This window comes from Nicotiana sylvestris, chromosome 8, assembly GCF_000393655.2.
Source record: "Nicotiana sylvestris chromosome 8, ASM39365v2, whole genome shotgun sequence".
Lineage (NCBI taxonomy): Eukaryota > Viridiplantae > Streptophyta > Magnoliopsida > Solanales > Solanaceae > Nicotiana > Nicotiana sylvestris.
Window position 1 is genome coordinate 213,366,126 of NC_091064.1, and position 144,179 is coordinate 213,510,304.

Consider the following 144,179-nt stretch of genomic DNA (forward strand, 5'->3'; position numbering starts at 1 on the left):
AATATATCCTTTAGAATATATTATTTTGTCTCTTATGTGGTATATTACTGAATCTAAAGTAATTGGATATTTATTATAAATTTGTATATCAATTCTTCAAAGAGTCGTCAAATTAACACAATTTAAAAAAATATGTTCTTTTAGAGATTTGGGAATGAAGAGATTGGTCATATATGTCACGTCCTTAGTTGTTAACTAAGTACACGTGCGACACTTGATAACTCGCTCACAATCTTACACAACTTGTTCACGTTCTTGCTATGTCAAGTCAGCCTTACTACACTCAAGATCGCTAAGAGAATGGAAGAAAGAACACACGAGAATTGTTAAAGGAAGCTTTGTATTAGAGAGAACTTGAATTGTTTGCTTGGTGAATTACAAATGAATGACCCCCTTTATATACTAGTCTCCTAGGGGCTAGTGTGTAAATATTAATTATTACACAAGTCCTTGATATTTACAAGATAAGGGATTTTTCTAGAATTCTCTACAAGCCTAGAAGATTCCAAGGTCTTTCTTAGCAAATCCATAAGGATCTAGGTTCTCTTAAGGAAATGTCCATACCTCTCTAGAATCTTCTCACAAATACTAGCCTTGTTTTTATGTAAGCTTCCACATAGCATTAATATATGCCAAATGGCGCCTATGTGGCATGATGACATGGCGGGTCATCACACTCTCCTCCACCCAATATTGCGACGACCGCGACGCAATGCTGCTGCATAAACTCTCGGATCTTATCTTTGAATTGCCACAAAAGTCTTCATATCGTTCCCACGTGGCCTCCTCCGGTGATTGCCCTTTCCAATGGACGAGGAACATAGCGGTGGCTTTTTGCCGTTGTTTTCGCCTGGCCTGGTAATCTATAATAGCCTCAATCTCCCGATCATGCGAGGCGGTGATAGTCATTGGCGCTCGACTTGATTGGCCCCTACTCGGATCATCCTTATCTTCATGATATGTCTTAAGCATGCTGGCATGAAAGACAGGGTAGATCTTAAGATACGATGGCATGTCAATCTTGTATGAAATCTTGGCGACGATCTTAAATGGCCCCTCATACTTGCGAATCAGATTCTGATGCATGCCCCGTATTGCCTTGAACTGCCTTGGGTTAAACTTCACCATGACCATGTCCCCAACTCTATAGTATGTGGGACGCCGCTTACAGTCCACAAACTTCTTCATCTTCTTAGCTGCCTTATCCAAGTAGGACTTAACAGTGTCGAGTTGCTCGTCCCATCCTTTGGCCATATGATAAGCCCCCAAACTCTTTCCCTCGAACGCGGCTGGTAATGAATGTAGAGTTTGTGGTTGTTGGCCTGTGGCTAGCTCAAATGATGTCCGCCCAGTGGACTCACTCCGCTACAAGTTATAAGAGAATTGGGCGATGTCTAGGAGCTTTGACCAATCTTTCTGATGCGCGTTTACATAGTGCCTCAAGTAGCATTCTAGTAAGGCATTGACCCATTCTGTTTGTCCATCCGTCTGTGGGTGGAAACTAGTAGAAAAGTGCAGTTCTGTGCCAAGTATGCCAAACAACTCTCTCCAAAAGTTCCTAGTGAAGCGGGGGTATCGATCACTGATGATATGCCTTGGTAAGCCCCAATACTTTACCACATTCTTAAAGAATATCTTGGCGGCTTCCTTAGCTGTGCAACCCGGTAAGGCGGACATAAAAGTGGCATATTTGGAAAATCTATCCATGACACCATAATAGTACCATAACCGTCAGACTTCGGTAGGCAAGTGATAAAGTCTATAGTCATGCTCTCCCATGGATGCTCTACAACTGGTAGTGGCTCCAAAAGTCCTCCCGGTTGTTGTTGTTCAACCTTGTCCTGTTGACAGACAAGACAAGTCTGCACATAGCATTCCATGTCATCTCGTATGCATGGCCAATAGTAGACTGACTCAACCAAGGCCCTAGTGCGACGTTGACCTGGATGACCAGCCCACATTGTGTCATGACTCTCTCTTATGATCCGTCGTCTAATGTCTCCAAACCTAGGCACGTAGACCTGCCGACCTGTGGTAAGTAGTAGGCCGTCTTCTATCCAAAACCGTCTCGTTTTGCCTTTGTTGGCTAACTCGATAAGCTGTTTGGCTGCTTGATCATGCTGCATGCCTTCTTTTATAGCCTCCCGAATGTTCCATCTCGCTGAAGTGATTGCAGTAAGCTCGGCTTTCCGACTCAAGGCATCAACTACAACATTACCTTTTCCCGGCTAATACTCCAGCGCATAATCAAAATCGGCCAAGAGATCCTACCACCTAGCCTGCTTTGGTGTGAGCTTCTTCTGTGTCTGAAAGTAGCTCGTAGCCACATTATCAGTCTTGACCACGAACCTCGACCCGAGCAGATAATGTATCCATGTATGAAGGCAATGCATAATGGCACCTCCTCTTGTACCGTGTAACGCTGCTCCGTCTCATTTAACTTGCGGCTCTCAAATACTATGGGATGCATATCCTCCATCAGGACACCCCCAATGGCAAAGTCTAAGGCATCTGTGTGCACCTCAAATGTCTTGGCAAAGTCAGGTAATGCCAAGACTGGCTCCTCTATTACAGCTGCCTTAAGGCCTTCAAATACTTTTTGACAATACTCCATCCAAACCCATGGCTTCTTCTTCTTTAGAAACTCAGTCAATGGTGCGGCCTTTGTTGAGTATCCACTAATGAACCGACGATAGTAGTTAACAAAGCCAAGGAAGGATCTCAACTCAATTACTTTTATGGGTGCCTCTTACTCCTGGATATCACATACCTTAGCCTCGTCCATTCATAGCTCGCCATTGCTAATGACATGGCCCAAGAAGTGCACCTTTGATTGTGTAAACTCGCACTTCTCTCTCTTGATGTATAGCTCGTTTTCCCGCAAAACTTGGAAAACCTTCTTTAAGTGCTCCATGTGTTCCTCCAAGGTGTTGTTGTGACTACCACGAACTGATCAAGGTAGGGATGAAAAATCTTGTTCATAAGGGTGCAAAATGTGGCCGGTGCATTGGTTAAGCCGAAGGGCATCACCAACCACTCAAAGGCTCCATATCTTGTCACGCATGCTGTCTTTGGCTCATCCCCTTCCGCAATGCGAACCTGGTAGTAGCCCTTTCGAAGATCCAACTTGGTAAAGTACTTGGCTTGCCCAAGTCTATCGAACAAATCAGCAATGAGCGGGATCAGGTACTTATTCTTCACTGTAACCTTATTAAGTGCTCGGTAGTCTATGCATAAGTGCAACGATCCATCCTTCTTCTTCTGGAACAATACTGGTGTGCCGAAAGGTGCCTTTGATGGGCGAATGTGACCAGCATCCAGCAACTCTTTCAATTGTTTCTTGAGCTCCTCCATCTCGGGCGGTGTCATATGATATGGGGCAAATGCGGGTGGCTTAGCCCCTGGCTCCAACTCAATCTTGTGATCCACCTCTCGCCTAGGCGGCAAGTGCTTAGGTAATTCCTCGGGCATGACATCTTTGTTCTCCTCAACCAACTTCTCTATGCAAGGCGGCACTGTCTCTTGAAAATTCTTGTCTTCCTCTAGACTTGCAATAGTTGCCACGAACGTCGACTCCCCCTTCTTGGTCCCCCCTGACAACCTGCATAGCTGAGAGTTGTGCTTGGATCTGTCTGTGTGGCATAGTCACTGTAGGTACCATGCAAGCTCATTCTCTCTCCATAACCAAGAGACGTTGGAGGTAGGGATTGATTAAAGTATGACAGTCTAAAGAACTCTTGCCCCAGTATGATGTCAAAGATATCCATAGCGGTTACGGTAAAGTTTTTCATACCTTTCCAAGTTCCCAATTTGACACCAACTCCATTAGCTACCCCACGAGCATTCTGTATCTCGGCATTCACGATCTTGACGCGAGAGTTGGTTGGAGCAAGCTTCAATTCTAGTCTCTTTGCGGCAGCCTCAGTCACGAAATTATGAGTTGCTCCAGTATCCACCATTGCACGAGCAAACTTGTTGTTGATGGTGAGATCCACGTACTGATTGCCATTCTCGGTAGGTTGGATAGCTTGCTTCGTGACAACACCATATAATCCGATCATACCCAATTGTGCGGTTCCCCGACTCTCTCCCTATGGCTGCTCCTTCCACTCACGTACCATGGCACTAAGGCTCTTAAGGTCAGGACAATTCCTGAAGCCATGTGGCCCTCTGCATATATAGGATCTCTTCTTCTCGACCTGCGCCTTCTTCTCGGCGTAGCCCTGACGGCCACTCGACTTTTTGAAATCTTGAGTCTTGGAGTATTGTTGTTGTATCTCCTTGCCTTTGCCACAGTCTCCCCAACCTTTGACATTATTAACCTTTGACTCCTTGCCATTGCCTTTATCGTGCTTGTCATGCCTGAAATCCATCAATGATTCGGCCTCTATTATGGCTTGGTCTATATCAGTGACTTGTCGGCGTTGCAACTCCTGCTTAGCCTAATTTTGCAAGCCGTCCATGAAGTGGAACAACAAGTCATCATTGGTCAGGTTGGGGATTTGAAGCATAAGAGTAGTGAACTCCTTGACATAGTTATGTATGCTCCTTGTTTGCTTCAATTCCCTAAGCTGCGCCTTGCCTCGTACAAGATATTGTTTGGAAAGAACTGTCGCTTGAACTCCGCTTTGAAATGATCCCATGTGCTAATAGTACATAGACCTTTATCCACGCCGGCCATCTTCCTTCTCCACCATAGCATGACAGTCTCTGAGAGGTACAATACCGCAATGTTGATCTTGGCCTTATCGTCCCTCACTTTGCCATGCCTGAAGTAGTTCTCCAAGTGCCAAAGGAAGTTTTCCACTTCTTGTGCATCACGAACACCTTTGAACACCGGGGGTTTGGGAGCCTCGATCTTGGTCTCCCTCGTCACCATAACATTGCTGGTTACCTCGGTCACGCCAGCATTGACATGCTCCTCGAGTGACTCTATCTTTGCCGTCATAGCATCGATAGTACTCAAAGCCTCCATGAATCTGCACTCTAAGGTAGGGGCGTGCATTCGATTTATCGATTCGATTTTGGCCCTTATCGATAATTACTTATCGATTATCAATTTGTACATATGCTTATCCTTATCGTTTCAATAAGGTTTCGATTTTTTCGATTTCGATTTATCGATTTTTGGGGCTTATCGATTCGGTTATCGATTACACTAATAAGAAAATTTGCGGGATTCCACGAAAAGTATATTGCTATAAACACGCCTAACTAATATGGACAAAAAGAAGCTAAAATAAGACGAATACCGTTTATAACATAAAAATTGTGTCAACAAGCACATGCAACGAAACTAAAGTAAGGGATCAAATGTATGCCACCAACACTCCAACGGTATAAAAAAATACATCATCACGGCTAATTCTATTTTTCATTAATTTGAACTTCATTCCCTTGAGCTTTAAATATGATCATTCCTTAAATGTGGTAGATGAAATAATAGGATTAGGGACTTAGAGTAAAAGAAAGGGTATTATAGAGTAAGGGTAATTTTTTTAGTATATCTTATCGGTTTATCGATAAACCGATAATCGAAGAGGACAAAATCGAAATCGAAATCAATAACTCGATAAGGAAAATTTCGAAATCGAAATCGATAAATCGATAAACCAATAATAAATAATCAATTCGATTTATCGATAAACCGATTCGAATGCACACCCCTACTCTAAGGTAGTGATGGTTTGCATTAGTTCCATCCCAGTCTGTGTACGTCCCTCCAAGTCATTTCGGATACTCTCAATCTCTTCAAGAGTGTGCCCCTCAAGAACGTTAAGGGTGCCTTCCACCTTCCCCAAGCGTTGGCCAAAGATCTCCACGGCGTCCATCCCCGCGTTCATCTTCATCACCCACTCTTTACTGAGCGAGACGTCCTCTGGAAGGACCTCCACTTCATCCTCGCTCGCCTCAGTGACAGATGGTTCTTGGGATGTAAGCCCTTCGTTTGACACAACCTTAGGTGACACCTCATGGCTCTTGTTGGTGGCATTCCTCTTTTTGCTATGGCCGCTCTTGCCAGCAGCATCCTGGATGACGTTGGCTTGGGTGTTGGCAACATTAATTTTTCCGTCGTTCGTCATTCCCTTAATTGAAACCTTTGCTCTGATACCACGTTGTCACGTCCTTAGTTGTTAACTAAGTACACGTGCAACACTTGACAACTCGCTCACGATTTTGCACAACTTACTCACGTTCTTGCTATGTCAAGTCAGCCTTACTACACTCAAGATCGCTAAGAGAATGGGAGAAAGAACACAAGAGAATTGTTAAAGGAAACTTTGTATTAGATATAACTTGAATTGTCTGCTTGATGAATTACAAATGAATGACCCCCTTTATATACTAGTCTCCTAGGGGATAGTGTGTAAATATTAATTATTACACAAGTCCTTGATATTTACAAGATAAGGGTTTTTTCTAGAATTCTCTGCAAGTCTAGAAGATTCCAAGGACTTTCTTAGCAAATCCATAAGGATCTAGGTTCTCCTAAGAAAATGTCCATACCTCTCTAAAATCTTCTCACAAGTGTTAGTCTTCTTCTTATGTAAACTTCCACATGATATTAATATATGCCAAATGACGTCTATGTGGCATGATGACATGACGGGTCATCAGATCCTAAAAAAATGGATAAATGAACCATGAATAGTCTAAAAATGATTAACATTGACGGGAAATTTTACAATAATTAATTTAATATATAAAAAACTACCGACAACTATTTGTTGTAGCTGATAAAAAAAAAGAAAAATAATAATTAATGACTCAGTTAGTACATTGTCTTCCACTATTTTATCCTCGTTTGTTCAAGTTTGTATTTTAACTAAGTTAAATTTTAATAATATATATTAATCAATTTTGTGCTAATTATTATTACTTCCATCGCTAGTGGTCTAACAAATTTACGTACTCTAAGATTTATATGTAATCTATGATGAATGTGGAGGAAAATAGAATTGAATTCTTTTACTAATTAGTTAAATGGAATGCTTAATTATTTATTTTCGACATTAAGTAAAATAATTTATTTTTTGTTGATTCAAATTATTGATATTAGCTTATATTAAATTTTAATTATATTTTTATTGAATAAGAATTCTATTTCCAATGGTGAATATCAAACTTTGTTGTTTGTTCTTTATTTTTGTCGAAGCATAATATTTTTGACTTTTGCCAATATGTTTATTTCTTTATTTTTCTCTATACTACTTTAAATAAATACTTTCTTAGTCATTTGTTATAATTGTTGAATTTTTTTTTTAAAAAAATTCTATATCCTATTTGGTTATTTATATTATTTTTAAAGTTTGGGTTGTAACAGATTAAGCAAGAAAAATTGAGAATTTACTAATTTGGTTGGAGATGAAAAGTTTTAAATATTAATTTAGTCATACCCGAGATGCTAAATCCCTCCTTGGGGTCTGATCTTAGTATGAATTTGTTTATAAGTAGGATGCATAACCCTCGTTGGAGGATAAGTGATTTATTTAAGGTAAAATCTTTATAATTTTAAATTTCTAAATATTAGGATTTCTTACATAGTTTAAATAAAGAAAAATTTAATAATCAAATTTTTAGTTGATTTCAAACTCCTAAATGTCAGGAAAGTAACTTAAATTACAACTTTGTCCAATATAAAATACGTTTTAAAGGGTAAAAAAGGCGAACGACATTTCGCTAAAGGCCTTCGCGCTTTTAATATAGTATATATATATATATATATATTAAATAAATATCATTTAAAAAATTATATTTTATAGATACCTTTTAAGGTTTATAACAAAATATTTAATTTTGGTTACATCTTAGCCCTAGGCCACTAAATACGCTAATCAGTTACACTTTTTTCTTTCTCTCTCTACTTTGATACATTCCATTCTCTTCCTCCATCCCATTAAAATTTTTGATCTCCTCCTCCTTCCACCGATTTTCTTTCTATCCCTTCCCACTTTCCCCTCCCTTTACACCAACGTGATGATCCTTCCGCCGTCGTTCTTGGTTGGTTTTTCGGTCGCCGAAAAACCTCTTTAAGACCCTCTTTAAAGGATTCTACAACTACCCTTTCTTTAACTTCCTCTTCTTCTCATCTTCCGGCGACATCCAACTTTTTTTCTTTCTTTTTGCTTTGTCTTTTTCTGGAATTGAACTGTAGTAGAGGAGTTGGAATATGAGGCAACAAAGCTCGATGCAGAGCTGGAGAGTTGCAACTATGAATTGCTGGTTGCGGTGGAAACTGGGCCGCCACTCGACGTCAAGTCCAACGAGGAAATGGCAGCGGTCGTGGAAAGAGGATTCGGTTTCGGAGATCCACGATTTCTTTCTTTAGCAGTGAAGAAGAACATTTCTTTTAATTTATTTCAATGTAACTTCAACGTATTACGCTGTATTTTCATGATTTTCATTGTTTCATTGTCTTTTCCCCCCATTGTAATTCAATGTATCTTGCTGTATTCCATGTATCCCGTTGTATTCTATGTATTTCTTTCATTGTATTTCAATGTATCCCGTTGTATTCTATGTATTTCATCCTATTCACTGTCTCGCTATATGCCATGAATGTATTCATAAGTTTTTTTTTTAATTAATATAATTTATGTATTCAGATGTATTATATAATTTCTCTGAAGATTGCTATGTTTTTGGAGTATTTTTTGGTTGCGAATCTTTTTTTATAACTGAAATACAAATTTTGTGTGTTATAATTGAGTTTGTTGAGTTATATTAGGAGTCTATTATGTTAATTGATTCACTTTCCGTTTTAAAAACAGTGTAATCCCCTATTTCACACCGTGAATACAGTCGAATACAATAATCTGTCTAGCTGTAATTCCATGTTTCACTCTGTGAATACAGTCGAATACACTCGAGTACAATAACTGATTAGTTGGATTTCCCTGATTCACGCCTATTTTTGCTACTGTATTCATGAATACAATAGCTTAAATACATCAAATACATCTTATAACCACATAAAAGGTATCTATAATCCATAATATAGCAAATGATATCTATAGATGACTAATTACTACTAAAAGATAGTGCTTTATGAAAATTTCTCCATATATATCCTTGTTCTATTTGCAGCACTGATATGCATCTCTCTGTCATTTTGAAGACGTTCATCATTTCCTTTTTTTAATTCATCAATGAGCTTAATTAACATTTTTTCATGTTAAAAGAAGATTATCCACGTGCCTAGAAATGATTTGGATATTGAACGAAAATGGTGTTCAGTAGGTGGCTTTCACGCAGAAATACCTGTCAAGATCTAATCTCCAGTTTCATTTTCCATTTACTTGAACCCTTAAGCTCTGTATTAGGAGTGTTGAATGGGAAGGTAGGACCGATTTTGGACGGGTCAAAATGGACGAGACAATAATTGGACTAGTCAAATGACCCGTCCAAATATTACTTAAATTAAGATAAGCTAAAATTTGGGTCATAGTCCAATCCGCCCAATTTTTACTTAATATGTGTTGTTTTTTATGAACTGTATATACTTTTTTTCTTTAAATTATTATGGTCATATATAGCATATAATTTATGTATATCGACTAGAAAAAGTAAATATTAAATTTGACCGGCTATTTGTACAATATGTTGTATTTACTAAGAGGTTCCTATTTAGCTTATTACATCACATTTCAATCTTGAATTCATGAAATACAACTAAGATGCTTCATTCTGATCCAATCACCAAACAAGTTGCACTGCAAACAAGACTTTTAGTTGATTACGTGTTAGGTGTATTTTTGAAAAAAAAAGGCATTTTATATAAAGTCAATAATGAGCTTAATTATATGGAATTGGAACTTCAGTTTCTTGCTTGTAGATCTTGTGTGAAAGCAAAATTAAATCAGATAGTATAATTTGATATTCTACCTAATCTTCTTTTACCAAACTGTACTTGGAACAAAGGAGAAGATATATTATACATACATAAATTCTTTGTAGCAAGATCGCAAGATGTTCACACTGAAATTATGTAGCTGACTTCTGATTTTTAAGTTATATTGCTCGAATTCTCTAAAAATATTATCCCGCTTGTGTTGATCGAATTCTCTAAAAATGCATATTTTTAGAGGATCCAACACGTATCTGACGACATTTTTGAAGAGTCTTGACTCTTGATTCTTGAGCAACATAATTTCAAAGGGTTGAAGAAGTCTCTTTACAAATTCCATGCAATAATACTCAGCGACAAAGCCAGAAATTTTATTAAGGGCATTCAAATTTGATATAAGTAAAAAAAATTCCGATAAAGAGTGTTCATTATACGTTATGTACCTCTAAAACCTAATATTTAACCTATATATGCAACATAATTTTCTAACAAACGATGGTCAATTAAGCCCTAACCAAGGTGTGGCTTTGCCCCTAATATTGTATGCTTTGTGTGTCTCTCATGGCCGAGTAAATTCTCATCTCTTTCCACTAAAGTGTTGCTTGACAATTCATATTAAACTACTAATCACTTCACATCACAATTAATTGTCATTATCATTGAAGTCACATTCCAAATACATCCAAAAAGATTGTTTGACTACTCCGGCCCGATGAATTATACATAGGAAATTAACAACTAGTGTACATCCACCAGTAAAGTTCTGTTCTTTTTTCTTTTTTAAAGCGACCTGATCAACTTGCGCGTAACTTAATTATTTCATCATATAGTGTATGTACCTTCTACCAGCGTAGATATTGGACAAGTCGATCATATGCCATTGTGGTCACCTTCAAATATTTCAAAAGGAACTATTCAACCGTGAGCAGGGACGAATATAGTGTACTAGTTATGAGTTCAAACCCATAACTTTTGATCTGGAGTAAAATTTTATGTACAAAAATTCATTAAAAATATAAAATAGTAGATCCGAACTCACAACATTTTTTAAAAAATAGATTCAATTCTAAAAACCTTAAAACTTAAGCCCATAGAGTTTAAATTCCCAATCCACCCCTGACTGTGCGACAAATATATAGAATTATATATAACATGGTATACTGGCCGACTTGCGGTACACTTCAACTACCATCAATACACCTATATTTTGTTGTTTCTTTCATGATTTTGACTCTCCTCATCGACGACTAGAACAAGGGTACATGCACTAGTTAGAGTTTCTCTTCTTCTTTTTGTTGGGAGTATTATAGATTCCCTCCGTCTTAATTTATATGAATTGATTTGACTGAATACGAAATTTAAGAGAGAAAAAAAAAAGTAGACCTCTGAATTTATGGTGTAAAATGAGGTATACATAATTTATGTGATTATAAATCAAAGACCAAAAAAGAAATAAATTTATCTCTCTAGTGTTTACGTGTGAGAAGAGATAGCTGGTGCCAACCATTATGGCGTGTAATGCTTAACAATATTTAATCACTATGCTAATGCTTTGAATGGAGACTAAATAACAATTAATTAGTAGTACTATTTCTCTAGCTGCTTAATAGTCCATGAGTTGACTTCTTTTACATCAGCTGCAATTTTCGAATTGTATAAATATACTACTCTATATTCTTTTCGTTAAATAAATTAAAAACATTTTTTAAGTCGGTGGCTGAGCTCAATATGATTGGTTGGTAGCTCTATTCAAAAACTGTTTTTTTTTTGTCATTTATTCTGACTTCCTCCTTATCTTCTGTCCTTATATTATTATTTTCTACTATTTGTTTGCACATCATTAAAATATTGAATTTATCGAACAATGATGTAGCTTTTCAACTACTCGATATAACTGGATCAACTTCACCTGTCGGAAACCAGCAACTCCGGCAGAGCTTACTCAACCATGAGAACAACGACAACAACAATTACCCCGTGAGTTTTTATAAGTGGGGTCTGAGGACGGTAGAGTCAAGGACGATGCACACTATGTGATACCGCTTCGTCCGAAAATTTTAGTAAATATATGTATTAAACTACGAGGAAATGGATTTTTTAGAAAAAAAAATGACACCATTTGACATAAATTGTCTCTTGGTATATTGGTTATGTGTTTGATTTTGCTCTAAAAGGTTAGAGGTTCATGCCTCAACTAACTCATTTTTTTTCCGGCAAATATTTGAGAGAGCCTTTGTGGTTAAAAATTGTGACGAAGTAGAATTGAACTTATGGCCTTTTCTAACTTAACAATCAACAGAGCCAAGATTAAGGTTATTTCTTGTCTAGAAGTATGATAATTAAAGTTATTATTCTTATTCATCTATAAATTTCGACACCCCTTAGAAAAATTCCCGCCTACGCTCCTGGGTAGAGCGTGCGCAAACCTTACCCCTCTCGAGAGAGTAAAGAGACTATTTTCGGAAGACCCTCGGCTCAAGAAGACAACAGAACCATAAAATTAGTAGTAATTTCATTAGAGCCAGAAAATAGATAAACAGTAACAAAAACCAGCGAATAAGGCCCGGTACTATAAAAAAAGAAATAGTATGTACACAACAATAACCGCTAACGGCCTAGGAAGTAGGAATACTCAACCATGAAAAAAGAAGAAAATAAAAATCTCGTACATTTCGTATGCATATATCAAAACCTTAAAGAACAGGACAAAGAACAACACTAATGTATTACTTATATTGTAAAAATTTCCTAGTATACATCTGTGATTTCCATGTACAATATAAAGCTAAAAAGAAAAGCTAAAACAACAAACGTATATCAAGCTACTAGCTACAAAACCTTTGGAATTTGAGACATATGATTATGAATGAAAAAGGTAACATTGATTATGTAGAGCCGTACCGGGTGTGACCAAGCGATCAATAAACTGGACAAAAAAATATTTGTGGACGGACTTACCGGATATATGAGCTAGTCGAGATGCAGACAAGTTGACTATAAAACACTGCTATAATAAAAATTAATTGTGTAGAGGGTTTGGTCCTCCGGGGACAGTTCGATGTGAAACTCTATAGCTTTGATCAATATCTTCTTTTCTTGATGTTGTAGGAGCTGGTGCAGAAATATGCCATGAAAATCTTGAATCTAACTTTGTGTTGAATCTTTGTTCTGTGCTTGTTGGGATGATTTCTTGGATTTTTCTACAGCTTGAAAATTGAATATGAAAAAGCATCACAATAATTAGCAGAAATGGAAAAGCAAGGCAATGAATTCTCATGACTATAAAAATAGAAAGAAGAAGAAGAAGAAAGAAATATAGGAAATGGACAAAGTAAAATTAGGCAGGTGGATTGGATTTTGAGCTTATTTACTTTTTGTAGAAGTGATGACTAGTCTCTATTAATATGTGCTAAAGAATCTGTGGTGCAGATAAGAACCAGAAAAAACTAACATTGTCTAGTGTAAAATGACATACATACCCTCGTTAGTTTTCCTTTATGATGTCTTAAATAGTTTAAGTAAAGTCTAGTGTATAGCGGTGTATATGAACCGGGTTAGTTCGTTTTTTATCAAAATCAAACCAAACCAACTATTTTGGTTTGGATTGATTCGATTTTATCGGTTTTTTTCCGGAATTTTCGGGTTTTTTTGTTACATGAAAATTATTTTAATCTTACTTGGTTAAATGTATAGATAAAGTGTTGTTCTAGGTGAATATATATTTAGTAAAATTTTGAAAAAACCGGCAAATATATGATCCATTAAAAAATTCTCGTGGAATATTTTTTTTAGTAACACATGATAGTTATTTTCTTAGTCGTCTAATAATAATTTTTGGTTGATGTACGCTTTCAAGGTTAACCAAATTTAATAATTAAACATAAAAATCAATTTGAAACCTAAATAATGATATATTCTATTTAATTTTAAAATTATTGAAATACCATTTCAACTTCAAAAAAGATATAAGAGTTTAATAGATATTGACATATGAATATGGAAGAAAAAAGAGATTGATGCATTTCAGTAATACTTGATAAGAAAGTGATGGTACAACTCATTATTTAAAGCAAATAAAAATAGTTGCACTTCATAGATTAGAATTACATTCCCTGAGAGGATCCCAAATATTTCTAGATATCTTTTAAAGAAAATTCTATATAAAGTCTTAAAAGTATATATAAAAATTATATATTTATATGTCGGTTTGGTTCGAGTTTTTTTTAATCAATATCAAACCAAATCAAACCAAACTTAATCGAATTTTTTAATCGATTTGGATTGACTTTTCGATTTGATGCGGTTTTTTGAATTATATGTAATTACATTTGTTCAAAATGGTGAAATCCGTGAAAAGAGAATCATAAAAATCAAAGAGTGTCCATTTAACTTTGATGAGAAAACTTGAAAAGGGTTTGAGAACAAATACTTGCAAATGCAAAATTAGGTTTTTAGACTGATATTTGCCTTTACGATTTTCTTATTCTTGACAAAATTTTATTTATTTGCTTCGACTAAGATAAACTTACATAAGATCTTTTTCATCGTTGGATATTTGGCGTTCATGAAAGGTGTAAAGGAAGGAAATTGCAATAAATTCATATAATAAATTTTGATATACGGAAGGTTTTAGGAGGTAGAATTTTCACCAAGTACATCTATTACATAAACATTAAAAAATTAAACTTTATATATACAATACATTCGATGAAATAGGTTCGGATGAACCCCTTGCGCCCCTCTAACTCGGTCCCTCTAATGTTTAAAGGTTAAAATAGTCATTTTAGGTAGATGGAATAGAAGTGTGAATAAAGATGTTGCTTGGATGTAATGAAGAGTTGACGAGAATTTCATTTGCCCATTCATTAAATAGTGAAAATAAACGGTGTTATATTTTTTTAATTGTTGGTTGGACTTTAAGAGGTTTTCAGGAGTCCCATCTTATAGGCACGTGGTGCAAGTGCAAAGCCAGCAATTGTCTCATGTTCTTGCCGTCCCTCTAGTAATTTCAGACTTTTCTTTTTTATTTCCCTAATTTTTTATTTTTTGACGTCCTAAAAATAAATGAAAATGGAAAAAACACCCTATTCATGACTAACAAGAAGCACGCGAAAAAAAAGAAGGAAATTTCTTGGTTTCGATTAATGGTGTCGGGCTTTATCTACTGGTTATTTCTTATAATGCTGTTATTTTTTTTATGGTTTTATGATGATACTAATATATTGTTTCTTTTTGTCTTCTTCGGCCGAGGGTCTTCCGGAAATAATCTCTCTGCCCCTCGGGGTAGAGGTAAGGTCTGCGTACACAGTACCTTCCCCAGACTCCACTAGTGAGATTACACCGGGGGTTGTTGTTGATTTGTAGATGTTGGTTTTCTTTGTTCTTTTACTTATAAATCTGATTTTATTTAATGGTGAGGTCGCAACATATATGATATGTGAAAACGCACGTTATATATTTAAACTTTGATTATAAATTAATTTTATTTATTAAGTACAGAATAGTAGAGTCTAAACTATTAATTTAAAGTTATGAGAAGATATTGTATATATCATTTAATTTGAAAGAATGAGACAGAATAGGTTTTGTCAATGTCGTTTTCGCAGGATATCGCGTGTTTAGGAAGATAGGAAATCCTTATGGTTAGGTTTTTCTTTTTTGTCAATTTTCTAATTGTAGTGAAATTCAAAATATTTAAGTATATAAAATTTGCAAGAGGACTTTGGTTTCTTAACATGACGTAGGGCTTTAGGCCCCTTTGGACCTAGGGACAATGACATAAATAGAAATAGCACGAGCAGTTTTTGGACTGATAATTGAAAAATAGTCAGCATTTGTAAAGTTATTAAAAAATAGCCACTATTTTGTTGCAACACGAAAAGTTCCAGCATGATATACTGGAGACTGGTGCACTTGTGTATGAACTTCCAGCATATTATGTTGGAACTCCAACACATGGAAAATTCCAACATAATATACTGGAAATTGGATCACTTGTGTATGGACTTCCAGCATATTGTGCTGAACCATTATATTATGTTGGAACTCTAGTATATTATGCTGAAATATTTTCCTGATTTTGAACAGTGTTTTCGTTCAGATTTATCTTTACATAAGAAGTGGTTAAATTTTAATTACTTTTAAAATTATGGCTATTTTTTTCAATTACCACTTATAAATCTGACTATTTTTGAATTTTACCCTATTATTTTTGATCCGATAAGAAAAGTTTTCTGGTCAGAATTTGAAAACACGTGTGGTCAGAAATTTTTAGGCAAGGCTACCGTCTAAAAAGATATTTCTCTCCCTAAACTGTTAAATCCCAAAATTATTTACAATATTAACTTACAATTTTTTATCTTGAATTCTAATTAATCTCTTGAATGGATTTGGCTGGTAAAAGGCAAAAAAAGGAATATTTGGTAATTCAAGAACTGACTTTTCAAAATTCAGAAAATCATAGTAATGAAAATTTGATCCTAGGGAATTTGAAAATAAAAATAAAAATATTCAAGAGTCTAATACACACTAGTAGGAGTTGCCCGGGCTTCGCCCGGGTCCAACATGAAACTTTCCCCGAGGGTATGGTATGTTTTTTTTTTTTGGTGGAATGAAATTTTTTATTCATCTCCAAACAAGTACATCAATAGGAATACAATGAGAAAACTATAAAGCAGCTAACTATGCTTCTAACTATATAATGAAGACCGTACAATTCCTTTCTATCTATCTATATATTCCTTCTATCCAACTTCCATCATTTCCTTTTGTTCTCTTGTTTAATACTTCTACCATAAGAATCTTGCATTCTTCTTTAATTTGCTCACACACTTTATGTGGTTTAGGCACTGAACTCTTCCATACGGCTTCATTCCTACCTTTCCATACATAGTAGTTGGTTGCTGCTAATGCTGCATATGCAAACTATCCGCTCAATTTTCCAGCCATCTTCCTTGCCACTCTTCTCCATAATAGCTACCCCTTGATTTTTAGCCATTCCAATATTATACCAATGCATCCGTTGGAGAACTGGCACTCATAGAATAGATGCTCTATAGTTTCCTGTTTATCCCCACACAGCACACATAGGCCATCAGTATTCATCCCTCTACATAGGCCATCAGTATTCATCCCTCTGCGCCCCAGCCTATCCTTTGTGAGTAGCTTCTTCTGCATAGTCAACCAGCAAATGAAGCTGTGTTTTGGCATGTTCTGCTCCATACCCATCGTCCCCGTTGACAATTGCCTAGGGACCCTTTTAGCCATTCATATCCCTTTTGTATTGTATATTTCCCTGTACTTGACTGCCACCCCCTGTTTACATATCCTTCTGCCAGTTTGTCTCTAACATATCCTTTTGTATGATGTGGCTTTGTTATTTGCATCGCATATTGGCTCTTTACTCGTCCAAGGCAAACCAACAGAGACTAAAGTAGCCCAGCATGAAACTTTCTCCCAATTAAGAGACCACAATGCATTGACTATACATTTTAAAAAAGGAACATCTATGTATTGATTAAAAAATTCCAGCATCAAGATATGTGAAAATTACCGCAATTTCTTATAATTTTCTCAAGAAGCTAAAATCTTGTCTATTACCTCTCACTATGGCCACCCACTGATCACGGAACATGCATCTGAATGACACGAGAACATCATATTACCTATTTGTTGCATAAAATATATGAATGACAACGTGCATCATGGGACTTCATTCTTTCAGCCAGCAAATTAACAACAGATTTTGTGGAAGAATTGCATTTTTGTCGCTCCAATTCATTCGTGCGTCATTGTAATAACATTGCCTCTTTTTTATCAACTGATATCTTCCCATAACTATCACGCCGCCTGAGTTTCATTTCATCATTTCTCTTTTCTGAATATGGATGTTTATTTCTTTGTTTGGAAGACATTTCTTGACAAGCTAATTACCGCAAGATAGCTGCATTTCAAATAGTTCAGAAAGAAAAAAGTTTCCATTGACAATACAAAGATAGCTGAATACAGTATAACAAATTCAAAGATTAGCTGGTAACATCACAATTATCAACCCCCCAAAAAAGATTGTAATAAGCAAAATGCTGGTAGACATGTAAAATGTCATTCATGTAAAAATAAAGTACAGGTAAACACAGATGTAATCTTTTTAAATGAGGAAGTACAGAGGTATAGTTTCAGTTCACTTTATGCCTAAAATAACTGTGGATACCTAATTTGAAAGTAATGCCTGAAAGATTTACTTTGAAATGAAGCAGCAACAACACATATTGATCTATTCTAACATATATTAAAAGCATCATTAGGTAAACATAGATCTGTCTGGAGACTCTTATGGGATAAAATTTGATAAGCTTAACCTTAATTTTAGTAGGTCTGCTCGTTTTACAATCTTCTCTTGGGCTAACTTCTACTAAATTTAGCTTAAGGGGTTGATCCCAAGAAACTATACATTGATTAATATGGTGCCAACTTTATCTTGTTGTCTCAAATTTAGATTTATGGATCAGATGAATTCCAATTTATTTTCATCATGCCAATCGACTAAGAACTCAACATGTAGCTTAAATGTGTTATCCAATAATAAAATCTGCGTAAAGTAATTTAAGTACTAATTTTGATACATCTATACTTTGAAAGGCTTTACAAAATTACTATTGTCAAATACAATAAGCTCCTTTCTATTTTGAATTGTTTACACATTTTTAGTTTGAAAAAACTCACAAGATCCGAAAAAGCTTAACCACTCCAGATTCTTCCTGGGCAAAAGAGTTCACCGAAGAACCATGAGAATGAATTCTTAATAGCAAAAATCCAACACATATGAAAACCAATTGGTGGAATATCGAATCGTCGCTGCCCATGATGTGCCTAAACTCAAATTACCAGCCCCTCCTTCCTAAGGGAAGCAACAAATTAACAGAAAGATAATAATAAAAGTCTAATCGAAGGCCTAATTTGTTGAAGAATTTTCTCAAACGCTTACAGAGTCAAATGAAACGGAAAAACACAAGATGAGAACAAGGAAACCCAGCAGAAAACAACGATCAAACTGCAAAATCCAAATGAATTGCAAGATAATTATGAAATAAAATAACTGAAAACAGCAGTAACATAATCCTCACCTGAGATAAGAAAAAGCACCGTAAAAAAAAGTTAAGAACGAAGAGCAGAAGTCCTAGAGAGCAAAACCTAAAAACTGTTCCACTGATAGAAAATGAGACTACACGTGTTGTCCCACCAACATAAGTGTCAGCACTAGAAATACGTTAAATGACAACAATACCCTCAGATAAATTGTTAATTTCAGGGAAGCACACATGTTGATGGAGACGTGCCTGCTATTACACAACAACAACGACCCAGTATAATCCCACAAGTGGGGTCTGGGAAGGGTAATATGTACGCAGACCTTACCCCTACCCCGAAGGGTAGAGAGACTGTTTCCAGGAGACCCTCGACTCAAAAAAGCAATAGGAGATGATATATTAGTACCATAAAAATGCGTAATAAAAATAACAACAATATATAAGAGATATGAAATATGAAATACAGAATACGAAATACGAAATACGAAATAGATGGCTGGTATAGTACAACTAGAAGGTAAAGCCCTGCATCAATAGACGACCAATGACATTCCTAGTCTAACTCCTAACTAGATAGTCTCCCTCTATTGTGCTGTAGAAATATTCATACTCTCCCCTAACCTACAACCTTAATGCTCAACCTCCATAATTCCCTATCAAGGGCCATGTCCTCAGTAATCCTAAGTCACGTCATGTCCTGTCTGATCACCTCTCCCCAATACTTCTTAGGTCTTCCTCTACCTCTCCGCGTGCCCACTACAGCCAGTCGCTCACACCTCCTCACCGGTGCATCAGTGCTCCTCCTCTGAATGTGCCCGAACCATCTGAGTCTTACTTCCCGCATCTTGTCCTCCATGGGGGCCACACCCACCTTCTCTCGAATATCTTCATTCCTAATCTTATCCATCCTTGTATGCCCGCACATCCACCTCAACATCCTCATCTCTGCTACTTTCATCTTCTGGATGTGTGAGTTCTTTACCGGCCAACATTCAGTTCCATACAACATGGCAGGCCTAACCACTGCTCTATAAAACTTACCTTTTAGTAACGGTGGCACTTTCTTGTCACACAAGACTCCCGACGCTAACCTCCACTTCATCCACCCCACCCCTATACGGTGTGTGACATCCTCGTCAATCTCCCCGATCCCCTGAATAACCGATCCAAGGTACTTGAAACTACCTCTCTTGGGAATGACTTGAGAGTCAAGCCTCACTTCAACTCCCGCTTCCGTCGGCTCAACTCCAAATTTGCACTCGAGGTATTCCGTCTTCGTCCTACTCAACTTGAAACCTTTAGACTCAAGAGCATGTCTCCAAATCTCTAGCCTCTCGTTGACGCCGCCTCTTGTCTCGTCAATTAGAATAATGTCATCAGCAAATAGCATGCACCATGGAACCTCCCCTTGAATATGATGAGTCAGTGCATCCATCACCAGGGCAAATAGGAATGGGCTGAGCGCAGACCCTTGGTGCAACCCCGTAATAACTGGAAAGTGTTCAGAGTCGCCTCCTACTGTCCTAACCCGAGTCTTAGCTCCATCATACATGTCTTTAATCACCCTAATATAGTTACTCGGGACCCCTTTATCCTCTAAGCAGCTCCATAAGACCTTCCTAGGAACCTTATCGTACGCTTTCTCCAGATCAATAAACACCATGTGGAGATCCTTCTTCTTATCTCTGTACTGTTCCACCATCCTCCTAATAAGGTGGATAGCTTCTGTGGTAGATCGTCCCGGCATGAACCCGAACTGGTTGTCTGAAATAGACACCGTCCTTCGCACTCTCATTTCTACCACTCTCTCCCAAACTTTCATGGTATGACTTAGTAATTTGATGCCCCTATAGTTGTTACAGCTCTGGACATCACCTTTGTTCTTATACAACGGGACCATTGTACTCCACCTCCACTCTTCAGGCATTCTATTAGTCTTGAATATAACACTAAACAATGCAGTAAGCCATTCCAAGCCTGCTCTACCCACACACCTCCACAGTTCAACCGGAATTTCGTCTGGCCCGGTAGCTCTGCCCCTTCTCATCTTACGCATTGCCTCCATGACTTCATCGATCTCAATGTCCCTACAATTACTTACTTCATGGTGACTGTCGGCATTCCTCGATTCCCCAAGTATAATATCCTGATCCCCTTCTTCACTTAGAAGTTTATGAAAGTAGGTCTGCCACCTCCTCTTAATCTGGTCATCTCCCATCAAAACTTTGCCGTCATCATCTTTTATGCACCTCACTTGGTCCAGATCCCGAGTTGTCCTCTCTCTCGCCTTAGCGAGTCGGAATAACTTCTTCTCCCCACCTTTGTTCCTTAGTTCCTCATACAGACGAGCAAAAGCTGTCGTCTTAGCCTCCGTCACTGCCATCTTCGCCTCCTTCCTAGCTACCTTATACCTTTGACTGTTCTCTCTCTTCTCCTCCTCGTCAGTGCTCCCTACTAACCTTAGGTAAGCCGCCTTCTTTGCTTCCACTTTACCTTGGACAACTGCATTCCACCACCAATCTCCTTTGTGTCCACCATAGTGGCCCGTAGATATCCCTAACACCTCTCTCGCCGCCTTTCTTATACAGTCCGCCGTCGTCGACCACATTGTGTTTGCGTCCCTACTACTTCTCCAAGCTCCCATTGCCGATAACCTTCCTTCCAACTCTTTAGCTTTATCCTTAGTTAAGGCGCCCCACCTAATCCTGGGGCGTCCTTGTACTGACCTCTTCTTCCTCCTTATCCTAATACAAATGTCCATCACCAAAAGCCTATGCTGCGTTGAGAGGGTCTCACCTGGGATAACCTTGCAGTCCTCGCACAACCTTCTGTCGCATCTCCTGAGGAGGAGATAGTCAATCTGAGTCTTCGCCACCGAACTTTGGTAAGTAACCAAATGTTCATCCCGCTTCGTAAAACTCGAGTTTGCAATGACTAGATCGAAAGCCTTGGCAAAGTCCAACAGCGCAATGCCCCCTCCGTTCCGCTCTCCGAAACCAAATCCGCCATGCACCTCAGTGTACCCACCTGCAGATAACCCAATATGACCATTGAAATCTCCTCCTATGAATAACCTCTCAGAAGGCGGTATACTACGAACAATCTCATCCAACCCCTCCCAAAATTGCCTTTTAATATCCTCATCCAAGCCTGCTTGTGGTGCGTACGCGCTAACGACATTTAAAGTACCCTCACCCACCACCAACTTAATAGTCATTAGCCTATCATTCACCCGCCTGACCTCTACCACGGACTCCCTAAGATGGCTATCTACCAGGATACCCACTCCATTCTTACCCCTCAGGACACCAGAGTACCACAACTTATACCCATCCACGTTTTTCGCCCTCGATCCGACCCACCTAGTCTCCTGGACACACGCTATATTAATCTTTCCTCTTCTGCAGGATTTTCGCCAACTCTATGGATTTACTCGTTAGTGAACCTATGTTCCATGACCCGATTCTCAACCTATAGGCTCCCTTGCCCCCTCTACCTCCCCTGCTACCCGACCCACCCCCTGAACCCCACCCCACACTCTGCCCCACCCGAGGACATGCCCTTATTCTATCATCCCAGACTGCAGCCACTACACCTACAACAATCTAGAGAAAACTCGCTAGTGCACAACGTACACAAATCAAACTAGAAGGAAACACGTGGTAACTAGTATCCTAGTTGAAAGGTTTAACTATTGCAAAGTAAAGTAACAGTAATTTATCTAACACCAAAAGGGAAACAGTAAAACAGGAGGTACCAACTCCCGATAACAAAACCTGTGGCTGATTTGCTGTGCTCGATGTAGTTGTACGCTCCCGCCCACTTCCTACCACCCTTGCTGACACTCGCCCAGGTTGCTCTCCTTTGCCAGTGCTCGTGCGCCCAACTTGTCTCCAATACTCCGAGAATTCCTGAAAACACAGAAAATACCACGACCCAAAAACTAGAAGGAGCTATCACCGCTACCACTGGTAAGCAAAGAAGCAGAGCAAAACGATTGCTCTTTTTCAATTGAAACAGATGCACCACTTGCAATATGAACAAAGACAACCCAGCGAAGCAGCCGCAGATTCAGCAATCAACTATCAATCTTGAGAGTTTAAACACCCATAAGATCCCCAGAAATCACCAAGCCAGTCAACTGAAAATCCTTTGTTTTTTTGAAATTTCCAGATCTTAAAGCTTTGAAGGAGTTTTTTTTCTTTTTTGGTGCGTGTTTGTGTGTTATCAGCGAACGAGATGATTATTATAAGTAGTAAGTAAAACATCAAATCTGGAGTTTCTTTGATTTAGCATAGATTATAATGACCAAAGTCCATCAATAATTTTGACCATTTTAGACAGAATAAGTAATTATTTAAAAGTCCATGAATAATTTCCTATATATAACATTGGAAATGGAGCAATAAAAAATCAACTTCAAAAACAATGGCCAAAAAAAGAAGATGAAATTCTTATTTAGTAACTGATAAATCAATAGATTTTATTTGAGAAAATTATAAGTTTAAACAACATCAAGTACTTAAAAATTAAACATAAGCTATTAATGTTCACCTGGTCCTCCATATGACACTAAATTCCCAGTTACAACCCCAGAGTTTGGATAATCAGTAACCCTATATAAATTTTGACTATTTGCATATAATTTCACTAAAATATTATCTAAAGACTTAGTTTGATTTTTATCTGTTAAGAAAGTACATTTCTTACAATGTGCATCTTTTTTAAGGTCTCCAACAGGAAAATAGCCACTGCCCATTGGAGGTTCTGGAATTCCTGGAGGACTATACACAACTCCTCCATATTCAGCACTTGTTGCAAATCCTTTTAAGTTAGTAAATATTTTTGCAGGCCAAAATCCAACTGCTGTTATTCCAAAATAAAACCACCAATTTCCATTTGACATGTCCTGTATATAAAAAAGGGAACAGTTAGATAAATAAGTTATGTGCGCTGACAGTTAAAAAAAAGGACAGCCCGGTGCACTAAACTCCCGCTATGCGCGGGGTCTGGGGAAGGGCCGGATAACAAGGGTCTATAGTACGCAGCCTTACCCTGCATTTCTACAAGAGGCTATTTCCACTACTTGAGCCCATGACCTCCTGGTCACATGACAGCAATTTTACCAGTTACGCCAAAAAATATGTGTGCTGACAGTGTAAAAAATATTTATACAATCAGGCTAGCTTACCCGAGCAATATACATCGGTACATCAAAAACAGGTCCACCATAGGAAGAACCTGGAAGTTGCCCATCTAAAGGTATTGCAGTGTTTATTTGTATAAAACCTGGACATCGAGTATTATAACAAGCTAATTTTCCAGCCTGTGGTGGTAAGAAGAGAAAAAATAAGAGTCATTGATACGTCGACTATCAAACATATCGTAATTGATTAAACAGTATTGAACGTCATCAAAATGGAATACAATTAGTATTAACACGAAAGAAGTTAAGAAAATTACCGTAAAATATGTGTATAGTCGTGTATGAGTGTCCCCATAGACGGGTGGGTTAACCTTCAATCGAAAAAAAGTAAAGTTATTAGGTAATAGATGACTTTAAGAAATGGAATTATAACGCTTTGATTAGCATAGGCTGATGCAAGATTTAGAGTTAGTGAACCAGCCTAGGCTATATACATATAACTCGAGTTGAAGGCCGCGAATATGGAATTATAACAATTTAATTGGCTTAGACTGATGTAATATTTAAACTTGTGTATTCAGTGTTAGTGCAGACTTATAGTTATATATATAACTCGAGTAGAAGGCAGTGAATGTAAACTTATAACGGTTTGATTAGCATAGTTTGATGCAAGATTTAGAGTTAGTGAATTCAAAGTTAGTGCAGACTTATAAATATAACTCAAGTTGAAGGCAATGAATGTGAAATTACAACGGTTGGATTACCACAGTTGATGCAAGACACAGAGTTAGTGGATTCTGTTATTGCAGACTTATTTATATATATAAATATAATTCAAGTTGAAGATAATGAACGCGATACCATATCCGCTGGCGATTACCTCAATCCACCTGTGTTGATTAGTGTAGTAATTAAAAGTCATGGATTGCTAATGAAGAGCAAAGTAAGAACTTACAGTCCAGCCAACTTGTATGCTGTCAATCCCATTCTGAACTTTTATACGACCTCCGCTATGTTGATGCCCGCTAAGATTTTGAGGATTATGCAAACTAATAATTGCTCCTGCTCCTGCTATTTTGTTTCTTGGACTGTATGGGATTTGTACAGATGCAAACTGAATGAAGCAATATCACAACATCAGATTGTTAAGTGTAGGTAAGGTTGCTAGCTACAAAACAATGTAATATTAGTGAACTTAATAGCCAAAACTATAAGCGGGCAGACAGAGGCGAATCCATGAACTAGTGCTTTTTTAGCTTGAATATGGATAATAAAAGCAGACAAACCTTGTAGCCTCCTCCCAAAGGTTTGGTTCCGTCTGAAACAATACCCTTCATAGAAAAATAATGCCACTTTGAGAATTAAAGTATACAAAAGAGATTTTGAGTTTATTGAAAATCAAAAGAGTTGTAGAAATGCTTGCAGAAGACTCACGTTACCATCAGGAGAATCATCTCCCCCTCTCATTTGCTTTGTAAGTCTCCGCCTTATTAGGTCGTCCTTTGTAATTCTTCTAATAGGAACTGTTCCAACAGGACAACCTCCGCCTTCTAACTCTATGTTAAAAGGTTTATTATTGTTTGAAGAAATGTCATCTCCTTGCAACATAGATAACATAGGTTTCATCTGCATCCAAAGGTAAGTGTTATGAGTTTCTATGTATATATATGTATGATATTTTCTTTCAAAAAAAAAAAGGGATTATACGAACTCGGAACTGTAGTGTACAGATATACCTGGGGATGAAAATTATGATTCTTCAACAGAGGATGGTGGAATGCAGGTTGTTTGTAAAAGTCTACACAATCATATAGTTCTCCATATTTGCCCTGATAGTCAAATTGCAATCAGTCTCCAATCTTTTACATATAAAAACATATCTCCCAAGACTTAAGAAGTTACAATTCAAACTGTAGTTTCACGAGTTTGAATCTCAGTGATCTCCGTATAGTTCTAAAATGACAAATCTATATTTGCTCATAACAAGCGAAAGGCATTATTTTCATTTGTGTAACAACAAATAATAGCCAAGGACATGTAGAATCTATAAAATTTGCATAAGACAGATAGAGATTGTACCTTAATAGTCTTGATTGCCGGCTTATTAAGAAGCTTTAGTTGCTTCTCTAACTCTAAGTCCTTTGCTTTAGACAACCTCTGTTCTGCTTCAACTTCATAATGGTTCAAAAGGAGAGAAATCGCAAGCAAAATCTGTACGATGGCTCTCTGATGCAGTGACATTTTCTACGTATTCAAGAAAATCGTAAGCAATCTCTTGACACATTAAATATCACTCGTTTAAAACGAAGTATGTTTTGGAATGATGACCTTATCTCAGAATGCTCAAAAGTTATATCCAACCAGAATAAAATCCTCAACAATGTGATATGACAAATTTTTGTTTTACTTTCCAATTCATTTAATTTCAACCAAATATATCATCAGTTATCAGCAACAACAACAACAACAAAGCCAGTGTAATCCCACAAGTGGGGTCTGGGGAGGCTGGTACACAGCCTTACCCTACCTTGTGCAGGTAGAGAGGCTGTTTTCGATACACCCTCGGCTCAAAGCAATCATCAGTTATCAGCAAGTTACTACAAAATATAAGAGAGTTGTGACACAAGAATTGCCTGATTTGTTGCAACTCTGAACACAAAATACAGATTGAACTTTGAAGTAAAAACATCAAACTAAAGGCATTTATTTATACTAATAAAAAAGGGATAGGCTGGATCAAATGTGTAGTTTGACTTAATGCATAAGAGAGGTTTGACGTATAAGTGATTGGATTACATCTAAAAAGGAAAAAGGTTTAAATTGCAGATCTCTAGTTTTCATCATAAAGGGAAACTCTCTAATGATTATTCTAATTCTGCTTGAATCAAATTCAAACGAAAATTTTCTGCACATATTTCCCTTATGTAAATGAATTTAGTACCTAATTTAGAAGATTACAACATGTTATACGGATTGAGTAAATCCATCATCTCAAGTGGTCTTTTCAATGTCAATACTCAATATAAACCACTCATATCGTGAAAATAAGGGATTTGAACACGTGTTTCCTCGACATGAGGTTTACATCCATTTATACATCAGGGCCAGCTTATCCGAGCAATATACATTGGTACATTATAAACAGGTCACCATAGGAAGAACCTGGAAGTTCCCCATCTAAAGGTATTGCAGTGTTTATAGGTATCAAACCTGGACATTGAGTATTATAACAAGCTATTTTTCCAGCCTGTGGTCATAAGAAAAGAAATACTAAATAAGAACGTTGATACATCAATTTTCAAGCATTTCGTAGTTAGACAATATTGTCATCATTAAAAAGCAGCAAAATTAGTATTAACATGAAAGAAGTTAAGGGAACTACCTTAAAATATGTGAGTCGTGTATGAGTGTCCCCATAGACGGGTGGGTTCACCTTCAATCGAAAAATCATAAAGTTATTAGGTAATAGATGACTTTAAGAAATGATTATAACGCTTTGATTAGCATAGACTGATGCAAGATTTAGAGTTAGTGAACTCAGCGTTGCTGCAATCATAGGCTATATACATAACTCGAGTTGCAGTGAACTAACAATTTGATTAGCATAGGCTGATGCAATATTTTAAAGTTAGTGGATTCAGAGTTAGTGCACACAACCTTATATATAACTGGAGTAGAAGGCAGTGCACATAAAATTATAACGGTTTGATTAACATAGGTGATGCAAGATTTAGAGTTAGTTAATTAAATGTTACAATGTTGAGGATTAATTTTCATACAGCAGATACTTGATAATTTATGTCTAGTTTCTATTTAGCAGTTTTAGCAATCATTTCAAATAACAGTCGAAAAACAATTTTCAGCACAGTTTCTCGATATTACTTCACATACAGTCCTTAACAAAAAAAAAAAAAAAAAAAAACCTCACATACAGTCCATTATACTCCACTCCAGCAACTATATCCACCTTTAATTTTATACTTCTCTATTTCATAACAGATAATCAGCCATTCCAGGTAGAAGAAAAGGAAGACAAGACAGTTATGAGCTGCATCCTGTATATCTTAAATTACTTAATATTTCTTTAGTTTATTCTCCTCTTAACAGAAAAATATCACCAAATATGTGCAGCATTCACTGCTCAATAATAATGATACCCTCTCCAGTTCCACTGATTGTTCATAAACATGAATTTTTATCTACAGAGTAATGCTATGTGTCTGTATCCATCTATACATATCACCACTACACATAAAGAGACTATATATAGGAATCAGTAACTTATGTGTTCCAGCAAAACAGAAGGGAAGCAGGTAGTCGGGCGTCTTTATGATCTTTACCGAGTTGTTTAGAGCTAGTCTGGTAGTATCTTGTCGTTGTTCCTAGATTGCCAGTATTATGGCTATCTCTTACTATCTTCCGCTTCAGCTTTCTAGTATCTTGTCGTGATTACTGCTTGTTGCTAATGCTTTTCTCCATCTATTTTTTTTCTAGTTCTTAGGTTGTTGTTATCGTTTTTTTGACTATGTTGTTGATATTTGATTGTTTCTATTCATCCTCTCGAGCTGAGGGTCTTTCGGAAACAGTCTCTCTACCTCCCCAGGGTAGGGGTAAAGTCGGCGTACACACTACCCTCTCCGGACCCCACTTGTGGGATTTCATTGGGTTTGGTGTTGCTGTTGTTGTTCTTCCCCATCAAATTAATGGTCTATTCCAACTTATGTCTTGCATGTAAATTTAGTCTGGACAGTGTTTTTTTTTTTGGGATAACGCTGGTGCCATTTTGTTGAAATTACTTTTAAGTTTCTTATATTTGAATATAATATCTATCACATGGTGGTCTCAAATTAAAGTTCCAAATTTGTGATTGATGCCTTAACATATGTTGCGCAGACTCTCCAAGATGTCGCTGTACCCGTATCGGATCCTCCAAAAATACACTACATTTGGAGGATCCAACATGCATCCAGCGGCATTTTCGGAGAGTCCTAGCAACATACACCTAAACTATCCATGATTGCCACATTGAGGATCAGCCTATAATGAAAAAAATTATACTGTTATAGAAATCAATCTTCTTATTTGGAATCTTTTCTTCATTCAATTAGCGTAGGATTCCGTCTAGCTCTTCCATCTTTATCTAAGCACCAGCAACATGACAATGTAGCTTGAAATATGTAAGATAATAAAAGAAGAAATCTAAAAACAATAATGATTTCATCACCTCAAACTATAACAGACAAGTTTTAACACAAACTAATATTTTCAGATAGGAAAACTAGTACTGCAGGCAGATTCAAGAATAAAGGAAAAGAATCAGGTTAAATATGGCCAGTCAGAAACACAAAAATAAACTAAGCCAAACAGTAGAAAACCAATTGCGACACCTCTAACTATCATTTCTTTCTCCTTTTCTATACACAGAATGTGATAAGTCCTTGATAAAATTAAACACCTGACTGCATGTCTGATTTTTTGGGAGGCTAGATTCAGCATATCTGTGAGTCCTTCTTGTGTAGTGGATTTTTGGAATCCAAAATTGGTGGTGCACTCGGTCTGTCCACTGGAACTCCTGTCCTTGCACCAGTTGATGATTACCCTACCAAAGGAGCAAATGACGGTCGTCCTCGACCAGGATGTACAAAGGCATGGCGATTAGATACAGCTATTCCTGGATAAGCAGTGGAGACAGGAATTGGAGGTGACTGAAACATCATTGGCGGGACACAAACCCTGCTTCCATAGATAGTATCTGCAAAAAACGGGATGCAGTTAGAAATAGTAGGTAGGACTCTAATTTTCAGTTCTTAAAGAAAGCAAATTGCACAACAGCACAGAAAGGTGAAAACCATCATCTAACCTGTACTTGCAGTTGAAGTGTCTTCAAATATTCAATAGCTTCATCAAGCATTAAAGCTTTATCCGCCTAGCAATCAATAAGGAAAGCCATCAAAATGATTCAAAATGAGAAACTACAGGAGAAGGAGTTAGGATACAAAATGGTTGGGTGATGGCTAATTTTAAGATTACCAGCAACACTTCACCAAACCGTGTCAGTTTCAAAGCAACTAGAAATATATGAGTGAAATATCAGCACAATATTATTCTTGCTTATGCATTGAGCTTAAATAAATTACTGGTATTTTCTGAGTTTTTAATTAACTTGGAGTTGATTGCTTGATGAGACATGGTAGAAAAACAAAAACTTTTTTATAGAGAAAGGTGATTTGTATTATAAAGCTAGCACTAAGTGTGTGTTGTAGTAATTACAAGTGCGCAAAACGCCAATAAGAAAAATCCCTTTCCAATCTTACAGGGATTACAAAAAAGGAAGAGACAAAAATCACATAAATTCAACTTTTCAGCAAGACTTTAACTTATCCCAAGACTTTTCTTACCTGTTGCAGTTGGGTATTAGTTCCTGTAATGCGCACATCTTTTCGTTAATCCTATTCCTTCGGCTCTGTTTGCAGAAACTGAATCAGAATGCATTTATATCTAAATTGTCTTAAGAAGATTTAAAACCAGAAATTGTAAAAAGCACAGATGAGGTGGTAATGGTTAGCTCACCCGCTCAGACAAATTATGCATCCTGCAGCTCGGCTTCTCTTTGAACCTGTACCTCCTCGAGTAGGGCAAGGTTTTTTGATACCAACAGATTCTTTCAGCATCCTGAACAAAAGATATTTCCTTGTCACACTCAACATCCCAACAAAGAAGTAACATACTACAAAACATGTTACAAGTAATGCCCTTTAAACAAATAAACTTACTTCACTTGGACACTCCGAATCCTCAGTATCTCGGATTTTGCTCTTTAGATTAGGCTGATCACTTGATCCTCTCTCTGCACTGCTACCAGAACATATAGATGAGCAAACAACCCCATGTTCAGCGTTTCTCTCACTATCAGCTGTATCTGTTGCTGCCCTTGCACCTGTAAACTGACCAGGGGTGTTGTCACTATTACTCGAACACTCTCTGAATATATTATCAGACTCTTCAACACGACATGATCTATCGTGAAAGCTAGCCCCAGATGCTCTTGACTCGAGTTGGGAAGGTACCACATTGGTTGGATAATGGAGGTCATTTTCCTTGTTGGAACTTAAATAGTCTTCAACCCTTCATCCTCTTGAATCAAATCCAATTCACCAGTATAATGGCATATCATTCAACATAGAGTCCATCACACCAAACTTCCCAATCTTTGAATAGGGTATTTCTTAGCATTACTTGGCTAGCCTTGCATCATAAAGAGCAGCCTGGTGCACGAAGTTGTTGGGAATAAACCCCTTACCAAAATAATATTCACGGTAATAAAGCGGAATAATAATGTAGCACCGAGATACGGTAATTAACAAGAATAAAAGAGTAACAATGACACCAAGATTTTTACGTGGAAAACCCTTCTGAATAAGGGAAAAAAACCACGACCCCGAGAGGAGCAACTGATATCACTATAGTAAGGAATTTTACACTTTGTAGGTCGGAGATAAATACTCCAAAGACCACTACAACACTCAAAAGAAATAACCCTCTTTTGATATTCCCACCTCACTACAATATCGCTCACTCTCTATTTTCCTCACAGACTATTTTCTTATACCTTGTCTGTGAAACCTCACTCTTTCTTTCTCTCTTTGTTGGTGTGAAGAAATGAGAGTTGAAGCTCTCCTTTTATAGCCAAAGCTTCACCCTCTAAAGCCTACAATATTTGACAATTTACACACACTTTTCACAATTCAACAAAGTTGGCTACCAAACCAAAGAAATTCAACAAGGTTGGCTACCAAACCAAACTAATTCAACAAGGTTGGCTACCAACCAAACCAAGTCAACAAGGTTGGCTACCAAACCAAAGAAAACTCTTATTAGGCACATGCCTAATACTTCTTCAATGAGATGGACATCATCAATCTCCCCCTCCAGTCTCATTCATCTAGAGGAGGTAGCACTGTCTTCTAGTTTGAGTGCATGCCGACAAGTTCTTTGCATAGCTCGAACTTGTTCCTTGGTACCACCTTGGTCAGCATATCTGCGGGATTCTCACTTGTAGAAATCTTCAAGACTTTTAGAGATTCATCATCTACCATTTCTCGAATCCAATGATATCTCACATCAATGTGTTTGGTCCTTGCATGGTACATAGAGTTCTTGCTAAGGTCTATTGCACTTTGACTGTCACAATAGACGACATACTCCTTCTGATGCAATCCAAGCTCTTGAAGGAATCGTTTGAGCCATACCATCTCCTTGCCAGTTTCTGTAGCGGCAATGTACTCTGCTTCAGTTGTTGAAAGTGCAACGCACTTCTGCAACTTAGACTGCCATGATATAGCTCCCCCTGAAAATGTAAACAAATATCCAGTAGTGGATTTTCTGTTGTCAATGTCACCCGCCATATCAGCATCTGTATAGCCCTTCAAGATTGGATCAGATCCTCCAAAGCACAAACAATCTCCCGTGGTACCTCTCAGGTACCTGAGTATCCACTTGACTGCTTCCCAATGTTCCTTTCCAGGATTTTCAAGAAACCTACTGACAACACCAACTGCGTGAGCAATATCAGGTCTAGTACATACCATTGCATACATCAAGCTTCCGACTGCTGAAGCATAAGGAACTTTAGCCATGTTCCCTTTCTCCTCCACTGTTGTAGGACACATCTTCTTACTCAACTTTAGATGACCAGCAAGAGGTGTGCTGACTGGCTTAGCATTCTTCATGTTGAAGCGTTCTAGTACACGTTCAATGTACTTCTCCTGAGATAGCCACAACTTTCTACTTGTTCTCTCTCGAACTATCTTCATCCCTAGAATTTGTTGTGCTGGGCCCAAGTCCTTCATATCAAATGACTTGGACAGATCTCCTTTCAACTTTGCTATCAACCCCTTGTCTTTTCCTACAATTAACATGTCATCCACATACAACAACAATATAATAAAGTTATTCTCAGAAAATCTTTTGAAGTATACACATGGATCAGAATAGGTCTTTAGGTATGTTTGACTTTTCATGAATGAATCAAACTTCATGTACCACTGCCTTGGTGCCTGCTTCAATCCATAAAGACTCTTATTCAATTTGCACACCATGTGTTTCTTTCCAGCTACTTCAAATCCTTCTGGTTGCTCCATATAAATCTCCTCTTCCAAATCTCCATGAAGAAATGCAGTTTTCACATCCAACTGCTCCACTTCAAGATCTAGGCTAGCTGCTAAGCTCAAAATTGTTCGAATAGAAGTCATTTTAACAACGGGGGAGAAAATTTCGTCAAAATCAATACCTTTCTTCTGTTCGAAGCCTTTAACCACCAATCGAGCTTTGTATCTGACCAGCTTGCCATCTCCATCTTTCTTGAGTTTAAAGACCCATTTGCATTTGAGTGGTCTTTTACCCTTTGGAAGTTCAACCAGCTTGTATGTGCCATTTTTCTGGAGAGATTCCATCTCTTCTTGCATAGCTTTCATCCACTGGTTCTTTTCTGGATGGGACAACACCTCCTTAAGACTTTCTGGCTCCCCCTCATCACTGATGAGGACATACTCTGTGGAAGGGTACCTGCGTGACTCTACCCTTGGCCTCTCTGATCTCCTCAGAGGTTGAGGTTGTTCTTCTCCCTGAGTGGGGTGCTCCACTTCCTCGACACCTTCATCAAGTTGCTCCCCCTGCTCAATAACCTCACCAGGTTGCTCCCCCTGCTCGGCAACCTCGTCGGTCGTACTTTCTGCACTTGTGGGATTGTTAGAAGTAGAAGGAATAGTAACAAAGTTAGGAATTATACCATTCTTCGCCTTTTCTGACATATCAGCAGCAGTTCCAACTTCACTTTCTCGGAAGACTACATCTCTACTTCTGATGACCTTCTTCTTTACAGGATCCCACAGTCTGTACCCGAACTCTTCATCTCCATATCCGATAAATATGCAGGGAACAGATTTATCATCCAGCTTTGTTCTCTGCTCTTTTGGTACATGTGCAAAAGCTCTGCAACCGAACACCTTCAGATGCGAGTAGGACACCTCCTTGTTGGTCCAGACTCTCTCTGGGATTTCAAACGCCAACGGAACTGATGGACTCCTATTGATCAGGTAACAGGCTGTCTGAACTGCTTCACCCCAGAATGACTTAGGCAGTTTAGCCATTCTGAGCATGCTTCTCACCTTCTCCACAATGGTGCGGTTCATCCTCTCGGCTACGCCATTGTGCTGTGGGGTTCCAGGAACTGTCTTTTCATGTCTGATCCCATGACTTGAACAATACTCTTCAAATTCCCTTGAAGTGTACTCACCTCCATTGTCACTTCGGAGACGCTTTAGCTTTCGACCCGTCTCCCTTTCTACTAGAGCATGAAACTTCTGGAAAACTTGAAACACCTGATCTTTGGTTTTCAAAATATAAACCCATAATTTTCGTGAAGCATCATCAATAAAAGTAACAAAATATTTGTTACCGCCCATTGATTCAATTTCCATTGGGCCGCAAACATCAGAATATACTAAATCAAGTATATTCAATTTTCTTTCAGACGATGTCTGAAATGAGACTCTATGCTGCTTACCAAATAAACAGTAGTCACAAGGTTTTACAGTTGTACCTTTGGCATAAGAAATGAGTGATTTCTTGGCAAGAATCTGCAATCCCTTCTCGCTCATATGACCCATTCTTTTGTGCCATAAATCTACAGAAATCTCATCTTGTGCCGCGTTCAATTCACCTTGGCATATTTCTGCATTTGTCCTGTACAACGTGCCACGAGCAACTCCCTTTGCAATCACCAATGATCCCTTAGTGAGTCTCCACTTTTGATTTGCAAAATAACTCTCGTATCCATCTCGGTCTAAAGCAATTCCCGAGATCAAGTTCATCCGCAAATCAGGTACATGCCGCACATCCTTTAGAACCAATGTGCATCCGACATTTGTCTTGATACAAATGTCACCAATCCCCGCAATCTTTGAGTAACTTGTGTTACCCATTTTCACTGTGCCGAAATCACCTGCTACATATCTGCAAAAAAGATCTCTTACCGGTGTGGCATGGTGAGATGCCGCTGTGTCAACCACCCATTCCGACTCTGGACCTGACAGGTGCATGCATTCCTCTTCCTCATTTATAAAGAGGACAACATTATCATTATTTTGCACCATGGCGGCTGTGTTGTCGTCATTCTTCTGGCCACTGGTTTCACCTTTGCCCTTCCTTGGATTTGGGCAATCTCTTTTGAAGTGACCTGGTTGATTACAGTTGTAGCAATTTCTGACTCTTGATTTGGATCGGTTCTTTGACTTCCCACGAGCTCCGGATCTACCATAGTTGTTCGAACTCCTTTGATAACTCCTGCCTCTACCTTCTGTGATGAGAGCCTGTCCTTGATTTTCAGGCTTCTTTCTCATCTTCTCATTGAGTAGAAGAGCCGATGTGACATCTTTCAACTCAATAGTAGTCTTACCGTGCAGGATGGTTGTTGCCAAATTATCGTACGAAGATGGCAACGAGTTCAATAGCAAGATGGCTTTATCTTCTTCCTCGATTTTCACTCCGAGGTTGGCAAGCTGTGTGATTAGTCCGTTAAACACATTTAAATGTGACAAAAAATTCGTACCTTCACTCATGTGTAGGGCGTATAACTGCTTCTTCAGGTACAATTTATTTGTCAGCGTTTTGGACATGTATAGGCTTTCCAACCTTGTCCAAATTCCACGTGCAGTGTCTTCATCAATGATGTTATTTACCACATCATCTGATAAGTGCAACCTGATTGCACTAGCAGCTCTTTCATCCAAGTCAGCCCAATCCTCAGCTTTCATGGTATCAGGCTTTTTGGAATCAACATCTAGAACCTTGTGTAATCCTTGTTGGATGAGCAGATCTCTCATCCTTCTTTGCCATGTTGAGAAACCGTTATCTCCATTGAATTTTGCTACCTCGTACTTTACTCCGGACATTTTTATTTTTCACCAAGTATAGTACTACCGACAGTGAATAGTATTTCAGTGAACGAGCAGAACCTGTGCTCTGATACCAGTTGTTGGGAATAAACCCCTTACCAAAATAATATTCACGGTAATAAAGCGGAATAATAATGTAGCACCGAGATACGGTAATTAACAAGAATAAAAGAGTAACAATGACACCAAGATTTTTACGTGGAAAACCCTTCTGAATAAGGGAAAAAACCACGACCCCGAGAGGAGCAACTGATATCACTATAGTAAGGAATTTTACACTTTGTAGGTCGGAGATAAATACTCCAAAGACCACTACAACACTCAAAAGAAATAACCCTCTTTTGATATTCCCACCTCACTACAATATCGCTCACTCTCTATTTTCCTCACAGACTATTTTCTTATACCTTGTCTGTGAAACCTCACTCTTTCTTTCTCTCTTTGTTGGTGTGAAGAAATGAGAGTTGAAGCTCTCCTTTTATAGCCAAAGCTTCACCCTCTAAAGCCTACAATATTTGACAATTTACACACACTTTTCACAATTCAACAAAGTTGGCTACCAAACCAAAGAAATTCAACAAGGTTGGCTACCAAACCAAACTAATTCAACAAGGTTGGCTACCAACCAAAACCAAGTCAACAAGGTTGGCTACCAAACCAAAGAAAACTCTTATTAGGCACATGCCTAATACTTCTTCAATGAGATGGACATCATCAGAAGTATCTCGTGCTCATGCAGGGTCCGGGGAAGGGCCGCACCTCCCAAGGGGATGTGATATAGGCAGCCTATCTTGATGCAAGCATCAACTCCACGGTTCGAACCCGTGACCTATAGTCCACACGGAGACAACTTTACCGTTGCTCCAAGACTCGCCCTTCTGACCTTGCAACATAATCTGACCATTTTCCCACACAAGCTCAACCAAGTCATTCTCAGGACTGCATAAATACCAAGAAAGAATCTCAAAATAAGCAAACAACCAACTAGCTAAATATTATTCAACTGGTTCCAATCACAAAAGGACATAAACAAAAATGCAAAAATGGAAACAGTAACTCATAAAGAAGAGAGATGAGATTTTCTGCTGGCCAGATCCCTCTAGCCATTTTCAAAAACTCAGAGAGGCATATTGGACAGTGTGATAACTGCTAACTCAGAATTGCTCTAACTTTGGGCACTCTGGCATTATTAGGAACCTTTCACTGGTCCAATAACATTTTTTTCAGCAAAAAACCAAACATTTTAGACTGAAAACCAAAAACTGTTTCCATAAACTAATGTCTAAATCAGTAAAATTATATAAAAACCATAACAGTAGTAAAGATATAAATAATTAAGTTATCAGTCAAACACCCAATTGTTTAATGGGGTTTCATAAAGATACTTTTAAATAATAAACACAACCAACTTGAGATTTCTTTGAGTTTAAAAGTTCAATCTTTTCATTTAGTTTCAAATCATTAGAGTTCCAATCCCTTCAAGATTTCCTATATTAATTAACAACCCATTATTTATTACACTAAGGGGTCGTTTGGTTTGAGGTATAAGAAGGTATAAGGGTGGTATAAAAATTTAATACCACCTTAATACTCTGTTTGGTTAGCAAATCAGGTATGAGTTATCCCGGTGTTAATTTTAACACCGGGATAACTTATAGCTTATAGAAGGTGGGATAATTAGCACCGGTATAGCTTATACCTTCTTTTTAGAAATTATGCAATTGTCATTCCTAATACAACATACCAAACAATGAATAAACAACAATCCAAGCATAACTTATCCCAATATAACTTATGCCGGTATAAATCGTATTCCAACCAAACGACCCTTTAGGGGTCGTTGGTTGGTATGGCTTATGCGGGTATAAGTTATGTTGGGATTGTTTTTTATTCACTGTTTGGTATGTTGTATTAGGAATGACAATTGCATAATTTCTAAGAATAATGTATAAGTTATACCGGTGCTAATTACCCAACCCTCTATAAGGTATAAGTTATCCCGGTGTTAAAATTAACATCGGAATAACTTATACCTGATTTACTAATCAAACAGAGTATTAAGATGGTATTAAATTTTTATACTATCCCTATACCTCCTTATACCTCATGCCAAACTACCCCTAATAGAAAGAATTAGTTAATTTAAAACAAAACCCATCTCCTCAATACACATTAAAAGTAACACTGAACTCCAAGATCAGCTCACCAAGTACAAAAGCTCTCATCCAAATGAAAAAAAGCACCAAACTTTATGCAAGAAAATCACATTCTTGAACCAAAAGGTGATGTTACACAGCAAAGCATAAACAACAACAAACAAACCAGTAAAATCTCACAAGTCTAAGAATGATAGAATATACACGTTACTTACTGTAGGAGTAGAGGCTATTTTTGGAAAACCCTTTGCTCAAAGCATGTACATGCAAAATACATAGAAGACTTTTGTGAACAAAAGCATAATTTTTTAATATAAAGTGGGTGTTTGGACATAACAATTGTAAAATTTTAAAAAAAAGTGAAAAAAAAATTTCAAGTGAAAATGGTATTTGAAATTTAGAGTTGTGTTTGGACATGTATATCATTTCAAGTGAAATGTGTTTGGGTTGTTTTTGAAGTTTTGTAAGTTATCTAAGTGAAAATTTTGAAAAACAATTTTTTGGAATTTTTCAAATTTTTGAAAAACTACAAAATGCATTTTCCCGCGAAAATTGAAAATTTTATAAATAAATGCCGATTTCGAAAAAAATGAAAGTTTTCTTATGTCCAAACAGGCTCAAAGTATGTAAATTTTTTTTAGAAAAAATTACTCATTAATACGGATAAACAAGCAATGCTCAAATTAACTATATAAATTCAACATTCATTATTGGTAAATACTTACTCACACCGGATGTTTACACCAAGCTATTCATTATTTTTTGAGGTTACGCTTTTATTTATGACTCAGCACTATCATAAATTCACTTTTATTTCGACTATATTTCTGACTAAAAAAATTCAGTGGGAATTTTGATTACTTTTCCGACTGAAACGGTTGGAAAATAAATAATTTTGACTTCTAATGTTAAGTGGGCGTTTGAACCTGAATATAATTTTGAGCTATTTTTAAATTTTTATAAGTGATTTGAAGTGAAATTTTTAAAAATAGACTTTTAAATTTTTTTAAATTTTTAAAAATTTCGAAATTTATCTTCAAGTAAAAATAAAATAATTTATTTTTGGAAAAAAGTAAAAAAACTTGTATGGCCAAACGGCCTTTAAATATTCCGACTAGTTGGAATAGTGACTAGTGAGCCGTGAAAAGTTAAAAGAATTTTAACGAAAAAGCCGTGAAAATAACCGTACTCGGAATTTAAAAAATAATTTATTTAATTTTCTGACTGAATTTTTTTTAAAATAATTCCAAATTATAACCTACCCATTCTCTCACTCCTCCATCTATACTCTCAACCCTCTCTCTAACCCAGCTGCCACTCTCTTTCTCTCTCTAACGGCGGCGTTGGACTGGCGGCACAGTGGTAAGTCTCTCTCCCTTTCCATCTCTATTTCGTCCAACTCCCTTTCCTCTCTCAAACCACTTCCTTCCTTTGCCAGTTTCAGGCGGCGTTGGGCTCGGCAGCGCTGACGGCGACAGAACACGGCGGCGACGGGATCTTTTGAATTATTCCCCTCCCGGTGGAGGCAGCACAAGGCATAGTGGTAAGTCTCCTGAATTTTGCTGCTGCCCTGTTTTTGAATAATGCTGCTGCCGTACAGATTTATTCTTGATTAGAAGGATCGTTTTGTATTTGAATTGAATTTAACGAACTTGATTCTTTAAAAAAAAATCCACATATTACTATAAACTCAGCCATGCTTATAAAAAAAACTGGAGGATTGTCTAGTTATTAATTCAACAACAACACAGCAAAATCCCACTAGTGTGACCTGGGGAGGGTAGTGGGTATACAGACCTTACCCCTACCCGAAAGATACTCGGCTCAAGAAAACAAAAAGATAAAAGGAGACAATATTAGTATCACCACAGAAATCATAGGAAAAATAGGAACGATGCAAAGCAAAAGCGATAAGCTAGTAAATAGGTCCTGCACTGAAAAGCGAAATAGCAAGACACAACATTGCCACTAGCTATCTTAGACAAAAATCCTACCAGAATAGTCTCACAAAGGTACGAAGTAAGGCAAGACTCAACTACCTCCTAACCTACAACCCTAATACTCGACCTCCACATCTTTTTATCATGTGTCATGTCCTCGAAAATCTGAAATCTCGCCATATCCTGCCTGATCACCTCTCCCCAATACTTCTTATTAATTCGTGATGTGCAATATCCCAAACCATTAAATTGAAACAAGCATAAAGATTTATTTTTTATAAGTTAAGAATTTGGTTTCCTTGTTCTGTCGGAGGAGTTTGTTTCCTTCCTTTTTCCATCTTTCATCTTTTACTTGATCAAATGAGTAAAATGAACCCTACCTTCAATTTTAGCTTCCAACCCCTTGATTTCTCCCTATTCAGGTTTCTTAAATCTGATTGTTATACTGCCGTCATATATGGGCTGCGATTAATTGTATCTACTTAAATTAATAATAAAAAAGCTAACAAAATCCGATTAAATGATATATGAAATCTACACTACAGAAGTCCTTATCAATTAAATTTATTTATATTTGAATTAATGTTGTCCATATCAACTTACTTTAGGAGCAAGGGTCCCAAAAATCTACCTTTTTTCCAATCAGATTTCTATAAAATTCGACTGTTTTCTGGTTGTTTGGCAATTTAAATTGTCGGACCATGGTAGTTGGAAATTTCCAACTGATGTACTTTCCGACATTTCACACACTAGAGGTCCCCGGTTCGAACCCAGGCTCAAACAATTTTTTGCCTTGAGCCGAGGGTCTATTAGAAACAGCCTCTCTACCTTCTAGGTAGGGGTAAGGTCTCCATACACACTATCCCCCAGACCCGACATGTGTGATTATACTGGGATTGTTGTTGTTGTTGTAGTTCTGACAGACATTCATATTTCCGAGTACTCTGTAACGGTCGGAATGTAGTCGAACTTTCCAGCTGTTTCGGTAGTCGGATAACTGTGATTTTCTGGTAGTGCAAACACAATTTGTAATATAATATTTATGTGATTCATTTATAAAAAGTTTACTCATTGAGATGGAGTACACGTGACTAGTAATAATAAAAGCTTCTAACACGAGAAAATTATAATTTGCAATGTGGAAACATGTAATATTTTGAGTCATAGACGCAAAAATAATTTATTATGCTGTCTCCATCAGTCAAGACTCAAGAGAGTTTACCCCAAGTCTCCACAAATCCTAATTCAAAGATTTATCAAAATTTGGAGCTGTGGAAGATGTACGGTTCCAACCCTAGCACCAACGATGAAGAGCGAACCGCTTTCAGGAAGGCTGAAAAGAAATACAAGCTGTATTATGACAATACCCGAAAGTAAGCTTTTAAAGTTCGATAATTTTTAACAAGAATGTTTTTTCATTCTCTTATATTTTTTTCCCCTTCAGCAGATACAACAGTTGATTTACGTTAATGGGACATTATTATGTTGTTAAACTCAGGAAAAAGCAACCAAGACCAGTGGATTTGTCGGAGGTAATTGATTTTAAGTCAATTTCAGAGTCTTACCGTCGAAATGGTGAACTTCCTTCAGGCATTTTCGCAATTCAATGTGATTTTGATAGTCTTGTCTTCTGCTTGGAGAGTCATCCAGGGTTTTATTTCATTCCTGGAGCATTAACTGTTGAGGAGCAGTGCCGTTGGATTAAGGAGAGTTTAGCAAGTTTTCCTCAACCTCCAAACAGGACCAACCATAATGCAATTTATGGTCCTCTACAGGACTTATTTGCTGCTGCCAAGGATAATAAAGCTTTGATTCAAGAAGATAAGCACTGTGTGACCAATAATTCTGAGGTGGAAATTATCCAAAACGACATAAGTGTTCCGAAATGGAATTTTTTTGATCAATCAGGTGCATTATCTAGAGAAATTACATGCAAATCAGTGCCAGCCTCTGTTTTGCTTCGTAAGTTAAGGTGGAGCACCCTTGGCTTGCAGTTTGACTGGTCGAAACGGAACTATAATATTTCTCTGCCTCACAACAAGATACCTGATGCACTTTGCCTGCTGGCTGAAAGAATGGCAGCAGCTGCCCTGCCATCGGGTGAAGTGTTTCAGGCTGAAGCAGCAATTGTTAATTACTTTGGGCTAGGTGACACACTTGGTGGCCACGTTGATGACATGGAGAAGGATTGGAGTAAACCTATTGTTAGCATGAGTTTGGGCTGTAAAGGTATTTTCCTTATCGGGGGAAAGTCTAGGGACATTCCGCCTGTTGCAATGTTTGTTCGAAGTGGTGATGTTATTCTTATGGCAGGACAAGCTAGGGAATGCTTCCATGGTGTCCCTAGGATCTTCACTGATAAAGAACACGCCGATATATCCTCCCTTGAATTGCAGTTTTCTGATGAAGATGACTCTGCTTTCTTGGAGTACATTAGGACTTCTAGAATCAATATCAACATTAGACAAGTATTCTAGAGAATCTAGACTTATTTTTCTCTTGAAAGTTCTGTAGAGATGTGATACTACAACAACATACCCGGTGGAATTCGGAATTACACAAGTGGTGTCTGGGCAGGGTAGTGTATACGCAGACTGTACCTCTACCTTATCAAGGTAGAGGTAGAGAAACTGTTTCCGGTATACCCTCGGCTCAAAGAAAGATGATGTTCTTGACAATTTTGAAAACACCCATATGGTAGGTATGGAAAAGATTGGAGAGTACAGAAGCAATCATTTTGATTGCTTCTGTAGAGATGTAATACGAAGTTAGATTATCTTCACAGAATAAGTAACATTATTTTTGCTTAAAATTCTCACATAATTTTGGTATTATACGAGATACTCCATATGGATCCTGTGTGTTGGAGCATGTGTGAGTGGACAACTTGGAAGCAATTATTGAAATTGTTTGGTGATATTATTACTTATCAATTCAAAAATAAATAAATTATTACGTACTCTGTAATACTTATTTCTGATTCTATTATTTGCTTTACTAATTAATGTTTAGATTTATGACTATGTTCAGTTACTTTAATGGATGAAGTTCAGTAATCACGTATGAGATCAACCCTTTGGGGTTGTTTGGTAGCGGACTAAATTATCCCGTAATTATAATGCCATGACTAATTTATATCACATGGGAGGTGGGATTAAGTCTGAGATTAAATTTATACCATGTTTGGTTGGTAGTAATTTATCCTAAGATAAATTTATACCGCTAACCAAACATAATATAAATTTAATCACACGTCTTATCCCCTACCAAACGACTGTATGGGTGGTATTGGTAAAACGGCACTAAATTCACTAAATCCTTTTCTTGATGTCTGCATTTATGGTAATTTTGTAGAAAATATCAGCTGAATTTTTGGAATAATGACTTTTTATCAGAATGCTCAAAAGTTAGATCCAACCAGAATAAAATCTCCAAGAATGTGATTTGACAAATTGTTGTTTCACTTTGCAATTCACTTAATTTCAAGCAAATATATCACTGCTTATCGGCAAATTAATACAAAACATAACATTTAAGATTCAAATCTGCATTTAATATATTTTGAAAAATATTAGAACCCGATGTGACTGACCTTTTACAATTTGTTAGGTTTTAACTACTTTTTTTTTTTTTTTATAGATGTTCGACGTCATAAGCCAATAACATAACAAGTCTGCAATTCCACAATTATATATGCATAAAACGCAACACCAACCAGATAATCTTAAAACATTTCATTTTAACGGCTAAAAAATAAAGGGGGGAAAGGGGATAACAATAAAAAAAATTCCTTTTTTTCCAAAATCTAAGGGGCTATGATAAATTAAAGAAAAATATCAAGCCACTTACCCCTAATCCAAACAAACCTTAAATCCAAAATCCCCTGATACATGATACTAACAACCCTAAATCCCCAAAAACCTACTTAAAATGATCATAACAAACCCTAAATCCCCAAAATTAAATGATCATTAGATTTTTTTAATCATGATTTTTTATTTTCTCAATAATATCAGAAATGACCTTGTCCATGTCCAATGCCTTCATCGGCCCAAATGGCCTCTTCATATCCAAAAGGCTAACAAATTTCTCCCCATTTTCACCAACCTCCCTTATTTCAAAACAACCTCTTCTCGGCTTTTCCGGGTTGACCCGAACTTCCAAACCGGGTACTCCATTTTCCAACCCTTCTTTCACTTTCACAGCCCTAATCTTGAACTGGTTGCACTGCGTACAGTGCTCAATCACAACACTCTTTGAAGCAGAGGCAACAGCAGCCTTGACTTCGGGTTTGGGGTCGGATTTCGGGGTGGACGTTTTGGCCCGTTTTGGCTTGGGTGGTTCTGGGTCAGCGTAGTTGGGTTTTGAGTTGACACTGCGAGTTGAGCTTCGAGTTACACGGGTCGTGGGCTGCTCCATATTTGGCCTTTTCTTAGGTGCCATTGAAAATCAGAGGTTTTCTTTTTTCTCTTTGGGTGTTTTAGGGTTTCTGCGATTGGGGATTTTATGGATTGGATTTGACTTATTTATGACTTGTTCAGCTTCTTGTGGAAGCCAGCTTTTTGGTCTTTGATTTTAGTTTCCCGCGCTTTTTGACGGCTTAGATTAATTGAGAACTTTTTGGAGACCAAAATGCCAATATTCCAACTTTTGGGGATCAACATCAGGACAGGAATTTATGGGCCCTCTAAATATTCAAATCAATAAAATTTTAGTACCATCTCAATTTCAAACTATTTTTGACGAGTGTTTTAAAAGGCGAGGGCGTGACGATGCGTTTTACTTAATACGGGGCGAGGTGAAAGCCTCGAGACACGCCCCACGGATCTTTAATTTTTTAAATTTATGAATAAATAATAGTATAGCATTATAACACAATAAATATAAAGAGATGCATTAAAAGTTCAAGGAAACTAAAAAGAATTAAAGAAACTCATATAAAATAAAATATTTAGCATGCTTTACAAGTATAAATAATACAATATTGTTAAAGTTACTATGAAATATAAATAAACTCCAACCTCTTAACTTTCAAACAATTAAAAATTATAATTTCTTAAAAATATTATCAAACTGCATATTTTACCTCTTTAATAGTAAATACACAATAAATTTTTTAATACTATAATTTAAAATATTATCCCTTCATGAGTAAATATAAAATTATTTTTAAATAGTAAAATAAAAAATTTATGATAATTTTGAGTGACATGGAACTAAGACATGTAGATCTATGTAAATTTTAATTATCTATTTTTAGAAGAAATATTCAAATGATATTCACCCTCAAGATGTTGTTAATTAGTAAGTATGCAATAATATATTTCGTTATTTGAATCATTCACAATTTTCATATTTCTATAATAAAAAGAACTTTAATCATTCATTTGTTAAAAAATTTTGATAGTTAATAGTGCAAATTAGTGAATTCAGCACGTGATTTGCATAGGAACTGTTAGGCGAGTCCCGAGCGTTGAGCGTTAAGCGTGTTTAGGGCGCACCGTCGGGCGCTTGGGGCGTAAGCCTCAGAGAACTAAGCCCCACACATGAGTCTCAAGGCGTTTTGATAGTGCCACGCCCCGGGGCGAGCCTCAAGGCGAGTCCCAGATAAGCCTTTTAAAACAGTGTTTTTGACAACTTTATGCAAATATTTAATATTCATTTTCTTATTTGGATACATATTATTTCAACACTTGTAACTTACAATTGTTATTAAGACAAATTAAGAATACTCTAAAATTGAAGATTCTCTAATGATTTTACCACAAGTCTAATCTATAAGCAATAATTACTGAGATTTAATTTAAACTAGTTGATATCGCCTGTATGAATCATTTGCTCCAACCCTAAACTAATCCGCTACAACTATGTAGGTTTTTTCTGTTTTTTTTTTTTTGAGGTATTGGATAGTACTCCCTCAGTTCACTTTTGCTTATCCACTATTGACTTTAGAAGCAATCCCCGAGGGCGTGGTTTGAGAAATTCAGTAAGGTCATAGTTTAGTTTGGCTACAAAAGGTGTGCTCGTGGTTTGAGAAGTTTAGTAAGGCCATAGTTTAGTTTGGCTACAAAAGGTGTGTTTGCATACCCCTTAAGAAATAATAAATAAAGTGTATAATTTACCATGATACCCATATTAATTGGTATATAGCCTTAATGGATGTGACATTTTTGGAATGAGTAATTAATGCTAAGGACAAAACAAAAAAATAAATTATTTTTCTCTTGATATGCGAGAGTGGACAAGTAAAAGTGAAAATCTTTATTTAGAATAGTGAGCAAATAAAAGTGAACGGAGGGAGTATTTTAATGCATGTTTTAGATGTAATAGAACTATAGAAGAATGATTTAGCATAAACATCAGAAGCATTTTATATTACATGAATCATTTCGTTCGGATAAAGCTATACAGAGTTTGTCAACAAATAGCTGAAGAACATGAAATATTGTCCCGGCACATCATTAGCTGAAGAACACTTGTACATTCATTCATTAAGCGTGAGAGCAACCAACTCATCTGGATTTTACAGTTGTAGGATTCAAATTTTAGAGCGGCTCCTTGCTGCATTTCGTCTTGCACAGCATCCCACGAAGTAGATTATCGACTGACAGAAATAAGAATCAGCAGATGACGAGAATTAGTGGAAGTAAGAAAAAACAAATGCCATATCATGTATGTAGCCATAATTCTCCAGCACGAAACAGGAATCAATATGGTCATTTTTTGACATCTTAATTGAAGGAATGACTTACCAAGACGACAAAGAGAATCACGTTGAAGATAGCAACCACTCTCCATTCAGTTTTCATGTATTGTGCGACTCCAGCCCTGAGAATATTGTAGGAGAGACGCCATGAGCTGCATAATGACCTTACATGAACAGAAGAATGACAAGACCAGAAGACGATCCTTACTTGCAGGAATCACAGTTATAGCACTTGACATTCTTTGAGTTTTTGTAAAGCCTGCAGTCCTTGTTGGAACTCGTAGGATGAAAGCTCAAGTCATAGTGTGATGCATTAACAGCAGGGTAACCACACCTACAAGTGGAACAGAGTATATCTGAGTCCTTGGAATGGGATGATGCCGGGAAGTATTTGGATATCAATCATAAGAGAGATAGAGGTTTGTGAAACAACAGACATAAAGAAAATATCTGAAGTACAAAAGTTGCATATTTTTAGCATATTAATCAAGAATCTACATGCCACTGGATAAATATCAGAATCATTCTAACAGTTGTCTTACGACACATTTTCCTCTTTTTGTAACTATTGATTCACAATGTGAGCTTCTGTGTAAAATGACTTCCAGATATGAATGTTATCCACGCAAGTATATTTAAAGTAGTCTAAAACAAAATAGCTTAGAAAAGAAAGAAACGGAAGAAAACTAAACTTACTCAGAGGGTGGTCTGCAGCAACCAGCTTCAATAGGTGTTAGTTTTGCTAACTTATATTGCTTGAGAGTCTGCAGCAATGTAGCGGAGGCATTAATATGATTTTAAAATTATAGATCATGATTAGGTTCTTAATTAAGTTGGAAAAAAAACCTTGTATCTTCTTGATAGGTTACTGCAGTCATCAGTCTTGACAAGACAACCTTTAAGGTGCTTCCAGTTATGGGTGTTATTGAGCTGAAACATATGAGCAAATGGTTAACCTAAGCATGAATTTTCATCTTAAGCATCGGAAATAACCACTATAACGATTTAGACATGATGCCTTTCTATAACCTGCAACTTCAAATTTTGCATATAAACAGGTGCTTACTTGTTTTAGAAACCACGAACTGTAATCTTGAAGCTGATACTCCTTGTACCTGGCCAGATGAAAACCATTAATGATACACATTTCCATAATAGCACAGGACGTAAATAAAAAAGATAAAGAACTGGAATTTCTTGCGAGTGTCTCCATGAAATATACCTTAATCCATTAACACTATGACCTGAGCCGTTATTCGTCACAATGAACCTGAGACAAAGCAAACCAATAAGTGTCACCTCAGGTATGTAGGTTATCAGGCATTTCTGACATCAGCATGCAAATTAGATACCGTGGTTGCCACCTTAAGCCGGTTAACAGTAACACAATGGTAGTTGCCCCTTAATGTTAAATATGAGAAACCAAGTTTAGAGTTTCATGTTCACGACAGATTATAGAGAAAATTAGAAATGAAGTTTATTGAAAACAAAGTCAAACCCTTTCATATAGAGATTTTACTTGAATGGAAAGGAGTGACTGGAAGAAATAATTGTGAAGTTAAAATATTTGCTAACTAGCTATTTTATCTTGTGTCACTGCATGAATAAGACGAAGGCATCAAAATCAAGATCATTTACTGGATGTTTTTGTTCCTCCTTTTTTCTTGCTCAGTTGTAATCCAGAACCTCAGAAAGGTAACGACATAATCACAGGAGTCCTAGCCCTCAGGGCTTTGGTTCAACAGCAAAGGTAGTGCAGTGGAGGATATGTGGTAGGCGCACGTCACGAGCTCGAGTCCTACTACGAAACAAGCCTAGTGTTTAATTGGAGAAGGGTAAAGGGGAGGGTTCATTATTCTCTGAGTTTTGAAGCTAGAAAACAAAGATTTCTTGGTTATTAGAAGAGGGGGGGGGGGATCTGAGCAGTCCTATGCACATTATTCCTAATGTTTTACTACTTCACCGTTGAAACCTCAGTTGAGCTATCATAGTTCATTATATTTTTATTCTTTTTCATAAGATTCCTTCAGCAACGGAGGTAAATTTCGGCACATAATAGTTATCTAAAGAGACTATCATCGTTTCAATGTGTTGCTGTGGTGGAAATTGGAATCAAACAAGAAAAATTACGTCTATTTTCAGATAGATGCCTAATTTGCAAGATCTGGAGTTACTCCTGGAACACTGCAGGTGTCAACATTGCCATAATTCCCTTAGAGATATTCTATCCAATTGCCAGCTAACAAGGCCAAAGAACAAAATAATTTAGACGAATGTTACAGGTCATTCCATCTTAGAAATACGCAAGTATGATAAGGAAACTCGAAGAAAAGAATGGATAAAACCTAAGGTAAGTTCCAAACATAGGCTTCCTTACTCACATGTACCTATTCCAAATATTGAACAAGATAACCTATTCAAATGAACAGAAGATATTAACCAAAAGTTTCAGTAAAATTGGTCAGATGGGAGAAAACCCCGAGATTAAAGCTACAAAGTTTATGGAAGCTGCTGAGAAATATACAAAGGGTGGAGCGATAAGAGATGCAAAAGGATTCCGATTATGGGTTATCTGTCCAACAGCAGAAGTAGGCAGAAAAGCAGAAAAGCAGAAGTGCAGGCAAAAAAATAAAGATAAGGTCACTTTTTTTTTTCTTTTCCTGTTTTTGATAAGAAATGGTTTACTTGGTCTGTTCTATAGATATAATTATTTCCTCACATCGTAAGAAGGACGAATCCTCCTTATTAGGATTATGCGTTAAGATTAAACTGCTTCTGACAAAGATAATAGGTTCAGATGTAAAGGAGTGAGTATGTTTAATCTACTTGTCAAAAAAAAGTATGTTTAATCTTTACATGGACTATGAGGAGGTAAGGTAATATTGTTCCTTCCTACATGTACTTTCCTTGATAGCTATTGGTGCATTTAACTCAAAATGAAGAAATCTTTGACTGGTGGTACTAGGGCCTTCCAAATTTGAGAAAATCTATGCACAACTTGACTCTTTTTAAGGCTCATGACAGTATATCTGAAGTGTTACTACACAAAATGGGTCCATAGCTCAGTGGTAGAGCATTTGACTGCAGATCAAGAGGTCACCGGTTCGAACCCGGTTGGGCCCTTTTAGTAACTTTATTTTCCTTTTCAAAACCAAATTTGAAGTTGAACTCAACATCTAAGCATATGGCAAGCGGGGACAATGGATCAGGAACAGACACGCATACTAATCGAACCTATAAAACAACTACTTAAGGATATTCATGATTAATTTTTGCTTTCTTCCTAGGTTCCAGTCAGGGGACCAACCCAGAGGCAATGTCTTACATTGCTATAGCTATTGATAGACTGCCTAAAGAGCCGTCAACATTATACAATTATGGCCCTTATTACATAATATTACCTAATAGGGAGATAAGGAGCGAAACTAGCTAGTTCTAGGAAAGATAAAACACAAAAAGGTAGAAACACTACATTACAAAATTTACACTTTTAGTAAGACATTAAAAGAAAAGGCTCTTTCTATTCTATGAATTTTGAGATCAATAAGAAAGTATGAGACTGTCACAAACCTATTCTGTAAAGCCAATACACAAAATTTAAAACAGAACTGATTAGTATTTGTTTCAAATTTGGTAGCAATATTCCAAGTTTGGTAACAAGCTTGTCACTTGCAAAGTATACAGCAAAGAAAACAAGTAGGATGTCTAAACACACTAGTTACTTTCATACGCGATGAAGATGGACTACACATAGCAATGACAAAAATATCTTGTAGGACCATGACTAGAATAACATATTCCGCAATACCTTTTAACTTCAACTTAAATATTTTCCATGCAAAAAAGTATAAACATAGCTGTAAGATGCATTGATAGTTAAACCATAAACTTGTGAATGAACATTTGCATAACTCAGCATCATGATATTTAATTGGTCTTGGGTATTGCAATACAGAGGCGAGAAATGGGGAAAAGCAATGGCTAGTCTATCAGTAATAAAGATAATGCACCAAAGTATTGATTAAATTCCAAGTAGCACTACTTACGCTAAGACGGTGAAGACCAATATCGCCACCAAAATCAAGCACAACATGATTAGGTACTGAAATATAATGTTAAGGAGAAGCAACCAAAATTTATGCCAATCGCAAGAAACCACAATTTCACTTCATGTGAACATTTGATACGGTAAGGATACAATCCACAACAAGATGGAGTTGTTCTTCCATGCACCAAGAAACCCAACAATTGATCTGAAAAACATGAAAAGAAGAACGATTATATATACATAAGATAAACCTCGAGTCGTTAGAAGGGTAAGGGAAAACCAAATAAATAGAACGGAGAACCTACACGACGAATATAACTCCTCCAAGACCTAGAACAGGCAGAGTGAGAGACTTTCGACAGCCATCATGATGAGCGCTCATCCAAATTCCAAAACCTACGACGCCCACAGCTAATAGCTGCATTTCCAAGATCCAAATGGGAGTATAAGAACACTTAAATAGTTAAATGCCATCAAATAAAACTAAAAAAAAAAAATAAACTTTCCTGCTCTAATTAAGAACTAGAACATCCTCAATCCACCAAAAAAATGAAAAGAAAAATTCTACCTCAGAATTGCGAAACTAGTGTAAAAGGGTGTAAAAGATGGATTTTTTCTTACAGCAAATAAATCAAGCTCAACTTAACAACAAAAACCTAATGTAACCACATTGACCCAAAAGCAACAGCATTTGGACTAAATTGAAACAATTAAACTAACAAGCACCTAAGTAAAATTGCCAACCACAGGAAGAAAAACAAACCCAAAACCATTTTAGGGGTTCATCCTTTCTTGTCAATGAATGGAAAAAGAGAAAAGAAAAAAAAAAACCAAGTTACAAATAACAACAACATATACTACTACTACACCTCAGTCTCAAACAAGTTGGATCAGCTATATGAATACTCACTTCTCCATTTAAGCCCAACTCAAACCATTGTGAGAAAATTAACTCAATTTACACATATAGAAAATAAATGGATAAAAGCTAGCAGAACAGGAAATAAGGGGGAGCTGAAAATAAAGAGAAAATATGGAAATGGCGTTCATACCATAGTGAGAAAATTAATCCATCTTATCACAAAAATGCTGGTTGATGTACTCATCTTTGAGCTTATTGCTCTTTCAGGAACTCAGAAAATTAATACATAGACACAATATATATGTAAAAAGACAACGAGAAAAACAGAAGCTCAAGAAACTGGGGTATCAGAAATTAATGAAAAGACAAAAAAGATTGAAACTTTATGCCAAAGAAGTGGCACTTGCACTGCAAGAAAGCAGGAAAAAACAAGAAAAAGGGTTTGGTTTTTGAAAAAAGAGAGGGCAATTTTGGGGGGTTAAGGCAAAGAAGATGAGGGTAAAATGGGAAGGAAATAAATAAGCTCACATGATTTCTTTTGGTTCTTCCTACAAAATACTACACGACACGAAACAGTGGATAACTAACTGAAAATAAAGAAGAAGAAAGAAGTAGTAGTTCACAAGTTTGGATTTTTGCTAGCTGAGAATTTTTAAAAATTGCAGCCTGCTAATAATATATTTTGCTAAGCTGTGAATTTCAATTTATTGGTCAAGTGGTCAAAACGTCAAAACTAAGTTTGACGACTGTGATAGACAGCCAAAAGGTAATTGTTTTTAATTATGTATATGGAATCTTTGTCACAATTGTGTCTATAAATTTAGATACAATATATTCGAAAAATTGATTTCTTTATATATATAGGACTTAAATATGTTTTTTGCACATATAGGTCAAATTAAAATACAGTAAGAACATCACTCGACATTTGGTATAAAAAACGTGAGCATCGAAAATTGGAAATTTGAGAGGTTAAGAAGAAGTCTTGCAAAAAAACAAAAAAGGTTATTGTCAAGCTAAATGTTGGAAATGATTGTCAGTCGTGATTGTTGTTAAAAACTTTCATTAAAAAAAAAAACTTTAAATTGAAAAAGTTTATTTCTCTTTCTGTAGATACAAAAAAGTTTGAGTTTCTAAGTTTGAAGAGTAAAGCTAGATTAATGGTGCTTATATTTTGGAAAATTCATAAGAAAATTCGCAACTGTTATTCTTCGTATGCGCATTGGATAGTATGCTTATCGTGCAATAGCTCACAAATCACATAGGAAATGTAAATCGCACTAGGCAAGCTCGGTGTAACGAACTTTGATTGAAGAGACAACTGGTAAGAAAGAACCGATCTCAGGTCTCCCATGTGGTAACCGTTCACCCAACCAACTCAAGCAACCTTTTAGGTGTGGTCCTTATATTTGTAACGAATATGTTTACTACTATAACCTAAAAGATGGTGGGTTACATATAGTAAGTACGAAATTTGAAGGAACAAAACCATTGGTTGATACTTGTGATTTTCTTTACATAACAAGCAATTTGATTAGGTAATCGATTCTTACGAATATTTCTAATGAGAAACTTGTAAAATGGATTGTCTTGACAAATTAGACTAGATTTTTAGATTTAGAATGCATATGATGTCATATGTTTTTCCTTCTTTCATATTTCTTCTATATATTTTGCATTCAAGTATATCATACACTAGCCTAAATATATCATAATAATTAATACCTCATTATCGACACTAACTTAGTTTTTATCTATTTGGCGCAGGCATTCACTAATCCATTAACTCGTTCATAATAAATTATAATGAACTTATAATTAAATTCTCAATATTGTCAAGAAATATTGTTTTTGGCGAATCCTACTTATGAAAATCAATATGCATTAGGAATTTCCTTAACCTCCCAACTAGTGTATCACGACCCGGAATTTTCACCGTCGGGATTGTGATGGCGCCTAACATTACACTTGCTAGGCAAGCCAACGTTAGAACAATCTACTCCTTTTAACAATTTAAATTAGATATTATAGAAGAACTGGAATAACTGAATAAATTTAAAGTAATAATGCGGAAGCTAAACTAGCCAAATACCTATTACAATTCCCCGAATCTGGTGTCACGAGTACACGAATTACTGGAGTAATACACATAAAGGTCTGAAATAAGTAACAAGTTGTTCGAATGAAAGTACACAGCTAAATAGACAGAGGATGGGGATTCCAGGAGCTGCGGACGCTGAACAGTCGTACCTCAAGTCTCCGCGAGTGTATGATTCGAGCTTGCTAATAACCGCCATAGGGACCGTCTCCAAAATCTGCACAGTGTGTAGAGTGCAGTACCAGTACAATTGACCCCATGTACTGGTAAGTGCCGAGCCTAACCTCGACGAAGTAGTGACGAGGCTAAGGCGGGTCACTTACGCTAAAACCTCTACGCAGTATATAATAATGACATAATAATTGAAATATAGTACAGAAGTAAACAACCAACAAGAAATGATAACCACGGCCTCGAAAATAAACCAGTGTCGTCCAGAATTAGCAATCTTACCAGTTCAAACAAAGTATCGTAAAAACAATACAACTCAAGAAATAGATACATATAGGTTGTTGCGGCGCGCAACCCGATCCCACCAGACAACATATAATCCTCCCTTATTCCACCATAATAATAATATCAACAACAACATATATATATGTTGCGCCGCGCAACCCGATCCCACCATATATCAATATCAATATCGTAATTTCACCCTTATTTCACCATATCAATCCACTCTTATTACACATATTGCAACGCGCAACCTGATCTCACCTTGTGTGTGTGTGTGTGTGTGTGTGTGTATATATATATATATATATATATATTCACCCTTATTCCACCATATCAATCCTCCCTTATTACACATGCTACGACGTGCAGCCCGATCCCACCATATCAGAACCAAACACTAAATGCACAAAAATCAACAGGCTAAATCACAAGGCCTTTACGATAAATAATTATAAAACTGAATCAAGAAAAGGAAACCTCAATCAATATAGAATCTACACGAATAATACTCTAGAAAATATGCACTGAAAGTACCAACAACAACTTAAGCAAATAATAGGAGACAACAAAGTTACGAAAGAATTAATACTTTCAACAAAGAGAAACAATGTCTAACAAATAGCAATTAGGCATAAAAATACAAGTAAAGCAGGTAGCAATTAGGACAGGAGAAGACAATATAAGAAGAGCGGGAAGAAAACAGGCAAAACAGATAAATTGGCGGCGCATAGGTACTCGTCACTTCACCTATATGCCACTCAAATGGATTTCACATAGTAAATAAGTCAAGGGTTCCTAATCCCTCGAGTCAAAGTGAGACACGACACTTACCTCGCATAGGTACTCGTCATTACACCTATATGCCACTCAAATGGATTTCACATAGCAAATAAGTCAAGGGTTCCTAATCCGTCGAGTCAAAGTGAGACACGACACTTACCTTGCTCTACGAGCCACTCAATGCTCAATTATCGCTTTTTCTCTAGTATCTATCTCCAAATCACTCGTATCTTACCATAATTAACTCAATAACATCAATTATCACTAAAGGAATCAACTAAAATGCATAAATTTAGAATTCTCAAACTTTCTCCCAAAAAGTCAAAAATCGACCCCGGACCCGCTTGGTCAAAACTCGACGTTCAGATCAAAATCCATTTACCCATTCACCCCCGAGCCGGGATATATAATTAATTTTGGAATTCGACCCTAATTCGAGGTCTAAATCCCTAATTTCTCAAATCCCTAGTTTTTACCCAAAAACCTCCAAATTCTACCATGGAAATCTTAGATTTTAGGTTGGAAATTCATGAAATGCGATGGAAAATTGAAAGAAAGTGGGTAAGGATCACTTTCCAAAATTTTGGAGAAGAATTGGTCTTGAAAGAATCGCCTATAGGGTTATAGGATTTGAAAATTTGAAGAATGAATGAAAAATCCCGTCTAACTTCACTTTTACACAGTTGCAGATGTCGCATTTGTGACTATTGCGAAGCTCGCAAATGCGAGAAACCTATATGACTCATTTGATTAAGTCTATATGAAGATCCCTAAAGGATTTAAAATGCTTGAAGCATATAATTCAAAGTCTCAGAAAATGTACTCGGTCAAATTTTAAAGATCTTTGTATGGTTTAAAGCAATCTGGACGAATGTGGTATTATCGCTTCAGTGAATATTTGCTGAAAGAAAGTTACATATGTAATATTATTTGTCCATATATTCATAATTTGATATACTTAGTGTTTATGTTGATGCCATAAACCTTGTTGGAACTCCAGAAGAGCTCCAAAAAGCAATTGAATATCTTAAGAAATAATTTGAGATAAAAGATATTGAAAAGACAAAACTTTATCTTGGTCTGCAAATTGTACATTTAGCGGACAGAATCTTTATCCATCAATCTGCCTATATAGAAAGGGTCTTAAAACGCTTTTTACATGGACAAAGCGCACCCATTGAGTACACCAATGGTTGTTCGATCACTTGAAGTGGATAAGGATTTGTTCCGACCTCCAGAAGAGGATGAGGAACTTTTTGGTCCCGAAGTACCCTATCTCAGTGCAATTGATGCACTAATGTATCTTGCTAATGCTACAAGGCCTGACATAGCATTTTCTGTTAATTTACTAGCAAGATATAGTTCTTCTCCTATACGGATTAAGAATCCGCTCTTACCTCTAAAAGAGGATGATGAACTCCTTGGTCCTGATATACCCAAGTCTCTGCACTGTACTCTCTTTCCCTTGCTCAGTTTTTTTTTTCCACTAGGTTTTTCCTGGTAGGTTTTTAATGAGGCAGCTTGCAATGTATATTATTAGTGTACTCTTTTTTCTTGACTAGGATTTTTTTCCCCAAGGGGTTTTTCCTAGTAAGGTTTTAACGAGACACATAATAATGAACATCTAAGGAGGAGTGTTTTGAAAATATTTTTGTGGATGTCCATTTATTACTACGATGTAGATAACTTTCCTGAAGAAGATTATCCATTTAGTACTCCATTGAAGTTTTCTACAAGCAGCTGATGCAGGCAGGTTGCAAGCAACTCAATGAAATGACTTGTAACAGCTTCTTGGTTTGATGAGAATAATTTAAATTGATCTGAAACAGTGGTGGATAATATTCTCTACAAATTCAACTTTTGAGAAGATGTTATACAAGATTGGAATGCGGAGACTTGAATATTTGAAACAAGGTTTTCATCAGGGGGAGTAAAATACGCGATGCACTCTTTTTTCCTTACTAAGGTTTTTTCCCAACGGGTTTTCCTTATAAGGTTTTAATGAGGCACCTAACAATGCGTATTACTAAATATGTGTACTCTTTTTCCTTCACTAGGATTTTTTCCCACAGGGTTTTTCCTAGTAAGGTTTTAATGAGGCACATTATCTTTTAATGAACATCCAAGGGGGAGTGTTATAAATATATATTATATTATGGATGTTTATTCAGTACTCCGTTGTAAATAAGCTTCCTAAAGAAGCTTATCCATATGTGACTCCGCCGTAAATATGGTTATCTATTAGGTACTCTATTGGAAATAAGCTTCCTGGAGAAGCTTATCATTTCGGTACTCTGTTATGGATAAATATTACCCCCGACAAAAGATTATCTATATTTTGTACAGTAGCAGCTTACAAGCAACTTACAAGAAGCTTACACACTAGCTCGTAGTAGCAGCTTACAGTAGCAGCTTATACAACAACTTCTTTTCTTCTATAAATAGAGGAGATTTCAATTCATTATATACATGAATTTGAAGTTGAAATAAATCTCTCTCTACTTGTCTTTGATTTCTTTATTTTAAAGTCTTTATTTTATAACACAGCCTACTAATAATATATTTTGCTAAGCTGTAAATTTCAATTTATTGGTCAAGTGGTCAAAACGTCAAAACTAAGTTTGACGACTGTGATAGACAGCCAAAAGGTAATTGTTTTTAATTATGTATATGGAATCTTTGTCACAATTGTGTCTATAAATTTAGAAGATACAACAGATTCGAAAAAAATGATTTCTTTATATATATAGGACTTAATTGTTTCTTGCACATATAGGTCAAATTAAAATACAGTAAGAACATCACATGACATTTTGTATAAAAAAGTATGCATATATTTTTTTTTTAAAACAGCTCGATACATAAAGTATTTCGCATTCATACAAAGTAAGAGAAAAATGGTTAGTTGGAAATAAGAGAGGTTAAGAACAACTTTTGCAAAAAACATATTATTGTTAAGTGAAACTGTTGAAAATAATTATGATTATCAGTTTGTCATCACAAGGTTAAAAACTTTCATAAAAGGTAAAACTTTAAATTGAAAGAGTTGATTTCTCTTCGTGTAGCTACAAAAAGGTTTCAGTTGCTAAGTTTGAAGAGTTAATTTTTCCAAAGTTTGAAGAGTAAAGCTAGATTAATGGTCCTTATATTTGTAATAACGTCTATGTTTACTACTCTAACCTAAAAGATGGCGGGTTCCTCATGCAGTGTTTAGAACGAAATTTGAAGGAACAAAACCAAGAAAAGATTATTATTTTTTGGTTGGGTTTATCTACTCGATATCCAGTATCTGCATTGGAGCTTGACTATTTCTGAATTCGTGTAGCGTAAGGCCCATTTAAGGAGAAAACGCTCCCGAACAGGATTTTTTCCATAACCATAGTTCGAACAAGATTCTTCTAAAGGAGAGATCATATCCATCCCACCACAACCCATGCCGGTTAAAAAAACAAGAAAAGATGATCTTTGATTCATACTCATCATTGTCTTTACAAAACAAACAATTTGATTAGGCAATCGATTGTTAGGGAATATTTGTAATAAGGAACTTGTAAAATGGAGTGTCTTGACAAGTTAGTCTAGATTGTTAGATTTAGAATGCGTGTGATGTCATATTTTTTTCCTTCTTTCGTGATTTCGTCTATATTTTGCATTCAAGTATATTATATTATACACTAGCCTAAATGTATCATTAGAATTAAGACCTTATTATCGACACTAAAATTTGTGTTTAGTCTATTTGGCGCATGCATTCACTAATCCATTAACTCATTCATAATACATTGTTATGACATTATAATTAAGTTCTCAATATTGTCAAGAAATATTGGCTTTGGTCAATCCTACTTATAAAAATCAATATGCATTAGGTTGAAATTTCAGCAAATATATAATTCGAATTCATAATTTCAAAATCCAGTAAATTCAACCTAAAAATTTTAAAGGTTGAAAAATCCGGAATTTGCCTCTTAATCATCAATGTAAACTAGTGACCTACCAATAATTCTCTCTTTATCATGTTTATTCGGTCATTCCAACATAGCTACATTTTGATCAATGATGCAAATATAGATGCATGTTGTTTAAGTAAAATTATAAGAAAATACATAGAATGAGTAAAAAAGACAGTCCAGTGCACAAAGTATTCCGCGTTCACGCAGGGTGCGGGAAAAACCACACCCCCAAGGGGGATGTTGTAGACAATGGTGAAGCCAGGAATTTTCTGAAGGGTGTTCAAACTTGAAATAAGTAAACAAAAAATTCCAACAAAGGTATTCAATATATGTTATGTACCTCCAAAACCGAATATTTTACTTATATACGCAATGTTATTTCCGAGAAAGGTGGTCAATTGACCGCCCTAATTTAAGCGCGGCTTCGTCCTGGGTTGTAGATAATCTACCATAATACAAGCATTAGTAATTGCTTCTATAGCTCGAATAAGTCACATAGAAATAATTTTATGTTGCTCCAAGGCTCCCAAAACACATAGAAGGAGTGTGAATGACAATTCGCAAATATATTATATAAAAAAACATATGAAGAAATTAGGGAGGGGAAAAAAAAGGAAATTAGACAATTGCTAAAATAATGTTGCAAACTAGGTATATTGTATTATTATGACTAATCTTTTGTCTCCTCTGGTTTAATTGGTTCTTCAGCAGTAGCACTAGAGCCTTCTTGATCATTTTCAGTTTTCTTAATTGAAGCAGTTTTGCTGAGATGGTTGTAGGAACCTTTTTCTTTGAATAATTGAGAGAAATGAGGTTTGCAATAGAGTCGTCCATCAAATGCAGCATAAGATGATGTTGTAAGTTTGCAACCTCCATGTCCACATTTGAAGCATAATTTGTGGTACATTTCACCATCCACTGTCACCTGCATGCATGTGTTAATTTTTTTGAATAAAAAGAATTTATTCAGAGGCAAATTTGAGATTTTAAGTCAATATTTGTAGAGCCACTATATTAGGAGTGAAAATTTGAGTCGAAACCCATTGAATCCGCCCACTCATTCAAGGTTGAGCCTAGACCTGTTAAATGAGCTGACCCGACCCGGACCCGAACGCGTTGACTCTTGGCCCATGAGTCCTCAACCGGGCCGAGCCAGTTCACTTTCTTATAGGGGCCGGTTCGGATTTGATCCATTAATCAAAATATGTTGACCCGACCCAGACCCGTAACCCATAATCCCTTAACTCGAGCCCTTATGGGCCGAATCCAATTTAATTAAAAAAAGTTAAAATCTAATAAACAATAAAAATTTCAAGCTTTATACATATATACGAACTTGAAATTACTACATATCCTTGAAACCCATTAGAATAAAATGAAAGAAAAATCATACTTCGTTAACATGAAGACTTGAGAAACATATGGAATTCAATTATTTCTATAACTAATAGTCTAAACCATATGGAATTCAACTATTTCGACAAGATGCCTCATAGTGTTTGATACTATATTCTTTCTTCAATGTTTGGATTCATTTTTTTAACCACTTGTCTGAATATATATATGTGTGTGAGCTGGTCCGGGCCGGTTGACCTGTGGGTCAGCTACCGGTTCCTGTCCGGTCCGATTCAGTAGTCAAAATATTATAGCCCGGCCCAGGTCCATTAAATTAATGGGTTGGTCCGGTTAGGGTTTCATGGGTCATGGGCCGATTAACGGGTCAATTTTAATGGGTTATGTGGGCCGATTCGTGGGTCGACCCGGCCCATTTGACAAGTCTAGTTGACCCGCTCATTATTGTACTCAGTTCATCTTGACTCATTCCATCTCAGCTCATTTAAAGTTGGTTGATTTTTAACTCAAAATGATTCATGAACACCTTTGCTAAAATATTTTTTAAATGATTCTTTTTATTTTATTTGCTATATATGACAATAACAAAAGAAAAAAAATCGTATTTGATAATTTAATAATTCATAAGAAAATAACACACATTAATTAATTAAAGAAAAAATGACATTGGATATTCGCTCTCAAAATAATAGCCGAAAAATATACATTTTTTGTATATATATACATTCTATATTTTATATATAAAACTTATACAAATTTTATACACTTTTTCGCCTACCAAATATAAATAGTTTCTGGCGCGAGCTAAAACTGAAAAGAGCCTTTAATGGACTATGACCCAAGTTTTAACCCATCTTGACTCAGTTTATCTCAGCTCAAGTAATTTTTGAAAGGGTCATTGGCCCTTCCATTTATTGATTCATTCATTTTGACCCCCACAAATCAGCTCAACCTGCCCATTTGACGCCCTTACACTAGGTACTTCATCCATTACTACTATGGACGAATTGAAGGTAGGAACTTGATACTAAATCCTACTAGCAACCCACTTATGTATATATCAAACTCTGATTCTTGAATAAAAAGAACTGAATATATGTTGACATTAATCAGTTCGAAATAGGGGTAAAACAAAATAAACTACTTACCTTTTCTAAGGGGTAAACTGTCTTCTTACATGCGGCACATTTATCTTGAGTACCAGAAAAGAGAGCCGAAACTCTGCTGGGGCTTCTGTTCTGTAATAACACGAAGTATACAAAGAATAAATATCGTTGTTATGCCATAATAATATTTAAAAAAAAAACAAGAAAATAAAGTGGAGTCAACATGTGATATATATACATAAATATAATTTTTTGACATAACTCCGGCGAAGGAGTGCCAATTGGTACCCCTTCGTATAAGGTGGCTCTGCCATTGATTGTGCTCCACCGGTAAAACAAAGATTATTGTTTTGAAGGAAAAAAAACTAGTCAAATGAAAATAATATTGAGAAAATGAGTAAATGTTGTCAAATTTTTTTTATCTAGCCCAAATATATGTGATACGTATGAACATTAAAGTGCATGGTACAAGATATAAGATTAATATTATTGTATTGATTTAAGATGAATTTTCTCTGATCACAATATTAATGCTACACGTAAAAATATTTTAGCGCATGTAAATATATGATACGTACCAGTTCATTTAGCTTCCCCACTGCTCAAGAAATAAGAAAAATAAACAAATAATTAGGCTAGGAAATTAATGAATAAAAATTGTTGGCCTTTTTAAAATGCATTAATTAAAACGACTAACATGATGTAGAATGCTTCAACGAGGCACCTCCTTTCTCCTTGAGGATTTGTTCAAAATGAGGCTTGCAATATAAAACTCCATCAAGGGTTGAATAATTGCTCAACTGTAATCCCAAAAATTAAAATAAATGTATTATAAGAAGCTTAAATTTAATGTAAAAATACCATTAAAAACTGTAGATAGCAAAATATTCGATTCTGTTACTCAGATTCTCTTATGTACATGAAAATATACATAAGAGATTATACACAAAAAATAAAAATAAAAAAAAATCTTACTGCAAGCCTTCCATTGCAATGGTTGCACCTAAAGCATGTATTATGATAAACAACTCCATTTGTAGAAATCATCTCTGCAATATAAACAGTTTTTTCACAAGCTTTACATTTCTGTTGGCTTCCTGAAAATGCCATTTTTCTTTTTTGATTATTATTTCAAGTCTAACTGGGAATTGAGATTTGAAATCCTTTTCATTCAAAAGTCTATAGCAAGGATTTCAATCTCTAAATTCCCAAAGTTATAACAATAGAAAACAAACAAAAAATATTAGTAACATGGTTTGCTATTTCTTTCCACTAATTAGAACAAACTCCATAAAACGAGTGGAGAAGCAAATTTTTTGCTAACGCTGAAGCCACGTAATGAAAAAGTAGTTAATTCAGTTGGCAGCTAAAATATGAAATTGGAAAAGTAAAAAATAGATCATTTTAAAGAAAGTTTAAAAGATAATTAAAGGGAATGATAAAGGGTATGGAAAAGGAAACTTATTACTAATATTCATCGGAAATCAAAGTAAATGTTCACTCACTTGAATAGGAATGCAAGTGATGACACTTATAAAGCATTAACACAAAGGAAAAATTGTAAACACATAAACATCTAGCAAATAAAATAAAACAAAAATTTTTGCATGGCTGACAAAAGATTTTGGTTGATGTTTGGCACAATTCTTCTTAGTGTCAATTTGATTCCAAATTCGAAAATACACAAATATTAAGACACTTTTGCAAAAATAACCATATTTGCAAAAATAGCGGATATGGTTCCTTCATCCTTAACTAGTGTCTCGGGTTTGAGACTTCAGAAAAAAGAAAAAGAAAAATCCTAGTTGGGAGCTCTTGCTCCTTTAATATTCTTTATTTTAGTGTAAATTTACAGTGGTCAAACATGATCATAGTGGATGCTCATGGTTAATTATTTAAAATTTTAAGTATTATCTATGAATACATAACAGAACTTGGCCAAAGCCAATGGGTGCTTCAGCATCCATACTTCAAAACGTAAATCCGCCACTGTCTTTATGTGGCATGAATCCGGATTAGTCACGGCCTCAAAGCGGATATCGGACACCAAGTAAGAAACAAAAAAGAAAATGAAAAATTAACCAACTTGACAGAAATTTTGAGTTTTTGTTCCACATGATTGTTCTTTCAAAAATATAAACAAGAACTTGCTCTATACACAAAAGGATCAATGATTAAGCAATTATACCCAAACAACTCAAAGAAATAAAACTAGAAAAGGTCATGGTAACAAATAAGGAAAAAACACAGTGCTGAGTCTGCATATGACTGTTTTTGAGAAATTTGAAAAAAAGAATTTAGCGGCCAAAGCAACCCAAGAACTTTTTGGGAATTCCAGTTTCACGAAATTTTGCAGCAGTTTCCTCTACTTTTAGAAAATCTTGGCCTCGATTTGCTTCAATGAGTGCCCTCTTCTCTTCTGCTTCCCTATGAATTACAGCCATCTTGTTCTTCATCTTCTCTGCATATTCTGCTTTCTTCCTCTCCAATTCTTCCTGCTCGGATCAGAGGTACATGAGAAAGCATATATATGCTAGAGACATAGTTAAAAGCTTCTTACAAGAGTTAAAAAGAATTGAATTTTCCTTTTTCAGATGTAAAGAAAGTCTTAGAACAATGGTAAAGTTGTCTCCATGTGACCTATAAGTCACTTGTTCGAGTTGTGAAAACAATCACTAATGCTTGTCAGTGGCGGAAATAGGAATTTCACCAACGAGATTCAAAAAATAAAAAAGGTAAACATGCGAAGAAGTTATGGAATTCAACATCTAATATATAAATGAAGAAATAAAATTTGACATTATATACACAGCGTAATTTCGGCGAAGGGGTTTTGGCTGAACCCTCTTTCCCCTACCTAGCTCCGAGCATTAGGGTAGTCTGTCTACATCACATCTCTTTGGGTGTGGTCCTTCTCCAAACCCTATGTGAATGCAGGATACTTTGTGTACCGATTGAAAAAAGAAGAAGATATAACTCTAGTGAAAGCTTCACACATGCTTCTTGTAATTAACCAACAAAGTAAGTTCATGTAAATTAGTCTTAGGAAATCACAAAAATGTGATCTTGAACTAAACAAGCAACAGTAATTTCTTTCATATATTAGTATTTAGTAAACTAGCAAAAGTTATTCTTATCCCTAACTCATTTAGCTATTAAAAGTGGAAACAATAGGAAGTTGCATGCTTGATCAGTAAAAAATGACACCAGGGTTAAAAAAAAAAAAACTCAAAAAGTGACAGCACTTAAATGAAATGTACTCAGTAAATCAAATTTTCACCTCAATTTGTTTCAGCTCAAATTCTATAGTTGCCTTCTTAGTGTTCTCCCAAGCTCCAACAGCAGACAACTTTTTAAATGCCCTGTTATTTGTTGAAAATGATGACTATTATTAATAATCCAAAACAAAAACCTTACATGAAAATTGATATCAACAGATAAATAGTGAAATATTTACTGTGACAGCTTAGACGAATCTCACATCGATAAAATACGAGAAAGAAGTTGAGTATATAAGTAAATAAACTTTAAATTCTAGTGACACATTTTAAAGTCGTGTGACCTATGCCAAAAGCGGATAGTATTACCGGTGGAATAAAGTATTATACATACATATATAGGTGTTGCAAATTCCTGTGGATTGTCATCCTTTATTCTAAATAAGCATTTCATTTAATATTGTGATATTTACGTGTCAATTTTTATTTCCTAAAACAATTTTTCCATGACCTAGATGAAATAAAATTACAGGACCATAGACTAGTACAGATGCCAATAATTCCTAGAAAGTTAGATGTAACACTATTGAAGGCACATTCAGTTCATTTTGTGTTCTCCTAACAAATAAAAAAGTACGCTTATTTTCTCTTTCGTTTTTTTTCTTTTTCTGTTGATATTGATTGCCAAAATGAATGAATGAATGAATGAATGAATAAATAAATAAATAAATAAATAAATACATGAATAAAAAGGAATAGAGTGGGAAAAGTCAGGAGGGGAAAATCATATGGTACTTATTATCAGCCTTTGCTTTTTCATTGTCTTCCCATGCCTTGATCAAAGCCAATCTTTTCTCTGATTCAACTTTTACAAGGGCAGCATCTGTAAAACCAAAAATACCATAATAAAATTATAAAAACCAATAATTGTTTCAACAGTAAAAAAGGACAGTCCGATCTACAAAACATCTCGTGTTTATGTAGGGTTTGAGGAAGGGTTGCATTTCAAGAGTATGACGTAGATAGTCTACCCTAATGCAAGTATTAGGGGCTACTTGTACGACTTTAACCCGTGACCTATAGGTTATAGGAAGATAAATTTACCGTTGGTTCAAGACTTCCTTTCCGCGGTAAAATAGGGAAAGTTATTTAATGGGGAATAGGAATATTAAAGTAAAAGATTTTGAGGGGGAACAGAAACAATACTTACAATATTAACTTATTAAGCCTTTTACACTATAATTTTTCAATTAATGGTACCTTTAAAGATTTCACTTCACCAACCTTATTTTTCTTTTTTTTCTAAAAGCTTATTCTTAATAATTCCCTTAACCAGACAGTTTCCAAAATGTTCTCATTTTGGAAATAATTCTCAAAAATACCCCATAATTTTATAAATGAAAAATAATAAAGGCGAATTAATTGGTCAAAACCAAAAACACAAAAAAAAATCAGCTGACAAATTTACCTCTGTCGTTGGAATTCCCTGTACTTTTCTGAATTCCAGAATCTGCAGCCTCTGTCAAAAAAACAAGATTTTAACCAATCAACACTCCTTAAATTAAAATGGCAAAAATTAGTCCTCAAAGCTACAATAAAGGGTCGCCCAATATACAAAGCATCCCGTATTTACGTAGGGTTTGAGGAAGGTAGGATGCGATGTAAATAGTCAATCCTAATGCAAGCATTAGTGACGGCTTTTACGGCTCGAACAAGTGACCTATAGATCACACAAAGACAACTTTACCGTTGCTTCAAGCTCCCTTTCATCCTCCAAACTACAATATACAGTGACAAACCAAGAAACAGAAAGACAATTCTCTTATATGTAAGCAAAAAATATACACAAAATACAATAAACAAAAAATATTTTAAAAATGAAAATTATATACTTTCTGGAGCAAGAGGAGGAGGTTTGGAGGGAGAGATTTGCTCTTTATTATCCTCTATAAATGGAACAAGAGCAAGAGCATTTTCTTCAACTTTCTCTTTTGGCTCATTTTTGTTGTCATTTTCTTGAGTTTCTTGAGAATTTATTGGAGAAACTACAAGAGTTGCTTCTTCTCCCATTGATTCTATCTTATATGAAAATGTTGTGTTGTGTTTTTGATATAAATATACTAAGCCCAAATAAGAGTAAAATGAAAATACAGAAAACAAAAGAAAGATAAAGGAAGTAGAAAGAGAGTAGGTAGAAATAGATATAAAGGAAGCTGCCAAAAAAAGTTATATAGAGATAATCATAGATAGGGAAGGATTATCTTTCTCTGATGTTAATAAGAATTCTTATGAAAGTTAAACTCTTTTTAAAATTTTGAATTTGATACAGATAAATTTTTTTCACATTATCTGTGATTATAAGTTAGTTATCATTTTTATCAGATTACTTATTTATGCTTATCAAATATTTATATAGTATACAAACATTTTTACATCATCATTACATAAGTAATTAAACTCTTTTTCAAAAGAACAGTTTGGGAATGTATCCACCTTAATTTGACTGTTACACGAACCATAATGGTTCCGACTTAATCACATATGAATTTTAAATTACAAGTACCTACACCCCAATTTTTGTACACGGCACTCAACTCACAAGTCACAATCATTTTACGCCACACTAATGAGTAAATTAAAAAGGTTAAATAATTAACCCAAGTAGCCACCCAGCTAATTTCTTAAATTGAAAATAGTCGGCGGATATAATATATATATATAATCCACGTTAATTATATAACTATGTATAATTAACGTACAATTTATGTACTTCAGCTACAAAAAATAAACAATAAATTTGACTGGCTATTTATGTAACAATCTTTTTTTTCTATCTGTCTAATTTTTTGTGGATAGAACTATCTAATAATTGTGCTGATAGGATGTAAGAGATACCCCTTGAAATTAATGGAAATGAGCACATCACGGTAATAAAAATTAAAAATTAAAAATTAAAAAGAACATGACAATTGTTCTCAAGAAGAATGTTGATTGAAGAAATTATTATCTTTTCTCCGATCCGGTCCACAATAAGTGACCAATTTTCTTTTGGCACGTCCATTAAGAAAATACTAAATTCTATACAAAAATACCTAGTATGACTAAACTACTCTTAGTTAAATATTTAATGTGAGGAGTAAGAAAACTTTTTAGGGATATGTACATAAGGATAATTTTGTAAAAACAAATTGAATTTTTTTTATTATATAAATGGACACTTATTTTGGACCAAAATAGAAAAGCAAATTTGGTCATTTATTGTGGACCTGAGAATATCTAATTAGCCGGTATTAGTCATCAACTAGATTTTCCAGGTAATGAAATAAGTAGGAGTAATTAATTAGTAGTAAAAGTTAGTAATGCTGATGATTTTCTGTCTTTTGCTTTCCTTGTTTTGCCAATTGTAAAGCATCAGCGTTTACGGTTTCCTGATTCTTGACACATAAGGCAATCGTGCTTTATCATCTAAAGTTGACAAGTAATTAATCTTTATTAATTCTCTGGGACTATATTATATTTAAGGTTGAATAGTTCAACCCTTACGAGTACTATTTATACAACACTGACACATTTGTGAAAGTTGGTATTCTATAGCGTAATACGCAACAGATAACGCCAACACACTAATTGATGACGAATGAATTAACCTCATTAGCAAAAATTTAGGTGGTGTTTAGATATGATTTTGGTTCAGTTTTTAGAAATGATCTTTCTAGAAAAAGAAAAAAAAAAAAGCTCTTTCGTTCGGATCAGTCTCTAGGAAAATGTTTTTCTATTTTAGTTTTGAGATACTTTGCATTGGACATGCTGGAAAAGTTTCCCGAGGTTTGAAAGTTTGACTAGGTTTTGTTTTTCGAATTTTGATATATAAATTTAAACCAAACTAATCAAATCTTTATATAGTAACAATCCCTACAAAATGATAGTACTGATCTTTTACCCCAAAACTTTTCACCCTAATTATAGGCTTTTAATAATTTATTACTGAACCTTCGGCACTAATTTAGCGGCAAAAGTCAGATTGATTTGGATTTGGATAATGTTATAGTAACTAAGCCAAACGGACCAAATTCATTTTCTCTTTTTTTTACAGAATTGATGACAATTAGAAAATTTGTGATCATAGTTCTTCACTAAATAAAGACGAATGTCTTCACGATGTTGCGACTTGCGAGACGCCTGCGTTGAATGTGAACACTCTCAGGGAAAATAGCATGGACTACTAAATTTTTTGGACTGATAATTGAAAAATATTAGGGGTATACAAACCAAACCGAAAAATCGCATCAACCCAAAAAGTCAAATCAAACCGATTAAAAACTCCGACTTGATTTGCTTTAATTTGGTTTGGTATTGAGTAAAAAAAATTTGATCCAACCCGACATATAAATATATAATTTTATATATACTTTTAAGATTTTATATAGAATTTTCTTTAAAAAAAGTCTAGAAATACTTAGGATTCTCTTGCGGGATATAAATTTTAAAAGAATATGAAGTGCTCCATATTTATTGACCTTAAATAATGGGTTGTATGATCACTTTCTTATCAAGTGTTACTGAAATGTGTCTATTTCTTTGTTCTTCCGTATTCATATCATATGTTAAGATCTATTAAGTTCTTACTATATCTTTTTCAAATGTGAATTAATTATTAATATTTAGGTATCATATTGATTTTTATGTTTGATTACTAAATTCGGTTAACCTGAAAGTGTATATCAACGCAAAATTATTGCCAGATGACTAAAAAAATAACTTTTATGTATTACTAATAGAATTCTCCCATAAGAATATTTTAATCGATAATATGTTTGTCAATTTTTTATATTTTTGCTAAATATATATTTACTTATCAAATATTTAACAAAGTAAGATTGAAATAATATGTAAGCAACAAAAAATCCGAAAAATCAGACAAAATTGAACTAATCCAAACCGATATAGTTAGTTTAGTTTTGATAAAAATCGAACTAACCCGGTCCATGTACACCCCTAAAAAATACCATCATTTTCAAAGTCATTAAAAAATAATCACTATTTTGCTGAAAACGCCAAAAGTTCTAGTATAATATGTTGGATTATGGAGCTCCTACGTATAAACTTCCAGCATATTACGTTGAAACTCCAGCACACGAAAGCTCCAGCATAATATGCTGGATTATGGAACTCCCGTGTATAAACTTCCAGCATATTATCTTGAAACTCCAGCACATTATGAAATTCCAGCACATTGTGATGGAATCTCATATGTAAAAATTTTGAACTCTAGCGTATTATATTGGAATTTTTTCGAACTTTTAATGTTGTTTTTGTTCAGATATGTTTACATGAAAAAAAATTACTTTTGAAACAGTAGTTATTTTGTAATTACCAATTGTAAATTTGACTATTTTTAATTTTTTTGTGAAACTATCATCTATGTCTATTTATAAGTAACTCATTACAAAAATTGACCAATTTATAAAATATTAATATTAGCCAATTAACTATTTGTAACAAAAAATTCAAATTTTGCTCTTTTTTTGAGTGGGTGTTATTAGAATAGATTGGGAACATCTTAAGGAGCTTGAATCTCAATTTTGGGATGATTTTGTGAAGTTTTGAGGTGGTTTGAATTGAAAATTCGAAGTAAAAACTGAACATGAAAAAAAAATATGTGTCTCATTTGTGTATCACTTGTGTATCACATGTATACCTATGTGTGAGATACATGCGTGATACATGTGTCGCAGATTTTTTTTTTTTAACTCGATTTAATTACGAATTTTGATATAAAACCCACCTCTAATTTTCCTCAAATTTTATATATTGACTTATCTATATGTTTTCAATGAATTTCAACAATACTCATTGAAAAAGTTCCTTTTTTGCTTAGATTTTTGGAATATTGTATTTTTTTTTTGTATTTCATCACCTTATTTGCTATCTCATTCATGAAATTTCCTTTCCATCGTGTATCTAATGTTGCTAATCACACTTAAAAATATGGAAGGAGATTTTTGCATGTGATTCTTTGAGAGAAAGAACCTTATTTATTTGGTTTTTTAATTTTTATATGTGCTTGACTAGTTTTGGTAAGTCTATGACTAATGACTGTTGATAAGTCGAGACTTATTTGGGACATTTGTGTAAGTTTTTCTAATTTTTTTCCCACACTCGCACGTAGGGGTGGCAAATGGGCGGGTTGAGTTGAACTTGGACGGGTTAAAATGGGTTAGGTCAATAAATGAGTCATTGTCTAACCCAACCCTAAGTGTACTTGAGCTAAGATAGGTTGGGTCAAGATGGGCTAAACAATAGGTCATAACCCAACCCGCCCAACTTGACCCATATTTTAGAACCATGCTCATCTTGTGTAAAAAAGTCTTTTCCCTTAAAATGTATAAGTTGAAAAATATTTTGAGAGTGGGGGGTTGGGGTGGGTGAGTTGGGTTGGGTGGGTGATGCAGAAAAACGAAAAAATAGAAAACAGAAAATTGAAAATACAAAAAAAAGTAAAAAAAAAATTGAGGGAGTTTGCGCGGGGTGGTGCAGAAAAACAAAGAAAAATAGAAAAATTGTAAATACAAAAAAAAAGAAAAAGTAAAAGAAATTTTTTTGAGGGAGTTTGCTCGGGGGGTGGTGGGAGGTGATAATTGCACGGGGCGCCCTATTTGGTCGCCCCATTTAATATATACCCATTTTTTAAAAAAGTTTTAACATGTACCCAGTTTTTAAACAACTTCAGCCCATTTCTCCTCCTCCTCCTTCGTTTTCTTCTTTTTCTTCTTCTATTAACAACTGAAAGACACTATGATTATTTCTCTAATACTACCACTATTTCTTATGTTTGACCTAATTAAGCAACCTTCAATCAATTATTTTCTGTGTTTATCCTATTTCTCAACCACTGCTAGTCACTTTTCTGGCATCCCAGAAGTTGAGTCATTCTAGTAACCCTTTCCATTCAATTTCTAGTATCCTGCAATGAGTATCCGACGGTTATCAGGCTAGCTATTTTCATTCTGGTGAATTTCCAATTTTCCACAACTTAGTAAGCATGCTTGTTCCTTTGAGCGGCAAATGCTTACTGAATGTATTTAGCTGGCTCAAGCAGGTCCCTGTATCGCCAGTTAAAAAACAAAAACTTCATCTCTAGAGAAAAATAAAAATTTCAGTCTCGTCTACTAGAATGCTGAAATTTTACGTGATTGTCTTTGCTATTTCAGCCCCGTATGCTGAAGTTACGCGAAAAAATGGGTACGCTTGCAATTATTTTTGCAAAGCGGACACAAGTTAAAACATGACCCAAAAAGCGGGTATAGAAATGAGTTAACTTGGGCTCAGCCCAAATTGATCCATGAGCTAAAATATTTGTAGTCCAACCTATTAATCTCTGAGCGGGTTCGACGGGTTGAATGAGTTTGTGCTCAAATTGTCACCCCTGCTCACACGTAGGCATGATGGGCTTAAAATGTTTCAGTTTGGCAGTGGACTCAAATCGGCCCACATTTGGGCTAGTTGGTTGTCTTTGATTTCGATTACCAGAATTTGAGAAGCAATTTACGATCAATGCCTTGAAAAAAAAAAGTTGGAAATCGTTCTGAATTTTTTCCGAACAAAGTAGTCTTAAGCCTTTTGAAAGGACCATAAAGTTCTTGTGATCTTTATATTCGGGGGAAATTCAAAAATAGCCAGATTTACACCTGGTCCTTCAAAAATAGCTCAATTTTAAAAGTAATCAAAATTTAGCCACTTTTTATGTAAAGATAAATTTGAGTGAAAATACTGTTCAAAACCTGAAAAATACGCCAGTATATTATGCTGGAGTTCCAGCATAAGTATACTTGAACTCCAACATATTATACCGGTCCAACATAATATACTGGAGTTTGGAGCACCGATGCTCCAGTCTCCAGGATATTATACTGGAGCCAGTAAAGTATACCGGTCCAGCATAATATGCTGGAGTTCATACACAGGTGCCCGAACTCCAGTATATTATGCTGGACCGGTCTCTATTGCAGCAAAATAGTGGCTATTTTCATTGACTTGGGAAACACCGACTATTTTTGAATGATCAATCCGAAAATTAGCTATATCGTGCTATTTTTACTTATATTCATTGTTGGACAAAGTTTTGCTTTGGATTTCCCACGATTTTCTCCCAAAACCCCACACCCCAGAAAGTATATTACACATTATATATGATTTCCTTTTCTTATCAATATTCAGTCCTGAGACTTCCTTAGCACACCCAACAATATTTTATCTCGGGCAATCAAATTTGGCCCAAGCACAAATGACCCGTCTAGCCCGTCCAAAATCATCCCAACCCGTTCATTTGACACCCCTAATCCTATCTTATACTATATGTTTTACGCCGTATGTTCCTCATAAACAAAGTTTAAAATTGACTTCTAGTACAGTATTGTCTACACAGTTGCTTCATCCGAACATAGTAACTTTGATTCAAATTATGTATTTGTCTTAAAAAATTTATTCGGTATATATACAAATTACATCATTTATTTACCAACAATTTAAAATAATTATAATTTCAAACTCATAAATTTTAAATCCAAGTAAAAAAATTGACAAAATTTGGAGTTAGCACTTTCTCCGCATGTTTTGGTGTAAAAAGAGATCCAAGCGTCAAAACAGAAATGAAAAGGGCCAAAAATACCTCGAGAACCAACTCTCCTGTGGATTGCGCACCTGGGAATCTTTGATACCAACGGACCAAAATAAAAACACAGAAAAAAATGCAAAATTTGGAGTTGCTGGTTTACTGGAAAACATTGGTCCCCTTTTGACGCCCATGGAATAATATTTTCTTCACTTTTTCACTTATATAAATTGCGCGCTATCTATACTTCTTCTACTGCACTCTCTTCTTCTTTAATTTTGAGTGTTCGATTATTAATTTATTTATACTTTAAATGGATGTATACATTCCTGAAGAGTACGTTATTCAACGAAGACTGGAGAAAAGGAGTAATTTGTCTGCTGCGGCTGCTAATAAACTCAATGGGAAGTCAGAGAAAAGCAGAAAGGTGTTTCAACAGTCTGATAAAAAAGAAAGAAAAATAGCCGCAGGGCAAACATCTCTATCTTCGTGTTTGGTGCACAATAATGACTACATTTGCACAAAAAACTCTCTTGGTTTTGAGGAAAATATAGTTTTCACATTTTTTTCTGCTTAACCAATTTTAGTGTAATTAGTTATTACTAAATGTTCATTAGTACTAATCATAACTCACTGTTATTATTAATATAGAGTTCAGGCTAACTATATATACTTCAATGTATTAGTTCCCATTTCTGTAATCAGAACACTAACTGTAGCTGCTACCTACATAAAGCATTTATGTGGGATAGGAATATGTATTGTTCTACAAGAATAAACTTGTCATTGTATACTATACGTGCACGTGTAAGGTTCGATTTTCATATCAAACTCTCTTTTTTTTTTCTTTCCTCTAGCTCAGGTCTCACCCCGACCTCTTTCCGGGGGCGAATTACTGCAGCAGGGGTTCGTCCAAACCCTACATTTTATATATAAGGCAAAATCTATTTTTTATCTTTATATATTATGTTTTAAATTATTTTGACATAACCCAAAAATATAGTTTAGTAGTCAAGAGGGTTCAAAACCTTTGTAAGGTCATTGGTTTAATTTTCACTAGCCACAACTTCTTTTTATTTTTTTTCTTTTTTGAACTCCCTTAACGAAAATCTTGTTTCCGCCACTGCCTCTTTCCTCATCCCCGAAAAGAAATACACCCCTTGAAGCTAGGAGCGGCAAACGGGCGGGCCAGATCGGATATGGTTCGGGTCGAAAACGGGTAATGAAAAAACGGATAAATTATTCGACCCGACCCATATTTAATACGGATAAGAAACAGGTTAACCGGCGGATAATATGGGTAACCATATTATCCATGACTTCTTGCATATATATGATATCTTTTGGGAGAATTCCTAGTCTTCCTAACTTGAGGAACCCTCAATTTGAGGCTTTACAAATGTAAAAGTTAGACCCATTGGTTATCCATTTTCTAAATGGATAATATGGTTCTTATCCATATTTGACCTGTTTTTAAAAAGTTCATTATCCAACATATTTTTTAGTGGATAATATGAGTGGTTAACTATTTTCTTTTTACCATTTTGCCATCATTACTTGAAGCTAATGAAAATAGTGGCGGAAGGGATGTTCATCAAGAGATTCAAAATATTAAAAAATGAACATGGGCATGAAAATTGTAAGGGGATTCAATTATATTAGGTTTGTTATTTGTTGTTGTAGGGGGGGGGGGGTTCATTTTCCATTATGATTTTTGAAAGAATTTTGCATTCAAGTATTTGAACCATAAACAACCTCCTATGACTAGAATCAGTGCCACGAACAACTCCCAATAGACTGCGCACCGTTGTTTAATGGAATTTTTACCTCGTATAGCAAAGATTAACATCTTATTTATTTTAAGTAAATACTATTTAAAAAATTATATTCTAAGATACTTTTTAAGGTTTATAGCAAAATATTTAATTTTGGTTACCTCTTAACCCTAAACAACTAAATACGCTAATCAGTTACACTTTTTTGCATTTAGATATGCATATGTCAAAAGCAGCATCGGAAAACTCAGCCCAAATAGGCAGATAACAAAAGATCCCACTGTTATCTTGAACAAAGATGATGGAGTTTGGGACTGAGCAACTTGATTTTCTGTTAATATATTTCAATGTATTTTCATGTATTTCATTGTATTCATTGTCTTTTTTTCCATTGTAATTCAATGTATCTCGTTGTATTCCATGTATTTCATTGTATTCACTATCTTTTTTGCTCATTGTATTTAAATGTATCCTGCTGTATTCTATGTATTTCATTGTATTCACTGTCTCGCTATATGCCATGAATGTATTCATAAGTTTTTTTAATTAATATAATTTATGTATTCAGATGTATTATATAATTTCTCTGAAGATTGCTATGTTTTTGGGGTATTTTTCGATTGAAAATTTTTTTATAACTGAAAATAGAAAATTTGAGTGTTACAATTGATTTTGTTGATTATATTAGGATTCTATTATGTTAATTGATTCACTTTTCGTTTTAAAAACAGTGTAATTCCCTATTTCACGCCGTGAATACAGTCGAATACAATAATCTGTCCAGTTGTAATTCCATGTTTCACTCCATGAATACAATCGAATACACTCGAATACAACAACTGATTAGCTGGACTTCCCTGATTCACGCCTATTTTTGCTACTGAATTTATGAATACAATAGCTTAAATACATCTTATAACCACATAAAAGGTATTTACAATCCGTAATATAGCAAATTGTATCTATATATGACTAATTACTACTAATAAAATAGTGCTTTATGAAAATTTCTCTTGTTTAATTATAGGTTGCCATCTTTGGAAAGTTTTCTTTTCTTTTTTTATATTTTATCTTTTGATAAGTGGGCCCACAGATTACTCTTCCGTTATATTTATTTTACATGTTTTAATTTGATTGAGAATCTAAGAACATAAAATATTTTTTGAATATTGTAATCTTAATCATATCACATAAGGAAGTGTCATTATGGATAAATAAAAATATTAAAATAAGAACTTACTAAACATAAATATAACATTCTTGTTGAAACAAATTTAAAAAGAAAAGTAAGATACATAAATAAAATGGATGGAGTAGAAAAAGATTAAAAGGTAAAGCATTAGGTATTGAGTTTAAATTGTAGTATACACTAATGGTTTTGAAAATATGTATTATAATTAGATTTCTTATAGAATAAGCACAAATAAATATGTGATAAACATCAAGGAAAATAGCTATTTTGGTCCTTAAATTATTTCTTTGACCTTTGACTATGTTTATTTTGCTATTTTGGTCCCTGATCTAACGGAAGCACAAGGATGTTTGTCACGATCCGGATTTCTCACCATCGGGTGTCGTGATGGCGCCTACTATCGCAGTTAGGCAAGCAAAATATATAAAACACTTTTCCTGCTTTCTTCCATCAATAGAATAAACGAGACAAAATTTAAGCGGAAGACTTTAAATCTAAAGCAACTGAAAACCAAAAGTGCGGAAGTTTAATACACATCACTACCCAAGGTCTGTGTCACTAGCTCACGGACTACTACAGAATACTACAAACAATGTCTGAAAGGAAATACATCATGTTTGTCTGATATAAGATGAACAAACGAAAAACATAGAAAAAGACTTTGACCTGTGAACGCCAGCTAGGCTACCTCGAGAGTCCCTGGACTGAAGATAACTCCCAGAAGTCCTACTGCTGCGGTCCGTAAGCTGCTCTCTGATCTGTGCACAAAAATGTACAGAGTGTAGCATCACCACAACCGACCCCATGTGCTAGTAAGTGCCTGGCCTAACCCCGACGAAGTAGTGACAAGGCTAGACAGGACCTACCACAATTAACCTGTACAGATATATATACAAGTGCAAGAAAACAATAATAAGATAATACAAAGTAACGCTAGGAGGGGACATGCTATCGGGGAGTAACAGATAAAAATGAAATATCGGAAATAAATAGAAGAAACTCCGGTTCCCATGATATATGTATATATATATAGTGGACGGCGTGCCACACGATCCCATAATATCATATATAAGTGGACGGCGTGCCACACGATCCCAATTCATATCATATATAAGTGGACGACGCGTCACACAATCCCAATTTTCATATACCACGTGGTAGGCGTACCACTCGTTCCCATTTCATCTTTATCACAGTGCACAATATGTCACCAACAACGGAGGCCAATAACCAATAATCACTCTAATTTGTGGTAGGCGTACCACTCGATCTCATTTCGTAAAATTATACGTTGACGGCGTGCCACACGATCCCTTTTTAATGATGTACAAGTGGACGACGCGCCACACGATCCCATAATATAGTTCATAATATCTGACTTCATATAGTAGACCCCTTTAGGGGAGAATAACAACTCAATACTTTTAACCCGGCAAGGGTACAGCTAACAGCCCAAAATATCCCGACAAGGGAGAGTATATATCAGTCTACACATCCCGGCAAGGGAGTAATCACAACACATTCTCTTTTTAAATCACATCTTCCTCAACTAACACATTCCTGTTCGATCTAACGCTCCAAAAATACACCAATCACAATTCTACCTCAACCGTTCACATTATATGAAACTCATCAGTTAACCAAGACAGTTGTATCACGTCATTTGAATTAAAAGCAATTAAGACTCACGGTCATGCTAGACTCCGGTGCATAGATAACCGTCACCATACCTATACACCGTACTCCACATTAGCAAGTAGCAAATAACATCCTAATCCTATTCCCTCAAGCCAAAGTTAGAACAAACACTTACCTCGAATGCTCCAAACTCAACTCACGCTTCTAGTATAGCTTTACCTCTTGATTCCACCACCAATCCGCTCGAATCTAGTCATAAGTTACTTAATCACATTAATAATTACTAAATGAATCACTCCCCATGCATGAAAATAAATTTTACAAGGTTTTTTTCCAAAATGGTCAGAAACACCCCCGGACCCACGTGGTCAAAACTTGAGGTTCGGACCAAAACCCGGTTACCCATTCTCCCACGAATCCAATTATATGATTTGTTCTGAAATCGGACCTCAAATGGAGGTCCAACTTCTCAATTTGATGAAAACCTAGGTTCTACCCAAAACACCCAATTTTCCCCATGAAATCTTTGATTTGAATTTGAAATCATGTTAAAAGATGTCAAAGAATAAAGAAATTAAGTTAGAAATCACTTACCAATCATTTTGGAGAAGAAAAGTTGTTTGGAAAATCGCCTCTTATGTTTCGGGTTTTTGAAAAGTGAAAAAAAGACTAAAAATCCCGAGTTTATATACTTTGCTGGGGGCTGGCGCGGACCGCGCAGAAATGTACCGCGGCCGCGCCGAGGGAGAGAAGAAGTGGGCTTTCTCAGAACCCACCCAGCGCGGACCGCACTGATTTGGTGCGCGGCCGCGCTGGTCGACCCTCTGAACCCCACCACGCGGACCGCACAGAAAAGCACCGCGGCCGCGTGGCTGCCAGCGCGGACCGCGCGGAAATGGCCGCGACCGCACTGGGGCCTGCAATATCTGAACCTGCATTTTTAATGTCTAAGACCACCCAGGCCCCACTCAAAACTCACCCGAGCCCTCGGGGCTCCAAACCAAATATTCATATGATCTCGAAAACACCTTACGGACTTACTCGTGCGATCAAATCGCCAAAACGACATCATATACATAGGATCAAGCCTCGAAACACATGATTTTCTTTCAACTTTCATAAAACTCAAATTCCCCATTTTAAGTCCGAAACACGTCATATGACGTCCGTGTTTAGCCAAACTTTACAGATAGTGCTTAAAACATATTTAAGACTCGTACCGGGCGTCGGAACCAAAATAAGAGCCCGATACCGTAGTTTTCTGATCAATTTTCTTCTTCCTTTTCCTTAATTAATTTCAAAGAACAATTTCACACAAAAATTCATTTCTCGGGCTTGGGACCTCGAAATTTGATTCCGGGCACACGCCCAAGCCCCATATTTTTCTACGGACCCTCCAGGACCGTCGAATCACAGGTCTGGGTCCGTTTACCCAAAACGTTGACCGAAGTCAATATTATGCATATTAATATCAAAATTCATCAATTTTTTCACATAATTCGCATATTTCAACATAAAAGCTTTCCGGCTACGCGCCCGGACTGCGCACGCAAATCGAGACAACTAACAGCAAGGTTTTCAAGGCCTCGGAAGCACAGAACAAGGAAGAACTACGGTGATGACCCTTTGGGTCGTCACATTCTCCACCTCTAAAACAACCGTTCGTCCTTGAACGGACAAAAGAAAGAAGTACCTGAGTCGGGAAATAAATAAGGATAACGACCCTGCATATCGGACTCGGACTCCCAGGTTGATGCCTCAGGAGGCTGACCTCTCCACTGAACACGCACTGAAGGAAAACTCTTCGACCTCAACTGTCGATCCTGCCAGTCTAGAATAGCCACCGGCTCCTCCTCATATGACAGATCCTTGTCCAATTGGACAGTGCTAAAATCCAACATGTGCGATGGATCGTCGTGATACTTCCGGAGCATAGATACATGAAACACGGGATGCACAGCTGACAAGCTAGGTGGCAAGACAAGTCTATAAGCCACCTCTCCCACACGATCAAGAATCTCAAATAGACCGATGAACCTAGGGCTGAGCTTGCCCTTCTTCCCAAATCTCATCACGCCCTTCATAGGCGATACACGGAGCAGTACCCGCTCACCAACCATGAAAGCAACATCTCTGACCTTGTGGTCTGCATAACTCTTCTGTCTGGACTGAGTTGTACGAAGTCTATCCTAAATAATCCGGACTTTATCCAAGGCCTCCTGAACCAAATCAGTACCCAATAATCGAGCCTCTCCCGGCTCAAACCATCCAACTGGAGACCGACATCGGCTACCATACAACGCCTCATACGGAGCCATCTGGATGCTAGACTGGTAGCTGTTATTGTAGGCGAACTCTGCTAAAGGAAAAAACTGGTCCCACGAGCCTCCAAAATCAATAACACATGCTCGGAGCATATCTTCAAGAATCTGAATAGTCCTCTCGGACTGACCTTCCGTATGGGGATGAAATGCTGTGCTCAACTGCACCTGGGTGCCTAACTCTCGCTGAAATACTCTCCAGAAATGCGAGGTAAACTGCGGACCCCGGTCCGAAATGATAGATATGGGCACCCCATGAAGGTGGACGATCTCCCTGATGTAAATCTCAGCTAATCTCTCGGATGAATAGATGGCTGCAACGGGAATAAAATGCGTTGACTTGGTCAGCCTATCAACAATAAACCAAACCGCGTCAAACTTCTTCCGAGTCAACGGAAGTCCAGTAACGAAGTCCATAGTGATTCACTCCCACCTCCACTCGGGAAGCTCAATCCTCTGAAACAACCCACCAGGTCTCTGATGCTCATACTTAACCTGCTGACAATTCAAACACCGTGCCACATATGCCACAATATCTTTCTTCATTCTACGCCACCAATAATGCTGCCGCAAATCCTGATACATCTTTGCGGTGCCCGGATGAATAGAGTATCGGGAGCTATGAGCCTCCTCTAAAATCAATTCCCGAAGCCCATCCACGTTAGGCACACAAACTCGACCCTGTAATCTCAATACACCATCATCTCCCAAGGTCACTTTCTTGGCACCTCCACGCTGTACCGTGTCTCTCAAGACACACAAATGGGGATCATCGAACTGCCGATCACGGATACGCTCCAATAACAAAGAACGAGCGACCGTGCAAGCTAATACTCGACTAGGCTAAGAAATGTCCCACCTCACAAACTGATTTGCCAAAGCCTGAACGTCCAAAGCAAGCGGTCTCTCACCGACCGAGAGATAAGCAAGACTGCCCATACTGTCTGACTTCCTACTCAAGGCATCGGCCACCACATTGGCCTTTCCCGGGTGATATAAGATAGTGATGTCATAATCTTTCAACAATTCCAACCATCTCCTCTGCCTCAAATTCAACTCCTTTTGCTTGAACAAATACTGAAGACTCTTATGATCCGTGAACACCTCACACGTCACACCATATAAGTAATGCCTCCAGATCTTCAAGGCATGAACGATGGATGCCAACTCAAGATCATGCACCGGATAATTCTTCTCGTGGATCTTCAACTGCCTCGAAGCATAGACAATGACTTTGCCATCCTGCATCAACATTGCACCAAGTCCAATACGAGATGCATCACAATAGACTATATAAGGCCCTGAACCTGTGGGCAAAACCAATACCGGTGCCGTAGTCAGAGCCGTCTTGAGCTTCTGAAAGCTCACCTCACACTCGTCTAACCACCTGAACTGGTCACCCTTCTGGGTCAATCTGGTCATAGGGGTTGCAATGGATGAAAACCCCTCCACGAACCGACGGTAGTAACCTGCTAACCCCAGGAAACTCCGAATCTCCGTAGCTGAAACTGGTCGAGGCCAGTTCTTGACTGCCTCTATCTTCTTCGGGTCTACTTAAATACCCTCTACTGATACGACATGACCCAGGAATGCGACCGAACTCAACCAAAACTCGCACTTTGAGAACTTGGCATACAACTGACTATCCTTAAGGGTCTGAAGAACCGCTCTGAGGTGTTGCTCATGCTCCTCCTGACTGCAGGAGTATATAAGAATATCGTCAATGAAGACTATCACGAACAAGTCCAAATAAGGTCTGAACTCTCGGTTCATCAACTCCATGAATGCTGCTGGGGCATTAGTCAATCCAAATGACATGACCAAAAACTTATAGTGCCCATACCGAGTGTGAAATGCTGTCTTAGGGACATCATACACCCTAATCCTCAGCTGGTGGTAGCCAGATCTCAAATCTATCTTTGAAAACACCCTCGCACCCTGAAGCTGGTTGAATAAATCGCCGATCCTCGACAGTGGATACTTGTTCTTAATCGTCACCTTGTTCAATTGTCGGTAATCAATGCACATCCTCATCGAGCCATTTTTTTCTTCACAAATAGCACTAGTGCACACCACGGCAAAACACTGGGTCTAATGAAACCCTTCTCAAGCAAATCCTGAAGCTGGTCCTTTAAATCTTTCAACTCGGGCAGCGCCATATGATACGGAGGAATGGAAATGGGCTGAGTGCCCGGCCCCAGATCAATACAAAAATTGATATCCCTGTCGGGCGGCATGCCCGACAGGTCTGAAGGGAAAACCTCGGGAAACTCCCGAACAATAGGAACATAATCAATAGACGGGACCTCAATGCTAGAGTCGCGAACATAAGCTTGATAAGCTAGACACCCCTTCTCGACCATGCGTCGAGCCTTCACAGAAGAAATAACGCTGCGAGTGGTATGACCTGAGGTCACTCTCCACTTTAGTAGGGGTAAATCTGGCAACGTCAAGGTCACAGTCTTGGCATGGCAATCCAAGATCGCATGATACGGGGACAACCAATCCATCCCTAATATGACGTCAAAATCCACCATATCCAAGAGCAACAAGTCAACACGGGTCTCAAGACCCCTGAATACCACAACATAGGAATGATGAACCCAGTTCAGCACTATAGAATCCCCCACTGGTGTAGACACATATACAGGAATACTCAAAGTCTCACTAGGCATAACCAAATAGGGTGCAAAATAGGACGACACATATGAATACGTAGATCCAGGATCAAATAGCATAGAAGCATCCCTATCACAGACCAGAATGGTACCTGTAATCATAGCATCTGATGACTCAGCCTCTAGCCTGGCTGGCAAAGCATAGCAATGGGGCTGGGCCCCACCTCCCTGGGATAATCCGCTGCTGATTGACCCCTACCTCTAGCTGTCTGAGCTCCACCTCTAAGACCTCTGCCTCCACCTCTATGTCCTCTACCCCCGCCTCTAGCTGGCTGGGCAAGCTGTGGGGCAACTGGTGTCTGAGTCATAGGGTGAGGTCCCTACTGCTGAGAGCTGTCGAAAGCTCGAGGGCAATACCTGGCAATGTGCCTCACATCGCCGCAAGTGAAATAAGCCCTCGACTGCTGAGAGTAACGAAGTGGTAGGGCACTGATAGGTGCTGATGGAGAACTGAAGAGCTGCTAGTCAGAATACTATGGCTGAGAACCACGACTCACTGGTGAACCATGAGAAGTCTGGAGAGCTGACTGAAAGGGCCTCGGAGGATGGCCTCTACCATAAGAATCCCTACCTCCAAACGAGGTACCGCTGAATCTCCCAGAATGACGGGGCCTCTTATCAGACCCATGACCACCTCCCTGAGAAAGTGCCAGCTCTATCCGGCGGGCACCATCTGCCGCCTTGTGAAATGTAATCTCACTCCCAGCACTCATGGCCATCTAAACACGGATCGGCTGAACCAACCCATCAACAGACCTCCGCACCCTCTCTCTCTCGGTAGGGAGTATCACAATGGCATGGCGTGCAAGATCAATAAACTGTGTCTTATACTGGGTAACTGGCATCGAACCCTGCTGGAGACGCTCAAACTGCCTGCGAAGGGCATCCCGCTGAGTAACTGGGAGAAACTTTCCCAGAAATAACTCTGAAAACTGATCCCAGGTCAATGATGGCAACCCTGCTGGCCTGGCTAAACAGAAATCTCTCCACCAAGTCTTGGCGGATCCTGCTAGACGAAAAGTGGCGAAGTCGACCCCATTGGTCTCTAAAATATCCATAGTTCGAAGAACCTCATGACAGTTGCATATGAAATTCTGGGCATCCTCTGAAGGTGTGCCACTATATGTGGTAGTGAAGATCCTGGTGAACCGATCTAGCCTCCACAGAGCATCCGCAGACATAGCCGTACCATCACTGGACTGAGCCACAATACCTGGCTGGACCGCTGCAACTGGCTGAACTGCCATAGTTGGCTGAATTGCTGGAGCCTAGGCCGGAGAAGCTACCGGCTCTGGAGTATGAGTAGCGGGAGTCTAAACTCCTCCCCCAGCTTGAGACGTGGCTGGTGCTACGGGAAGCAAACCCGCCCAAGAAATGCCCTCCATAAAGCCTACCAATCGGACTAAAGCGTCCTGAAGCACTGGAGTGGATATGAAACCCTCTGGGACCTGAACTGGGCCCACTGGAGCTAGAACCTCCTCGTCATAGTCAATATGAGGCTCCACCTCTGGGACTGTTGCTCGGGGCTGAGCTCTGCCCCAACCTCGGCCTCTACCCCGACCTCGGCCTTGCCCGTTGCCCCTGATAGGAGCTACTGCTGGGGGCTCGGGCTGCTGCGTGGTAGAAGAGGAAGCACGTGTTCTCGCCATCTGCGAAAGAACAGAGTAGGAAGACAATCAGTACTTGAGAAATAGAATCACACGACAAGAATGAACAAAGTGAAGTTTTCTTAACTTAGTAGCCTCTGCGGGATAAATACAGATGTCTCCGTACCGATCCCTCAGATTCTACCGAGCTTGTCCGTGAGTTGTAAAACCTAAGTAACCTAGTGCTCTGATACCAACTTGTCACGACCCGAATTTCCCACCATCAGGTGTCGTGATGGCGCCTACTATCGGAGCTAGGCAAGCTAAATATATAAAACACTTTTCCTACTTTCTTCCATCAATATAATAAATGAGATAAAATTTAAGCGGAAGACTTTAAATCTAAAGCAACTGAAAACCAAAAGTGCGGAAGTTTAATACATATCACTACCCAAGGTCTGGTGTCACTAGCTCATGGGCTACTACAAAATACTACAAACAATGTCTGAAAGGAAATACATCATGTTTGTCTGATATAAGATGAACAAACGAAAAACATGGAAAGGGACTTCGGCCTGCGAACGCCAGCTAGGCTACCTCGAGAGTCCCTGGACTGAAGATAGCTCCCAGAAGTCCTACTGCTACGGTCCGTAAGCCGCTCTCTGATGTGTGCACAAAAATGCACAGAGTGTAGCATCAGCACAACCGACCCCATGTGCTGGTAAGTGCCTGGCCTAACCCCAGCGAAGTAGTGACGAGGCTAGACAGGACCTACCACAATTAACATGTACAGATATATATACAAGTGCAAGAAAACAATAACAAGATAATACAAAGTAACGCTGGGAGGGGACATGCTATTGGGGAGTAATAGATAAAAATGAAATATCATAAATAAACAGAAGAAACTCCGGTTCCCATGATATATGTATATATATATAGTGGACGACGTGCCACGCGATCCCATAATATCATATATAAGTGGACGGCGTGCCACACGATCCCAATTCATATCATATATAAGTGGACGATGCGCCACACGATCCCAATTTTCATATACCACGTGGTAGGCGTACCACTCGTTCCCATTTCATCTTTATCATAGTGCACAATATGTCACCGGCAACGGAGGCCAATAACCAATAATCACTCTAATTTGTGGTAGGCGTACCACTCGATCCCATTTCGTAAAATCATACGTGGACGGCGTGCCACACGATCCCTTTTTAATGATGTACAAGTGGACGGCGCGCCACACGATCCCATAATATAGTTCATAATATTTGACTTCATATAGTAGACCCCTTCAGGGGAGAATAACAACTCAATACTTTTAACCCAACAAGGGTGCAACTAACAGCCCAAAATATCCCGACAAGGGAGAGTATATATCAGTCTACACATCCCGACAAGGGAGTAATCACAACAAATTCTCTTTTTAAATCACTTCTTCCTCAACTAACACATTCATGTACGAGCTAACGCTAAAAAAATACACCAATCACAATTCTACCTCAACCATTCACATTATATGAAACACATCAGTTAACCAAGACAGTTGTATCACGTCATTGAATTAAAAGCAATTAAGACTCACGGTCATGCTAGACTCCGATGCATAGATAACCGTCACCATACCTATACACTGTACTTCACATTAGCAAGTAGCAAATAACATCCTAATCCTATTCCCTCAAGCCAAAGTTAGAACAAACACTTACCTCGAATGCTCCAAACTCAACTCACGCTTCTAGTATAGCTTTACCTCTTGATTCCACCACCAATCCGCTCGAATCTAGTCATAAGTTACTTAATCACATTAATAATTACTAAATGAATCACTCCCCATGCATGAAAATAAATTTTACAAGGTTTTTTTCCAAAATGGTCAGAAACATCCCCGGACTCACGTGGTCGAAACTCAAGGTTCGGACCAAAACCCGGTTACCCATTCTCTCACGAATCCAAATATATGATTTATTTTGAAATCGGACCTCAAATTGAGGTCCAACTTCTCAATTTGTAGAAAACCTAGGTTCTACCCAAAACACCCAATTTCCTCTATGAAAATCTTTGATTTGAATTTGAAATCATGTTAAAAGATGTCAAAAAATAAAGAAATTAAGTTAGAAATCACTTACCAATCGTTTTGGAGAAGAAATGTTGTTTGGAAAATCGCCTCTTAGGTTTTGGGTTTTTGAAAAGTGGAAAAATGACTGAAAATCCCGAGTTTATATACTTTGCTGGGGGATGGCGCGGACCGCACAGAAATGTACCGCGGCCGCGCCGAGGGAGGGAAGAAGTGGGCTTTCTCTGAACCCACCCAGCGCGGACCGCACTGATTTGGTGCGTGGCCGCGCTGGTCGACCCTCTGAACCCCACCATGTGGACCGCACAGAAAAGCACCGCGACCGTGTGGCTGCCAGCGCGGACCGCGCGGAAATGGCCGCGGCCGCACTGGGGCCTGCAATATCTGAACCTGCATTTTTAATGTCTAAGACCTCCCGGGCCCCACTCAAAACTCACCCGAGCCCTCAGGGCTCCAAACCAAACATTCATATGATCTCGAAAACACCTTACGGACTTACTCGTGCGATTAAATCGCCAAAACGACATCATATACATAGGATCAAGCCTCGAAACACATGATTTTCTTTCAACTTTCATAAAACTCAAATTCCTCATTTTAAGTACGAAACACGTCATATGACGTCCGTTTTTAGCCAAACTTTACAGATAGTGCTTAAAACATATTTAAGACTCATACCGGGCGTCGGAACCAAAATAAGAGCCCGATGCCACAGTTTTCTGATAAATTTTCTTCTTCCTTTTCCTTAATTAATTTCAAAGAACAATTTCACACAAAAATTCATTTCTCGGGCTTGGGACCTTGGAATTTGATTCCGGGCACACGCCCAAGCCCCATATTTTTCTACGGACCCTCCGGGACCGTCGAATCACAGGTCCGGGTCCGTTTACCTAAAACGTTGACCGAAGTCAATATTATGCATATTAATATCAAAATTCATCAAATGTTTCACATAATTCACATATTTCAACATAAAAGCTTTCCGGCTACGTGTCCGAACTACGCACGCAAATTGAGGTAACTAACAGCAAGGTTTTTAAGGCCTCGGAAGTACGGAACAAGGAAGAACTACGGTGATGACCCTTTGGGTTGTCACAATGTTAGAGGTCGTTTGGTAGAGTGCATCGCACAAAATAATGCTTGCATTAGTTTTGTGTATTAGTAATACCTTGTTTGGTATACTTTTTCAACTTATGTATAACTAATACAAGCATTAGTTATACATCCTATTTGATATTATCCTGTGTATATCTAATGCATAGCAAAACTATGGTATTAGTAATACCAAGGCTATTAATGCATGCATTAGTATGTCTAAAGACAAATTGTCCTTAAAGTCCCTTAAAACTAAAGAATATAGAGGGCATTTTTGAAAACAACTAATTTTTTTAAAAATTATGCAATGCATTTTAGTTTTTAATACACCACACCAAACAATGTATAAAAAATAATCTCTGCATAACTAATGCTTGCATTACTAACACATGCATTACTAATCCCTGCATTACTAATACACCGTATTCAACATTATTCTTATACACCCTACCAAACGACCCCTAAGTTTCTACTAAGGGCAATTTCGGTGATTGACAAAAAAATTATGGCATAAATGGTATTCCTCTTAAGTTGAGGTCTTAGAGGCAATAATTTTCAACCTTTATTTCCAATCCAAGGATGAATTTGTGAACTATATATATTGATGAGGAGAAAGAGGATGAAGTGTGATGACCCAAAAGGTCATCTTGTGTTTTAGAACCCAATTCGATGTTTCGAGGCCTTTTCCTCATTTTATTCCTTTACGATTTGCGTGCACAGCCCGACGAGTTTCTGGAAAGCTTTTATCTGGAAAGTTGATGAATAATAATTTTTTCCTTTAAAAGTTGATTTAGTTGACTTCGGTCAACGTTTTGAGTAAATGGACCCAGACTTGTGTTTTGACAGTCCCGGTAGGCCCGTATCGAAATATGGAACCTGGGCATATGCCCGAAATCGGATTTGGAGGTCCCTAGCCCAAGTTATAAATTTTTGTTAAAAATTGTAAGTTTGAAAATTTAATGGTTTTTAAGAAATTGTTAATGTTTGATCTTGTTGGTATTGGGTCTGTATTTTGGTTTCGGAGCCTGGTACAAGTTCAATATAATATTTAAGTCATGTCTATGAAATTTGGTAAAAAACGGAGTTGGTTTGACATGATTCGGACGCCCGGTTGAGAAAATAGAAATTTCAAAGTGTTCTTAAGAATTTCATGTGATTTGGTGCTAAATTCGTAGTTCTAGGTGTTATTTTAGCGATTTGATCGCGTGACCAAGTTCGTAGGATATTTTAAGACTTGTGTGCATATTTTGTTTGGAGACCCGAGGGCTCGGGTGAGTTTCAGTTGGACTACGGAGTGATTTGAAACTTAAAAAAATTGCTGGTGTTCTTCAGCTATGTTGCAGGCCTCAGACCTCGCAAATGCGAGGTCAAGTTTCGCATTTGCGACTAGTGTTGAGGTCGCACTTGCGAGCTTTTCATCTAAATGCGAAGGGAAGCTCGGCCAGCCTATGTTTGCAAATGCGAACAAACCTTCACATTTGCGAAGTTGGTCTGGGGAAGGGGTTCTTCGCATTTGCAAAGAAGGTGGCCGCAATTGCGATCCCAGCTCCGCATTTGCGAACAATATGTTTGTATTTGTGATAGAAGCAGAAATGCGACAGGTTGGCATTTGCGATGCCTTTCTCGCATTTAGGATCTTTGCAATTGCGAAGCTCAGGTCGCAAATACGACATCTGCAACTGTGTAAATCGGAATTAGACGAGATTTTTCAATCATTCTTCAAATTTTCAAAACAAGAAACCCTCTATGCGATTTTTCAAAGACCATTTCTTCCACAAATCATAGGTAAGTGATTCTTAACTCGTTTCTTTCAATCTTTCACTTCATTTTACAAGATTTCAACTTAGAATCTAAGATTTTCATGGTGGAATTGGGTATTTTTAGGTAGAAACTAGGGATTTAAAAATTTGGGGATTTAGACCTCAAATTGAGGTCGGATTCCAAAATCAATTATTTATCCAGGCTCGGGGTGAATGGGTAATCGGATTTTGGTCCGAATTTTGGGTTTGGACCAAGCAGACCTGGGTGTTGATTTTTTTTAAAAATGGCCTAATTTGAATTCCTTGCAATCGTGGGTAGTTCCTAAGGCTTAAATTGAATTGTTTGGTTGGTAATTTGCTAGGTTCTATTGGTCCGGATGCTTGTGTGAAGGGAAAAACGGTGGTTGAGCTTTGAGTTTGGTCGTGGGGGTGAGGTAAGTGTCGTGACTAACCGTAACTTGAGGGATTAGGTATTATTTGCTTATTGGTTATGTGTTTGGATGTTGAGTACACCGTATAGGTGAGGTGACGAGTACCTATACGTTGTTGTCGAGTCATAGCATGTGAGTGAGTCTTATTCTTGTAAATGTTGTATTCTTGATCATATTATTCATGTTTAGATTATCTATTCGATGTGTTGCGCCATTTCCTATCATGTTTTACTGAATCTAGTTTTGATTGAGTATTGACGCAAAGTTGAGGTTGGTATTGTGGAACTGTGTGATGAAGTAAGACTTGTTGTTGTTATTTCTATCTTCCTATTATTGTTGTTCCTTGTTTTTGGTGAGGAAGAGTGATAAAGCATGAAGGATGATGTCGTGCACATTTCTATGATTTATTGTGGTGAGGTTGAATGATAAAGCACGAAGGGTGATGCCGTGCACGTTTCTATTATTTTATATAGTGAGGTTGAGAGTAAAAGCACGAAGGATGATATCGTGCCGTTTTTATTGATTATCTAGTGAGGTTGAGAGTATAAGCATGAAGGGTGATGTCGTGCATTTTTCTTTTGTTGTGTTTACTTGTTATTGCTGGTTCAAGGTGTGCTAGCTGTTTAAATTCCTCTATTGTTGTGATTCTTTACCTTGCAACCCTCTTAGCATGCTTTTGTCATGCCCCAAACCTGGGGAGGCGTGGCTGGCACCCGATGCCGCACTAGCCCGAGCAAACCACTCTAAAACTCATTTATTCTTTTTGTAACTATCATGGGCCAACATGACCACAACTCGTAATGTACAATTGTAAGTGGACAACATTATAACAGTGAACCATTTTTCTTAAAAGATGGACACATATGGGCCGTCAAGGCCTCTGACATACTGTACATAATAAACCTGTGTCTACAAAGCCTCTACGATTATATGAAATCAAAAGGGACACGGTACCGGCCTACCCATATGTCTGTAGCAAAACTTTAACCTAAAAACATGATGATTCATAGACTTGGCTGCACTCCGGATGAGGTGGAGTCTTACCGATCCTTCGCTGAATGCCAATCTCGTCTACTATGAGAGCTCGTCAAATTGATTATCCATACCTGTATGCATTAATGCAGCGTCCCCAACAAAAGGACGTTAATATGAATAATGTACTGAGTATGTAAGACATGTAAATAAATATATAAAGAGCATGGAAGAAACATGGAGCAAATGACTCAACCTTCAAGTTTGGATAACTCTGTAGGTTATGTTATAATGTCATGCATATGCGTATAAATGTCATATAATGCATAGGTATGTACGTACATAATATCATCAAGCCTCTGAGGGCATCCTACCATATCTTCTTGGTCATTGTGGGCAAATCATCAACGTATACCAACTGATCAGGTGTTGGTGCGTATATAACGCCATAACCTTTCCCATATCCCATATACATATATACGCGTATATAACGCCATAACATCATCATGCCTCTGAGGGCATCCCATCATATTATTTTGGCCAATGTGGGAAAATTATCAATGTATACCAGCTGATCAGGTGGTGGTGCGTATATAACGCCGTAACCTTTTCCCATATCCCATATACATATAATATACATATATATGCGTATATAACGTCATCTGGTCATGGGTCAATTTACATGAATGCAATGCATGAGAAGTACGTTAATAAAATCTTTCAGAATATTATAAGACCATTATGTCTTTGAGTAATATAACGAAGTAAACTTTTTCAACTTACGTATTTTTCTGAAACTCACGAACATATGATAAAATAATAGGACACATAGAAATTCAATAACATAGGTACCTCTAATATATCTATGAATAGAGTCATTTATGGAAGTTGTGCACTTGCTCGTTTTGTATATATCGTATGGATCATGCTAAAAGAAACAAGGGATAGCCTTAACATACTTGAGGTAATACCTAAAGAACACATTTCTCTGAGCACTTAGAGAGCTTCATCTCCTAAACCATGTTGAGCATAACCAGTTATAATGGAATTCCACATGACTACATCTTTAGGAGAAAATTCGTCAAAAAATATTTTTTTGCCTTGATGAAATCACCGCATTTAATGTACATTGTGATTAATACAGACGAGACATACACATCATCATCACAGTCGGTTTTGATTAACTTTGCATGTATCTCTCTACCATAATCAAGACTTGCAAGACTATCACAAATTGAAAGCATGCTTATCATGGAAGGAAAATTTGGCCGAAATCCTAAAACTTGCATTCGTTGAAACAAATCCAGCGCCTCTAGCTCATATCCTTTCCTTTCATAAACCTTGATCATTGCACTCCATGTTGCATCATCCTTCTCCTTTAAATTATCAAACATCATCCTTACTTTAGAAACCTCCCCATTCTATCCAATTCCAGTAACTCAAATACATGCCTCAAAAGCTCTTCATTTCTATTTAGGAAGCTTAGATCACAGGACTGGTAATAGACATCTGTCCTTTTTATTTTTTCAAACATTTATTTACCACCCATAAGTACCCTTACTAATGGCAACAGAACCATGGACATAAGAGTTACTAAATTCTTATTACACCAACTTTTGACTCTTCTTTATTAAATGGAAAACTAAGACTTTGCCACATACTAATATGACTTTAAGAGTCATCTTAACTAATCTTATGTGGCTGCCACGTGGGGGGTGGGGTGAGATTATCCAAAACATTGAATTAATTAATTAGGCAATGATCCGTTACCCGATAATTAATAAATTATCCACGTAATTAAAAATTATCCCAAATTACTTAAAATACTACCCACCATTAATACACTTTATACACCTTACTATAGTATACTTTACTATCCTAGTCATGTGGTACCATATAAAATTAATACATATATTATTATTTTATTAAAATATCCAGGTTAAAAAAAAGGCACATATTTTCTTAACTTCTAATTTTCCTAAACTTATATAAAGAGTAAAACTTTTTGTACACTTAATTATTAAAATGGTAAAAAGATAACGTTTTTATCTTGTGAGAAAAAATAATTTATATTTCTCATATTATGTATATAATTTAAAATATATTCGAAAGTAGTAATATTGATAACTATATAAAATCATATTTTTTAAACCATTTTTTTTCTTTATAAAAATTTTTCACTCAAAATATCATATATATATATATATATATAACGGTATCAAGGTTGTTAAACTTACGGGGTGTAACATCCTTCCTCCCTTTAGAACGTTAATCCTCGAATGTTAACTCTTACAGATTTACAAAATTTTCACTAGGGTTCCTCTGTAAATTAAACATAAAACCCAAACTATATCTGAAGTCTTGACTTTTCACAACTTTTTGTACTCGAGTATCTCGTATCTTTTTCACCTTTAACTTACTTACTTTTCAATCTCACATTGTATCTTCTGTCCCTCTCATAACCTCTCTTCAACATAGGTGAAAATTACGCCTTAAATCTCTATTGTAATACTTGCACCTCTGGTGCATACAAAATATGGCAAAAGCATTATACTAACTTCTTACAACTCAGTTCTATGGCATGATCTTGAACAAAAGAAGGGTGACATTTCCTATATGCCATATAACCTCTCAATTATAAATGTGGCGCAAAACACATCCATAAGTGAGACTCTACTAGGCACAACTTTGTAGATTCCATAGGACACGACTCGCTCTAATACCACTTTGTCACGCCACGAACATGGGGAGGCATGGCTGGCACCCGATGCTGCACTCGCCCGAGCAAACCACTCTAAAACTCATTTATTCCTTTTGTAACTATCATGGGCCAACATGGACACAACTTGTAATGTCCAATTGTAAGTGGACAACATTATATCAGTGAACTATTTTTCTTAAAAGATGGACACATATGGGCCGTCAAGGCCTCTGACATACTGTATATAATAAACCTGTGTCTACAAAGCCTCTATGATTATATGAAATCAAATGGGACAAGGTACCAACCTACCCATATGTCTGTAGCAAAACATTAACCTAAAAACATGATGACTCATAGACTCGGCTGTACTCTAAATGAGGTGGAGTCTCACCGATCCTTCGCTGAATGCCAATCTCGTCTACTATAAGGGCTCGTCAAACTGGTTATCTATACCTGCAGGCATGAATGCAGCGTCCCCAACAAAAATACGTCAGTACGAATAATGTACTGAGTATATAAGACATGTAAATAAATATATAAAGAGTATGGAAGAAACATGGAGTAAAGGACTCAACTTGCAAGTTTGGATAGCTCTGTAGATTATGTTATAGTGTCATGCATATGCGTATAAATGTCATGTAATGTATAGGTCTGTACGTACAAAACATCATCAAGCCTCTGAGGGCATCCCATCATATCTTCCCGACCATTGTGGGCAAATCATCAACGTATACCAACTGATCAAGTGGTGGTACGTATATAAAGCCATAGCCTTTCCCATATCCCATATATATATATATATATATATATATATATATATATATATATGCGTATATAACGCCATAACATCATCACGCCTCTGAGAGCATCCCATCATATCTTCTCGGCCACTATGGGCAAATCATCAATGTATAACAGCTGATTAGGTGGTGGTGCGTATATAACGCCGTAACCTTTTTTCATAGCCCATATACATATAATATACATATATAACGCCATCTGATCATGAGTCAATGTACATGAATCTAATGTATGAGAAGTACGTTAATAAAATCTTTCAGAATGTTATAAGACCATTATGTCTTTGAGTAATATAACGAAGTAAACTCTTTCAACTTACGTATTTTTCTGAAACCAACGAACAGATGATAAAATAATAGGACACATGGAAATTCAATAACATAGGAACCTCTAATATTTCTATGAATAGAGTCATTTATAGAAGTTGTGCACTTGCTCGTTTCGTCTGTATCGTATGAATCATACCAAAAGAAACAAGGGATAGCCTTAACATACCTGGGGTAGTACCTTAAGAACACATTTCTCTAAGCACTTCTAGAGCTTCATCTCCTAAACCATGTTGAGCATAACCAGTTATAATGGAATTCCACATGACTACATCTTTAGGAGAATCCGTCAAAAATTATTTTTTTGCCTTGACGAAATCACCGCATTTAATGCACATTGTAATTAATACAGACGAGACATACACATCATCATCACAGTCGGTTTGATTAACTTTGCATGTATCTCTCTACCATAATCAAGACTTGCAAGACTAGTACAAATTGAAAGCATGCTTATCAAGAAAGGGAAATTTGGCCGAAATCCTACAACTTGCATTCGTTGAAACAAATCCAGTGCCTCTAACTCATATCCTTTCCTTTCATAAACCTTGATCATTGCACTCCATGTTGCATCATCCTTCTCCTTTAAATGAGCAAACATCATCCTTACTTTAGAAACCTCCCCATTCTATCCAATTCCAGTAACTCAAATACAAGCCTCAAAAGCTCTTCATTTCTATTTAGGAAGCTTAGATCACAGGACTGGTAATAGATATCTATTCTTTTTATTTTTCCAAACATTTATTTATCACTCATAAGTACCCTTACTAATGGCACCAGAACCATGGACATAGGAGCCACTAAATTCTTATTACACCATCTTTTGACTCTTCTTTATTAAATGAAAGACTAAGACTTTGCCACATGCTAATATGACTTTAAGAGTCATCTTAACTAATCTTATATGGCTGCCACGTGGGGGGTGGGGTGATATTATCCAAAACATTGATTTAATTAATTAGGCAATGACCCGTTATCCGATAATTTATAAATTACCCACGTAATTAAAAATTATCCCAAATTACTTAAAATACTACCCACCTTTAATACACTTTATACACCTTACTATAATATACTTTACTATCGTGGTCATGTGGTACCATATAAAATTAATACATACATTATTATTTTATTAAAATATCCAGGTTAAAAAAAGGCACATATTTTCTTAACTTCTAATTTTCCTAATCTTATATAAAGAGTAAAAAGTTTTTGTAAGCTTAATTCTTAAAATGGTAAAAAGATAACCTTCTTTTCTTGTGAGAAAAATAATTTATATTTCTCATATTATGTGTATAATTTAAAACATATTCGAAAGTAGTAATATTGATAACTATATAAAATCATAATTTTTAAGAGATTTTTTTTCTTTATAAAAATGTTCCACTCAAAATATCATATATATATATATATATATATATATATCAAGGTTGTTAAACTTACGGATTGTAACATCCTTCCTCCCTTTAGAACGTTCGTTCTTGAATGTTAACTCTTACGGATTTACAAAATTTTCACTAGGGTTTTCTCTGTAAATTAAACTTAAAACCCAAACTATATCTGAAGTCTTGACTTTTCACAACTTTTTGTACTCGAGTATCTCGTATTTTCTTCACCTTTAACTTACTTACTTTTCAATCTGACATTGTATGTTCTGTCCCTCTCATAACCTCTCTTCAACATAGGTGAAAATTACGCCTTAAATCTCTACTGTAATACTTGCACCTCTGGTGCATACAAAATCTGGCAAAAGCTTTATACTAACTTCTTACAACTCAGTTCTATGGCACGATCTGGAAACAAAAGAAGGGTGACATTTCCTATATGCCATATAACCTCTCAATTATAAATGTGGCGCGCAACACACCCATAAGTCAGACTCTACTAGGCACGGCTTTGTAGACTCCATAGGACACGACCCGCTCTAATACCACTTTGTCACGCCCCGAACCTGGGGAGGCGTGGCTGGCACCCGATGGCGCACTGGCCCGAGCAAACCACTCTAAAACTCGTTTATTCATTTTGTAACTATCATGGGCCAACATGACCACAACTCGTAATGTCCAATTGTAAGTGGACAACATTATATCAGTGAACCATTTTTCTTAAAAGATGGACACATATGGGCCGTCAAGACCTCTGACATACTGTACATAATAAACCTGTGTCTACAAAGCCTCTACAATTATATGAAATCAAATGGGACAGGGTACCGGCCTACCCATATGTCTGTAGCAAAACTTTAACCTAAAAACATGATGACTCATAGACTCGGCTGCACTCCAAATGAGGTGGAGTCTTACCGATCCTTCGCTGAATGCCAATCTCGTCTACTATGAGGGCTCGTCAAACTGATTATCTATACGTGCAGGCATGAATGCAGCGTCCCCAACAAAAGGACGTCTGTACGAATAATGTACTGAGTATGTAAGACATGTAAATAAATATATAAAGAGCATGGAAGAAACATGGAGTAAAAGACTCAACCTGCAAGTTTGGATAGCTCTGTAGATTATGTTATAGTGTCCTGCATATGCGTATAAATGTCATGTAATGCATAGGTCTATACTCACATAACACCATCAAGCCTCTGATGACATCCCATCATATCTTCTCGGCCATTGTGGGGAAATCATCAACGTATACCAACTGATCAAGTGGTGGTACGTATATAAAGCCATAACATTTCCCATATCCCATATACGTATATATATATATATATATATATACATATATATACGCATATATAATGCCATAACATCATCACGCCTCTGAGGGCATTCCATCATATCTTCTCGGCCACTGTGGGCAAATCATCAATGTATACTAGCTGATCAGGTGGTAGTGCGTATATAACGCCGTAAACTTTTTTCATATCCCATATACATATAATATACATATATATGTGTATATAACGCCATCTGGTCATGGGTCAATGTACATGAATGTAATGCATGAGAAGTACGTTAATAAAATCTTTCAGAATGTTATAAGACCATTATGTCTTTGAGTAATATACCGAAGTAAACTTTTTCAACTTACGTATTTTTCTGAAACCCATGAACAGATGATAAAATAATAGGACACATGGAAATTTAATAACATAGGCACCTCTAATATTTTTATGAATATAGTCATTTATGGAAGTTGTGCACTTGCTCGTTTCGTATGTATCGTATGGATCATACCAAAAGAAACAATGGATAGCCTTAACATACTTGAGGTAATACCTAAAGAACACATTTCTCTGAGAACTTCTAGAGCTTCATCTCCTAAACCATGTTGAGCATAACCAGTTATAATGGAATTCCACATGACTACATCTTTAGGAGAAAATTCGTCAAAATAATTTTTTTTTGCGTTGACGAAATCACCGCATTTAATGTACATTGTGATTAATACAGACGAGACATACACATCATCATCACAGTCGGTTTTGATTAACTTTGCATGTATCTCTATACCATAATCAAGACTTGCAAGACTAGCACAAATTGAAAGCATGCTTATCAAGGAAGGGAAATTTGGCCGAAATCCTACAACTTGCATTCGTTGAAACAATTCCAGCGCCTCTAACTCATATACTTTCCTTTCATAAACCTTGATCATTGCACTCCATGTTGCATCATCCTTCTCTTTTAAATAATCAAACATCATCCTTACATTAGAAACCTCCCCGGTCTATCCAATTCCAGTAACTAAAATACATGCCTCAAAAGCTCTTCATTTCTATTTAGGAAGCTTAGATCACATGACTGGTAATAGGCATCTGTTCTTTTTATTTTTTCAAACATTTATTTACCACCCATAAGTACCCTTACTAATGGCACCAGAACCATGGACATAAGAGTCACTAAATTCTTATTACACCATCTTTTGACTCTTCTTTATTAAATGGAAGACTAAGACTTTGCCACATACTAATATGACTTTAAGAGTCATCTTAACTAATCTTATATGGCTGCCATGTGGGGGGGGGGTGAGATTATCCAAAACATTGATTTAATTAATTAGGCAATGACCCGTTACCCGATAATTAATAAATTACCCACGTAATTAAAAATTATCTCAAATTACTTAAAATACTACCTACCTTTAATACACTTTATACACCTTACTATAATATACTTTACTATCGTGGTCTTGTGGTACCATATAAAATTAATACATATATTATTATTTTCTTAAAATATCCAGGTTAAAAAAAGGCACATATTTTCTTAACTTCTAATTTTCCTAATCTTATATAAAGAGTAAAAAATTTTGTACGCTTAATTCTTAAAATGGTAAAAAGATTACCTTTTTTTCTTGTGAGAAAATAATTTATATTTCTCATATTATGTGTATAATTTAAAATATATTTGAAAGTAGTAATATTGATAACTATATAAAATCATATTTTTTAAACCATTTTTTTTTCTTTATAAAAATGTTCCACTCAAAATATCATATCAAATATATATATATATATAACGGTATCAAGGTTGTTAAACTTACGGGGTGTAACATCCTTCCTCCCTTTAGAACGTTCGTCCTCGAATGTTAACTCTTACAGATTTACAAAATTTTCACTAGAGTTCCCTCTGTAAATTAAACTTAAAAACCAAACTATATCTGAAGTCTTTCCTTTTCACAACCTTTTGTACTCGAGTATCTCGTATCTTCTTCACCTTTAACTTACTTACTTTTCAATCTCACATTGTATTTTCTGTCCCTCTCATAACCTCTCTTCAACATAGTTGGAAATTAAGCCTTAAATCTCTACTATAATACTTGCACCTCTGGTGCATACAAACTCTGGCAAAAGCTTTATACTAACTTCTTTTAACTCAGCCCTATGGCACGATCTGAAAACAAAAGAAGGGTGACATTTCCTATATGCCATACAGACTCTCATTTATAAATGTGGCGCACAACACACCCATAAATGAGACTCTACTAGGCACAGCTTTGAAGACTCCATTGGACACGACCCGCTCTAATACCACTTTGTCACGCCACGAACATGGGGAGGCATGGCTGACACCCGATGCTGCACTCGCCCAAGCAAACCAGTCTAAAACTCATTTATTCCTTTTGTAACTATCATGGGCCAACATGGCCACAACTCGTAATGTCCAATTGTAAGTGGACAACATTATATCAGTGAACCATTTTTCTTAAAAGATGGACACATATGGGCCGTCAAGGCATCTGACATACTGTACAAAATAAACCTGTGTCTACAAAGCCTCTACGATTATATGAAATCAAATGGGACAGGGTACCGGCCTACCCATATGTCTGTAGCAAAACTTTAACCTAAAAACATGATGACTCATAGACTCGGCTGCACTCCAAATGAGGTGGAGTCTTACCGATCCTTCGCTAAATGGCAATCTCGTCAAACTGATTTTCAATACCTGCAGGCATGCATGCAGCGTCCCCAACAAAAGAACGTCAGTACGAATAATGTACTGAGTATGTTAGACATGTAAATAAATATATAAAGAGCATGGAAGAACACATGGTGTAAAAAACTCAACCTGCAAGTTTAGATAGCTCTGTAGATTATGTTATAGTGTCATGGATATGGGTATAAATGTCATGTAATGCATAGGTCTGTACGTACATAACACCATCAAGCCTCTGAGGGCATCCCATCATATCTTCTCGGCCATTGTGCGCAAATCATCGACGTATACCAACTGATCAAGTGGTGGTACGTATATAAAGTCATAACCTTTCCCATATCCCATATACATATATATACGCGTATATAACGCTATAACATCATCACGCTTCTAAGGGCATCCCATCATATCTTCTCGGCCACTGTGGGCAAATCATCAATGTATACCAGTTGATCAGGTGGTGTTGCGTATATAACGCCGTAACCTTTTTTCATATCCCATATACATATAATATACATATATACACGTATATAATGTCATCTGGTCATGGGTCAATGTACATGAATTTAATGTATGAGAAGTACTTTAATAAAATCTTTCAGAATGTTATAAGACCATTATGTCTTTGAGTAATATAACGAAGTAAACATTTTCAACTTGCGTATATTCTGAAACCGACAAACAGGTGATAAAATAATAGGACACATGGAAATTCAATAACATAGTCACCTCTAATATATCTATGAATAGAGTCATTTATGGAAGTTGTGCACTTGCTCGTTTCGTCTGTATCGTATGGATCATACCAAAAGAAACAAGGGATAGCCTTAACATACCTGGGGTAACACCTAAAGAACACATTTCTCTGAGCACTTCTAGAGCTTCATCTCCTAAACCATTTTGAGCATAACTAGTTATAATGGAATTCCACATGACTACATCTTCAGGAGAAAATCCGTCAAAATTTATTTTTTTGCCTTGATGAAATCACCGCATTTAATGTACGTTGGGATTAATACAGACGAGACATACACATCATCATCACAGTCGGTTTTGATTAACTTTGCATGTATCTCTCTACCATAATCAAGACTTGCAAGACTAGCACAAATTGAAAGCATGCTTATCAAGGAAGGGAAATGTCACGACCCCAACCCCGGTCATGATGGCGCCCAACACACTGCTAGGCAAGCCCGACCATTAAACAACATTATCCCAAATTCTTATTCAGATTATAGACAAATATCACAGAGAATTTACTAAGTCATTTCATTCAAGTGTATAATTAATAATAAAATCTGCGGAAGTTCAATTAAAATATCACACCATAGCCCAACAGAATTCGGTGTCATGAATATGAGCCTCTAATACAGAATATCCACCTATTACAAGTCTGTCTAGGAAAAATACGGAATAAAAGATAGAGATAGAGGGAGAGATCAAGGCTGCGAACGACATGCAACTACCTCAATACTCTCGGATACTGCCTGCTAAGCTAAACAATTCCTCACTTAGCCTGTGGTGTACCTGGATCTGCACGCAAGCTGCAAGGAGTAATGTGAGTACTCCGACCCAGTAAGTAATAAACATAAATAAAGGCTGAGAATAAGAAATCATGGAAAAATACAAAGTAAACTATAACTGGCAGTTTAGAACAACAAATAGTGAAGCAACAAGTCAATTAAGTCAGAGTACCAAATACCGAGACAGGTATAACAGATAAAAACAAATGCATGAGTGCAATGCAATGCATATGATGGTACACTTTAGTACCCACTGCGGCGTGCAACTCGAGCTATCCATTTATTTATCGTCGACTGCGCTCACTAGGGGTGTGTACAGACTCCGGAGGGGCTCCTACAGCCCAAGCACAATATCAAGCCATCTCGTGGCATCAAATCTAGGCCCTCGGCCTCATATCAATCTCAGTATAATCAACCAGGCTCTCAGCCTCAATATCAATGTAGTCAACCAGGCTCTCAGCCTCAATATCAATGTAATACTGCTGCGGCGCGCAGCCCGATCCATGCTCAGTCCAGAAACCATCATAAACCCCTTGGGCATTTGTAAAACAGTAGTTCTCAGCCCGAAATATCATTTAGAAATATCATTTAAGTTTTTAAATCTTAGAAAGATGGCTGAGTTTGCAAAACAGTATTTAAAACCTTGGACTGAGGTCAAATGATATGCAAAATATGCGAAAGCAGTGATATCAATCCCTGAAGGATTCAAATAATTGGCAAGAAGCCCAAATGTAATAATTAAATCTAAGTAAGGATGATTCTCAATTTAGTTCAAGTAGAAAACACGGTACAAACATCTCTCGGGACAGACCACGTCACAATCCCCAATGGTGCTCTACCCCACGCCCGTTATTCGACGTGCAAGTCACCTTAATATAGCATTACGATGAGAAATTCCGGGGTTTCAAACCCTCAGGACATCATTTACATCAATTACTCACCTCGAACCGACTACTTCTTTAGCTCGCGACGCCTTTGCCCTTCGAATTGGCCTCCACGTGCGTAGAATCTATCCAAAATCAGAACGAATATGTCATAATATGATAAGGGAACAAAGCCCAATCAAAACAATCGAAAAATACCAAAATTCTCGAAATTAGCAAAAACCCGAGCAAAATACTACTCCACAATGCCTTTTCCTCTCAAATCGAACTCCGAATGCCTCGAATCTAGCCACAATTATTCGATTCAATCAATAAATATTATTGGAATTAATTCCATATGGAATTCTACACTTTCCATTAAAAATCCGAAATTGCACTCAAAATTCGCCCGTGTGGGCCGCGTCACTAAAAGTCCACCAGAGACAGCTTTACCAGCCATATTCAATCAATCATAACTTTCCGTACAAATATCTGAATGCCAAATGGTTTACATTTCTGGAAACTAGAATACAAGGGCTACAACTTTCATGTTTTATACAGTTTCTGATTCCATATGTATTTCGAGATATAAGCTTCCAAATTAGCCTCCTCGCATCAGAAATTTCTGGGAAATTTCAAAACAGCTTTACTAGCCCTTACTCAATCGATTATAACTTTCTGTACAAATATCCAAATAATGAATAGTTTCAATTTCTGAAAACTAGAATACAAGGGCTACAACTTTTATGTTTTATACATTTTCCGATTCCATATATATTTTGAGATATAAGCTTCCAAATTAGCCTCCTCGCATCAGAATTTTCGAACTTTGTTGTCAAAAATCCAGCAAGTTAAATTGGCCTAAAAATGGTCCGAAACCATTCCGAAACTCACCCGAGCCCCTCGGGACTCTAACCAAATATGCCAACATGTCTTAAAACATCATCCAAACTTGCTCCAATCATCAAAACACTTCAACTAACACTAAAATCATCGAATTACATCGAATTCAAGCCTAAGTTCTTTTAAAACTTCCAAAACACGCATTCGATCAAAAAGCCAACCAAATCACGTCCGAATGACCTGAAATTTTGCACACACATCAAAAATGACATAACAAAGCTACAACAACTCTCGGAATTCCATTCTGACCCTCGGATGAAAATCTCACCTATCAACCGGAATTTCCCAAAATACTAACTTCGCCAATTCAAGCCTAATTCTACACCGGACCTCCAAAATTACTTCCAATCATACTCCTAAGTCACAAATCATCTCCCGGAGCTAACTGAACCGTCAGAATTCACATACGAGCCCTCTAACTCATAAGTCAACATCCGGTTGACTTTTTCAACTTAAGCCTTGTTAAAAGAGACTAAGTGTCTCAATTCCTTTCAAAACCTTTCCGAATCAACTCGTTCACACCCAACACTGATAATGAAGCATAAAGAAATAGGAAATGGGGAAAACAGGGCGGTAACTCATGAGATGACGGGTTGGGTCGTCACATCCTCCCCAACTTAAACAAACGCTCGTCCTCGAGCGGGTCAAGAAACAAACCTAGAGCCTCAAACAGGTGAGGATATCTGCTCCGCATCTCCCGCTTGGTCTCCCAGGTATCTTCCTCCACGGGACGACCTCTCCACTGCATTTTACAGAAGATATATCCTTTGACCTCAATTTTCGAACTTGACGACCCAAAATAGCCACTGGCTCCACATCAAAGGTCAAATCACCATCCAACTGAACCGTGCTGAAATCCAAAACATGGGACGGGTCCCCAACATACTTCCGGAGCATAGAGACATGAAATACCGGATGCACACTCGACAATCTGGGTGGCAAAGCAAGCATATAGGCCACCTCCCCAATCCTCCTAAGTACCTCAAAAGGTCCTATGAATCGTGGACTCAACTTTCCTTTATTTCCAAATCTCATAACACCCTTCATGGGCGAAACCTTCAGCAAGACCTTCTCACCAACCATGTAGGACACATCTCGAACTTTCCGGTCCGCATAACTCTTCTAACGCGACTGCGCTATACGAAGTCTTTCCTCATACGGTGCCATCTAAATGCTGGACTGATAACTGTTATTGTAGCCAAACTCTGCAAGCAGCAGAAACTCATCCCAAGAACCTCCGAAATCAATCACACGGGCACGCAACATATCCTCCAATATCTGAATAGTACGCTCAGACTGTCCGTCCGTCTGAGGATGAAATGATGTGCTCAACTCCACCTGGGTACCCAACTCTCGCTGAAAAGTCCCCCAAAACTGGGAAGTAAACTGAATACATCTATCTGAGATAATGGAAACCGGAACACCGTGCAATCGCACAATCTCTCGGATAAATATCCCTGCTAACCGCTCCGAAGAATAAGTAGTACACACCGGAATGAAGTGCGCGGACTTGGTCAGCTGATCCATAATCACCCAAATAGAATCAAATTTCTTCAAAGTCCGAGGAAGACCACTCACAAAATCCATGGTAACTCTCTCCCACTTCCATTCTGGGATAATCATCCGCTGAAGCAAACCACCCGATTTCAGATGCTCATATTTCACCTGCTGACAGTTGAGACACCGAGCTACATAACTTACAATATCTTTCTTCATTCTTCTCCACCAATAGTACTGTCTCAAGTCCTGATACATCTTCGTGGCACCCGAATGAATAGAATACCGCGAGCTGTGGATCTCCTCCAAAATTAACTCTCTAAGCCCATCTACATTGGGCACACAGATACGACCCTGCATCCTCAATATGCCATCATCATCTATAGTCACATTTCTGGCATCATCATGCTGAACTCTGTCCTTAAGGACAAGCAAATGCAGATTATCATACTGGCATTCTCTGATGCGATCATATAAGGAAGACCGAGAAACCACACAGGCCAACACCCGACTGGGCTCAGAAATGTCCAGTCTTACAAACCGATTAGCCAAGGTTTGAACATCAAATGCAAAGGGCCTCTCCCCAACTGGAATGTACGCCAAACTCCCCATACTGACTGCCTTTCGGCTCAAGGCATCTGCCACTACATTGGCCTTTTCCGGATGATACAAAACAATGATGTCATAATCTTTTAGCAACTCAAGCCACCTCCGCTGCCTCAAATTAAGGTCTTTATGCTTAAACAAATGCTGAAGACTGCGATGATCAGTGAATACCTCGCAAGATACGCCATATAAATAGTGTCTCCAAATCTTTAAGGCATGAACTATAGCAGCCAACTCTAAGTCATGAACATGGTAGTTCTTCTCATAGGGCTTTAACTGACAAGAAACATAAGCAATAACTCTACCCTCCTGCATCAACACACAGCCAATCCCAACTCTTGAAGCATCACAATGTACAGTATATGAACATGTAGCTGATGGTAAAACCAATACTGGAGTTGTGGTCAAAACTGTCTTGAGCTCCTGAAAGCTCTCCTCACACTTGTCTGACCATACAAATGGAGCACCTTTATGAGTAAACTTGTTCAAGGGCGACGCAATGGATGAAAACCCCGAACAAACTGGCGATAATAGCCTGCTAATCCGAGAAAACTACGGATCTCTGCGGCTGAGGACGGTCTCGACCAACTCTGCACTGCTTCTATCTTCTTTGGATCAACCTGAATACCCTCGCTAGACACTATGTGTCCCAAGAATGCCACAGAACTTAGCCAAAATTCACATTTGGAGAATTTTGCATAAAGCTTCTCCTCCCTCAATCTCTGCAACACCACACGCAAATGCTTGGAGTGCTCCTCCTGGCTACGCGAGTACACCAGAATGTCATCAATAAATACAATAACAAAAGAATCCAGATAAGGCCGAAATACACTATTCATCAAATGCATGAACACTGCTGGGGCATTGGTCAACTCGAAAGACATGACTAGAAACTCATAGTGACCATATCTAGTCCTGAAAGCTGTCTTAAGAATATCCGAGTCCCTAATTTTTAACTGGTGATAGCCCGAACGGAGATCAATTTTTGAAAACACCCTCGCTCCCTGAAGCTGATCAAATAAGTCATCAATGCGAGGTAAAGGATACTTGTTCTTCACTGTTACCTTATTTAACTGCATGTAGTCAATGAACATTCTCATTGTTCCATCTTTCTTCTTCACAAATAGAACTAGCGCACCCCACGGTGACACACTAGGCCGAATGAACCCCTTGTCTAGGAGCTCCTGAAGCTGCTCCTTCAATTCTTTCAACTCTGCTGGTGCCATACGATATGGCAGAATAGAAATGGGCTGGGTGCCCGTCACCAAGTCAATGCCAAAATCGATATCCCTATCAAGCAGCATGCCCGATAGGTCTGCAGGAAATACATCAGGAAAATCCCTCACAACTGGGACAGAATCAATACTAGGAGTCTCAGCTCCAACATCTCGCACAAAAGCTAGATACGATAGACAACCCTTCCCAACCATACGCTGGGATTTCAAGAGGGAAATTACTCTGCTAGGAACATAATCAGTCATACCATGCCACTCGATCCTCGGAACACCCGGAATAGCCAAAGTAACTGTCTTAGCATGACAGTCTAGAATAGCATGACACGGAGATAGCCAATCCATGACCAGAATAACATCAAAATCTACCATGCTCAACAACAATAAATCAACTCGGGTCTCCAGACCCCCAATAGTCACAATACAAGACCGATACACATGGTCTACAATAATGGTATTGCCCACCAGGGTAGATACATGCACGGGTAAAGCAAGACACCCTTGGGTCATACCCAAATGATGAGCAAAATATGAGGACACATAAGAATAGGTGGATTCGGGATCAAATAAGACAGAGGCATCTGTGTGGCAGATTGAGATAATACCTGTGATAACAGCATCTGACGCAATGGTATCTGTCCTGCCTAGAATAGCATAGAAACGAGCCTGGACACCGCCTGATCGTCCTCCCCCTCTGGGGCGACCTCTGGCTGCCTGGCCTCCACCCCTAGCTGGTTGGGTAGGTGCTGAAGAAACTGGAGAAGAAGACGAAGGTTGGCCCCTCTGTTGAAACTGACCACCACGAAGTCGAGGACACTGCCTCTTTATATGACCAAACTCTCCGCACTCGTAGCAACTACCAGGTACTGGAGAAGGGAACTGTAGGGAACCCCTATCACCTGAATGACCAGCCGATGCACTCAGCACAAATGAACCTTGAACTGAAGGGGCATAGGATGAGCTTTGAGTTGGGAGAGTGTTAAGTAAAGACTGGCCCTGCTGAAATCCCTGATGACCACGGTCTGAAGATGTCCTACTATACTCTGGACGGGCCGGCTGAGGAGGTCTGAAGGAACGACCTTTACCACGCTGGAACTGGCCCCTAGACGGAGCACCACTGAAACTGCCTGAACCTCTAGGCCTCTTGGCCTCCCTCTCCTCTCTCTCTCTCTCTGCGGCGAACTATCTCAATATCACGAGCGATGTCAACCACCTCCTCGAACGAAGCACCCAATACTCTCTCTCTAGTCATCAAAATGCAGAGAAGGTAGTTAAGACCATCCACGAATCTCCGGATCCTCTCACGATCTGTCAGAATCATCCAAGTAGCATGACGAGCCAATTGTGAAAATCTCATCTCGTACCGAGTCACGGACATATCTCCTTGAGTCAGCCACTCAAACTGCCTACGCAACTCCTCTCTGCGGGACTGAGGTACATACTTCTCCAGAAATAGAGTGGAGAATTGCTACCAAGTAAGGGGCGCTGCACCAACAGGTCTACACCTCTCAAAATCTTCCCACCAGGTAAATGCAGCTCCCTGGAACTGAAATGTAGTAAAAGATACACCACTCGACTCCAAAATCCCTGTGGTGCGAAGCATACACTGACACTTGTCAAGAAAACCCTGGGCATCCTCGCCCTCTGCACCGCTGAATGTCGGAGGCTGGAGCCTACCAAATCTCTCGAGACGACGCTGCTCATCGTCTGGCATAGCTGGGACCACAAAGTTCTAAACTGGTGCAACCGGCTGAGCTGGAACAGCTTCCGGTGTCTGCAATCCCTGTACAACCTGCTCAGCTGTGTGATTAACAGGAGTCTGTGTGCCTTCCCTGGCCTGTGAAGTAGCTGCGGCTGTAGTGGCTGAGACCGCCTGAGCTAGGCCAGTGCAAACTATCAAAATTTGAGCCAACGTCTCCTTAAGACCTGACATCACGATAGGCATAGCTGGTGCTCAAACTGGTACAACAGCTGGAGCCTGATCTGGAACTGGGGCAATTGGTGGATTAACAGGTGCTGTCCGCACTACTCTACCTCTGCCACGCCCATGACCGCATCCACGGCCTCTGGTGGCATCAATGGGTGGCACTGGTGGTCGTCCACCTCGTCTAGTAGCACGAGTCCTCGCCATCTGCGAGAGAATAGAATGATAGAAAATTTTCTTTTTAGTGTTCGGATCAACAAAGTCGCACGACAAGAATTTCAAGAATATGAAGTTTTCCTAAAGGTTCTGCAGCCTCTCGAGTATAAATACAGACGTCTCCGTACCGATCCGCGAGACTCTACTAAACCGGCTCATAACTCGCGAGACCAATTAACCTAGGCTCTGATACCAACTTGTCACGACCCCAACCCCGGTTATGATGGCGCCCAACACACTACTAGGCAAGCCCGACCATTCAACAACATTGTCCCAAATTCTTATTCAGATTATAGATAAATATTACAGAGAATTTACTAAGTCATTTCATTCAAGTGTATAATTAATAATAAAATCAACGGAAGTTCAATTAAAATACCACACCATAACCCAACAGAATCCGGTGTCACGAATATGAGCCTCTAATACAGAATATCCACCTATTACAAGTCTGTCTAGGAAAAATACAAAATAAAATATAGAGATAGAGGGGAGAGATAAAGGCTGCGAACTCCATGCAACTACCTCAATACTCCCGGATACTGCCTGCTCAGCTAAACAATTCCTCACTTAGCCTGTGGTGTACCTGGATCTGCATGCAAGGTGTAGGGAGTAATGTGAGTACTCCGACCTAGTGAGTAATAAATATAAATAAAGGCTGAGAATAAGAAATCATGGAAAAAGACAAAGTAAACTATAACTGACAGTTTAGAACAACAAATAGTGAAGCAACAAGTCAATTAAGTCAGAGTACCAAATACTGAGACATGTATAACAGATAAAAACAAATGCATGAGTGCAATGCAATGCATATGATGGTACACTCTAGTACCCACTTCGGCTTGCAGCCCGAGTCATCCATTTATTTATCGTCGACGGCGCTCACTGGGGGTGTGTACAGACTCCGGAGGGGCTCCTACAGCCCAAGCGCAATATCAAGCCATCTCGTGGCATCAAATCTAGGCCCTCGGCCTCATATCAATCTCAGTATAATAAACCAGGCTCTTGGCCTCAATATAAATGTACTCAACCAGGCTCTCAGCCTCAATATCAATGTAATACTGCTGCGGCGCGCAGCCCAATCCATGCTCAGTCCCGAAACCATCATAAGCCCCTTGGGCATTTGTAAAACAGTAGTTCTCAGCCCGAAATATCATTTAAGTTTTTAAACTGAGTTTGCAAAACAGTATTTAAAACCTTGGACTGAGGTCAAATGATATGCAAAATATGTGAAAGTAGTGATATCAATCCCTAAAGGATTCAAATAATTGGCAAGAAGCCCAAATGTAACAATTAAATCTAAGTAAGGACGATTCTCAATTTAGTTCAACTAGAAAAAACACGGTACAAACATCTCTCGGGACGGACCAAGTCACAATCCCCAATGGTGCTCTACCCCACGCCCGTTATCCGGTGTGCAAGTCACCTCAATATAGCATTACGATGTGAAATTCCGGGGTTTCAAACCCTCAGGACATCATTTACATCAATTACTCACCTTGAACCAGCTACTTCTTTAGCTCGCGACGCCTTTGCCCCTCGAATTGGCCTCCACGTACGTCGAATCTATCCAAAATCATAACGAATATGTCATTATATGATAAGGGACAAAGCCCAATCAAAACAATCGAAAAATACCAAAATTATCGAAATTAGCAAAAACTCGAGCAAAATACTACTCCACAATGCCTTTTCCTCTCAAATCGACCTCCGAATGCCTCAAATCTAGCCACAATAATTCGATTCAATCAATAAAAATTATAGGAATTAATTCCATATGGAATTCTACACTTTCCATTAAAAATCCGAAATTGCACTCAAAATTCGCCCGTGGGGCCCGCGTCTCGGAATCCGGCGAAACTTATAAAATCCGGCAACCCATTCCGATACGAGTTCAACCATACCGAAATTATCAAATTCCGACAACAAATTGACCTCCAAATCTTAATTTTTCATTTTTGGAAGATTTTGCATAAATCTTGATTTCTTCCATTTAAATCCGAATTAAACGATGAAAATAACCATGGATTTATGTCATATAAACACTTTCAAGTATAGGACACTTACTTGAGTTGAAATCGTGAAGAACACCTCAAAATCTCCCAAGAACCGAGCTCCAAAAATCCCAAAACCAAAAGTCCACCAGAGACAGCTTTACCAGCCATATTCAACCGATCATCACTTTCTGTACCAATGTCCTAATGACAAATGGTTTAAATTTATGGAAACTAGAATACAAGAGCTACAACTTTCATGTTATATACATTTTTCTATTCCATATATATTTCGAGATATAAGCTTCCAAATTAGCCTCTTCGCATCAGAAATTTCTGGGAAATTTCAAAACAGCTTTACTAGCGCTTATTCAATCGATTATATCTTTCTGTACAAATATCCAAATGATGAATGATTTACATTTCTGGAAACTAGAGTACAAGAGCTACAACTTTCATGTTTTATATGTTTTCCTATTCCATATATATTTCGAGATATAAGCTTCCAAATTAGCTTCCTCGCATCAGAAATTTCTGGGAAATTTCAAACCAGCTTTACCTGTCCTTATTCAATCGATTATAACTTTCTGTACAAATATCCAAATGATGAATGATTTAACTTTATGAAAACTATAATACAAGGGCTATAACTTTCATGTTTTATACATTTTTCGATTCCATATATATTTCTAGATATAAGCTTCCAAATTATGCTCCTCGCATTTAAATTTTCGAACCTTGCTGTCAAAAATCCAGCAAGTTAAATTGGCATAAAAATGGCCCGAAACCATTCCGAAACTCACCCGAGCCCCTCGGGACTCTAACCAAATATGTCAACATATCTTAAAACATCATCCAAACTTGCTCCAATCATCAAAACACCTCAACTAACACTAAAATCATCGAATTACATCGAATTCAAGCCTAAGTTCTTTTAAAACTTCCAAAACACACATTCGATAAAAAACCCAACCAAACCACGTCCGAATGACCTGAAATTTTGTACACACATCAAAAATGACATAACGAAGCTACAAAAATTCTCGGAATTCCATTCTGACCCTCGGATCAAAATCTCACCTATCAACCGGAATTCGCCAAAATACTAACTTCGCCAATTCAAGCCTAAATCTACACCGGACCTCCAAAATTACTTCTGATCACACTCCTAAGTCACAAATCATCTCCCGGAGCTAAACGAACCGTCAGAATTCACATCCGAGCCCTCTAACTCATAAGTCAACGTCCGGTTGACTTTTTCAACTTAAGCCTTCTTAAAAGAGACTAAGTGTCTCAATTCCTTTCAAAACCTTTCCGAATCAACTCGTTCACACCCAACACTGATAATGGAGCATAAAGAAATAGGAAATGGGGAAAACGGGGCGGTAACTCATGAGACGACGGGTCGGGTCGTCACAGGAAATTTGGCCGAAATCCTACAACTTGCATTCGTTGAAACAAATCCAGCGCCTCTAACTCATATCATTTCCTTTAATAAACCTTGATCATTGCACTCCATGTTGCATCATCCTTCTCCTTTAAATGATCAAACATCATCCTTACTTTAGAAACCTCCCGATTCTATCCAATTCCAATAACTCAAATACATGCCTCAAAAGCTCTTCATTTTTATTTAGGAAGCTTAGATCACATGACTGGTAATAGACATCCGTTCTTTTTATTTTTTCAAATATTTATTTACCACCCATAAATACCCTTACTAATGGCACCAGAACCATGGACATAGGAGTCACTACATTCTTATTACACCATCTTTTGACTCTTCTTTATTAAATGGAAGACAAAGACTTTGCCATATACTAATATGACTTTAAGAGTCATCTTAACTAATCTTATATGGCTGCCACGTGGGGGGTGGGGGTCAAATTATCCAAATCATTGAATTATTTAATTAGGTAATAACCCGTTATCCGATAATTAATAAATTACCTGCGTAATTAAAAATTATCTCAAATTACTTAAAATACTACTCACTTTTAATACGCTTTGTACGCCTTACTATAATATACTTTACTATCGTGGTCATGTGGTACCATATAAAATTAATACATTTATTATTATTTTATTAAAATATCCAGGTTAAAAAAAGGCACATATTTTCTTAACTTCTAATTTTCCTAATCTTATATAAAGAGTAAAAAATTTTGTACGCTTAATTCTTAAAATGGTAAAAAAGATAACCTTCTTTTCTTGTGAGAAAAAATAATTTATATCTTTACAATAAAGAAAATCTCATAAACTTTTCTCATATTATGTGTATAATTTAAAACATATTCGTAAGTAGTAATATTGATAACTATATAAAATTATATTTTTTAAACCATATTTTTCTTTATAAAAATATTCCACTCAAAATATCATATCAAGTGTATATGTATAACGGTATCAAGGTTGTTAAACTTACGGGGTGTAACAGCTTCCCCTCCCGTTATTACCTATTTATCTTCTTTTAGTTGTTATTGTGCATGTATATTGCTTAACTACATAGGTTTATGTATGTTTCTTGTCCTAGCCTCGTCAGTACTTCGCCGAGGTTAGGCACGACACTTACCAGTACAAGGGGTTGGTTGTACTGATCCTGCACTCTACACTTTCTATGCAGATTTCGGTACTTGATCGTGTTGACCCGAGTTGAGCTGTTGCCTTCAATCTTGCAGGAGACCCAAGGCAGATCTGCCGGCGTTCGCAGAACCTGGAGTTCCCTTCTAGTTATTTCAGTTTCTATTTCTTTTAATTCGAAAACAGTTGTATTTTCTTTCAGCCAGTATTTGTAGTAACTCTTAGATGTTCGTGAATTGTGACACCAAATTCTGGATAGTTGTGTATAAGTCCTTGCGTTATTATAAAATTCTGCACTCCTTTAATCTGTTTTGGTTTAATTACTGTAATTTACTGAATTGGTTAAGGGTTAGCGTAATAAATCTGTAGCTATTGACTTACCTAGCATTTGAAAAGTTAGGCGCCATCACGGTATTGAGGGTCGAAAATTCGGATCGTGATAAGTTGGTATCAGAGCACTAAGTTGCCTAGGTCTCACAATTTATGAACAAGCTTAGTAGAGTCTGAGGGATCGATATAGAGACGTTTGTGCTTATTCCCCAGAGGCTACAGAGTTTAGGAACAATTTCACTTCTATTCTTCTCTTTCGTGCGGTTTTGTTCTCTCAATACTAATTGAACTCTCTACTCTTGTTCTTTCGCAGATGGCGAGAACACGTACCGCTTCTTTAGCTGAGCAATAGCTAGAGCCCCAGTAGCAGCTCTTGCAAGGGGCAGAGGCCGAGGCCGTGCTAGAGGTCGAGGTAGGGGCAGAGCTCAGCCCAGAGCTCGAGCAGAAGCACCAGTAACAAAGCCTCAAGTGGAGTTTAACGATAAGGTTCCATCCCAGACTATTCCTACCGGATCAGCTCAGGTTCCGGAGGGGTTCATGGCTACCCAGTGCTTCAGGATACTTTGGTCCGTCTAGTGGGCCTTATGGAGATTGTTGCTCAGACCGACACATTTCCTATTGCACCAGCCATCTCTCGGGCTAGAGGAGGAGCCCAGAATCTCGCTACCCACACTCCGGAGCATATGGCTCCTTAGTTTTAGGCTCCAACAGCTTAGCCAGTTGGGGAAATTCTGCCGAGTATTGCAGTGCAGACCGGTGACGGCACAGCTATGCCTTCTGAGTTTTTGTGGAGATTGGATAGGTTTACCAAGCTTTTCCCAGTTCACTATGGCGGTACATCTCTAGAGGATCCCCAGGACTATCTAGACAGTTTTCATGAGGTGCTACGTAACATAGGGATAGTGGAGACCAATGTGATCGACTTTGCTGCATTTCATCTGTCAGGTTCCACCAAGAAATGGTAGAGGATTATGTGTTGGCTAGACCAGCTGGGTCGCCGGATCTTACTTAGGACCATTTCTCTCGACTACTTCTTGATAATTATCTTCCTGTCACTTAGAGAGAGGACTACCGGAGGCAGTTCGAGCGTCTACAATAGGGTTCTATGACTGTCACTCAGTACAAGACTCAATTTGTTGACTTGTCCCGTCATGCTCTTCTCATACTTCCCACTGAGAGAGATAGAGGATGAGGAGGTTTATTGAGGGACTTTCTCAGCCTATCAGATTGTAGATGGCTAAGGAGACTAGGAGTGAGATTTCTTTTTAGGATGCAACCAATGTTGCCAGGCGAGTTGAGATGGTTTTAGCTCAGGGGAGTGGTCAGGGGTCTGACAAGAGGCCTCATCACTCCGGTGTATTTAGCAGGGTCTTATCTGGATGCCGGGGTACTTTTGGCAGAGGCCATCCCCCAGGCCGTTTTATTCAGCACTTCAGGCTTCTTACGATGCTTCAGGTGGCTGTGAATCTCATATGCAGTATTCTGATCAGCTAGCCTATAGTGCACCACCAGCTCCTATCAGTATACCTCCGCTCCAGAGTTTTCAGAGTGGTTACTCAGGCCTCCAAGGTTAGTTTCAGGGTCATCATCCACATCAGCCGAAATTTTGTTATACTTGTGGCGATCCGAGGCACATTGCTAGGTATTGACCTCAAGCATCGAGCATCGAGCAATTCTCAGAATCAGGGTTCTCGTGCCATGGTTGCCGTACCGGGTGTTTCATCGCCCACTCAGCTAGCTAGAGGTAGGGGTTAGACAGTTAGAGGTGGAGGTCAAGCCGCTAGAGGTGGAGGCCAGCCAGAAAGGGCGCGTCCTTGAGATGTAGTTCAGAGTGGTGGAGCCCAAACCCGATGCTATGCTTTTCTAACCAGGCCTGAGGCTGAGTTATCTGACGCGATTATCACATGTACGGTTTTAGTTTGCAGTAGGTATGCCTCCGTATTATTTGATCCGGGATCTATTTATTCGTATGTATCATCCTATTTTGCTTCATATTTGGTTGTGCCTCATGATTGTTTGAGTGCTCCCCTTTATGTGTACATACCTGTGGGTGATTCTAATATTGTAGATCGTGTCTATTATTCGTGTGTAGTCATTATTAGGGGTCTTGAGACTCGTGTAGATTTCCTACTTCTCGATATAGTTGATTTCGATGTCATTTTGGGGATGGATTGGTTGTCACCTTATAATGGTATATTGGACTGTCACGCCAAGACATTGACCTTAGCCTTGCCGGGGTTGCCTCGATTAGAGTGGAGAGGGACTCCTGGTCATTCTATCAGCAGGGTTATTTCTTATTTGAAGGCTCGATGTATGGTCGAGAAGGGTTGTCTAGCTTATTTGGCTTATGTCCGCAATTCTAGTGCGGAGGTTCCTTCCATGGATTATGTACCAGTTGTTCGAGAGTTTCCAGAGGTATTTCCTGCAGACCTTCCAGGGATGCCACCCGACAGGGATATTGACTTCTGTATTGACTTGGTTCCGAGCACTCAACCCATTTCTATTACGCCATACCGCATGGCCCTGGTAGAGTTGAATGAGTTGAAGGAGCAGTTGCAAGATTTGCTTGATAAGGGCTTTAGCAGACCCATTGTCTCGCCTTGGGGTGCACCTGTGTTATTTCTAAAGAAGAAGGATGGATTTATGAGGATGTGTATAGATTATCGACAGTTAAATAAAGTCAGTATCAAGAACAAGTATCCATTGCCGATGATTGATGACTTATTTGATCAGCTTCAGGGTGCCAAGGTGTTTTCAAAGATCGATTTGAGGTTTGGCTACCATCAGTTGTGGATTAGGGCATCCGATGTCCCTAAGACAGCTTTTAGATTCGATATGGGCATTACGAGTTCCTGGTGATGTCATTTGGCTTGACAAATGCCCCAGCATCATTTATGGATTTGAAAAACTAGGTGTTCAAGCCTTACTTGGATTCCTTTATCATTGTGTTTACTGATGATATACTGATCTACTCCCGCAGCCGAGAGGAGCACGAGCAGCATCTTCAGATCATACTTCAGACTCTAAGAGACAACCAATTGTATGCTAAGTTTTCCAAATGCGAGTTTTGGTTGGACTCAGTTGCCTTCTTGGGGCACGTTGTATTAGTCGAGGGTATTCAGGTGGATCCTAATAAGATTGAGGCCGTTCAGAAATTGTATAGGCCTACTTCAACCACAAAGATCCGTAGTTTCTTGGGATTGGCGGGTTATTACCGCCGGTTTGTGGAGGGGATTTCATCTATAGCAACCTCGTTGACTAGGTTTACCCAGAAGGGTGCCCTGTTCAAATGGTCAGACGAGTGTGAGGCGAACTTTCAGAAGCTCAAGACAGCTTTGACTACGGCGCAGGTGCTGGTGTTGCCCACAGGTTCAAGGACTTATACAGTATATTGTGACATATCTCGCGTTAAACTTGGTGGGGTATTGATGTAGAGTGGCAAAGTTATTGTATATGCTTCACGGTAGCTAAAGGATCACGAGAAGAGTTATCTAGTTTATGACTTGGAGCTGGCAGCCATTGTTCACATGGATGTCGTGTCGTGTCGTGTCGTGTCGTGTCGTGTCGTATGAGGTGTTCGCGGATCATAAGAGTTTGCAGTATTGTCCAAGCAAAATGAGCTCAATTTGAGGCAGATGAGGTGGTTGGAGATATTGAAAGACTATGATATCACTATCTTATATCATCCTGAGAAGGCCAATATGGTGGCCAATGCTTTGAGGAGGAAGTCAGCTAGAATGGGCAACCTTGCGTACATTCCAATCGGTGAGAGACCGCTTGCATTAGATATTCAGGCCTTAGCCAATCAGTTCTTGAGGTTGGATGTTACTAAGCCCAGTCGCGTTTTAGCTTGCATAGTCGCTCGGTCTTCTTTGTTTGAGCGCATCGGGGAGTGAGAATATGATGACCCTCATTTACTTGTCCTTAGGGACACAGTACTACACAGTGATGCCAAGCAGGTTACGGTTGGAGATGATGGAGTTTTAAGGATGCATGGTCGTGTTTGTGTACTTAATGTGGATGGACTTCATGATTTGATTCTAGAGAAGGCCCACAGTTTCCCGGTATCCTAATCATACGGGCGCCGCTAAGATGTATCAGGACTTGCGGCAGCATTATTAGTGGAGGAGGATGAAGAAGGATAAAGTTGTGTATGTAGCCCGATGTCTAAATTGTCAGCAAGTTAAGTACGAGCTTTTGAGACCTGGTGGTTTACTTCAGAAGATAGAGATTCTTGAGTGGCAGTGAGAGCGTATCACTATGGATTTTGTTGTTGGGCTCCCACGGACTCAGAGGAAGTTCGATGCAGTTTGGGTTATTATGGATAGACTGACCAAGTCAGCACATTTTAGTCATGTTGTAGTTTCCTATTCTTCGGAGCGGTTAGCAGAGATTTATATCCGTGAGATCATTCGTATTCACGGTGTGCCCGTGTTTATCATTTCTGATTGAGGTACGCAATTTACCTTGCACTTCTAGAGGGCAATATAGCGTGAATTGGGTACGCGGGTCGAGTTGAGCACAACATTTCATCCTTAGACGGGCGGATAACCCGATCATACTATTCAGATCTTGGAGGATATGCTCCGTACCTATGTTATTGACTTTGGAGGTACTTGAGATCAGTTCTTCCCATTAGTGAAGTTTTCCTACAACAACAGCTGCCAATCGAGCATTCAGATGGCCCCCTATGAGGCATTGTATGGCAGACAGTGTCGGTCGCTTGCTGGATGGTTTGAGCCTGGAGAGGCTCGATTATTAGGTACATATTTGGTACAGGATTCCTTGGATAAGGTTAAGATCATTCAGGATAGGCTTCATACAGCTCAGTCCAGGCAGAAAAGTTATGCCGACTGTAAGGTTCGTGATGTGGCATTCATGGTCGGAGAGAGGGTGTTGCTTCAGGTATCACCCATGAAGGGTATAATAAGGTTTGGAAAGAAGGGCAAGTTGAGCCCTAGGTACATCAGGCCTTTTAAGATCCTTGAGCGAGTGGAAGAGGTGGCCTATAGACTTGCGTTGCCACCAGGCTTATTAGTGGTGCATCTAGTGTTTCATGTGCCCATGCTTCGGAAGTATCACGATGATCCATCCCACGTATTAGATTTCAGCATTGTCCAGTTGGAAAAGGATTTGACCTATGAGGAGGAGTCGATAGCCATTCTAGACCGGTAGGTTTGCTAGTTGAGATCGAAGAGTTATCCCTTAGTTCGAGTGCAGTGGAGAGGTCAGCCTGTTGAGGTATCTTCCTAGGAGTCCGAGTCCAATATACAAAGCAGATACCCCCACCTTTTCAATGGCTCAGGTACTTTTCTATGTCTGTTCGAGGACGAACAACTATTTTAGAGATGGAGAATGTGATGACCTAAAAGGTAATCTTGTGTTTTAGAACCCAGTTTCGAGGCCTTTAAAACCTCATCTTATTCCTCCTCGATTTGCGTATGCAGTTGGGCAAGTTTTCGGAAATCTTTTATGTGGAAAGTTGATGAAAATAATAATTTTTGCCTTTACAAGTTGATTTAGTTGACTTCGGTCAATATTTTGAGTAAATGGACCCGGACTTGTGTTTTGACAGTCCCGATGGGTCCGTATTGAGTAAACTATTAAAAACTGTAAGTCTGAAAATTTAATGGTTTTTAAGAAATTATTAATGTTTGATCTTGTTGGTATCGAGTCTGTATTTTGGTTCCGGAGTCTGGTACAGGTTCAATTTAATATTTATGTCATGTCTGTGAAATTTGGTGAAAAACGGAGTTGGTTTGACGTGATTCGGACGTCCGGTTGAGAAAATAGAAATTTCAAAGTGTTCTTAAGAATCCCATGTGATTTGGTGCTAAATTCGCAGTTCTAAGTGTTATTTTGGCAATTCAATCGCGCGAGCAAGTTGTAGGATGTTTTAAGACTTGTGTGTATGTTTGGTTTGGAGCCCCGAGGGCTCGGGTGAGTTACAGATAGGCTACAGAGTGATTTGAAACTTAGGAAAAATACTGGTGTTCTTCAGATGTGTTGCAGGGCTCAGACCTCGAGAAGAGTTATCTAGTTCATGACTTGGAGCTGGCAGCCATTGTTCACATGGATGTCGTGTCGTGTCGTATGAGGTGTTCGCGGATCATAATAGTTTGCAGTATTGTCCAAGCAAAATGAGCTCAATTTGAGGCAGATGAGGTGGTTGGAGATATTGAAAGACTATGATATCACTATCTTATATCATCCCGAGAAGGCCAATATGGTGGCCAATGCTTTGAGGAGGAAGTCAGCTAGAATGGGCAACCTTGCGTACATTCCAATCGGTGAGAGACCGCTTGCATTAGATATTCAGGCCTTAGCCAATCAGTTCTTGAGGTTGGATGTTCCTAAGCCCAGTCGCGTTTTAGCTTGCATAGTCGCTCGGTCTTCTTTGTTTGAGCGCATCGGGGAGTGAGAATATGATGACCCTCATTTACTTGTCCTTAGGGACACAGTACGACACGGTGATGCCAAGCAGGTTACGGTTGGAGATGATGGAGTTTTAAGGATGCATGGTCGTGTTTGTGTACTTAATGTGGATGGACTTCATGATTTGATTCTAGAGAAGGCCCACAGTTTCCCGGTATCCTATTCATACGGGCGCCGCTAAGATGTATCAGGACTTGCGGCAGCATTATTAGTGGAGGAGGATGAAGAAGGATAAAGTTGTGTATGTAGCCCGATGTCTAAATTGTCAGCAAGTTAAGTACGAGCTTTTGAGACCTGGTGGTTTACTTCAGAAGATAGAGATTCTTGAGTGGCAGTGAGAGCGTATCACTATGGATTTTGTTGCTGGGCTCCCACGGACTCAGAGGAAGTTCGATGCAGTTTGGGTTATTATGGATAGACTGACCAAGTCAGCGCATTTTAGTCATGTTGTAGTTTCCTATTCTTCGGAGCGGTTAGCAGAGATTTATATCCGTGAGATCATTCGTATTCACGGTGTGCCCGTGTTTATCATTTCTGATTGAGGTACGCAGTTTACCTTGCACTTCTAGAGGGCAATATAGCGTGAATTGGGTACGCGGGTCGAGTTGAGCACAACATTTCATCCTTAGACGGGCGGATAACCCGATTATACTATTCAGATCTTGGAGGATATGCTCTGTACCTATGTTATTGACTTTGGAGGTACTTGAGATCAGTTTTTCCCATTAGTGAAGTTTTCCTACAACAACAGCTGCCAGTCGAGCATTCAGATGGCCCCCTATGAGGCATTGTATGGTAGACGGTATCGGTCGCTTGCTGGATGGTTTGAGCCTGGAGAGGCTCGATTATTAGGTACATATTTGGTACAGGATTCCTTGGATAAGGTTAAGATCATTCAGGATAGGCTTCATACAGCTCAGTCCAGGCAGAAAAGTTATGCCGACCGTAAGGTTCGTGATGTGGGATTCATGGTCGGAGAGAGGGTGTTGCTTCAGGTATCACCCATGAAGGGTATAATAAGGTTTGGAAAGAAGGGCAAGTTAAGCCCTAGGTACATCAGGCCTTTTAAGATCCTTAAGCGAGTGGAAGAGGTGGCCTATAGACTTGCATTTCCACCAGGCTTATTAGTGGTGCATCTAGTGTTTCATGTGCCCATGCTTCGGAAGTATCACGATGATCCATCCCACGTATTAGATTTCAGCATTGTCCAGTTGGACAAGGATTTGACCTATGAGGAGGAGTCGATAGCCATTCTAGATCGGTAGGTTTGCTAGTTGAGATTGAAGAGTTATCCCTTAGTTCGAGTGCAGTGGAGAGGTCAGCCTATTGAGGTATCTTCCTAGGAGTCCGAGTCCAATATACAAAGCAGATACCCCCACCTTTTCAATGGCTCAGGTACTTTTCTATGTCTGTTCGAGGACGAACAACTGTTTTAGAGATGGAGAATGTGATGACCTAAAAGGTAATCTTGTGTTTTAGAACCCAGTTTCGAGGCCTTTAAAACCTCATCTTATTCCTCCTCGATTTGCGTATGCAGTTGGGCAAGTTTTCGGAAATCTTTTATGTGGAAAGTTGATGAAAATAATAATTTTTGCCTTTACAAGTTGATTTAGTTGACTTCGGTCAATATTTTGAGTAAATGGACCCGGACTTGTGTTTTGACAGTCCCGATGGGTCCGTATTGAGTAAACTATTAAAAACTGTAAGTCTGAAAATTTAATGGTTTTTAAGAAATTATTAATGTTTGATCTTGTTGGTATCGAGTCTGTATTTTGGTTCCGGAGTCTGGTACATGTTCAATTTAATATTTATGTCATGTCTGTGAAATTTGGTGAAAAAACGGAGTTGGTTTGACGTGATTCGGACGTCCGGTTGAGAAAATAGAAATTTCAAAGTGTTCTTAAGAATCCCATGTGATTTGGTGCTCAATTCGCAGTTCTAAGTGTTATTTTGGCAATTCAATCGCGCGAGCAAGTTGTAGGATGTTTTAAGACTTGTGTGTATGTTTGGTTTGGAGCCCCGAGGGCTCGGGTGAGTTACAGATAGGCTACAGAGTGATTTGAAACTTAGGAAAAATACTGGTGTTCTTCAGATGTGTTGCAGGGCTCAGACCTCGAGAAGAGTTATCTAGTTCATGACTTGGAGCTGGCAGCCATTGTTCACATGGATGTCGTGTCGTGTCGTGTCATGTCGTGTCGTGTCGTGTCGTATGAGGTGTTCGTGGATCATAAGAGTTTGCAGTATTGTCCAAGCAAAATGAGCTCAATTTGAGGCAAATGAGGTGGTTGGAGATATTGAAAGACTATGATATCACTATCTTATATCATCCCGAGAAGGCCAATATGGTGGCCAATGCTTTGAGGAGGAAATCAGCTAGAATGGGCAACCTTGCGTACATTCCAATCGGTGAGAGACCGCTTGCATTAGATATTCAGGCCTTAGCCAATCAGTTCTTGAGGTTGGATGTTCCTAAGCCCAGTCGCGTTTTAGCTTGCATAGTCGCTCGGTCTTCTTTGTTTGAGCGCATCGGGGAGTGAGAATATGATGACCCTCATTTACTTGTCCTTAGGGACACTGTACGACACGGTGATGCCAAGAAGGTTACGGTTGGAGATGATGGAGTTTTAAGGATGCATGGTCGTGTTTGTGTACTTAATGTGGATGGACTTCATGATTTGATTCTAGAGAAGGCCCACAGTTTCCCGGTATCCTATTCATACGGGCGCCGCTAAGATGTATCAGGACTTGCGGCAGCATTATTAGTGGAGGAGGATGAAGAAGGATAAAGTTGTGTATGTAGCCCGATGTCTAAATTGTCAGCAAGTTAAGTACGAGCTTTTGAGACCTGGTGGTTTACTTCAGAAGATAGAGATTCTTGAGTGGCAGTGAGAGCGTATCACTATGGATTTTGTTGCTGGGCTCCCACGGACTCAGAGGAAGTTCGATGCAGTTTGGGTTATTATGGATAGACTGACCAAGTCAGCGCATTTTAGTCATGTTGTAGTTTCCTATTCTTCGGAGCGGTTAGCAGAGATTTATATCCGTGAGATCATTCGTATTCACGGTGTGCCCGTGTTTATCATTTCTGATTGAGGTACGCAGTTTACCTTGCACTTCTAGAGGGCAATATAGCGTGAATTGGGTACGTGGGTCGAGTTGAGCACAACATTTCATCCTTAGACAGGCGGATAACCCGATCATACTATTCAGATCTTGGAGGATATGCTCCGTACCTATGTTATTGACTTTGGAGGTACTTGAGATCAGTTCTTCCCATTAGTGAAGTTTTCCTACAACAACAGCTGCCAGTCGAGCATTCAGATGGCCCCCTATGAGGCATTGTATGGCAGACGGTGTCGGTCGCTTGCTGGATGGTTTGAGCCTGGAGAGGCTCGATTATTAGGTACATATTTGGTACAGAATTCCTTGGATAAGGTTAAGATCATTCAGGATAGGCTTCATACAGCTCAGTCCAGGCAGAAAAGTTATGCCGACCGTAAGGTTCGTGATGTGGCATTCATGGTCGGAGAGAGGGTGTTGCTTCAGGTATCACCCATGAAGGGTATAATAAGGTTTGGAAAGAAGGGCAAGTTGAGCCCTAGGTACATCAGGCCTTTTAAGATCCTTGAGCGAGTGGAAGAGGTGGCCTATAGACTTGCGTTGCCACCAGGCTTATTAGTGGTGCATCTAGTGTTTCATGTGCCCATGCTTCGGAAGTATCACGATGATCCATCCCACGTATTAGATTTCAGCATTGTCCAGTTGGACAAGGATTTGACCTATGAGGAGGAGTCGATAGCCATTCTAGACCGGTAGGTTTGCTAGTTGAGATCGAAGAGTTATCCCTTAGTTCGAGTGCAGTGGAGAGGTCAGCCTGTTGAGGTATCTTCCTAGGAGTCCGAGTCCAATATACAAAGCAGATACCCCCACCTTTTCAATGGCTCAGGTACTTTTCTATGTCTGTTCGAGGACGAACAACTATTTTAGAGATGGAGAATGTGATGACCTAAAAGGTAATCTTGTGTTTTAGAACCCAGTTTCGAGGCCTTTAAAACCTCATCTTATTCCTCCTCGATTTGCGTATGCAGTTGGGCAAGTTTTCGGAAATCTTTTATGTGGAAAGTTGATGAAAATAATAATTTTTGCCTTTACAAGTTGATTTAGTTGACTTCGGTCAATATTTTGAGTAAATGGACTCGGACTTGTGTTTTGACAGTCCCGATGGGTCCGTATTGAGTAAACTATTAAAAACTGTAAGTCTGAAAATTTAATGGTTTTTAAGAAATTATTAATGTTTGATCTTGTTGGTATCGAGTCTGTATTTTGGTTCCGGAGTCTGGTACATGTTCAATTTAATATTTATGTCATGTCTGTGAAATTTGGTGAAAAAACGGAGTTGGTTTGACGTGATTCGGACGTCCGGTTGAGAAAATAGAAATTTCAAAGTGTTCTTAAGAATCCCATGTGATTTGGTGCTAAATTCGCAGTTCTAAGTGTTATTTTGGCAATTCAATCGCGCGAGCAAGTTGTAGGATGTTTTAAGACTTGTGTGTATGTTTAGTTTGGAGCCCCGAGGGCTCGGGTGAGTTACAGATAGGCTACAGAGTGATTTGAAACTTAGGAAAAATGCTGGTGTTCTTCAGATGTGTTGCAGGGCTCAGACCTCGCAAATGTGAGGTCAAGTTTCGCATTTGCGACTATTGATGAGGTTGCATTTGCGAACTTCTCATCGCAAATGCAAAGAGAAGCTGGGTCAGCTTATGTTCGCAAATGCGAACAAACCTTCGCATTTGCGAAGTTGGTGTGGGGAAGGGGTTTTTCACATTTGCGAAGAAGGCGGTCGCAATTGTGATCCCAACTCCGCATTTGCGAACAATATGTTTGCATTTGCGACAAAAGCAAATATGCGATAGGTTCACATTTGCGATGCCTTTCTCGCATTTGCGAAGCTCAGGTCGCAAATGCGACATCTACAACTGTGTAAAAGGGACTTAGACGAGATTTTTCAATCATTCTTCAAATTTTCCAAACAAGAAACCCTCTAGGCGATTTTCCAAATACCATTTCTTCCCCAAATCATAGGTAAGTGATTCTTAACTCGTTTCTTTCAATCTTTCACTTCATTTTACAAGATATCAGCCTAGAATCTAAGATTTTCATGGTGGAATTGGGAATTTTTAGGTAGAAACTAGGAATTTCGAAATTTTGGATTTAGACATCAAATTGAGGTCGGATTCCAAAATCAATTGTATATCCAGGCTCGGGGTGAATTGGTAATCGGGTTTTGGTCCAAATTTCGGGTTTGGACCAAGCAGGCCCGAGTGTTGACTTTTTTAAAAATGGCCTAAATTGAATTCCTTGCAATCGTGGGTAGTTCCTAAGGCTTAAATTGAATTGTTTGGTTGGTAATTTTATAGATTCTATTGGTCCGGAGGCTTGTGTGAAGGGAAATGAGGTGATTGAGCTTTGAGTTTGGCTGTGGAAGCGGGGTAAATATTGTGGTTAACCTTAGCTTGAGGGATTAGGTAGTATTTGCTTATTTGTTACGTGTTTGGATGTTGAGTACAACATATAGGTGAGGTGACGAGTACCTATACGTGTTGTCGAGTCATAGCATGTGAGTGAATCTTATTCTTGTAAATGTTGTATTCTTGATCATATAATTCATGTTTAGATTATCTATTCGATGTGTTGAGCCATTTCCTATCATATTTTATTGAATTTGGTTTTGATTGAGTATTGACTCAAAGTTGAGGTTGGTATTATGGAACTACGTGATGATGTAAGACTTGTTGTTGTCATTTCTATCTTCCTATTATTGTTGTTCCTTGTTTTTGGTGAGGAAGAGTGATAAAGCATGAAGGGTTATGACATGCACGTTTCTATGATTTATTATGGTGAGGTTGAGTGATAAAGCACGAAGGGTGATGCCGTGCACATTTCTATTATTTTATATGGTGAGGTTGAGTGTAAAAGCACGAAGGGTGATGCCGTGCCATTTTTATTGATTATCTGGTAGGTTGAGAGTAAAAGCATGAAGGGTGATGCCATGCATTTTTCTTTTGTTGTGTTCACTTATTATTGTTGGTTCAAGGTGTACTAGTTGTTTAAATTCCTCTATTGCTGTGATTCTTTACCTTGCAACCCCCTTAGCATGCTTGCCCTCCCTTTATTACTTGTTTAGCTTCTTTTAGTTGTTATTATGCTCGTATATTGCTTAACTGCACAGGTTTATGTATGTATCTTGTCCTAGCATCGTCACTACTTCGCCGAGGTTAGGTTCGTCACTTACCAGTACATGGGGTTGGTTGTACTAATGCTGCACTCTGCACTTTTTGTGCAGATTTCGGTGCTGGACCGTGTTAACCCAAGTTGATCTGCTGCCTTCAATCCTACAGTAGTCCCAAAGTAGATCTGCCGGTGTTCGCAGACCCTGGAGTCCCCATCTAGTTATTTCAATTTATGTTTCTTTTAATTTGAAAATGGTTGTATTTTATTTCAGCCAGTATTTATAGTGACTCTTAGAAGTTCGTGAAATGTGGTACTAGATTCTGGGTAGTTGTGTATAAGTACTTGGGTTATTATGAAATTCTGTACTCCTTTAATTTGTTTTGGTTTAATTGCCGTTATTTACTGAATTGGTTAAGGGTTAGCATAATAAATCTTTAACTGTTGACTTGCCTAACATTTGAAAAGTTAGGCACCATCACGGTCCCGACGGTGAAAAATCCGGGTCGTGACATGAAGGTTGTGTTATGTACGAAAAAAATAACAAATTTCAAATTTCACAATTAAATTTTTTTAAAAAGAGACCTTGATTGATTTCTTAAACTTTTTTTTTTGCTTGAACAACAAAATATTATTAATACTTAACTAGTAACATTACATAGGAGTGACGTCTCGTTAGGGGCATCTAAAGTACTTGAGCCAGAGGGGCTGCTAGTCATAGGATTACAAAAATAATTGAGATTTACAAGTTCAGCTAGCCTGTTTAGTACATTGGTAGATACTAGTCTATTAGTAGGTGCTCCTATTTTGTCTTCATGTAGCAAGTTCCAAAAAACATTCAGTGGGTAAACAATTGTTGATAAAGGAGTACTACTTGGTTACTTGAATCCTTCCGGAGCCAAAACATGCGCAAGTTATGCCAGATCAATGTATTCCCCAGTTCCTTCAGTAGTAACCTGCATTCATTAATAAGGTTACAGTAGAAGGAACAATTATTGTGGGAAAGTGATCGCTTCAGACTCCACACTATTAAAAAGTAGGAAGAGAAGGTCGCAATAGCTTTTACCCGATATAAGGGTCGGGATCGATTTCCACAGGCAGCTAGGAATGGAGTCGAGTATCTATCTAGACTAGAAGTGTGTATTTTTTCCAAATGTCACTTTCATACATTTTTGGGTTTTTAGATTATAAACTACTATTACCAAGCTCTGTTGCTTTTTTGAGCCGAGGGTCTCCTGGAAACAGCCTCTCTACCCTTCGGGGTAGAGGTAAGGTCTGTGTACATATTACCCTCCCCAGACCCCGCTTGTGGGATTATACTGGGTCGTTGTTGTTGTTGTTGTTGTTGTATTACCAAGCTATTAATTGAAACTAGATTATGCTACGAGATAATTGTTAAGTTGTATGGGAAGAAGGGCACTAGGGTCGTGACATTACCTAGGTGGCTAATTGACGGGTAGAAGTTACTAAATTTCGATTGACATAATTGGGGCTTATGCTATAACCATTGCACAATTTTACCCACTCTCACACCTCTCGTTAGAGAGAGTGATTTTGCCCAATTGACTCTCTCGAGACCAAACGGGTAGGCAAATTAGCTCAAGCAACTAGGGTTCAAGTGGGACAATTACTCTTTCGAGGTTTAACCCTTTAATTGGGACTATCAATTCTCTTGAGTCCATCCCAATTTCTTGTTGGGTCAATTTTGGAGACTTGGGCTCTCTTTCTCAAGAAGAGCCAAGTCAACTTATCATAAACCAATGTTTGCAACCACCAATTCATAGATTAAACCATAAAATTGACCCAAATAACAAACACCCATAGTTAATCTAACAATAGATGGCAACACCCATCAATTACCCACACTAGGGTTGAGCCACAACCCTAGAAGAAAATAGAGAAATAGATGAAGAACAAGGCATATTAATTAAATGCTAAATGAAAATACAAGAATCTATCGTTAACTTGAAGCTAAGATGCCAAAATGGCTACAAATGAAGTTCCCACGAGTGCAGCTAAGTTCTGGATATATCTGATAACCTAAAAATGATAAATTGTTCTATTTATACTAGAATGGAAAAACTGGACAAAAAATATCCCTGCGGGGTCAGCACGGGCCACGTAAAATGGACCGCGGCCGCACTAGGCTCTTGGACTTTAATTTTGGGTTCTCTGACTTGAGCTCTGCAGATCGCGTAAAATGGACCGCGACAGCGAAGGCAGCTATCGCGGTCCGCACAACAATGACCGCGGACCGTGTTGGCATTTTTCATCTCTCTGAATATCTCTTCCGCGGACCGAACAAGAAGGCAGTGCGGCCGTGGAACCTTCACCGTGGACCGCGCAATGTGGACTGCGGCCGTGTTGCCTAAGGCCTGGTTTTTGTCATCTCTCTGAATACCTCTTCCGCGGACCGCACAAAAGGCAGTGCGGCCGCGGAACTTTCACCGCGAGCCACGCAGTGTGGACTGCAGCCGCGTTGCTTGAAGCTTGATCTTTCCATCTCTCTGAATCACCTAGTGCGGCCGCATTCCATTTTGTGCAGTCCGCACTAGGCTTGTTTGCCCACAGTTTACTTTGTCTTTGATACTTGAGTAGGTTTCACTCCTTTTGAGCGGATATTTGACATTTCTTCACTTTGTCGACCAAACCTGCAATCAAGCACAACTTATGAGCCTTTTTGGGACTATTTTGTAACGATTTATAATCAAAGCATAAGCAAGAAGGAGCATAAAACTCATTAAAATCTCTACTTATGAACTCCCCCAAACTTAAGCCTTTGCTTGTCCTCAAGCAAACAAAATAAGACCCACCCCCTAAGGGAAAATCCAAGTATTTCCAACTATCCTAAAATAACCTCAACAAGCATCAATTGGGACTAACAACTGCCCTCAATACGAATGAATCATTAACAATATTTAAACTTTGAAAAACTATGGATCAAGTGTGAGACAGGAGCATCAAGAGTTGACTCATTACATCAAAGAACTTTCTCAATTTACTTTGGCCATTGTGGAATCCAAACTTACACATCCTCACTCTCCCTAAGCAAAACTCACCTTTTAGAGTATTAACACACAAACCGAGGTTAATGGGAATTCACTCATCTCTTCACAAGGAAAGGTCACAAGTTCGTCTCTAAGTACCATATGCTTGCCCCTCATGTAAATATCCACTAATGTAAGCGTCCTTCAACTCAAGATCATATAGGGCTTTTGAGGAGTCAATGTGAAGGCTTTTGGTTCAAGGTAGGAAAGGTTTGGTCTAAATGGGTTCCATCTTCCCTTAAGCACTTCTTTTGATTCATGTGGCACAGTTCTCTTGACTCTTTAAGTATCTCACTTCTTTTTAAGGGGTTAGAGAGACGTAATGTCTCTCTTTTTATTGCACTTCAAAGCGTTTCTCCTTTTTCAACTTTTCCACACCTTTTTCTCTTTTGTTTTTTTTTCTTGAATCCGTTTTTATTCTTTTTCACATTGGGCTTTCTTTTTGTCTTTTTCTTTTCTTTTCTTTTCTTTTTCATTGCCTTCCTTTTCTTCGCTTTAGTACCTTTTACCACTTGTTCCTTCTCTCGTCTCTCCCCCTTAACTTAGACTTTTTCCATTGCTCAAGGGAAGATCGGGTGCCAAAAAGGGGTATATTTTAGAATGGATATAGGTTGATAGTATTGGTTCTTGAAAGAAAAAGGTTTAAGGCTCAAAAGGGTTAACTAGGGAGTATATCATTTGGACTCGAAAAAGGTTTAAGGCTCAAAAGGGTTAACTAGGAGTATATCAACAGACATTCAGGGCAAGTTTTAGACCATTGGCTCGAAACTTGGACTCACAATTCAATTTCTCACCACACAAACTCAAGGATTGTTAAAGACATAGAGTCGGGGACCCACAACAACTTTAGACACGATTTGAGCACACAATGGTCCCGAAAGACCACATGATGATTGTTTGGTCAACACAAGAGTCTCAAGGTCACGACTTTCACCATCCTAAACACAACGACTTATCTTTGACCATGGGATCAAAGGCAATTGTGTTAGGCCCCAGTGAAGCTTTGCTTGAGGAAACCTTAACTAAAAGCTACCAAAAATAGAAACAAAAACGAACTCAACACCTTAAGAAGGTTGTCACGCCATCCATCATCGGGAAGAGCCACCCAATTCACACAATACTCCACCTTTGGAAAGAACCGTGGCATTAAGAAAACCAAAGGCTTATTGAAAGCGCCAAAAACAAAACAAAAAGCTACGAGCCTATCTAAGAAACTAAAAACGATTTTTTTTTTACGAAAATAGAAAATAAAATGAATGTGTACAATATGGGATTTGAATATACAATGGGGATGAATATATACAATAATGTAACTTTATATACAGACCAAATGAAAGATAAAAAGTGTGATAAAAGTAACTAAACGTAAAATTATATACATACCAAAGATGAAAATAAAAAAAAACATAAAATGTAACAATATATACAGTCATCCAAAAATATAAGGCGCACCCCCTCAAATAAAAGCTGGCATTGTCCCCAATGCCAACTAAACAAATAAGCACCAAAAAGTATAAGGAAAGGATACAGGAACTGCCTAAGCTGTGTCCGTCTGCATGGGATAATCAGTGGTCCCTAGGTCCTCTGTATGCGCGGGAACCTCAGATTGGTTTCCGGTTTCCTGCTGCTCAGCTGCTGGGACTGGGGCCTGGACCTAGATGGGCTGAATATCAGGAATATCCTGTGGCTGACTGGAGGGAGCCTCCGGTAGGACCGCCAACTGGATGATCGCCTCATCTGCACTAGGGAGCTTCCTCTTCTTCTTTGGAAGCCTCTATTTCTGCTCCTGCTATGGCTATGCTGCTGGTACTGCTGCTGGTACTACTGCTGGAGCTGGATCCTCAAATAATAAGTCTAAAGGTAGCTGGTCTGCCTTCAGTTTGTCCACATCCGCTCAAAGCTCCTTCACAGACTCTTTGGAAGCCCGTTTTTTGCACAGCTTCTTGTGCTCCCTGGCAAGGCTCCTTCAGGGCCTTGCCATGTGAATCTACTGCCTTAGCCAAGGCTCCCTGAGTACTGATGATCTTTTCCTAGTTCTCCAATATCTTCTTCAATGTATCCTTAATGGCCTGTGGAACTTGGGCTGGCTGCGGTGCCGACTGAGCCTCAATGGTAGAAGTCAAGGTGGACAACTTGGATGACGCAGCTGACATCCAGTTGTTCAAGCTATGAAGTGTCTGGCTCAGCTGGTGGGCAGTGATAGGATGGGCCCGGGAAGATGGAATCTGCGGGCCAGCTGAAGTAGATGGACCAGCAGTAGTGGAAGATCCGGGAGGCATGTCAGCAACTGTGAAAGCAGGCTCAGCGAAGGGCTCTATTGTAACCGGCTCTTCAGACTGGCCGGTTGAGGCAAAAGCAAACGACTTGTAATTTTTGTCCTTGGGACTATCTGACCCCTTCAGACTGTACCATGAAAACGGAGCCACATGTTTGACCTTGATGTCAAAATGTCTCTTCTCCACCTCCAGGTCCTTGAAATACACATTGAGGGTGCTGGGAAAAGGGTAGTTTCGGTCATTCTCAACCCCCTCTGCAGAAATGACACGGGACATCACATTGCCCACATTGATAGGGTATCCCGCCATAATAGATGCAACAAGAACAGCCCGGGCTAGCGGAATAGTCTGATCATGGGTAGTGGGGTCGAGCCGACTGCACACAAAAGTCAACCACCTCCTAGCCTCAAAGTTAAAAGTCCTCCGAAGTATTTTGACCCCTGCTTGTAAGCACTCTGGAACCGTACCCGGGACTGCCAGGTATGAGGCTAACCACGGACGAACCTCCTTGCCCATTGCCAACTTTTCATTGTAAAGGGACTCATATTCTTCATTGAACCCTAGGTATTCATTTAGTGCCTTCCCGGTAAATACCACATTTTTGTTTCGCACTTTGGTCACTTTAGTGACCTTCAAGATGTAGGCCATATTTCTATAAAACTCCTTGACCATGTGCTTATTCGCTTTCACACAATTATCTTTGAAGTGCTCCCAACCCACTCGAGATCGAAACTGTCTATGTACATTGGGGTGTAGGGGTAGAAGGTCTCTATTAATGAAGCTCCTCTCAAGAATCAACTTTCGTGCCGTCCACTAATCCCTAAACTTGTGGAACGCCACATGGCTGACGAATCTATCTTTCCAAACAGCGGGATTTCTAGTTCGGTCAACACCCCCAACCTGAGGCACACCACCCCCAGGTAACTCCCCATCTCCCTCATCACCTCTAGCACCCTCTCCAGTTATTGACGTTGTGGGAGAGGTAGAGTATTCATCCCCACTACCTGCCACTGAGCCCTCAGACGACCCAGAAGAAATGTTGATTGAAGCTCGAGTATCGGGGGAAGAGGGAGGAGTGTCTCTATGTATGGCGTTCTCCGGGTACGGGATGTATAGTGGGACTGAATCTGAAGAGATCTCCCGGGATGGCTTGTACTCACTCCCCGAGTTGTCAATGGCTTTGTCGGCCGCTTTGATTGCTTTCCTCATGTCCTTTATGTTTTGTATAGCCTGGGGAGTGAGTTTTACCATCCTTTGCTTCCCTTCCCAGGAGGAGTTACCTCGGCCGGGTTATTTCTAGCCTTTGCCTCTTTGTTTGACCATTGCCTGCAAGCATAAACATCTAGCTTTGTTAGTATCAACATAGACAGTGAAAGAGATGTGGAAAATGAATTGCAGAACAGAAACCACAAGCTGCAGAATATATTGCAGAAATAGTGCACCGCGGCCCGCACAAAAAGGAGTGCGGCCGCACTGGGGACACCGCAGACTGCATAAAGGCGATCGTGGTCCGCACTAAGGCAAGGTTTATAACACCACCTCTATGAATCCAACCACCGCGACCCGCACAAGGTAGCACCTCGGCCGTGTTGGGCCAGCGCGGACCACACAAAATGCAACGCGTCCGCGCTGGGCAAGAGCTCAATTCCTGAAAAATCCTCACCGCGGTCCGCACAAAATGGCACCGAGGATCGAGTCGAAGCACCGCGGACCGCGGTGGGTGCTTGGTCAATGCACTGAGTTAGAGTTCTTGGTCTTGCGTTATTGTTCAAATTTTCACCTAACTTTGTCCGCACTCAATTTACCCAGTTAATAATACTCCTTAGGCACGCAAAACTTAACAGTTAAATTAAACTAACATCAAAATTGAAGAATTACGGGGGAAAGAAGCCTACACAGTTAATAGAAAATGACATAAAATGAAATTAACTAATTAAAATAACAAGAAGTGATTGAATTGTTACCAGATATTGAGAATAAATGAAGAAACACAATGCAAACAAGCTAGTATAAAGAAGAGGGAAGATAAGGAGTGATTTTTAGTTCTCTGAGAATCAATTTTTCGAAAAGGGTAACCGGTGACCTCAGAGGTCTATTTATAGAAAAGCACGTGGGACCCAACCTCACCTACCAGTGCGGCCGCACAAAACGGACCGCGGACAGCGCTGAGTTTGTTCAAAAGAACCTTGAGAAGGCAACCTCCGCGGTTCGCACAAAACGACCGCGGCCGCGGAGGTCCACCGCGGTCCGCACTAAATGGAATGAGGCTGCGGTGGCAATCATCAGAGAGCACCTCACTTGTCCTTCACCAGTATGGACTGCACAAAGTGCAATGCGGCCACACTAGAAACTTCAGAGGCTGTTCAATTTTTCCCAAATTGTTTTGCACTGTATCAACACAGTCCCTGAAACATCTCACAACCAATTAGCTCAAAAATCAATCCTACACTACAAAGAAAATGAAAGGAAACAAGAAGAAAAAGACATGGGTTGCCTCCCAAGAAGCACTTGATTTAACGTCGCGGCACGACGCATGTTACCATCACATCACTTTAGATGAAGAAGTGCCACCACGTGGCTGTCATCAAATTTTCCAAGATAATGCTTGACCCGGTGCCCATTAACTCTGAAAACTTCACCATTTTTGTTCCTTAGATCAAGAGCACCAAATGGGGTCACAAACACAACTTCAAATGGCCCACTCCACTTTGACTTGAGCTTACCCGGAAACAGACGTAACTGGGAATTGAACAAGAGAACCATATCTCCAACCTTGAACTCCTTACCCCGAGCATATTTGTCGTGAAGGTAATTCATTTTGTCCTTATACAAGGATGAATTTGAGTAGGCATGGAATCTAAACTCATCGAGCTCATTGAGTTGTTCAACACGAAGATTTGCCGCATCATCCCATTCCAAATTCAATTTCCTCAAATCCCACATGGCTTTGTTCTCTAACTCAACCGGAAGATGACAAGCTTTTCCAAACACCAATCGATACAGAGACATACCAATCGAAGGTTTGTAAGCCGTCTGATAAGCCCATAGAGCGTCATCCAACTTTTTCGACCAATCAATCCTATTAGCATTGACAGTTTTTGACAAGATGCTCTTAATTTCTCTGTTAGAGACTTCCACTTGACTACTAGCTTGAGGATGATAGGGGGTGGAAACCTTTTGATTGACACCATACTTGGAAAGCAACATGTCGAAAGCCTTGTTGCAAAAATGAGACCCCCATCACTAATAATCCCACGAGGAGTGCGAAACCTTGTGAAGATGCTCTTTTTAAGAAACGCAACAACACTCTGGGCTTCATTATTAGGCAAAGCCACGGCTTCAACCCATTTTGAGACATAATCAACCGCCACGATAATGTAAGTATTCCCACAAGAGCTAACAAATGGACCTATGAAATCGATGCCTCAAACATTAAAGATATACACTTCAAGAATCGTATTGATAGGCATCTCATCCCTTTTTGAAATTCCGCCCGCTCTTTGGAACTCATCACATCTCTTCACCAAATCACCCGCATCTTTGAACAAGGTGGGCCAATAGAATCCACAACTAAGAACTTTCGAGGCGGTCCTCACCCCACCATGATGGCCAACATAGGGTGAAGAATGGCAAGCCTCTAAGATACTCAATTGTTCTTGCTCCGGGACACATCTACGAATCACACCATCCGTGCAAATTTTGAACAAGTATGGCTCATCCCAATAGAAATCCAAACTATCCCGCTTGAGCTTCTTCCTTTGGTTAGAAGAGAGATCACACAAGATTATTCCGATCACAAGGTAATTGGCAACATCGGCAAACCATGGCATATCCTTCATTGACACCGCAAGGAGTTGTTCGTCAAAAAATGAATCATTGATCTCAAGGCCGTCACAAGGCCTCCCCTCCTCCTCCAAACGGGACAAGTGGTCAGCCACTTGATTCTCACTACCCTTCTGGTCAATAATTTCTAGATCAAACTCTTGAAGAAGTAAGACCCATCTCATCAATCTCGCCTTGGAGTCTTTCTTGGTCATCAAATATCTAAGGGCGGCATGGTCGGTGTGCACTATAACTTTGGCCCCCATAAGGTAAGGTCGAAACTTTTTCATAGCAAACACAATAGCCAACAACTCTTTCTCGGTGACTGTATAGTTCCTTTGAGCCTCATTCATGGTCTTGCTTGCGTAGTACACCAGATGAAACATCTTGTTGATTTTGTGGCCCAAAACAGCCCCAACCGCAATGTCACTAGCATCACACATGAGCTCGAAAGGCAAGCTCCAATTTGGTGCGGTAATGATGGGGGTAGAAGTCAACTTGAGCTTGAAAAGCTTAAATGCTTGCATACAACTCTCGTCGAATAAGAACTTTGCATCTTTCTCTAGCAACTTGCACAAATGGTGTACCACTTTAGAAAAATCCTTTATGAACCTCCAGTAAAAACCCGCGTGCCCAAGAAAACTCCTCACCCCTTTGACCGAAATAGGGGGAGGAAGCCTTGAAATCACCTCTATCTTGACTTTGTCAACCTCAATTCCTCGTTTCGAGATTTTGTGACCCAACACTATACCCTCTTCAACCATGAAATGACATTTTTCCCAATTGAGTACGAGGTTTGTGTCTTCACACCGGGCCAATACTCTATCCAAATTTTTCAGACACTCATCAAAAGAATCCCCAACCACACTGAAATTATCCATGAAAACCTCCAAGATATCCTCCACCATGTCGGTAAAAATAGCCATCATGCAACGTTGGAAGGTTGCCGGAGCATTACACAATCCGAATGGCATTCGAGAGAAGGCGAATGTTCCATAGGGACATGTAAAAGTTGTCTTTTCTTGGTCCTCTGGGGCAATTAAAATTTGATTGTACCCCGAGTAACCATCCAAGAAAAAATAGAAAGCATGCCCCGCAAGACGATCTAGCATTTGGTCAAGTAATGGCAATGTGAAATGATCTTTTCGGGTCACCTTGTTTAGCTTTCGGTAGTCCATACATACTCTCCACCGGGTGACCGTGCGAGTAGGAATGAGTTTATTGTTGTCATTGTCCAATACAGTCATACCACCCTTCTTCGGCATACATTGCATCGAAGAAGTCCAAGAACTATCAGAAATAGGATAAACCATGCCAGCGTCCAACCACTTGATAACCTCTTTCTTCACCACTTCTTGCATCGCCTCATTTAATCCCCTTTGATGCTCCAAGGAAGGATTTACATCCTCCTCCAAGATGATTTTGTGCATGCAAAATGCGGGGCTTATTCCCCGAATGCCATCTAGAGTCCATCCAATTGCCTTTTTTCGCTTTTGAAGCACCGCCAAAGTGGCCTCAACCTGCATGTTAGTAAGGCAAGAAGAAAGAATAACTGGTAAAGTAGAATTTGAACCCAAGAATTCATACTTGAGGTGTGGAGGAAGTGGCTTCAACTCCAACACTGGTGGCTCCTCAATGGATGGCTTTGTTGGTGGAGTTTTCTGGTTTTCAAGATCCAAAGATAGCTTTCTCGGCTCATAAGAATAAGAGCCCATCCCATGTAGGGCATTTACACTTTCCACTATACTAGAATTATCATTGACATCCATGTTCAAGAGCACTGCTTCAAGCGGATCTTCCACGTTGATCATAGCACTGGTATCATCCATAATCACTGCTGTGACAAGGTCTACAAATGAGCACACCTCGGTGCTATTGGGCTGCTTCATAGATTTGCAAATGTGGAAAACAACCTTTTCGTCTCCCACTCGGAAAGTGAACTCACCCGCTTCAACATGAACCAATGCCTTCCCCGTTGCAAGGAAAGGTCTGCCCAAGATAATAGGAACCTCATAGTCCACCTCACAATCAAAAATCACAAAGTCGGCCGGCAATATGAATTTGTCCACCCAGACAAGCACATCATCAATAATGCCCAAAGGTCGCTTCATCGATCGATCCGCCATTTGAAGTCTCATTGAAGTTGGCCTAGGTTGCCCAATACCCAAAGTTTTTTGAAAACTGCGTAGGACATCAAATTGATACTAGCTCCCAAGTAACAAAGAGCTTTAGCAAAATTCGCACTCCCAATGGTGCAAGGAATGGTGAAAGCACCGGGATCTTCAAGCTTCGGGGCCATTGAATGCACTATAGCACTAACCTGTGAGTCATCTTTATAGTTTCACAATCCATATAACGCTTCTTTGTAACCAAATCATTCATGAATTTTGTATAGCCCGACATTTGTTCAAGTGCCTCCACCAGAGGCACATTGATAGATAAGCTCTTCATCATGTCAATGAACTTTTTAGACTGATTATCAATCTTCTGCTTTGCGAGCCTTTGAGGATAAGGTAGAGGTGGCCTTGGCAGAGGAACCTTGGCTTTTGGCACCACCGGCTCGAGCATGTCAATCACGTGTTCCCTAGACGGGTTCACGACATCATGGGTTTCTACCTCCGTCTCACCAATATCAATCCTTACATCATTGTTCACATTCTCTTCAACTACATCTTCAACAATCAAAGGTACATCAACATCCCGCAACTCAACATCTTCATCTACAACTTGCTTTTTCTTTGAGGTATTCACATCGCCGCCTCTCCAACTTCTTGTTGTAACCGCCATCACATGATTGTTATTTCCACCCTTTGAGTTCACTACCGTATCACTTGGTAGAGCACCCTTCGGGCGAGTATTCAATGACTGAGAGATTTAACCTAATTGCAACTCCAAATTTCGGATAGAGGTGTTGTGAGAAGCCAATTGTGCATCGAAATTCGTGTTTATCTTCATCATCTGCTCGAACATCATTTCAATTCTACCCATATCATTACTAGAAGAACTAGGACCCTAAGAAGAGAAAGGGGGTGGATTGTTTGGTTGTTGGTACATTGGGGGACTTTGAAAGCCTTGCCCCTTGTTGCTGTGGTTTCCATGGTTGTTCCACCTGCCTTGATTGTTGTTGTTGCCCCAGTTGTTGTTATTTCCATTCCAGTTGCCTTAGTTGTTTTTCTGATTACCCCCATTGTTGTTTTGGTTGTTGTTCCAATTGCCACCACTTTGTTGTTGATTGCCCCAATTTCCTTGGGGTCGCCATTGTTGGTTTAAAGAGTTGCCCCTATTGCCTTGATAGTTGTTGACATATTGTACCTCTTCACTTTGGTCATCATAACCATCATTTTGACACCCATCATATTCATCAACAAATTGCTCAGAATTTCCTTGATTCTGTTGCCTCCTTTGCCTTCTCTTGTTGACAAGCATACTAATATCTTCCATGGCATTCACTTGGTAATGATTCTAAACTTGTTGCAAGTGTTCCTTAGCCAATTGATTCATTGTGGTGGTAAGCTCAGCTATCGCTTGCCCGTGATCATGTAATTCCTTGTGCAAATGGATAACCATAATGTCACCTTGAGGCACATTTGCTCTACTCTGCCATGCTGAAGATGTGTCCGCCATTTCATCAAGTATATCACATGCCTCCTCATAAGAAAGTTTCATAAAATTTCCCCCGGCCAATTGGTTAACAATGCATTGATTTGTAGTATTTATGCCTCGGTAGAAAGTTTGTTGGATCATGGCCTCAATCATATCATTATTTGGGCACTCCTTCACCATCGTTCTATATTGCTCCCAAATCTCATGCAAAGGTTCCGTTGGCTCTTGCTTGAAGGCTAATATTTCATCTCGAAGTGCTGCCATATGACTAGGAGAGAAGAATTTGGCAATAAACTTATCCGCCAACTCATCCCAAGTTGTGATAGAATGGTTGGGGAGTCTCTCGAGCCAATCCAATGCCTTTTCCCGAAGTGAGAACGGGAAAAGTCTCAATCTCAACGCATCCTCGGACACATTCGTCTGTTTACTCCCCCAACATATATCTACAAACCCCTTGAGATGTTTGTAGGCATTTTGATTTTCAGCACTCGTGAAGTATCCACGCTGCTCAAGTAAGGTCAACATCACATTGGTTATCTGAAAGTTGCCCATCTAGATTCGGGGTGGGACAATAGCACTTGCATAGCCCTGGTTCAGTAATACTCTGGGAGCCACTCTTGAGGGAACCGGGGAGGGTCTGGAATATTGTCATTTGGAATAGCATTTGCATTCCGGCCTCTCCATTGACCTTGAGGCGCAAGAGGCACCTCATCTTGTTCAAGATCATCTACCTCCTCCCCCGCTATCACATTTCCAAGAGGACCATTAGCATTGTTTAAAGCCATGTTGGTACCTGAGTAATGACACAAACAAGTAAGTAACCAGGAAGGAAAGAACAAACAATACACAAAACTAACTAAATAGATAGCCAAAACCGTTAGCTTCCCGGCAACAGTGCCAAAAAGTGATCGCTTCAAACTCCACACTACTAAAAAGTAGGAAGAGAGGGTCGCAATAGCTTTTGCCCGATATGAGGGTCGGGATCGATTTCCACAGGGAGCTAGGAATGGAGTCGAGTATCTATCTAGGCTAGAAGTGTGTATTTGTCCCAAATGTCACTTCCATACATTTTTGGGTTTTTAGATTATAAACTACTATTACCAACCTATTAATTGAAACTAGATTATGCTACGAGATAATTGTTAAGTTGTATGGGAAGAAGGGCACTAGGGTCGTGACATTACCTAGGTGGCTAATTGACGGGTAGAAGTTACTAAATTTCGATTGACATAATTGGGGCTTATGCTATAATCGTTGAACAATTTTACCCACTCTCACACCTCTCGTTAGAGAGAGCGATTTTGCCCAATTGGCTCTCTCGAGACCAAACGGGTAGGCAAATTAGCTCAAGCAACTAGGGTTCAAGTGGGGTAATTACTCTTTCGAGGTTTAACCCTTTAATTGGGACTATCAATTCTCTTGAGTCCATCCCAATTCCTTGTTGGGTCAATTTGGAGACTTGAGATCTCTTTCTCATGAAGAGCCAAGTCAACTTAGCATAAACCAACGTTTTCAACCACCAATTCATAGATTAAACCATAAAATTGACCCAAATAACAAATACCCATAGTTAATCTAACAATAGATGGCAACACCCATCAATTACCCACACTAAGGTTGAGCCACAACTCTAGCTAATGGGTTTAGCTACTCATGCCTGAAGAAGAAAATAGAGAAATATATGAAGAACAAGGCATATTAATTAAATGCTAAATGAAAATACAAGAATCTACTGTTAACTTGAAGCTAAGATGCCAAAAATTGCTACAGATGAAGTTCCCACAAGCGTAGCTAAGTTCTGGATATATCTGATAACCTAAAAATGATAAATTGTTCTATTTCTACTAGGATAAAAAAACTGGACAAAAATACCCTTATAGGGTCAGCGCGGGCCGCGTAAAATGGACCGCGGCCGCGCTAGGCTCTTGGACTTCAATTCTAGGTTCTCTGACTTGGGCTCCGCGGATCGCATAAAATGGACCGCGACCGTGGAGGCAGCTGTCGCGGTCCGCACAACAATGACCGCGGACAATGTTGGCATTTTTCATCTCTCTGAATATCTCTTCCGCGGACCGCACAAGAAGGCAGTGCGGCCGCGGAACCTTCACCGTGGACCACGCAATGTGGATTGCAGCCGCGTTGCCTGAGGCCTGGTTTTTGTCATCTCTCTGAATACTTCTTCCGCGGACCGCACAAAAGGTAGTGCGGCCGCGGAACGTTCACCGCGGGCCGCGCAATGTGGACTGTGGCTGCGTTGCTTGAAGCTTGATCTTGCCATCTCTCTGAATCACCTAGTGCGGCCGCATTCCATTTTGTGCGGTCCGCACTAGGCTTGTTTTCCCTCAGTTTACTTTGTCTTTGATACTTGAGTAGGTTTCACTCCTTTTGAACCGATCTTTGACATTTCGTCACTTTGTCGATCAAACCTGCAATCAATCATAACTTATGAGCTTTTTGGGACTATTTTGTAACGATTTATAATCAAAGCATAATCAATAAGGAGCATAAAACTCGTTAAAATCTCTACTTATCAAAAAGCAATTAAAGTTTTTCAGTAGCATCAGTTTCGATTTCTAGGCTATTAAAATTATGAATTTTTGCTATGTGTAGGCCATTTCTTAGTGCAAGAAGTTCCATGTAGGTAGAGGTGTATCTATAAGCGGGTATTTTGTAGCCCAGAACCCAGTCTCTAGAGTTATTTCGAAATATTCCACCAATCCCGCCTTTTTTTATAACTACCTTTGAACACCCCGTCAATATTGAGTTTTAACTCAGTTGACATTCGGAGGGTTCCATTTTACAGTTATTAGGGAGGTGTTGATGTTATTATTTGGAAGTTAGTGGTGTATTTATATTTCATACATCGCATAATCACAAAATTAAAGACAAACAGATTATAGAGGTTATTGAAGTGATTGTTATTTCTGTTTAGCCATAGTTGCCAAATGACAAATGGGAAGAATTCATTCCAAGCGAGATTTAAATGGTCTATATTAATGGTCTAGTCTTTGAGCTTATTGAGCAAGTGGTCAGTGTTGTAGTTCAGTGTTTGATTTTAAGAAATTATTTCTTCCCAAATGGACTGAGCTATTGGGCATTCAAAGAGCATGTGGACTATTGATTCATCTTACATATTGAGCAAACTATATCAATATCTAAGCCTATGTGATGTGTGAGCACGTGATTTTTGCCTCACACGAATTACTCCAAAAGAATTCCCAAAATTAGGTCTTTTCTTTAATTATGTGTTATTTTTAGGAATTATTATGCGATTTTCCTGATTGTTTGCATATGTTTGTGTACATGTTTAATTTTATTAATGCATTAAAAATACAAAGATATAGCATCTGCATTTAGGATTTGATTTTTTACATTAATTAATAATTAGGTGTTTTACAAAAATGAAAATTCACAAAAAATAACATATTTTTGCGTTTTTAGTCAAATTGTGTGATTTTCTTTTAATTTACTATTTAATTATTTATGATAATTATTATTTAGAGTTAATTAATATTCTTAAAGCTAATTTGAGTTTTATAATTTAATTAGGATTTTAGTTTTAATTTTTGAAAGAAAAAGGAGGAAAAGAAAAGAAAAAATTAATAAAAGAGAGAAAATTAGATCTGGGCCAAAACATCCCCAGTCAAAACAAAAACCCACTCCAATACCCGCCTAAATACCCCAGAACTGGCCCAGACTTTTCCCCAACCCGGTCCGTCTCCAGCTTCAAACCAAACGACATCGTTCCAGGCGTCTCAATCTGGGCCTTTGAATTAATTTGATCGAACAGTCCAAAAGCCTTCACCCAATACCCAACCCGACCCGTCCACCCAATACCCGGTCCGCCCCAGTTACTACACCAAACGATCACGTTTCGTTAAAAGATCAATCGTGGCTGTTGGATTCTCATCATCCAATGACCCTAATTTAATTACCCCTTTAGTATACCCTAACCCATTAGACCCTGCCCTCAGAACCCCCTTATCGTCTCCCTCACCCAAACCCTAGAGACCAGCCGCCACCATACCCTCACCGCCTTAGGGTGGCGGCACCGGTTCCGTTCACCGCCAAATTTTACACCCCGAAACCCCCCTCATTCCAAATACCCGCTCAGTTTCCTTCGAATCCGCCTAGAACTCTTCGAATATCAAATCTAATTCGAAGACCTAGAACCATAACTTCTAACCAGTACATGAAAGGTCAAATTGACAGATCTTTTGGCTTAATCAAGCTTGTTTCAACACAAAATAATGACATTCATTTGTTCTCCACCAAAGAACAAACGTTTGCCATTATTTTGGGTTGAATCAGAATATTAATTCCAAGTTCGAGCCTGGCCGGTAAGTTTTCCGAGTTTATTATTTATTCTCGATTAGTAATATTCTATTGTTCATCTTTCCTCATCTCTTTTTCTTTTTTTGGTCGATTTCAATTGAAACTCGACCAATCCGTAGGTTTAAAATAGCTTCCGTCTATGGGTTTTGTTGATTGTGAATATGTTATTTGCTTCCTTAATAATATTATCAGTTATATCTTGTTAAATCACTTAGTCGATTTAACTAAAATTAATCTGATAATTTAGTCAATTTCTTATTTAATTATGTTGATAAGAATAGTATAAGTTTAAAGTGGTCACCTAATTGAGAAGCTTCTATAATGGTAGGAATAACAATTCACTACTGAATAAACTAAAACCTTAAGAATTGAGTGGAATCCAATTTTTAAATGTTGAAAGGGCACTCTGTGAATCCTAAAGCCATTTGTCATTGCCTATTTAAGGAAACAACACACTGAGTTCAAGTGGGAGGAGAGCTAAGAAATCCTGAAAATCCTAAACGGCTGAAAACTCTAAAAAAAATACTGTGTCATTGAGTTTTGTTGGTAATTTCTGAAGTTCCTCCTAGTGCTGTAACAATTTCTGGGTAGCTGATAGCTGAAATGAATTGAAATCAAGTCTAGTCAAGGTTTTCTGGTTCATTACTTGGATTGCAACTATTTTTTCTTCCTGGGCTATTTTAC

General features: G+C 38.4%; 8 protein-coding genes, 1 long non-coding RNA gene, 1 other non-coding gene and 2 pseudogenes across 12 annotated transcripts; 2 read left to right on the forward strand and 10 right to left on the reverse strand.

Moving 5' to 3' along the window:
- Nucleotides 1–16,588: 16,588 nt before the first annotated feature.
- LOC104244480 (uncharacterized) lies at nt 16,589–19,062 on the reverse strand. Its single transcript, XR_715506.2, has 2 exons — nt 18,970–19,062; nt 16,589–17,789 (listed from the first exon to the last, which is right to left on the reverse strand). It is a non-coding gene; the product is annotated as an uncharacterized lncRNA (long non-coding RNA).
- A 4,414-nt stretch (nt 19,063–23,476) lies between these two features.
- On the reverse strand, nt 23,477–32,044 carry LOC104218382 (protein neprosin-like). The gene is made up of 14 exons (XM_009769088.2): nt 30,853–32,044; nt 30,650–30,751; nt 30,478–30,542; nt 29,940–30,005; nt 29,535–29,831; nt 27,462–27,512; nt 26,159–26,323; nt 25,816–25,908; nt 25,514–25,705; nt 25,366–25,410; nt 25,035–25,193; nt 24,397–24,450; nt 24,125–24,259; nt 23,477–23,842 (listed from the first exon to the last, which is right to left on the reverse strand). Exons 7-14 carry the CDS (start codon nt 26,318–26,320, stop codon nt 23,477–23,479), a joined length of 1,206 nt encoding a protein of 401 aa, XP_009767390.1. The 5' UTR covers nt 26,321–26,323; nt 27,462–27,512; nt 29,535–29,831; nt 29,940–30,005; nt 30,478–30,542; nt 30,650–30,751; nt 30,853–32,044.
- A 7,402-nt stretch (nt 32,045–39,446) lies between these two features.
- On the forward strand, nt 39,447–43,086 carry LOC104218254 (DNA N(6)-methyladenine demethylase ALKBH1A). 3 transcript variants are annotated; one of them, XM_070155498.1, is made up of 4 exons: nt 39,447–39,551; nt 39,628–39,732; nt 41,331–41,502; nt 41,577–43,086. In XM_070155498.1, the coding sequence occupies exon 4, from the start codon at nt 41,599–41,601 to the stop codon at nt 42,604–42,606; it is 1,008 nt and encodes a 335-aa protein (XP_070011599.1). In that variant the 5' UTR covers nt 39,447–39,551; nt 39,628–39,732; nt 41,331–41,502; nt 41,577–41,598; the 3' UTR covers nt 42,607–43,086. The 3 variants fall into 3 exon arrangements, with proteins under 3 accessions (XP_070011599.1, XP_009767033.1, XP_070011600.1); XM_009768731.2 differs by having other exon boundaries at nt 39,453–39,551; nt 41,628–43,086; XM_070155499.1 differs by lacking the exons at nt 39,447–39,551; nt 39,628–39,732 and having other exon boundaries at nt 41,409–41,502; nt 41,574–43,086.
- A 1,024-nt stretch (nt 43,087–44,110) lies between these two features.
- Nucleotides 44,111–44,572, reverse strand: LOC104218180 (uncharacterized). The gene has a single exon (XM_009768637.2). The coding sequence runs from the start codon at nt 44,570–44,572 to the stop codon at nt 44,111–44,113; it is 462 nt and encodes a 153-aa protein (XP_009766939.1).
- Nucleotides 44,573–46,458: 1,886 nt separating this feature from the next.
- Nucleotides 46,459–52,273, reverse strand: LOC104218111 (tetraspanin-10). Its single transcript, XM_009768541.2, has 11 exons — nt 51,936–52,273; nt 51,189–51,301; nt 51,034–51,088; nt 50,882–50,937; nt 48,058–48,105; nt 47,902–47,950; nt 47,682–47,765; nt 47,532–47,599; nt 47,044–47,169; nt 46,882–46,957; nt 46,459–46,733 (listed from the first exon to the last, which is right to left on the reverse strand). The coding sequence occupies exons 1-11, from the start codon at nt 51,987–51,989 to the stop codon at nt 46,668–46,670; spliced, it is 795 nt and encodes a 264-aa protein (XP_009766843.1). The 5' UTR covers nt 51,990–52,273; the 3' UTR covers nt 46,459–46,667.
- Nucleotides 49,887–49,958, forward strand: TRNAC-GCA (transfer RNA cysteine (anticodon GCA)). Its single transcript has one exon. It is a non-coding gene; the product is annotated as a tRNA-Cys (tRNA).
- A 7,250-nt stretch (nt 52,274–59,523) lies between the features above and the next one.
- On the reverse strand, nt 59,524–62,731 carry LOC104218028 (LIM domain-containing protein WLIM2b-like). The gene is made up of 5 exons (XM_009768452.2): nt 62,467–62,731; nt 62,189–62,291; nt 62,070–62,089; nt 61,534–61,623; nt 59,524–59,957 (listed from the first exon to the last, which is right to left on the reverse strand). The coding sequence occupies exons 1-5, from the start codon at nt 62,599–62,601 to the stop codon at nt 59,703–59,705; spliced, it is 603 nt and encodes a 200-aa protein (XP_009766754.1). The 5' UTR covers nt 62,602–62,731; the 3' UTR covers nt 59,524–59,702.
- An 830-nt stretch (nt 62,732–63,561) lies between these two features.
- On the reverse strand, nt 63,562–66,897 carry LOC104217956 (remorin-like). The gene is made up of 5 exons (XM_009768349.2): nt 66,602–66,897; nt 66,178–66,228; nt 65,505–65,592; nt 64,772–64,853; nt 63,562–63,986 (listed from the first exon to the last, which is right to left on the reverse strand). The coding sequence occupies exons 1-5, from the start codon at nt 66,777–66,779 to the stop codon at nt 63,789–63,791; spliced, it is 597 nt and encodes a 198-aa protein (XP_009766651.1). The 5' UTR covers nt 66,780–66,897; the 3' UTR covers nt 63,562–63,788.
- Nucleotides 66,898–73,983: 7,086 nt separating this feature from the next.
- LOC138876321 (uncharacterized) lies at nt 73,984–83,232 on the reverse strand (annotated as a pseudogene).
- Nucleotides 83,233–83,643: 411 nt separating this feature from the next.
- LOC138876322 (uncharacterized) lies at nt 83,644–84,171 on the reverse strand. Its single transcript, XM_070155235.1, has one exon. The coding sequence runs from the start codon at nt 84,169–84,171 to the stop codon at nt 83,644–83,646; it is 528 nt and encodes a 175-aa protein (XP_070011336.1).
- Nucleotides 84,172–103,971: 19,800 nt separating this feature from the next.
- LOC138876323 (uncharacterized) lies at nt 103,972–108,419 on the reverse strand (annotated as a pseudogene).
- A 24,612-nt stretch (nt 108,420–133,031) lies between these two features.
- LOC138876324 (uncharacterized) lies at nt 133,032–138,344 on the reverse strand. Its single transcript, XM_070155236.1, has 5 exons — nt 137,878–138,344; nt 137,305–137,546; nt 134,910–135,144; nt 134,637–134,814; nt 133,032–133,061 (listed from the first exon to the last, which is right to left on the reverse strand). Exons 1-5 carry the CDS (start codon nt 138,342–138,344, stop codon nt 133,032–133,034), a joined length of 1,152 nt encoding a protein of 383 aa, XP_070011337.1.
- Between the last annotated feature and the right edge of the window lie 5,835 nt (nt 138,345–144,179).

Coding starts and splice junctions, on each gene's coding strand:
- LOC138876322 (XM_070155235.1), bottom strand. CDS start 84,171: ATGGCAGTTCAGCCAGTTGCAGCGGTCCAGCCAGGTATTGTGGCTCAG.
- LOC138876324 (XM_070155236.1), bottom strand. CDS start 138,344: ATGGCGGTTACAACAAGAAGTTGGAGAGGCGGCGATGTGAATACCTCA. Junction 137,547..137,877: donor ACTATAAAGATGACTCACAG/GTTAGTGCTATA, acceptor TATCTTGGGCAG/ACCTTTCCTTGCAACGGGGA. Junction 133,062..134,636: donor ATTTGGAATGGGATGATGCG/GCAAATCTTCGT, acceptor TTATGCTTGCAG/GCAATGGTCAAACAAAGAGG.
- LOC104218111 (XM_009768541.2), bottom strand. CDS start 51,989: ATGAGTACATCAACCAGCATTTTTGTGATAAGATGGATTAATTTTCTC. Junction 47,951..48,057: donor CATAGTGTTAATGGATTAAG/GTATATTTCATG, acceptor TCATCTGGCCAG/GTACAAGGAGTATCAGCTTC. Junction 46,734..46,881: donor TGATTCTCTTTGTCGTCTTG/GTAAGTCATTCC, acceptor TATTTCTGTCAG/TCGATAATCTACTTCGTGGG.
- LOC104218382 (XM_009769088.2), bottom strand. CDS start 26,320: ATGTCACTGCATCAGAGAGCCATCGTACAGATTTTGCTTGCGATTTCT. Junction 25,909..26,158: donor CGGCAATCAAGACTATTAAG/GTACAATCTCTA, acceptor TTTGACTATCAG/GGCAAATATGGAGAACTATA. Junction 25,411..25,513: donor ATGATTCTCCTGATGGTAAC/GTGAGTCTTCTG, acceptor TTTTCTATGAAG/GGTATTGTTTCAGACGGAAC.
- LOC104218180 (XM_009768637.2), bottom strand. CDS start 44,572: ATGGCACCTAAGAAAAGGCCAAATATGGAGCAGCCCACGACCCGTGTA.
- LOC104217956 (XM_009768349.2), bottom strand. CDS start 66,779: ATGGGAGAAGAAGCAACTCTTGTAGTTTCTCCAATAAATTCTCAAGAA. Junction 65,593..66,177: donor AGGGAATTCCAACGACAGAG/GTAAATTTGTCA, acceptor TTGGTTTTACAG/ATGCTGCCCTTGTAAAAGTT. Junction 63,987..64,771: donor TTGAGCTGAAACAAATTGAG/GTGAAAATTTGA, acceptor TGATCCGAGCAG/GAAGAATTGGAGAGGAAGAA.
- LOC104218254 (XM_009768731.2), top strand. CDS start 41,408: ATGTACGGTTCCAACCCTAGCACCAACGATGAAGAGCGAACCGCTTTC. Junction 41,503..41,627: donor TATTATGACAATACCCGAAA/GTAAGCTTTTAA, acceptor TGTTAAACTCAG/GAAAAAGCAACCAAGACCAG.
- LOC104218028 (XM_009768452.2), bottom strand. CDS start 62,601: ATGGCATTTTCAGGAAGCCAACAGAAATGTAAAGCTTGTGAAAAAACT. Junction 62,292..62,466: donor ATTGCAATGGAAGGCTTGCA/GTAAGATTTTTT, acceptor TTGGGATTACAG/TTGAGCAATTATTCAACCCT. Junction 62,090..62,188: donor GTTGAAGCATTCTACATCAT/GTTAGTCGTTTT, acceptor TTTCTTGAGCAG/TGGGGAAGCTAAATGAACTG.